This window comes from Rutilus rutilus (assembly GCF_951802725.1).
Source record: "Rutilus rutilus genome assembly, chromosome: 21".
NCBI lineage: Eukaryota > Metazoa > Chordata > Actinopteri > Cypriniformes > Leuciscidae > Rutilus > Rutilus rutilus.
The window spans coordinates 17622377-17727410 of record NC_140226.1 but is presented as its reverse complement, the minus strand read 5'-3'; the positions used below and the strand labels follow the sequence as shown (position 1 = coordinate 17727410).

The following is a 105034-nucleotide window of genomic DNA, read 5'->3' as shown; positions in this document are numbered from 1 at the left end:
TCAGATCACAAATACATAACACAAATGTATTTGCTTAAAAACAACAATTTACAATTAATTTAATAGTCTTTAATATAAAAATAATCACAATGAAGATCATAATAATGATTATTATTTTAATTGGCATGTTAGTATAAAGTTTATATGAAATGTACTATCATTTATAATGGCTAAATAAACAATTTGATAGTATCTAATCTCAATAATATGACATTAGGAAAGTAATTGTTTTGTTAGGGCTTTAAAGAGAATAATAGAAAAACAGATTAGCAGAGAAGAGGGGCATGAAAACAGAGATTAAAACACTTCAGCCTGAGACAAGCTCAGGACATAGGAATTAAATCTATTAAAATATTATCAATCACTGCTGATCCCAATAATCTTTCGTGCCAACTGCCCTTAACAAAATAACAATTATAGATGATGGGTCCTTTTTAAACTATTATGCACAGGGTTAAGATAATCCTGCCTTGTTAGAAATGGCCATTAATGAAAAACAAAATAACCTGATTTTAGGGCATAGAAGAGTTACATAAACACCTGTATACACAGTGTGACTTCTGACAAGGTTATTGTTTTCATTTTCTGACAGTAGCCCCAATAACATGATGTACAGCGAAATATCAGACAGCTGAATGTCACGATTCAACAATAAGAAGTAGGCCAATTCCAGAGAGCCGCGTGACTAAAAACATCCACGTTCAATGTACTCCAAAAGATCCTCACATAAAAAAAAATATATATTATATATATATATATATATATATATATATATCCCAGTGCAGCATCTGTTCTGGTAATATGCTTAACTTTGACCTCAAACAGGAGATTTTCAGATGCTTCAGAGCCAAGCACTAGTTGTAAAAATTAGCCATGTTTGTTGTACTTTCTGTATGTGCGTGTGTGTATGAGAGGGAGAGAGAACGCTGAAGGGATTGGCAGAGATCAAAGCTGTGATGTTTATGATAATGATGAATAGAAAATATTATGTCCAACGCTAATTTGTAAGTAGCTTAGTAGCGCAAAGAGCTCTAAACATACAGATGTGCATTTGGCACACAACAGTCCTTTGGCAAGCCCTGTGGAATCACATATCTGAACAAAGCTGATTTGGTTCAGCGGTTTCCTGATGAAGTTGACAAGGTTGTCTGAAGCGAGACCATTTGGCATTTTAATGCAGGACTAAAGCACAGGTGCTAGCCATGTTTTATCAATTTTATCAGACAGCATCATCTGTGCATGCCTACCTTAACTGGTAATCTAATACACTAATAAATCTCTATATTAATATTTATTTGTGTTTGTTTACAATTTTTCACTTACTGTACAATTTTTCAATGTCCAGAATCTAAAGCCAATGAGATGCGTAATGATGCAATAACGGGGTTGTTTTGGTCTCGTAGTGAAAGAATGAAAGAATGCCTCAAGCCCAACTGCAATAAATCAAATAAATCAGTTAAACCTTATGCTTAATCTGAGGATGTGTGTTAATAAAACAAACAATGAAATCAAATTAATTTCTTTATTACTTAGCCTATTCGTTTACAATCCTGGTTAATATTCAAAAGAAAACATTTACTCCAAGGCAACAATGATCCTGCATGAGTAACATATATTACATGAAAGTATCTCTGAACAGACATGACAGACATGTGATGTGAAAGATATGGACACAAAACCACACAAACAAAAGCAGATTATTTTCAACCAGTAAACATGTAACTCACACACCACAGTGAAGTAAGGTCCACAGCAGAGGAAGCAGGCAGTAATTCTGTCTGATATGTTGTTTATTGGGATTAGCTCTAATTTGCGATTAGCATACATAACATCTGCATCCTGCATCAAAAATGAATTAGGCCTACAGTAATCCCTTACCACCCATCCACTAAACACTCTGCCCTTCCAGTCCCCTTTCCTTCCTGTTTATAGGCTACATTTGGGGCTGCATCTACATGCATTATTCTGGCAGATGATTTTATTGTGTATTCAAGGTATACAGTTTATCATTACCTGGGAACATACACACTTTTAGGCAGAGGGTGAAGCAACTCCAGGGTAAAGCTAAGGAGATTGGCTTCCCCTTTAAAAGACATTTAAATAGATTTCCATGAAAGTTATGTGTCGCCGCACAACATGTGTCCCAGCATAAAGCGTATACGTTCACAAACCACGGTTAATTTTAACAGAAAAGCAAGCATATATAGGCCGACTGTATGGGGGACTTGGCATGGCAGAAAGTGCACAAAGAGCGCTCCCTTTATAACCACTAAAAAGCTGTCACTCATCTCAATTCTTTGAGATCTCAATTATAAAGTTCCGTTATAATCAATGAAGTTGAATGCACAATGAATCTCATTTACATAATTGTTATAATCAGAGGATTTGCAAGTGTGTGGAACTCAGAATCTAATCACCACTGTAACGGGCAAAAAAGAAATTTGTCATCCTCAAGTTGTTCCCAACCTGTATGAATTTCTTTCTTCTGCTGAACACAAATTAAAGATATTTTGAAGAATGTCGGTAACCAAACAGTTGATGGTAGCCATTGAATCCATACTATGCAGAAGTCAATGTTTGGTTACCCATATTCTTCAAAATATCTTCTTTTGTGTTCACAAGAAATTCATACATGTTTGGAAAAACTTTTGAGGGTGTGTAAAACAGAATCAGTAGCGCTGAAGTCTTCCACACTGCTGAGGATCTGCTGGAGATGGAAGTTCTCCAATCTCCGATTCACAGTTGTTATCAGCATTGACTCTGCAGTGGGTCTCACAGCTCATAGCGACATTGACTCTGCAGTGAGTCCAGCAGCAGATGGGGACATTGACTCTGCAGTGAGTCCAGCAGCAGATGGGGACATTGACTCTGCAGTGAGTCCAGCAGCAGATGGGGACATTGACTGTACAGTGAGTCCCACAGTTGATGAGGACATAGAGTCTGCAGTGAGTCCAGCAGAAGATGGGGACATTGACTGTACAGTGAGTCCCACAGTTGATGAGGACATTGACTCTGCAGTGAGTCCAGCAGAAGATGGGGACATTGACTGTACAGTGAGTCCCACAGTTGATGAGGACATTGAGTCTGCAGTGAGTCCAGCAGAAGATGGGGACATTGACTGTACAGTGAGTCCCACAGTTGATGAGGACATTGAGTCTGCAGTGAGTCCAGCAGAAGATGGGGACATTGACTGTACAGTGAGTCCCACAGTTGATGAGGACACTGAGTCTGCAGTGAGTCCAGCAGAAGATGGGGACATTGACTGTACAGTGAGTCCCACAGTTGATGAGGACATTGAGTCTGCAGTGAGTCCAGCAGAAGATGGGGACATTGACTGTACAGTGAGTCCCACAGTTGATAAGGACATTGACTCTGCAGTGAGTCTTACAGCAGAAAACAGTATTGGCTGTGCAGTGAGTCCCACAGTTGATGAGGACATTGAGTCTGCAGTGAGTCCCACAGTTGATAAGGACATTGACTCTGCAGTAAGTCCAGCAGTTGATAAGGACATTGAGTCTGCAGTGAGTCCCACAGTTGATGAGGACATTGAGTCTGCAGTGAGTCCCACAGTTGATAAGGACATTGACTCTGCAGTGAGTCTTACAGCAGAAAACAGTATTGGCTGTGCAGTGAGTCCAGCAGAAGATGGGGACATTGACTGTACAGTGAGTCCCACAGTTGATAAGGACATTGACTCTGCAGTGAGTCCAGCAGTTGATAAGGACATTGAGTCTGCAGTGAGTCCCACAGTTGATGAGGACATTGACTCTGCAGTGAGTCTTACAGCAGAAAACAGTATTGGCTGTGCAGTGAGTCCCACTGCAGATGAGGACTCTCTGGAGAGAGATTTCTTTTAAATTAGAATGATCTCTTTTAAATTTGTGGGCAAAAATCCTTGTTTGGAAAACCACCTCGATCTAACCATCATATTTTCTTTCTTTTAGCCTTTTCATCCCAAACCTTATCCTTCAGAAATCGCCTTGACAGTCATCGCAAATAGGGGTCCCAGTTGTCAGAATAAAATGCAAGTGCTGTACTGGCAGGACGACCCAGACCGCTTCATCATGGACATGGAACGGCCCTTGCCAAGCATGGACATGTGTGAATTTCTGAAACACTTGATGATAGGCACTCTAAAGATCGATTGTGGAGAAGACCATAAATCCAGAAAGAGCAGTCAGTAATTCATCCATATGAGGCAAGGGTTAACTGTGGATCACCTCCTAATACGTTTCCCTGAGATCCACGCACATTCTTATGCCACCAGTCTTTTTCACGGTCACCACAATTGGTGAGACCTATGGAGATTGGAGACCTATCAATTCGCTCTATAACTCCAGCAGAAATCAGTCCAACTAAGCAGATACAACTGTTCTTACAGAGTAGGGAAGGTCGCCATAATTTCTGTCATACTGGCATGACTGAATCTGGCACTTTGACTTCATGCATAAACCCTACAAGACATCCTACTGAGAATGAGTCCACTTGAGTAGAGAGCTGTAACACTGGTTCTGAAGAGCAAGATGCAGAGGTTGTGGCAGGCTCTGGCAGGATTGTATCTCCTTTAATGCACAGTTTAAGAGCTTTAAAGAGATCCATGCCCATTAATGCAGTTCCTTTGTCCTCCACATATAAATTCACAGAGCATTTGCAGCCGTCTTTTACTGTTGCATGCAAGCAGCCGATCACATTATTTGGATTACTGTAATAGTAATTTTCCAAAGTAATCATACATGCTCTAAGGCAAAACTGAAACAAAAGTAGGCTACCAGTGTCAAGTGTCTGTGTAACAGGCCTCTGAATTGCACCAGCTTCTACCTGAACAGTACATTGGAGTTTAGTGCTGCTTAGGCTACATCAGTATCTTGTAGTAATAGTAGCGTATACTCAGGCATTACTACGTCATGCACTGTGTGAGTTTGCATCGTTCTACAGACACAAGCAAAATGTATTTTTTCTTACAATTTTAAAAGGTTTCCTTAGCTGCCGGACATTCTACCGCATTTGGAAGATAGTTTATCCGTTCTGCAGCAAAATCAGGTATGTGAAGCTGAAGTCACAGTCAAAGTTGGTAATGAAGCAGTTGAGCGTTATCCTATTTTTTAGTTTTCCACGTCGTTGCCAGTTTGTTGCGATTTCGAAACACTGCTTTATGAAGCTTCGAAATCTTTACTAATTTTTCGTTTCGAATCAGTGTATCAGAGCGTCAGCGTGTATCAAACATAGACTGTAAAAAATATGGACGTAGTGTCCGTGATGTCACCCGCAAAGTCACAAACTGCCCATTCTAGGAAAGACACGAAATAAATCTATCATGGGTCACTACGAATAATGTATTAACAGTCAAACCGTTACTGCAAACCTTTATTTTTGCGTGATGCTGCACGGACGCACGCCAGTAAGTGTCAGTATAAGTGAGTGTAAAACCAGGGGGGTAATCCAGCACCCGGAAAGCGTACCATCCCCGGGGGCCGCCATTGGTTAACAAGCCATCACCTGCTGTTGGCATTCCATTGACTCCCATTCATTTTAGCGTCACTTTGACAACGAATAACTTTACATCTGAGCCATTTAAAGACTCTATTTGTCCATTGTTTATTTCTAAAGAAACACAACAATGTATAAAAGGCTCCATTACCTTGTATCTTACGTTATGGCCCCGTAGAAGCAGTTTTTGTAAAAATAGGCTAACGATTGCGTCATAACCACGCGACTCTCTGGAAATTACCGTATAGACAGGAGGACAAGCTCGCAGTCAATCGGGGGGACGTGGAGGCATAAAGTCCGATAAAGTCAAGGGAGAAGCCCATAGAGATTCATAAAGTTGCTCCTGCTCCTAGCTCATGGACAGCTCCTAGTCACGCTCTCCGTCTCTGCAAGATTCGGAAGGGAATGATTCAGATTTCCTTTGGCACAGCTACTAGAAGACTTACAACTGTCAGACAGGTTGCTGATATTTCAAGTCCTAAAAAAATTCAATGATTAAAAAACATTTGTTAGGCTATGTATCTGAAAGGATTACATACCGAGCTATTAGCAATCTTCTATATTTATACAAGTGCAAAAAAGTGCTCAGTGCATTTTAAAAATTCAACAAACGTTTCAGTCACGCAGGACCTTGCTCAGTAGCCTATCTTTAATATTTAAAAAAATATTAAATTATTCAATATTCAAATTATATTATATTATAAAATAAAAGTTATTCAATAAATAAAATCCATTTTTGTTGTACAAATTAACTATGTGCATATGTTACATAATCTACATTATACTCAGGCAGACAACTGCAGGTGTCACTACTGGAGGTGCCACAACATAAAGAGACAGTTTAAAGGGGTGGTTCGGGATTTTTTACATCGGACCTCATTTTTAAGTCAAAAACGGACAACGGACATTTGCATCGATAGTCTAGTGTTATAATTGATTTGCGTTTGGTGCACTGTGGAGTGGGTAAAACGGTTTTTAATGGCTGGCTAACATATACCATTGACTCGCGCTAGCCTAGCATCGGCTAACTATCCAAATATAAGGACTGGATAATAAAAAATAAAAAAATGTCTCCACTGATGAATAACAACCAGGCTGACTTAAAAATGAGGTCCGATGTAAAAAATCCCGAACCACCCCTTTAAAGTCCCTGTAAAGTCAAAATCAAGTATGTGTTCTGAGTTTGTCACACCACAGAAACATGTGTTATTAGCCACCCAGCCAAATTTGAATGATAAAAAAAGCCGGCAAGTACATAAAATAAGCTATCAAAATCTTGAAAAAATGAGCAGTAGTCTCTGCTCTCAAACGCTGGGGGCGTGTCCGCTGGCTGCGCTGAAACCACGCCCACTCGTGGAAAAGCTGCCGTCGCCACACTCAACTGTCACCGCTACAGCCGGAATGAATGCTCCTAGGTTTTACAAAGCCATGTTCGAGCCTGGACTAATGTTACCTACTATAATTATAACATAAGCACACAAGGCAACTTACACTCATTGGTGGGCACGCCCTGCCGACGATGGCACCAGTTGTCGGCGCGACGGGAGGATGAAGGCCGAGGCGGGAGATAATCGGTTCGGCCCCATTCACCAGTAACAGCGGATTATCAGTGAATCCCAGTTGTCTCCGACGAAAGTTTATAAAACTATCCCGTGTAAAATGATCACTACAGAGGCGGGTTTTGGCGGTGATCCTCAGCTGTCCATCAAGGTGGCTCTTCCGAAATTAATCCACCTCTTCTTGATGTGATCGTTTTTCGTAAATTTAAATAAGGACACCGATCTGTTTTGTACGTGATCGCATCCAGGTAGTAGGCCTACTCATTTCCGTGACGAAGGCATTGCTAGCTAGTAAACTGTAAGCTGTAGTAACTAATAGTACTGACAGTAACTCGCGATCGGCAAACTGATGTGAATGAATGTGCTATATTGTTAGGGGAGGGGCAGCGTCAGGGGCTCCAGTGCGTCATCAAGTAGGGGCGTGTCCAGGAGCTCAGGGGCTTCAGTGCGTCATCGAGCCCCCGTTTTAGCCCCGCCCAAAAAATCCGGAACACAGCAATGGTGAAAAACTGTTTAACGGTCTAACTCGACAATTCACTACTTCACAGTTCACAGTCTTTGTAATATGTTTTAGTAATACATTTCTAACATTTATAATGTGTTTAGAATTTTTTTTTAGAATTGCCTTTACAGGGACTTTAAGTGACACAGGCCAACTGGCATGTGCCAGTGGATATTGGCATGTGTCACTAAAACGTGTGATGTGCCAATGGATTGTGTCATGTGCCACTTGCATAACAATTTGCTTTATGCTGTCAAACATATGATTTATTACATCGCTGAGTTAATGTGACCAACATTATTATACATAATTCGATCAAATTATTTTTTAAATATTAAAGCCACAGATGAGAATCTTGCGCTGGCCAGTGTTAAACTTTATGGTTACACGACTCACTTATACTGACACCTACCGGCGAGCGTCCGTGCAGCATCATGCAAAAATAAAGGTTTACAGTAACGGACGCGACTGTTAATACTATCATCATTCGTGACCCATGATAGATTTATTTCGTGTCTTTCCTAGAATGGGCAGTTTGTGACTTTGCGAGATAAACAACAAAGTAGCACTGGTATTACAAAACATTCAGTGGCACATGCCAATCAAATACAGACGTGACACAAATAACACGTTTGAAAAAATATTACTGACTTTAATGCGTTTAATTGATATTTAAAAATATCACAAAATTAGGCTATTTATTTAGGATTTTGTCACAATTACTTCAGTGTTGGTGCTCGATTAATCTGTCAGTCACTAGGCCTACTGGAGGTGTCACAACATACGGTGACATGTTCCGCGACTCGGTGTCAGTCAGGTGTCATGTCAGTGTCAGTGTGTCGCGATCATGTCAGTGACATGCCACTATCCACTCCCCATAGACACATGCCAATGAAGACCGAATGTGCCAATACGCATAGTGACATGTGCCATTGGCTTCTGTGCATACCGCCTCTCAATTACAGGCCTATTTCCTACACATATTTTTGAGGACATGTCAACTAAACAAATATTTCAAATAGTCTGTGTTAGTAAATGTTACGCTATTTATGAAATGCTGGCGTAACATTATATGACAACGTTTCAGACTGTTTTATACAGTCTATGGTTTCTACCTACAGTTAATCACAGTCTGTCGGATTCTGGAGTGTAGTAAAGTTTTAAATAAAATTATAAATAATAAATAAATAATATTAGGGTGAATAGTGGTAAAGTGGGACACTTTCTGATAATTTACCTTCTGCATAATGTTTTATTATGATCCAAATGTCTTAGCCCATCATATGATACAATTCTAAATAGCCTAAGTGCTCTACTCTACTATACAGAATAAAAAAGAAAGAAACATTAAACACAGGATGGATGACTCTTACTCAAACACACACTGACCCCAAACCACATTTTTCCAGGTGCTACTGTCAAACTGGGACACCTTTATTGGCAAACTGGGACACTTCAAACCCATTAAATTGTTATTCAAATGTAGACCCAATGAATTAAATACACAATAACAATATAAACAACAACAACAACAATAATAAAAATCACTTTTTTTAAGGAGGGGTGCAGGTACAGCAGATTCTTTCCACCCCTCCCTCCCTCGCCTGTCCACAATATTTTGTATTGGGTTTAGTTTATTTCATATAAATTTAAAAAATAGAAATCTTCTTAAACATTTCTTCTTATAGGCTAATTTTATTCCACACAGGCTAAGTTTAATTTCTTATTGTTGAAAAGTTTTTTGCAAATATTGCAAATGTCCCAGCCATCCAAGCTTGTATCATTCATCTTTCTTTCTCTTTTTTTTCTCTTTTTTTTGGAATTGGCATTGGTTTTTAAAATCAGTTTACAATTTTTGTTAAAATATCTAGCTAGCTATAACTAAATGTATGAGGGGCATACAAAAAGGGAACTCAATTCCCCCATTAGAATGACTTAAATGGCTGTCCCAGTTTGCCAGTAATACCCTGTCCCAGTTTAACAATAGGCTATTGGCAAACTGGGACAGTGTCAAAATCACATAAAAAACAACAAAAAAAGATTAATATGAATGTGATTTTTACAAATTCTGATTCACCATTACATCCTACAACAAAATATATAACAATTACAAATTATCCATGAGTATTTTAATTTTTATAAGCTTAACAATATTCACCTCAGAATGCTATGTCATTTTACTTTACATCACGATTCACTGTAAGGTTGTTGAATATGGTGTGCCACACCCCCGGAAGTGATGTCATAGCCACAGAATCTATATTTTTTTTATCACATACTTGCTTTTGATGAGCTCAGTGTTGATTTTTAGTAATGGAATAATTTACATGTAAAGATAGAAATTAAAAAGCTTAACTGTCCCACTTTACCCATTGTCCCACTTTACCACTATTCACCCTATATAAATTATATTAGAATTTCACTCACCGGAAAAAATGGAGCCCAGTGTCTGTTAGTACAATTAACCGCACAGTAAGCCGTATTATTTTATAATTGTATGAAATGATCCCGGAAAAAAAAGCACATATGACAGAGATGCAAAGTTCAGCGGCTGGAATCCAGCAGTCACTCAAGTGGCCACGCCCTTAAATATGCAGAACTTTAAGGTTTAAAGGTGCTCTATGTTGTGTAACGTCACTTCTTGTTGACGTTTAAACTTTAAAAGTCCCTGTAAAGTCTAAATTAAGTATGTGTTCTGAGTTTGTCACACCACAGAAAAAATGTGTTATTAGCCACCCAGACAATAATACCATTATTTGAATGATAAAAAAAGCCGGCAAGTAAATAAAATAAGCTATCAAAATCTTGAAAAAATGATACTGCTCTCAAACGCTGGGGGCGTGTCCACTGGCTGCGCTGAAACCACGCCCACTCGCTGGAAAGCTGCCGTCGCCACACTCAACTGTCACCGCTACAGCCGGAATGGACTATTACTATAACATATTATAACATATAAGCACACAAGGCAACTTACAGTCATTGGTGGGCACGCACTGCCGATGATGGCACCAGTTGTCGGCGAGAAGGGAGGATGAAGGCCGAGGCGGGGGATAGTCGGTTCGGCCCCATTCACCAGTAACAGCGGATTATCAGTGAATCCCAGTTGTCTCCGACTAAAGTTTATAAAACTATCATATGTAAAATTATCACTACAGAGTTGGGGGTGATCCTCAGCTCTCCATCAAGGTGGCTCTACACAAAATTAATCCACCTCTTCTTGATGTGATAGTTTTTCGGAAATTTAAATAAGGACACCGATCTGTTTTGTACGTGATCGCATCCAGGTAATACGCATTTCCGAGACGAAGGCATAGCTAGCAAACTGTAGGGCTGTTGTAACTAATAGTATTGACAGTAACTCGCGTTTGAGCGGCGGCAAACTGACTGATGTGAATGTGCTCTAGTTATATTGTTAGGGGAGGGGCCAGTCTCAGTGGCTCCAGTGCGTTATCAACAGTAGGGGCGGGGCCAGGAACTCGGTTGCTCCAGTGCGTCATCGAGCCGCCATTTTAGCCCCGCCCTAAAAATCCTGAAAAACTGTTTAGGGTCCAACTCCACAATTCAGTACTTCACAGTTCACAATCTTTGTAATGTGTTTTAGCAATACATTTCTAACATTTATAATGTGTTTAGATTTTTTTTTAGAATTGCCTTTACAGGGACTTTAAAGTATTGTCAAACAAAACGGAGGCTAGCTAGACCCTCCCTCATCCTCATCCGCGCACTAAACCCCCCAAAACCCCACCCCCAAATCCTTCTTGTCGGTTATTGGCTGGAAAAGTTTGTTATGTTTCCTTGTGCAGGTTAGCCCAGTTTGTTTTTGTTGCAGTTTGTGAAGCCTGGGCTGTCTACTCTACAGAGACCGCGGTTGTTGTTTTTGTACAGTGTGTTCAGGGGACAGGCAGCTAGCAGATGGTGAGGAGATGTTTGCTGTATGTGACAAAAAATGTTTTGGCCTAAAAAACGTGTGACATCGCTTAGAGCAGCTTTAATATTAAACGGATGAGTTATTAAAAAAATCACCCCCTCACAGTCACTTCCGTGTTGGATTCAAGAGAGAGATCGGAAGGTTGCCGTTGGTATCAAACATAGACTGTAAAAAAATAGGTATCAAACTGGCAAAGTCATCTGATTTTAGTAAACGAGGCTTCGTTACGTCGTAACTGTTTCGAAATTTCAATGGTTCACCGCTGGGGGGCGATGATCTCTGTGACTGTGACCATAGACTGTAGGCTGTGTGAATGAATCATGCGGATGCACTGAGACCGCCCCCCAGTGTCTAACCATTTAACTAGTGTCTATGGTTTTTACCTGATCTCTGATCAGTTCGATACATTTGTAGACAGCTTAATTAGACATTCATATTTAAAGTAATAATAGAAGTTAATAATCTCTTATTGGCCTAATAGCTGAGCCATCCGTGTAACAATCAAAAACTGATAAAAGAACACATATTATACAGACACTTGCTATTTAATCTTATTAGATGATTAGTTGATTGCATTTGATATATTTTACATTCAAACATTTGCAATGGGTTTGTAAAAGGTGTTTTTATGCATGTTTGGCCTGAGTTTTGTTGCATTTACACTGTTCTGACCAGCAGGGGTCACCAGCGTGTGGCGTCTCCGAACGCTTCGAAACAGTGAATCATTTTACTGTTACAGGTATCAAGACGGGTTACATATTTACCTTATTACTAACTCCTAAAACACACAAACTCGTGCTTATTATTCTCTCCTATTTATATTCGTATTTCGTATCACCCGACTTAGTAGCACTACTACTACTACTACTAGCGGTCTCAGTAACACTGAATAACAGGACACAGCTATTTTTATTTATTTTATTTTATTTTATTTATTTTGTAATAATGAGAGGATTTGTGTGCAGACCTCAGAATCCACTCATTGCTGAGAACGCCTGAGTTTTTGTTCAGTGCTAACTTAAACACTTTTTATTAGCCTTTGCGTTCAAGAAATCAACAAAACACATTGTAAATAAACCTTTGACATTCTCCAGAGCCCAAACACAGATACACTCCGGATCGTCTGCCAAATCTGCTTCGCTAATATGCTATTATTATGGAGAAAATTGATCCTAGACCAGCAGTTATTAAGGGAAGCCTTTAACTTTTCCCTCCCTCGTCATAACAGGTTATAGAGACTTTTATTTTGAATTAAACTCGCCTCATGTCCGCTCTCTTATTATTCTACTCTTCACATCCTCAGGCGGAGAAAAGAAGCGGAGATCTGATGGCTTTGAAAAGGATTCAGAAGGTAATATTTATATTTCTTAATAGATTAAATGTCTTAAAAGTAGATTAGCTTTAAGTCGATCCAATAGATCTACACACGACAGATACAGTGAACTATCTCTCTGTCCACAGTACTATGTAAAGTCGGAAGATCAGAAGAAATAATTTTTCGGCCAGATGAAAAGATCTTTATGTCGAAAACAAAGCGAACTCAAGTCTTAAGACATCAGAAAATAATAGATTATAAATGTGATAATTATGCCATCGACGAGGGATGTTTTAAGCAGCTGTAGTTAAACAAGGTTAGCCATATTTAAATAGAAAAAATAGTCAGTTTAGACAGTGAGAACATTAAAAACATAAATACATAAATAAGTAAAATATAATGTTACGTTATAACAATATAACAATAAAACATATGTTATATGTTATGTTAAAAATAAATGTAATCTGAACGTCTTGACAACATTATATAATGTGAGTGTGTATATATATGTATATATGTTGTATAAAAATAAAGAAATAAAGATAAATTAAAGATAAATACCAAAACTAAAGAAAATGATAACAATTATTTCTAAAACCTTGCATTTATAAGAGTAGGGTTGAAGCTTGCGAATGTTAATATGAATATATCAAAACTTGATTTCACTTTAAACTGTCAGAAAAATGCACGTCAACCTTTATCCTTGTTCAAATTGAGACCTTACTTCTTAAATCTGTTTTTGACACCATTTCTACTGTATTTGTAGGAGCTACAGGACTTGCAACGGGATCCACCCTCGCAGTGCTCAGCCGGACCACTCGGAGAGGACTGTAAGTGTCTCCACCAACAACAAACTCAATTATGGCCTTCAATTCTTTGACAGGACAGTCTTCTCAATATATTTGATTTGCTCTTTCAGTGTTCCACTGGCAGGCGACAATAATGGGCCCAGTAAGTACACATGAATAATTTCAGGTCAATGTTTATTTTGTGGAATTAGTAATTGGTTCAATAAAAAAGGAAGTAGCTTCGGTCATACACAAACTCTTTCTTGATCTCCCCCCTAGGGTGATAGTCCATATCAAGGAGGGGTTTTCTTCCTCACAATCCATTTCCCGACTGATTATCCCTTTAAACCACCAAAGGTGAGAATTACATCTGGTCTTACCTCATCCATAGATTATCTGATCTTAAATATTTGACATTATGTTTCTCTGACAGCTTGCCTTCACAACAAAAATTTACCACCCAAATATCAACAGTAATGGAAGCATCTGTTTGGACATTCTGCGCTCCCAGTGGTCACCTGCGCTCACGGTATCCAAAGGTTAGAGAGTGCTCTTATCCAACCTGGATGGTCTTTTCATCATAAACATGTTGATTTTGATAACATCTACATCAGGGCTGGGCAACTCTAGCCCTCAAGATACACTTTCCTGCAGAGTTTAGCTCTTGACCCTTATCAAACTAATCTGCCTGTAGCGTTCTAGTAATCTCAAAGACCATCAAACATACATTGAACTCCCAGTTGATTAACATCAAAACCTGGCTTACTCAAGGTATGCTGGCTCCAAAAACACGTCCGGGAGTAAGTTCAGCCAACCCAGAGTATGTAACACACAAGACGTTTTCAACAGAGCGTTAAGAAAAAGCACGCCATATTACTTCTTTTTTTTGTGTAATGGCTATTTGCTCACTACTCCTAATGTGTGTGCACTATTTTGGATGGGTTAAATGCAGAGGACAAACTACGAGTGTGGGTTACCATACTTGGCCTGTCACTGCATTCTTATAGTTATTATTTTGAAAAAGATGTAAAAACGCTTATAAGGCACTAACTTGATGAGAAATATACTTGGTTTTAATAAATAGAACATTATTTTTTATACTGTAAGTAATAATGTTTATTTAACCTGGAAAATGTGTCAACAGTAAGTATAACTGGAAAATGAATTTATATTGGAAAGTTTGCCCTTGGAAAGAATATATATTCAGCATTAAGCACATAAAGTGACTATTTCATAAAATATGAGCAGTATTCACGTTACTTTTATCAACACCACATTTAAACGATTCTGCTGTTTTCTGTTGTTGTTTTCCCAGTTTTATTATCCATATGCTCACTACTTTGTGACCCAAATCCAGATGACCCTTTAGTTCCAGATATTGCACACATCTACAAATCTGACAAAGATAAGTAAGTGACCTTGTGTGTATGGCTCTCTCTCTCTCTTTCACTGTTTTTATTGCTAAAATAACTAGCAATCTGCACGAACCATCTTCTTCTGTGCGGTTCAACCATACTACATTTTCATATTTTTCTACACTTTCTTCTTTTATTACTATCAAACAATACGTAAAATGTTTAAGTACCAAATTACTCAAAATTTTCAGCTGTAAAGCTGGCACTTCATGAATACTCATTTTAATATCAGCTGAGTACTTTTGTTTTGGATGAAGATGGCTATTCCTGTGTTTTAGGTATAACAGACTGGCAAGGGAATGGACTCAGAAGTACGCTATGTAACTGGACGGCAAGATTTGAAATGATTGCACATGGACATTATTACTGCACACAGCTCTACAACGCACCTGTACAGAAACAAGATGTTTACCAACAGATGAACCTCCCCTACCACACACACACACACACACACACACACACACATACACATATAAACATACACGCACAACTATACAGAAAATCCTTGTTCAGGAGGCTGAGTCACTTGTCTCTGTTCACAGAGGCATCCTGGAACAACCAGGATGTGTCAGTTAACACATAACAAAAAATATTGTTTTATTTTCAAATGGATTAGCTACATTTTAGTAATTTTATTGTATAGAAATAAATACAATACTGGATCATTTTTATTGTTTTTGCATTAAAAGGTGTTATTATAAAATATGTGTCTGGCTGCAGCTGTTTTATGATGACTCTAGCATTATTAGAAAGAAAGAGAATGAGATGTTTTCCATGTGTGTGTGATTTGGAATTGGTTCACATCAGGGATCAAACTACATTTAAACTGTTCAAGCTGCGTGGTGGATTTGTGCCATTAGATGGCGATGTTCCTCCGTTTGATTCCCACCATAAAGAATTTCATTTCATGCAGACGCTTTTATAAATGCGTTTTTATAAAGGTTGTTTTCATATATAAGTTTCAGTGACATAATTACATCTTTAAAAAAAATTGTTTTCAAATACGTGATAAGTTAATAGAAGAATAATCTTTTTGACTATGTTATAGAGTTTCCTACAAAAAAAGGGTTATTTAATGTAACTGTTAGGTAACAAATACACTTCCTTAGCACCTTAGCATATATATCATACACACACACGCCTGTCACATGACAAAAACAAGTTAGGCCGCACTACAAACGTTTATTTAAGTTACTTACTGAGTATTTTTTAAGGGGAGTGATAAAAACAAAAAAACACAATTTCACCACTGCCAGCGTTTCTTTTTCCCCAAAAAAATATTTTAAAGAAAGCATGCTAATCACAGAATCATTGAAGAGGTGCATGCAAAGTGGTTTTGTAATATTTTTTTATCGCTATATACACCTAGGCTATATAGGCCTACGAATGTTTTAGTTTCCGCGCATGCATGAGAAACTAGGCGCGCGAACTGGATATGATGATGAGAAAGTTTGGGAGGAGAGTGGGCGGTTATCCTGACACGTGAATGCTCCCATAGGAGCATAATCCATCCATGCATCCATGTCCTCCAACTATAGTGTGTTCTGGTCCTGGAGCCAGAGGAAAAGTGGAGGGGAGAGGAATTAACGGGCAGATTGATTTTCTCGGGGGCAGTAACTTTAAGGGACTTAAAAAACTTGCCTGGAGATCGGAATGTTTTTCTCCTAATGTTGACTTGCCGTTTGCCTGTTTTACATATGAACCCCGTTTAGTAAGTTTGAAACGCTTTATGGGTGCAATGGCTGAGCCGCTGAGTTTCATGCATCATGATCATTGCTCCAGCAGCGAGCGGAGCGACGACTCACCGTCTGCCGTGTCTGAGGATGACTCTAGCGGCATCTGCGGGCACATCTCCCCGCCTGACCCAGACTGGACCGAGGAGAGGTTTCGAGTTGACCGCAAGAAACTAGAAACTATGTTACTGGGTATGTTAACTTCTTAAAAACTCCCTAAAAGAACTGGGAAGACAGTTTTATGTTTTGAAAATACGTTTTAGCTAACATTGCAGTGTTGCTTGGCGTCGAGTCACATAAATAGTTCTGTCTAAAAATATCACAATGTTTCCTCGAAGTACATCTCGAAGGAGATGTGTTGACTACGCTGCTTGTTGTGTGGAGCATGTTTCTTCTTCTTCTTCTTCTTCTTCTTCTTCTTCTTCTTTTAGTTGTCTGGCCGTTCACTCCATAGGAGCATTTGGAGCATGTAGACCAGTATTTTGGGATGTTTTATTTAGCCAAGTACGACAGACATTCACATTAACTAACAATAATTTTTGGGAACTTGGCATTTGAACTCTGTAAATAGAATATATTGCTTCTCACGTTCATTTAGCACAAATATGTTGAGGTTAGACTTTCATAACTGATCATGGTTAAGAAAGAAGTTCATGTATTTAATTTATTTTAGTGTCATGAAATATTTACATGAAATGCTTGCTTATTTCCAGTCATTCAAAGCATTCATCAGTACCACAATAACATGTAAATGTATAAGATACGATGAATATGAGATCAATATTACTGATCAATCAAGGTCATCACTGTCATAGTCTTTCAACACATACTAGTTTCCCTATCCCAGTGAGAAGATCCAAACTTAAAGGAATAGTTCACCCAAAAATTTAAATTGTCACCATTTACTCACCTTCATGTTGGTCCAAACCTGAATGCCTTTCTTTTGTGGAACACACAATATATTTTCAAGAAAACAGTTTTGGTTGCCATTGACTTCACTTGTATGGGGACATTTCTCAAAATATCTTCATGTTCCACAGACAAATTCATACAGGTTTGAAAGGACAATTTTAATTTTTGATTATTATTTTCCTGTTTATCACCATAAAGCTGCTATGAATCAATCTGTATTGTATAAAGCGCTATATAAATAAAGGTAACTTGGCTTGGCTTGACTTTCGGTTGAACTATCCCTCATTAAAAACCTGTTTATGTCTGTAGATTTGAAGCAAAACATGATTTTGTTGAGTTACTGTATGAGTGTGTCAAATATTGAGGACCCCTTAAAAATGTCCTCAAGTCAATTTCTAACATGTTTCACTATGTTTGTGAGAATATTTTTAAATATCTGGGCCTCACGTGAATAATAATGCTTAGAAACACAGACTTTTGAAGTTATATTTGTGAGACCCTCTTATATATGCAGTGTTTTTATACAAGGATAATGATATTTACTATATTCTAACCCTAAACCAGACCTACAAATATAAAAATGTTAATGGGTTTGTGTGAAGTATATTTTGGCTGATTTATGATTCATTCCAAATAGTAAGGACCACTTCACAAGTCATATAACTAAATTTGTGAGGACATTTTCACAAATGTGACAAGAAGTAAAGCCAAACCTGTACACAAACACACACAAACAAATGGTTAAAGCTCAATTCAACACATGCGTCATATTCTACCGTCAGTCTGTCAGCAATGGGCAGTTTACTTCACTGCAGAATAATGTTCAGTTCGTCTTGTTTTTCTTTTGTTGTAACTTCAGCAGATTAGAATTTTAAACAAGCTTAAGTAATACAAGTTGAGGTCAGTGGTTTGGTATTGGCCTATTCTAAACATGTACAAAAGTTCTGGTCTGTTATAGCAGGGCCTCTAGTTTACAAAGACTACTTTTGTTAACATGCATTCAAACCAACCATACTCAATGTAGTTAGGGCCATAGATGACATTCATTTATATATGTGTATGTGCATTTTATTTATTCTACGTAGTTGTGTATTGGGAAACATGGAAAAACTAAGACCCTCAGCACCTTTCTACCACATTTGAGTGTGCTCATGTGTGCAATTGCATGAGTGACTGCTTCCCTGACATTTGGACCCCAGGTCAAAGGTCAGTTCAACATGAGAGAGCTCAAGAGCACCAGGAAAACTTCCATAGCAAGGCAGCCACATTTTCGAGACGTTCAACAACACCTTTTACATCACACAAACTTATATACTTACTCTACAATCATTGGTGTAGTGATGTGGACATTTTTCCCACACTATGATTCAGTGACTCGTAATCATCCCCTTGCTCCGGATGATGTGCAACATCTGGAGGTGTTTGAACGGTTGTTGTTTTGATTGGTCGGATGAGCAGTAGGCGTGATCATAAATCCAGTGATGTGTGTTTTTTGTGTGAAGGTTTATTGTGTGGCAAAGTTTTGCTCCCCTTTTCCGGGAAATGGGAGAGAGGCCGAGAGAAACAAGACAGAGAGGGTTACAATTAAAACCATTTTTCTTAAAAATAACATTGGCGAACGTGGCGAGGCAGAAACAGAGGGGAGACCCATTCTTGTGCTATTCCCCTTTGACCAGACCACAACTAAATCAACTCATTTTTATAGACTAGAAAGACTAATGGAAGGAATTGGATCATCACCTATGATTCATGTTCACGTAAGGGAATCTGAGCAGCTTTATGGTTTTGTCGGAAAGCACCAAAGAAAGATAGTCATACTTTACGTCAAATAATCACTCACGCAAGTGGAAATTAGAAGGGAAAAACATGCAAACGCACTCCTCTCTCACACTTTCTTTTTCTCACTAACTTTTATGGTAATAGTTTGTATATTAGAATGCAGTTTTCTCTTTACTCCAATGGCTGTTACATCAGATGTCTGGTTTTGATTAAAAACAGAGGAATGTGTGCTGGCCTGACATTTTATTCTGTGTGATAAGAAATTCTAAAAAGAATGTAGTGTTTGTTTAGTAGAGTTTATTCCGGCACTTTATGGAAATCAAATGCCCCCTCAGTGGCCATGTAATCAAAGTTGTGGGTTTTGTGGGTTTTTCTCTGTCACAGTAGGATGTGAATCTATATATTAAGCTTTAAATGTTAATACATCTCACACCTGTCAGTTAAATCCTTGTTTTTGTGTGTGAATGTGTGTGTGGGTCGGGTTTGTTACCACCAAAAGTTTGCTTATACTTTATTAATTTGCTTATGCTTGTGTCTTCTGACATGTGGGATTTATTTATTGAGTATATTTTCGTCTGGGTGCATGTTAAGTGCATCATTCTTAACATGCTGCATGTGTCTGGCATGTTGAGTGAAGCAACAGGAAGTGCGTTGTGTTTTGGGAATGTGCTTATGGCTCAGCGCACTGTTGCCAGGGAAACACAAGTCTGTTACCTTGGATTTTGATTTCTTTATTCACATTTACATTTATGCGTTTGGCATTTTATCCAAAGCGACTTACATTGCATTTCAAGGTACACATTTTACATTCTTATCAGTTCTCTTTATATGCATACATGTGCAATTTGAATATTAAAAGGCACATTTACGTCTTAATTTAGATGCTTAAGCAATAAATTAATATAAAACAGACAATGATGTGTATTTATGCATTTTTAATCACTCGTTGTAGTATTAGAATCCGTTGTAGAATTAGAGCTGGTGCAGTTTTCTTCTAAGAAGCCTTCTGTTTTTGTTTACAAATGTAAATCCATTTCTTGGACTTAATACATCAGTTGACTAATAAGATACTTAATACTTGAGAGATAAATCTTAAAGAACTGACTTATTAGATACTAAGACTTGTGTTTGGCAGAAATACTCCAAATCTGGTGTGGGAGAGTTTTAGTTTGGCTGCAAACTCATCTATGTTCATAACCTGACATACAAGGATACAGTTTCATTCTCGAGTCTCGACACGGAGAGATGAGATGTTCACATTATTTTTATTCACATTATAGCCTAATCCTTTTCAGTCAATACCTTCGAAGAGGTCTTGAATGTGTTTTCGGCACATCTGTATGTTATAATTCCAAATATTTTTGCTGTTTTTATTGCCAGATTATTGTCCTATTTTCCATCTTAATTTGAATCATTTCACAGACTTGTCTTTTAGTGGTACACATTGTTTCTGGAAGGCTTTTGGCTTTGAGCTCTAGAGTATGAGTTTACTTTCATGCAGACTGCTTGCTTTTAGAAGTTGCAAAAGAAAAGGTTGCGACTTGTACAACCAGTCTCCAATAGATGTGCTGTCAGCGGCATGTGTGTGTGTGTGTAATCTCAAGTTATGACATGGCGAATAAATTGTTTGAGAACATAAAAGCTCTGAATCTTTTGCACAAGTGGCTGAGTACTTTAGTTTGGGAATTGACAGGGCTGTGCTTATATGTAGCGTGATTTATTTAAAAAATGTTTTGCCGTAACCAATCAGATTATATCTTACACTACTGTTTAAAAGTTTTCGAGTCGGTCTGTAAGATATTTTTTTTAATGGTTTTCGGATGAAGCCTCTACTTCTCAGTAATATTGTGAAATATTATTTCAGTTTAAAATAACTGTTTTTATATATACACTCACCTAAAGGATTATTAGGAACACCATACTAATACTGTGTTTGACCCCCTTTCGCCTTCAGAACTGCCTTAATTCTACGTGGCATTGATTCAACAAGGTGCTGAAAGCATTCTTTAGAAATGTTGGCCCATATGGATAGGATAGCATCTTGCAGTTGATGGAGATTTGTGGGATGCACATCCAGGGCACGAAGCTCCCATTCCACCACATCCCAAAGATGCTCTATTGGGTTGAGATCTGGTGACTGTGGGGGCCATTTTAGTACAGTGAACTCATTGTCATGTTCAAGAAACCAATTTGAAATGATTCGAGCTTTGTGACATGGTGCATTATCCTGCTGGAAGTAGCCATCAGAGGATGGGTACATGGTGGTCATAAAGGGATGGACATGGTCAGAAACAATGCTCAGGTAGGCCGTGGCATTTAAACGATCCCCAATTGGCACTAAGGGGCCTAAAGTGTGCCAAGAAAACATCCCCCACACCATTACACCACCACCACCAGCCTGCACAGTGGTAACAAGGCATGATGGATCCATGTTCTCATTCTGTTTACGCCAAATTCTGACTCTACCATCTGAATGTCTCAACAGAAATCGAGACTCATCAGACCAGGCAACATTTTTCCAGTCTTCAACTGTCCAATTTTGGTGAGCTCGTGCAAATTGTAGCCTCTTTTTCCTATTTGTAGTGGAGATGAGTGGTACCCGGTGGGGTCTTCTGCTGTTGTAGCCCATCCGCCTCAAGGTTGTGCGTGTTGTGGCTTCACAAATGCTTTGCTGCCTACCTCGGTTGTAACGGGTGGTTATTTCAGTCAAAGTTGCTCTTCTATCAGCTTGAATCAGTCGGCCCATTCTCCTCTGACCTCTAGCATCAACAAGGCATTTTCACCCACAGGACTGCCGCATACTGGATGTTTTTCCCTTTTCACACCATTCTTTGTAAACCCTAGAAATGGTTGTGCGTGAAAATCCCAGTAACTGAGCAGATTGTGAAATACTCAGACCGGCCCGTCTGGCACCAATAACCATGACACGCTCAAAATTGCTTAAATCACCTTTCTTTCCCATTCTGACATTCAGTTTGGAGTTCAGGAGATTGTCTTGACCAGGACCACACCCCTAAATGCATTGAAGCAACTGCCATGTGATTGGTTGATTAGATAATTGCATTAATGAGAAATTTAACAGGTGTTCCTAATAATCCTTTAGGTGAGTGTATGTGTATATATATATATATATATATATATATATATATATATATATATATATATATATATATATATATATATATATATATATATATATATATATATATATATATATATATATATATATATATATAATTTATCTATTTTTTAATAACTGTGTGTGTATATATATATACACACAGTTGTATATATATATTGAATATATACATTGTCATATATCAAAAAAAAAATTATATATATATATTATTATTATTATTATTATTATTATTTTTATGTCATATATTCCTGTGAATTTATAGCAGCCATTACTCCACTGTCACATGATCCTTCAGAAATCTTTCTAATATGATTTACTGCTCTAAAAACATTTCTTATTATTATCAATGTTGAGGACAGTTGTGCTGCTTAATATTTTTGTGGAAACTGTGATACTTTTTTCAGGTTTCTTTGATGAATAGAAAGCATTTATTTGAAATGTAAATCTTTTGCAAGATAAATGGCTTTGCTGTCACTTTTGATCAATTTTAATGCATCCTTGCTGAATTTAAGTGTTCATTTTTATCAAAAAAAATCTTACTGACCACAAACGTTTGAACTGTGGTATAGGCCGTGACATATCTGACTGCGGAGCAAATGTCTTCAATTCTTAATAGTTAAGATTTGAATCCAGATGCTGATCGTGGGTCTGTTTCTCTGATCTCTCGCCCACTCTCTGAGCTCCGGAGTTGAAGGGAAGTTCCAGGATTATTCGGGAGAAATACACTAAAATTATAGTTTTGTTCTTACACTCACTTACTCATCACATTCCTAACACACACATAGTTTACAGAAGCTGTGCTATAATCAAATACTACTCTATATTTGTGCGTGAAGCTGTTTCATTAGAGCAGAAACTCAAACGCTATGGAGTTTTTGTGACCCACATCCTAAATAGAGCACAAGAAAGAGCTGAAATCAACACACACACTGCATTTAACATTCTGTCTGGTTTAAGACTTGCTATTTTCATATTTTTCTCTGTGTGTGTGTGTGCCTCAGTATGTTTTCAATTGGATGTGTGTCTTAGTAACATATCTGAGACTTCATGTCTCAGACTTCACGCTGCGGGCCTAATTTTCTGTCAGAGGTCCTGGACATCTTGTTCAGAGACATGCCATCATGGATTCGATCAAATACCAACATAAAAAATCAAAACCTGACACCCTCTGCAAGAAATCTTATAACGGGCCATGTTTGGATCTTCCAACAGGACAGTGATCCAAAAACAAACATCAAAACAAAAATGGGTCACTGAGCACAAAACCAAGCATCTGCAATGGCCATCCATCCCAGTCCCTGTCCTGAACCCTATAGAAAATGAGTGGGCTGAACTGAAGAAAAGAAGCGCCAACATGGATCTGGGAATCTGAAGGATCTGGAGAGAGTCCTCTAAAGTCTCCAAACTCATCAGGCATTATAGGAGAAGACTCAGAGTGGTTATCTTGGAAAAAGGAGGTTGCAAAAAGTATTTTAAAAAAGGGGGCAAATAATTGGTCCCAATGTGTTTCGGAGAAAACCATTTATTTCATCATTTGATTTTCCCCCCTCTTTCAATTATTTTACTTCAATGAAAGGTTAGATTTTTTTTTCTAATTTTTTTAATAAAATATCAAAAAGATTAACAATGCAGATTTTTTTTTACAGCCATTTTTGATCATATTTACCAAGGAGGCAAATAATTCTGACCAGCACTGTATATACACACACACAAAATACAATTTTCTGTGGATCTCCTTCCACTCATCTGGGAAAAAAGGCTTAATTTAAGATTCTTTCATGCTGTTTTTTACACTGTTAGTGCTGGTTATCTGGAACATAACTTGTTTATTAAAACTGGGTACAGTTAAAGTGTTTCTGCTTGAAATTAAGTAGAATCAATAAATGAAAATATGTAAATAGATTTTGTTTTGGGAATGCATGGGTTTGGAAGATTAAAACCATTTATGTCTGCTTCTCTGTCCGTCACGGTTGTTCTCATCTCTCCTTTTCTCCGCTACATGCCAGATCATGCGAAATTATGATACCAGTTCTTTGTTTTCAATAAGAATCTCAAATGTTCAGCATTGCCATATGAATCCCAGCATTGCTTCTAGCCTGTGCAATGATTTATTTTTGAAGGAAGGAGGGGTTCAACACACTTTGGTTTAATGAGATGGGAACTTCTTGTAATTGTAGCTCTTTCTATCCTTGTTTTGATCTGGAAATGTAGTGAATTTCATGGAGAAATGGGTGGATGTGCTTTTGCTTGTGATTTTAGGGTCATTTAGAGGTTTAGATGACACGATTGTCTCATTTCTAACCCTTTTATTTCCTCCCATTTGGGGTTTGTTGTTCTGAACTCTCTATGAAATCCATATTTCAACGTTATAGGTAAAGAAAAGTGCAGGAAAGGGCTTGGTGCTGTTAGATAAATCACTCTCTATGCAGACACATACACAAGAATGTTTAATTTTATATGATAGGACAATCTAAACCAAACATCTGTAGACCCAGCGTCCCACCAAAGCAAACAAATTCTCAGATTTTCCTGTGAACCCAATGTTTTTATCCCACCTGAGTCATTACACATTTTAGTTTTTCAAAATCACTCTTTAATTGCATATTACATTATTTAAGTGATCCGAAATCTGATAATGGTCGAAAAAAGTATCTAGATCATTGTAGTAGTTAGTTTAAATGGACTTTTTCTAGTGTCAAAGATCAGTTTTGACGCACGCTTTACATGCGTAAACCCTGTGTAGGATTCTGCAAGTGTGTGTTTATGAAGATTTATGAAGTGTGTTTTTTTTTGTCAGCCATAACTCATGATAGTGTGAGTTTGCATACAGCTGCGTGTGTGTGTAAAAGACAAACGTGTGTGACATATGAAATACATTTAGTTTCAGAAGGCTGTGAGAGTGCTGCTGCCTTATTCTTTGTGTGTGTTTTGTGGTTGTGTTTGAATACATCTTTGTGTATGTGAACCTGGGATTGAAACTTCTGTGATTCTCACAATCTGCCTAACGGCACCTAAAACTAATTCACAATATAGCATGGCTTCTCATGCCTTATTGCTTAAATAACATTCAAAAAGTTCAACAATTTAGTGAACAGAAATAATTGTGAAATAAAGCTTCTCTTGCTATTGGTAATGTAAACATCTCTCTCTTTTTCTCACACAGCAGCCAGTGAGGGGAGGATAAATGGAGGAGAGGATTTTTTTCAGAAGGTGAGAATAAATTTGTTTATTTTTGCTCATTTCCAAGGGATCTCAGGTGTGCCTGCTCTTTTGGTCAGTAATTAAAAAAAGAAAATACATCACAACCATCATTCTTGTTCCAGTATAGCATGCTGGTGTTTCTAGCATGTTTTTTGTGTGTGTCTGAGAGAGAGCTTGTGGTGAGGCTTCTTTAAACACATAATAAACCTGACCAAAGATGCTCTATGAAGGGGCCAATTCAGAATGAAGATTGATTTGGTCCAAACAATTATCCCTGCTTAGGTTTCTAATAAACAGAGATAACAAGGGCCAATGAAATTGTCAAAATATTCTTGGTTTGGCTCAGATGATTGAGGTTTGCATATAGTCTATGAACAGCACTACTCTGGTTGCAGTATTGATATGATCACTGGTTTCTGTCCTCACTTGCACTTTCCATGGTTGATCCAGGAGACTTCTGTGGTTATTTTTTCTTTTTAAAATGCCAGTTCTCAGGCAGTCTAAAATGGTATATGTATCCTCTTTATATGTATATTTTATTGTATGCATGTCATGTTTGCAATGATGTCTAGCAGAGAATTCATCTTTGTTAGAGATCAAATACCAGCAGACTTGATGAATCTGTTCTTCATGTATCATGTCTAAACACTGCAGACGCAAGGATCACTTTATTGTCAGTTTGCGGATTGGTCTGTATGTGAAGTTTTTTTTTTTTAAGTCACAATGAAACAGAAGTAGTGGCAGATCATTATGACGTACATCCAAGTGAAATGGATTATCAAAAAAGGAGGAGCGGCAACAGCGGTTGTCGCTATTTTGTCCTGTCAGGTGGTGTCTATTTGATGGTGGTTTTCTGAGAATCAGCCACAAGCAAAGATAAATGGAGGAAACACACACATGTCTGATGATTTTGATAGTGGTGATATGGGTGGTATTTATTGGGGGGGAGTTAGGCAGTTGAGAGTAATCATTTCAGTGATTAAAACTTTTGGGTTTCCCTTCCCTGCAGTGAAGGGATTGGAATTATTCCTGTTGTTCATTTTTGCTTTTCAGCCATCCTCTGTGTCTGTGTCCATCTTTGTCTCCAATCTCCATCATTATCCTTTTCTCAAACATCACCACAGCGGTAGTCTCTGCCAATCTCTTCACAGTACTTTTACTGTTGCATTTACTCAAGTCACTTTAGTGGCATAATTACCGTTTGAATATCAATAAATGTCAAATAAATATACAATACTGTTCAAAAGTTTAGGTTTGTAAACCTATTTTGAAATATAATTTTTTTTAAATGTATTATTTATTGAATTTTTATAAGTGTATTTTTTTTATTACAAATATTTAAATTAACTTTTCTATTTTAATATACTTTTTTAATCACTTTATAATGTCAATTATTTTAGGATTCTTTTATGAATAGAAAGTTAAAAAGTTAAGTGAAAAAAGTCTAAATTACTTACTTAAAATATAAATCATATTGATCCCAAACTTTTAAATGGTGATTTTATATAATAAAAATATGTCAGTCTGTCAAACCAAACACCATGTTAAAGAACTAGTTGACCCCAAAATTGTAATTCTGTCATCATTTACTCACCCTCATGTTGTTCCAAAGCTGAATGACTTTCTTTCCTTTTTTGCAACATATATTTTAAGAAATGTCTGTTTTTTTTCTTTATACAATGGAAGTCAATGGGCTCCAATGTTGTTTGGTTCCCAATGAAAAAGAAAGTCATACACCTTTAGAACAACATGAATGTGAGTAAATGACAGAAATGTTTTTGGGTGGATTATCCCTTTAATTCCTAATGTGCCACTAAGAGCCCATCTTACAGAGCAGTAAATATATTGCAGTGTTTGTAATGGATTTGTGTTTTGTTTATTTCAGAGTGCACACCTGTACAGTTTAGCCTCCATTGAAAGTAAAGGCTTTCCCAACCCTTCCCTCGTTCCATTTCCCTCCTTTTCTCCTCCTCACACCTCTTTTCTTTGCTTGTTCTCCTGAGTGCTCCTCAGCTGAATCAACAAAGGAAACAGGAAGCAGATCTCTATACACATGCTCTTTCACATGCACTCTCTCATACACATCATTTGTCAAATATAAACACTCTGCTCTCCATCACTGTGCCCATTTTTAATGACTTAATGAAGATCAGAGATTGTGTGACTGGTACTTTGAAGTCACTGCCGTTTGAAACTCTTTTTCCTGTTAACGGTGGGTGTATACATTCCTGTGACAGGAGGATATTGGGTGTGGGGGAATAGGAAAGTAACATTTTCAAATGTATAGCTAACCCAATTTTTCTGAAATCGTCTGACCCATTTGAGAGGTATGTGCTGGTCTGTCACAAAAATAAACCGCAAACCCCAAAACTGCTGTGTGGTCTGTCAAAAATCTCCATCATCTGCAGAGCGGAGCCAAAGAAAGCAGTCAAGAGAGAAAGTGAGAGCAGGTCGGGAATAAAGACCTATAGAATGCACAGCAGCGTTGCAGCACAACACAAACACACAGAATGGAAATGGGATCTGGCTCTCTGCCTGTACAAACTTTCAGCACCGTTCACCTTTTCTTCCCATCCGAAATGTTCAGTTTTCCTTCAGGCATGTTTGATTGTGTCTTCGTTTGGTTCAAGGTCATCAGTGTAGAGAGTTCTGACGTTGTTGCATTGCTTAACGGAAACACCGTATTTAAACTTAACTGAAAAGTACAGACTAGCAAATATTACACTGTGGCCTTTTCTACTGCTGCAGTCATAAAGTTACATTGTTTTTAGCTTAAAAGGGGCTAGTTTCTAGTGTCTACAAGTGACTGGATAAAATGTATTTATTTTTTATTCAAAAAGACAAAAACATTAAAAAATAATTTAACTGTAGTGTGTATATATATCTAGCAAAACTAGAAATTTTTATTTTAAATTTTAAAAATAATAATAATTATTATTCCTATTATTTACAATTATAATATAATAATAAAATAATACTTATATTTGGTATTATTGTATACACTTTTTTTTTTTCTTGCAGTTTTGCTATGTAAGCTAGTTACATATTGTTACATTGGTTTTTACAATATGGTACAATACTTTCGGAAAATCAGTGGTTATGTTCGCAAGACATAAAAACACATAATCAAAGAACATAAGGTGTAGCTTTTTTGTTCATGATGTCACATATGCAGAATGATGCAGAATCAAGCATGATACCCTGAATTTTGGACTCTTTGAGAAGGCTTGTAATTTCATAAAGCCAAAGCAGAAAAATATTTTGATGGCTTAATAGTCAGAATTGTGAAATGGTAAAGTTGTTTGTAATGTTTTTGTATGTTGTAAATGCAAGCTTCATTCAGGCACACTGTATCAAGGATGTGAACATTGCTGTTTTATTGTAGCTTTGCTGAACTTTGCTGTTTTCAAGCCGTAATTTCACAACTCTAAATCACAGGATGTGTCACAGCTGTGCGTGCAATTTACAGACTTAAGAAGATCTGGAGAGATTAATAAACTTGTTCCCCTAAGTTAAAAAAAAACATTCTCATGTTCTTTTGTCCTTTAGGGTGTCAAAACAAAATAAAAACTGAAGCCTGCTGTTGAACCACGGGTCCAAGACTAATGAAACCTGGAAAAGTATGGGCCGTAAATTTTAGAATAGCATGTGAGACTGAATGTTCCCAGTTTATGCACGAGCATGTGCAGGCTTGGGAGTAAACATGCAATAAGTGCATGATCGTAACCTTCTTAAGACATCGCTCACTTCTGCCCGCCATTTCTAAGGTCATTGAAGAGATTGTGTGGTATGGATGAGAATACATTCATACTGCAGGTAAAAGTGGACCAAATCCGATTTATTTTATGTGACTCAGATGTGTGGTTTTTTTTTTTTTTTTTTTTTTTTTTTCATAGCAGACTGAACAGCACAAACCACATGTAATCTAATATTTTCAATTCTGATTTGGGCCACTTTCCAGTGTGCACAGATCATGGTCCTGGAGTGACCCACATGTACAAAAAAACCTATAAAAAGTGGATGTCAAGCACCACGCTGTCATATGGAAGTAAAAATGGAGGACATTAAAGTAAGTGCTTACGCATTTATTTATAGTGTGATCTGCCGCGGAAGCCAGAGAATTTATGCGCTGGCAATATAAAAAACAAAGACGAGGATGCGAAAAAAGAGAGCAGAGTGTTTAAACATTTATGATACGAGCCCTTGTGTTTTGCTTGTATATAGTACAATATATATATACAGTACAGTATATAGTTCTGACACATCATTGTCCATCCACTGACTACCTTTCGCAACTGTCTTGATAACTTTGGTGTGTCAAATCTTTGAAGTGACTCCCATGAGCACAGAATTGTGACGAATGTTGCTCTAGAACAGAGGTGTCAAACTCACTTTCTGCAGGCCTCTGTCCTGCGGAGTTTAGCTCTAACCCTAATTAAACACACCTGAACCGACTAATCAAGGTTTTTTGGATTACTAGAAACTTCTAGGCAGGTGTTTGAGCTGGTTGAAGCTACACTCACAGTGTAGGACAGTGGGCCCTCTAGAAGTGGTGTTTGACACATGCTTTAGAAATGCATACATAAGTGCTGACTTCACTTCAGTGGCCTTTATGCTTACTTCCGTATGCCATCTTTAGTTCACTACTGTGACCAGTTCACAATAAATGAGCAATAAATCAGCAGCCTAAATGACTGCTTATTATAGTATATACAGTCAATCTGTCTGAGGAGAAGGTGCAAATCTATGCCATGTTTATTTAAAATAAATATCGTTCTAGTTAGTATTAGCCCAGAGGCCGAGATTCTCCTAAAGTTCCTGTGGAAAACTACACTTGAGTTTTTTTTAAAGTTTTTTTTTATTTTTATAATTGCTACAGTTTCGTGCTCAGATTTTTTTTTTTCCTGAAAGAAATTGGGTTTGCAGCCAAAACTTCTCATGAGAACTGCTGTACAGTAAAGCCTTGCTGACCATGAAAGCCAAGAGGTTTTTAAAGGCAGGAAGATAGAGAGTGTGCCTCAAAACGGTTAAAGAAATGTGTTTTCAATAGAGACAAAGGAGTGTGTTTCCAAAGTTGCAGCTTTCTCTAAAAAATGAATTTACATGAAAGACAAAACCACTAAAAATAGTGAAGCGCTCTGCCTTCTTCCAGAGGAGGATTGAGCTCCAGGCAAAATCATGGCTGAGTTTTATAAAACATTGAACCTGTATATTCATGTAGCTTGCAAATTACCATAAGTTTCTCTTTTGTGTATTTTATATGGACACAAAACACATTACCATTCTTGCTTTTTCTCTCTTTTCCTTCACATATGCTACTGGTTAGCACGCTAGGCCTGTCAAAGGCTCGCTGCCAAGGCTGTTACATGTTTCACAGGTTTTTGAGCCAGCTGTGTGTATATGTGTGTGAAACTGAGAAAGTAGGGCATGTTTTAGCCAGAGAGAGCTATGATTGTAAGACCTCTGTTAAAACAGCCTGAACATTTCTGTCAGTGTGAATATTTTAGCATAACTGAAAAAGTTCTTGTGTGTTTGTTTGAGAATGACAAAACATGTATTTGCTAATATTAGCGTAGCAAGCCATATTTGAGTGTTTTTACATTGCATTTGCATCCACTCATGTTCAGTTTTTGTGTTTAAGGTCATGGATGAAACAAATACTCAGATTGCCTGGCCGTCCAAACTGAAGATTGGAGCAAAGTCCAAAAAAGGTATACACACGCACACAGACAGACAGAAGTTATGGCAAAAGTCTCTGCGCTAGTCACACAGCATAAACTTACAATCTGTTCACAAGTAGCTGTGTCTAATATAGAATATTGTTATATTCAGTTGGTATCCTGCTGTCTTTTTTCAGTATCACAATCGTGTTTTGTGTTGTTTGTGTCATTTGTAGCCTGTCCGTTGGTGTTTTGTTTGGAATATCTTACAGCTTTAAAAAGGTAGTTAAGATTTTCGATAGATGCTCAACATTGATTTTCCATCTAGGATAGGACGTTCCCTGATCAAAGATATATTACTGTTAAAATTTTTGGAGTCAGTAAGATTTTTTTTCCCTTTTCACATATCTAGGGTTCTCAGAAGTAGAAGTTGTCATAGTTGGTAAACTTCTATAGCAGTGAACAGGAGACAGCAGCACATATCATTTTTGTATACCCATTTGCTCCGATAGCAAATGAAAAAAACATGATATTTATGACTTTCCAAAAGAGGGAAAATATGAAGAGATTGATTATGGCAGTCAGAAGGGAGAAAGATGTGAAATTTTGCTGTCACTCCCTCAGCCGTTGTATTAGAAACACCCGCGCAGTAGCGTTAATTATTATTATTTAATTTTTTTGTTGTTTTATTCCCAGTTTAATATTAAACAACTTATAGCAAAATAAATGTATATTAAAAAAATTCAAAATGAAATATGACTAGATTTGTGATGTTGATTACTGTGGAAACGCATCATCACAATCTGTGAAAATGGTCCATTAGAATGATTAGAAGGGTCATGTGACACTGAAGACTGGAGTAATGACTGCTGAAAATTCAGCTTTGCCATCACAGGAATAAATTATGCTTTAAAATACATTCAAATAAAAAAGGCATCACAGCATTACTGTTTGTTACTGTATTTTGATCAAATAAATGCAGCCTTGATGAGCTTTCAAAACATTTCCATTTTATATAAAACGTAAATGGTAACTGACATCTGATTGTGTAGCAAAGATTAGGTATAGCAAGTCTGTAAGTTCTCTTCAAACAGTTCAGACCGAAATGTTGGCTTTAAAAAGCCATAGAATGTAATCAGGCCCTTAAGGGTTTTCCTAAGTGATTAATGTGAGCGGATCTGGCAACACTAGGTAAAACCGAATCTAGTGTGGGTGAAGAGTGACATGGAGCTGGATGGATTAGGTCTCTCTAAAGAAGTTAATGTTTTTTGCTACCTTGAATGTTTAAAAGACAGGCCAGTTTGCTGTAATTCTCAAAAGTCTTATTCAAAAGATGACAGGCTCTTAATATGTGCTTTTCCATGTAACTGACGATATATGAATGTACTTTTGTAGCTAATATTTTGTCAAGCTGTTTTTGTGCTTGTCTGCCTGTGTGCACGTTTGCACACATTTTTGTTTATGTGGCTCATTGCCACATGACTAAAAGACTCAAAGAGTGTGTTTTTGGAGGTTAATTTCACCTTGCACTCAGTCATTTTTCTTTTTTCCCCTAAAGAAATGAATAATAATAATAATAACTAGATTAAAAAGTTCGTCGAGACAAACTTTAAGTTGGCTTGAGAAAGCCGGACCAGGAAGTTTGAAGAAGTTTAAATTAGTTTAAAGTTTAAAGTAGTTTAAAGTTTAAAGAAGTTTAAAGTGGGCTGCCATAGACTCCAAGAGCGGAAGAAGAAGAAGAAATATAGACATTTAAAGAGGATTTTAGGCGAAATGGCTGAAAATCATTTAAACAGTAATTTAAAATATGATTTAATGGATTATCACTTTCGACCAATAAGTGGCGCAATTTCAAAATTGATGTGATGTGGTCAGAGTGAAGTGACAATGACACATACAAAGTTTGGTGTCAATATGTCAAGGCATTACAGAGATAAAGCCAGAATAGTAATTTTGGCATCATGCCTCAACTCTGCTGCTGCGGTATACGAAAACGGTTTCGTCTATTGACATGAAATCCATAACTTTTAGTCGGCACAGCCTGGAGATGATACGATTCGATTTTGGTGAAAATTAGACAAACGGTCTAGGAGGATTTTGAAAGAGTGGGTATTTAATGAAAATCAAGATGGCAGACAGGAAGTTCGGCCAAATAAGGTAAACTTGGTATCTATGTTCTTGGCGTGACCCAAGAAATCTATTAAGACCAGTGGTATTTCAATATGCAGATTTATTCAAAAGTTATTTGCCTTTTTGGAAATTTCGTTATAACTTTTGACCACTAGGTGACGCTGGTTCGAAACTTCCCAGGCTCATTCAGAGCATCGTGCTGATGACCCATACCAAGTTTCGTAACAATCCGTTCATGCGTTCTTAAAGTACAGCATTTTAGCACAAAATTCAAAATGGCCGTTGGCCGATATGGTAAAATTGAATATCAGTCAACTCGGCATGTTTCCCTGCCCATTTTATGATTTTTGGACAAACTGTTCAGAAGTTATAAGCAAAAATAGCCATTTTTCATATCTCCGGACCAGTAGGTGGCGTTGCGCCGAAACGCAGCTTGTCAGCTTGTCAGCTTGGTCATGCTTGTGATGACATGTACCAAGTTTAGTCTGAATCCGATAAAGCATTGTGGAGATACTGCCTTACGTCTGTTTTCGCAAGCGATACATAAAATTTGTTCGTGCATTTATTGAAAACGGTTTGACGAATCAACTTGAATTCCATAACCTTTTGTCGGTATGGTCTGGAGATGATCTGGTTCAATTTTCGTGCAATCGAATCGGTCTGAGCCAAAGTTATTAGCATAAACATGAGTGCAACTTTGGACAGTTGGTGGCGCTAGAGGGAATGAGTTGAAGACTCCAAAATTGCTATGCTGATAGTTCAGACTGTCCTTTATCAGTGTGCCAAATTTCATAACTTTCCTGCAAGCGGTTCTATGGGCTGCCATAGACTCTAAGAGTGGAAGAAATGGAATAATAAGAAGAAGAACGGGAACAGATACAATAGGTGCCTCCGCACCTTTGGTGCTTGGCCCCTAAATAATAATAATAATAATAATAAGTTTAAATAGGATTTCAGTAAGTTGGCTCTCTCAAGCCAACTTAATAATCCTGCTCGAAATCATGTACACTCCCATAAGATGAAGACTGTCTTATCAGTATCCTTGTAAATGCTGATTTATTTGACATGGTACAGGTCACCTCATGGGAGCTGCCATGATAAGATCACCAGCAAAAATTGGACACTTTTGCTCGTCTAAATTGATCATAACTGACTTTTAATGAACATTTCTAAAATGATATTGGTAACCGACCGCAAACCTTTACTTTTGCGTTCACGTCGCTAGGCCTAAGCATAAGTCCAAGACATCTGCCACATTGTCTGGTGCCCCCAAAATAAATTTGTGCACCATTTATTTGCTAGAAATCTGTTAAAACAGTTAATTTGTTGTAAATTAAAATAATTAAAATGTGCATATCATTCTGACTTTGTTTCTGACCTTAAAGTACCATATTTCTTCAGAATCAGTCATTTTGGATGTGCCCAAGATCTCTCTTTCTTTTCTTCTCTGCACATTTTCCCTCCTTTGTTTTATTTTTTTTCCTGCTTTCTGTATTTCTGTAAAGTCCCCTATACAGGGGAATATCAAAATAATGGTCACTGTTAGGGTTAACGGTTAGACTCACATGCTAAACAAATTTTACTTTCCCTCAAACTGTTTTCTCATTTTCTCTCTATTTTTTCCTTCTTATATGTTTCGGCCTCTGTAACAGATGTTATCAATCTGAGAGATGTCTGTTCCACTCTGTCCTGAGTCAGTAAAGCACTTTTAAATGAGGCTGTCGGACAAAACAAAATCACTCTCGACTGGAGTGTAGAGAGACCAGACAGTTTGGTTGACAGGAATATATGACTTGGTTGAAGCCATGTCCAGCCACCGTGTCTATGCGTGCTTGTTAATGAATATATAAACTACGATTCATAAGTTACTTTGGGCTCAGTAAGATTTTTGTTTTTGAAAGAAATGAATACATTTATTCAACAAGGACACATTAAATTGATCAAAAGTGACAGTAAAGACTTTTATAATGTTACAAAATATTTCTGTCAAATAAATGTTCTTTAGAAATTTTCGTCAAAGAATCCTTGAAAACTGATCATGGTTGAAACAAAAAATATTCAAGATTCAAAACTGTTTTCAACATTGATAATAATAAGAAATGTTTCTTGAGCAACAAATCAGCATATTAGAATGATTTCTGAAAATTCAGCTTTGCCATCACAGGAATAAATTACATTTTAAGATATACTAAAATGGAAACCAGTTATTTAATTTTCTTTATAATATTCACAATATTACTGTTTTAATATATTTTTGACCAAACATTTTGTATGTATGTATGTATGTATGTGTAGTATGTGTGTATATGTGTTTGTTTATACACATACACCCTTATATTGAGAACTTCAAATGAAAGACAGACATTGGTGTTGATATAATAACCTTGTATATGCACGCATGAACTATTCGATTTTTCACAGACATGCATAGACATTCTCCATTCATAACACATGCCACACATGCAACCCCACACAAACACACACATGCTGGAGTTGATGAAAACCACATGGCAGGAAGAGGATAGTGTGGTGGGCTGGACTAGGAGACCCCTACTGGTGTTACTATAATACCTCCCCCAATAACAGTGCAATTCATATGTGTGTGTGTGTGTGTGTGTGTGTGTGTGTGTGTGTGTGTAAGACAGTGATCCTTCCTGTTTCATCCCCCCTGCTCTTCTAGGTCCAAATCCTGTTTTAGGGGGTGTGAGTAAGTCAGAGAATATGTGTAGAGAAAAACAGAATTCCAAGTTACACTACTAGAGCTATTTTTAGAGAGTAGCAGTAAAGCAGCTATGTATTGTATTTCTCATGATGTGTGTCTTTGTGGAAAACGGAAAGAAAAAAGTGTCTTGAGACCTCTTGAGAAAAACTCTTGAGACCACTGGTTTTGAAACCAGTTATGATTTCATTCATTGTGTAAAATAATAGCTCAAATTGTGTTGTGAAGCACCTTTATTAATGAATGACTTTCTTCTCTTGTCCTGCTTTCTTCCTCTCCTCCTCACAGATCCACATATTAAGGTTAGCGGAAAGAGGGAAGATGTGCGAGAGGCCAAAGAGACAATAATGTCCGTTCTTGACACAAAGGTAAGCACTAAACATATGATTGTCAAGGTATCTGCAGAATTTTTTTTGTCTTTTTGGGTTCACTATAAAAAAAACTTTTTTTTTTTTGTAATTTCCTAGTATAAGGATGTTAATATACGAACATCTTTAAAGCTGCATCAGAGCCCGTCTACGGAGAGCCTACCCACTCCCTATTAAGCTCTATTGTACCGAATTTTGGTTGTAGTACCACCAGAGTTCCACTGGGGGCGATCGCCATGAGTGCAAAATGAATGGGAGTCAATGGGGCTAGACAGCTAAATTCGTCTCTTTCACCCGATTGCCGTTGAGAAATCTCAGATCTGATTGTAGGTTTTGCAAGTTCAACATGGGTTTTAGGTCGAAAGTTGAACGAACGAGTACTTATGTCCTTTTGATTTCTTACAGGTTGAGTTGTTGTTGCCCATAACACGCTAGCATTCTGCTAATGAACGCTGATTGGTCAGTGAAGGACTGATTACGACCAGAGATACCGCTTGATGGCATCGTGTCATCCGCAGCGGGACCAGAAACAAACAAAACAAAAACTCTTCTAGCACGTGTGTTTACCTGTGTCAGCTGTGTTGTCGATGCCTCGAGTGAAAAGAAAGTGCAGAGCGCGAACGCACCAGAGTGAGTGAAGGATTGCCGTTAAGCAGTATCTCTGGTCGTACATGTGTATGATGTCATTCACACTTTAAAACACTTTTTAAAGCAAATAAGTGACTAAAAAAAATCTAACACCCAGCAATGTGTAATTTATTTGCATCTCCTTTTGAATACAACATTCAAATTACTAGACAAAAAATTATATCCTGAGAAAAGTGGATTTTTATTGGTATAGCGCCATAGACCTCCATTCATTCTGCACTCGTCCTGTGAGCGCCCTCATATGGAATCAGAGTGGAACTGCAACCAGTTCAGAAGCCGGAAGTGTACTGAGAGTGAAACTTCTCGCCATATTAGACATTCTCTGGCTGCATTCAGTAACTTCGGGATTTCTTCGCTGTATTCTCGCTTTTTGCTCGCAGGTTTCTCTCTAGAGCTCCCCCCACAGCTTCGGAATAGATATTTGACAACACTGTTGTAAAAACTCGTTGGTGATTCTCAGACACCAGAGGCTAGTAGATCAACGACATCAAAGCAGATGGGACATTCTTTAAAACGTCTTCTTCATTCGGGTTATATATATATGACAATAATGCAATAATGACAGCATTTTAGCAGATTTCTTTTGGCCGTAAAGCAATTGTTTACATCGCGAGACCTGATATCACGCGATACTTCCTGACGCGGCGGCCGGCGGCCCGCCGGCTCAAAGTTGCAAGTGCGCATTTTCAGCTCAGGGGCACAAGGGGGGTGCGAAACGACCACCATTCAACCCGAAATAAGTAATATAACCATTCCAATGACTCCGAAGCTGTTCAGTTAAGGTAAAAAAGTTACTTCTTAGTTCACCTTTAAAGGCTAAATTGCATAAGACCGCATTGAGACTTGTTTTTTTCTAGTTTTCAGCATAAATATTTCTTGTTTTAAGAATAAAAATCTGGCAAAATATGTAGCAAAACTGCTATGAAATGTTACACCAATCAGAAGATACAGTAATATTTACAATTTAAAGTAACGTTTTTTTTATATAAATAAATTATTTTAAAATGAAATTTATTCCTGTGATGGCAAAGCTGAATTTTCAGAATCATTACTCCAGTGTCACATGATCCTTCAGAAATCATTCTAATATGGTGACTTGGTGCTCAAAAACATTTCTTATCATCATCATCATCATCATCAATGATGAAAACAGTTGTGCTGCTTAATATGTTTGTGTGATATTTTTTTTTTTTTTTTTTTTTTTTCAGGATTTGTTAATGAATAGAAAGTTGATCAATTTAAAGACTTCTGGCTGAATAAAAATATGCATTTCTTGTGAATTTCTAACATTTAAAAATGTTTTAGAAAACCGTTTGAACGTCAGTGTATCTGAATGCGGTCTACAAAGAGTTATGAACAGGGTTAAATGATTTTAGTTCAGCTATGAAAGGTTTCCATGAATGCTGTGTTACGACCTTTGACACCCACAGAGTAACCGTGTGACTCTGAAGATGGACGTATCACACACTGAACACTCGCATGTTATTGGGAAAGGAGGGAATAACATCAAACGAGTTATGGAAGAGACGGGCTGTCACATACACTTTCCAGACTCCAACAGGCACAGCCAGGGGGAGAAGAGCAACCAGGTACAGACACACACACACACACACCAACCCAACCAAGACCAGCAACAAGTCATACATTTTTTTTCATACCCATTTTCAGGATCTTCATTTTTATTTTAGTAAAAGCTCACTGTGGTGCACTGGTGCTTGTGTTGTTTCAAACCTACTACAGCAGAGGGAAGATTTCCAGTAAATAATTACTGACATTTTGGTCTTTTACTTACAAAAATATTAAATGGAGGGTGAGTACATTATGGGAATATGTTTAGTTCTTTGTGCTAATTTAGCAAACACACAGCAAATCTCTTCCATGCAGCCAACTTTTACTCTCCAGCAGTGGCTGAACTCTAGCTGAATCATTTTATTGGCTGAGGGACACAGGGCAGTTTGTATTGGCCGGAGGATGAGAACGGTTTGGAGTAAGATGGATCTGATTGGCTGTTGGATGGCTCTCAGGTTTAAATAGACTGCTGAGTGGTCTGACGAGGCGTGCAGACAGTTTGGAATGTTAGTAGCGTATACAAGCGCACGCATGCACAAACACCGACTTCAGAGCCAAACCAGATGGACTCTCTGAACTGGGCTGAATCACCTTGTTCCAAACCGGGATTAATTCTCACAGGCCTTGATTAAACGTGTGGTCGTCGGGATGAAATGATGGGTGGAAAAAAAAAAATCCCAGCAGGATGTTTAATTAAGGTTTTTTAGACTGGCAGACTGCCACACACATACTCCTATTTAATGTTTCGATTGGTAATAAATCAGGTGTCTGGACGTGACATTGCGTCCTATTTCAAAAAAAATTCTTACAGGATGAGAGAAAGGATTAAACAGCTGCACATATTATGAAAAATAAAATCATGAAGAACAATCGTCTCTTTGTCCCCTTCTTTTTCTGTCAGGTGTCGATTGCGGGACAGCTGACTGGTGTTGAGGCAGCGCGAGTTAAAATACGGGTGAGACTCTGTTTATGAGCTTGCTTTCTTCTTTTATTTCATGGCCACTTGTCACTATGTGCAGGCCAGGGGTTTTAAAACTTTTTGACGCCACTGAACCTCATATATGATGAAGGCCCATTCATAATGTAGCAAGGATTACATTATTTAATATTTACTTGCAAATATTCACAATTAAGTTGACGTATCTTTTTTTTCTACCCACTATTAGATGTATAAACCTGAAGAGAAACCCTTTCGCTTTAAATTAAATAAAATGTATTTTTAAGTGCTTACAACAGGACTTTTGCAGAGAATTTTGCCTTAAAGCCCATATTTTCTCAAACCCATTTCAATATATTACTACATTAATATGTTAAGCTACTTGATTAATAACTTTTAACACATTAGCCTGGACAGCCCTAAATACACTGTTTATCCTTTCTAATTTTCTGCTCTAACGCCCCCTTGTGGCCCCGTTTGAAAGGCCAATCAGTGATTAGGGGCTTTATGTGCTGCACCCTAGTGGTTAAAAATGTCATAACTTCTTGATGTGTGTTGTCTTCAACCCGTCTGTTGTTTTCTACTCAAAAGCATCACTCTTCCCCCTGCTCTCTGTAGGAGCTGTTGCCCTTGATGCTGATGTTTGAATGCAGTGGGGTGGTGCAGCATGTGGACTGTAGCTCTCCCGTAGTTCAGCATATCTCCCACACTTACAATGTCTCCATCTCCTTCAAAGCACCCTCCCGTCTCTATGGCAACACTGCCATCGTCCGTGGCAACCAGAACAATTCCAGTGGTGTTAAGGTGAGGCATGAAGTGATAGATATACAAATGAATGCTGCAATTGAAAGATATTTAATTATTTTATCATTTTATTTAATCTATTTTATTATAATCAATTAATTATAATAAAATAGAATAAATAAAATGATAAAATAATAAAAACTCTTTCATAAAATCTCTTATATAAAAACAAGGATGAAAATATTAACTTTATACATACAATATTGTTCAAAGGTTTGTGGTTAGTATTTTTTTTTTTTTTTTTTTTTTTTTTATGTTTTTGGATGAAGTTTCTTATGTTCACCAAGGCTATGTTTATTTCATCCAAAAAAAAAAAAAACACTAATAATGTGGAATATTACTACAATGTAAAATTACTATTTTTTATTTGAATATATATTTTATTCCTGTGTCAAGAAAGCTGAGTTTTCACCATCGTTACTCCAGTCTTCAGTGTTTTGTGATCCTTCAGAAATCATTCTAATATGTTGATTTGATGCTAAAGACACATTTATTATTATTATCAATGTTGAAAACAGTTGTGCTGCTTAACATATTTGTGGAAACTGATGCATATTTTTTGAGGATTCTTTGAAGAATAAATAACTTGTAAAAATGTTGAAGTAAAGTATAGAAAGTTTGATCAGTTTAATGCATTCTTGCTGACTTAAAGTATTAATTTCTTTAAAATAAAAAAATCTTAGTGATAATGATAGTATTAAAACCATTTCAAATTAACTAAAATAAATGGTAAAGGTGGGTAAAAACAAGTTTTAACATGATGACCTTCATATATCAAAAAATAAAATGGTAAAATCTGAATTTATTAGTGAAAGTCAACCCCTAAAAGTGCACAAAACCAATCTAAACCTCCTACTGAAGTGGCATTCATTAGCAGATATGAAATGAGCGAGCTCTTGAATAGGAGAAGGAATGAAACTAGGTCATTTCATGAAATGGAGAGATTTAGTTCTCGAGTAGTGCTGCCAGAAATTAAACTGAAAACAGCAGCCTCCACCACAGAATATAAGACATTACAAGAGATGGGCGACGGTTTTATTAGTGTGTGTATGTGTAAGCTTATATGCTGGCATCCCTGTGTGTGTTTGTGTTACTGCAGATCTATATCAAGTGTGTGCTGCTAACATGTTTGTGTGTTTCAGCGCGGTACGGCTTTGTTATTGGAGCACCTCGCTGGGTCTTTGTCCGGCTCAGTGCTGGTCAGCACACAACTGGACATTGCGCCCCAGCACCACCACTTCCTTTTGGGCCGCAACGGAGCCAACGTCAAGCACATTTCCCAGCGCACTGGAGCCAATATTCACTTTCCCGAGCTCAACACTCACAACACGCACACTAGCCGCTCTGCTGTCTACATACAGGGCAGCATTGATGGCGTATGTGCGGCTAGACAGCAGCTAATGGTATGGCAACAGTTTATCTGTCTTTTTTCTATTCTGTCTTATGCTCTTTAATTTAATATCTCCCTCCATATTTGAGGCCAGTCTGCGCAACAGAACACATGTTCTGTTGAAAGAGATGACATTGAGAGAGATGTTTGGATGAGAGTCTGTAAGTACTGACAGATGATGAGACTCATGCCGGGCTGGATGAAGACTTCGAGGCTTTAGCAACGTGCCCGACCAGAGGGATTTCAAAACTCTTGCCAGATTTTTTCCTCTCTGCTCCTTTTTTCTTTTTTCTTTTCAAAACAGGAAATGCAGATTTAGCCACGCTGCCATTTCAAACTATAATCTAATCTTTGAGGTCTAATTATAAGACATGTCTCCACTGACTAATAGATTTTGAAAATATGTAGTTTTGCACATGTCTTATAATGTGCTAAAATAACATTGCTCAACTAGTTCTTCAAGCAATCCACTTTGCTTGAAGAACTAGTTGAGCAATGTTATTTTAGTATGATTTATATACTATGAATGAGCTTTTATTTAGATAATTTTAGAAATGTTATGTGCTTGTCATTTTTAGGAATTTTGTAATATATTTCTATTTATCTTAAATGTATTTTTATTTAAGTTTTTGTAATTTTAGTACTTCAAATTGACCTTATTTTATTTCTGTTAGTTGACAAGACAACAGTTCTAATTTCCTTTTAAATTTAAAGCTGCAGTCCGTAACTTTTTAGGGAAGTACACCACGGGAAATTCAAGCATGTCTTTGCGTCATTACATCACATCTGTACACATAAAGAAGGTGTCCCGGCAAGTAGGCTATATTGCGTGTGAGGATGTTGAAGGTGGAGGTGTATAGCCTTTTCTCACAGCACTTGATATAATTAAACTTATCAATTTGATGGCGGATCCAGAAAGGTTCAAACGACAATCAGCAGTGACAACTGGAGATTCACCCGTTGTAAAATGCAAAAGACTTCAGAGTGAAATTAGACTGCACAGAAATGGAAACTGAACTACAGGTAGTCCTAATACACATTAAATGTAGTCACGCAATGCTGATGTTGTTAACATTAACAATTTGAGAACAAAGTATAATTTGCAAGGTTTGACGTGATACGATAAGCGATCGTTATTTAATCAGCACGATTTACTGCAATGCTTTTTTTCCCTTAGTTGGTCAGAACAAAAGTGGATGTTACTTGTTCAGATGACATTTTCCGGTGAAAATTCTTATTTTGGTCATACCTCCAAAAAGTAGAATCTGTGATTCCGAATGACAGTACCCACACCGGCGCGGTGACTGACAGCCGCACATTCTCCTCAAAACATTGGAATCATCTGCGCTTTGCCGTGCCGAGGCACAACCCACGTAATGTTGATAATTCAACAAATAACTGCAATTGCAGATTTCAAACAGAGATGGCGACAAAGAGGAAAAACTACGGACTGCAGCTTTAAGTTTTAATATCTATATTTTATTTGATTTCAGACACATTTCAGTTAACAAAAAAATATTTTTACTGGTTTTAGTTGTAGTTTTATGTAACAATAGCAACACTGGTAATACATCTTAAAGGAAAGGTCCGGTTTCAAAAGTTAAACTTAAAAAAAATAAAAATAATTCCACTTGTCTCTCTTGGATACAGTGAGGTACTTATGATGGAAGTGAATGGGGGCCAATCATAAACGTTAAAATACTCACTGCTTAATAGTACAGCCACAAGATGTGAACAATATGAATATTAACATGATTTTACTGTGATAAAATCACTTACATCATTTCTGTGTAAAGTTATATCCACTTTTTATATTCACTTCTATTGTACGTGCCTTTATAAACTGAACTATTGAAAAATATATGAGGTAAAATAATAATTATAAATAAATACATTATATTAATTATAAATGTAATAAATGTAGATTAAGTTTAACCCACTACATTCATTTAAGGAAACCCATTATATAATTAGGCTGAATAAGTTGATAAGATAAAAGTTTGTAATTTTTCTGAATTTAATTGTATGCGTGTTTGAATGCATGTATATTTTAGGGTTGTCTGCCGTTGGTGCTGCTGTTTGACATTAAGGAGGAGATGGAGGTGGCATCTCAGGTCGTCACTACACTTATGGAGCAGCTAGACGTCTTCATCAGTATTAAACCGAAACCGAAACAACCCAGCAAGGTAACAAAAGCCCAGCTCTTTTGTGTATATGTGGTACATTTAGACTCTGTCACTGACTATACGTTTTCCTCACAGTCTGTGATAGTGAAGAGCGTGGAAAGGAATGCTGGGAGTATGTATGAGGTGCGCAAGATCCTGTTGGGGCTGGAGTCCAGCAGTGTGCCCTCTTCTTTCAATCATGTCACTGTTAACGGACATGCTCCAGCCTCCCCTCCCCTGATTGGCTCCATTGGACTGGACACACTAGCTTCAGCTGAACTGAGGCTAAGAACTCTGGGTAATGTAGTTAGTGTGTGTGTGTGTGTGTGTGTATATATATATATATATATATATATATATATATATATATATATATATATATATATATATATATATATATATATATAATGACTTAACCACAGTGTAAGGTACATTTATGATCTAAAAGTAATTCCTTGACTGTGTATTCTAAGCAAGGCCTGTTTGTATTAATACAACATACACAGTCCTGCTTTAGCTATGCAGTCACTATAATTACTACTGTCTGTGTTCACAGATTACAACGTACGCTGCCAAACAGCTCCATAATTAGCTACAGCTGTGTGTATGTGTGTGTTTGTGTTTGCCTGTGTTCCACATTCACTCACACACTATCTGTGTGACTTAAAACAGTCCCCTCTGTTGTTCTCAAGACTCGGACTTAGTTGTGCATGTTTAGAGTACAGTTACATTTAGGATCAGTATGATAATAGTAATTAAGTTAACAATCATGCTGGTAACAATAGCTTTGTTTCAAAACCTAGCAAGCTGTCTACCGTGATAACTTTTATACCATGGGTGGTTAAACTATGTTGTCTTGTAAGTTATCTCTTTTGACCAAATCAAGGCAGCATCACATGTGTCATTTATGGATAAGACAATGCCAGAATATATATTACAACAAAAATAATCAAAGATTATTTAACAAGTCAAATGGGTTGTGGTAAATGTTGAAAATAATGCAAAAAAATATATATATAAAAAAATTGTATTATTATTTTTTTTTTAAAGAATATAATTAATTAATTTATAATAAATAAAGAATATATTTATTTGTTTGTTTGTTTTATAATTTAAAATGTACTATTTCACCCAACATTTGTTTTTTGTGCTCATTTGAGTATCAAGTATTATTAGCTTAGCAACATGCTAATGTTTTAAGATTGTTTATAAAATCAGTAATAAAATCTGATACAGTGGTATTGTGATTTTAGATTCTTTAGCTAAATCATGCTAAAACGCTGTTTTTCAGGCAGGTCCAACTAGTATGCTAATGATCTATTGTTGTCTCTTGAAATTGCTTGTGCTGTCCCTCAGTTGAAAGTTGAATTGGAGCGAAATAAATACATTTAATAATAATGAAAATGTACACGTTATGCGCAAAAAAGAATTGTGATTGCCAATACTTTTGATATTTACGTTTCACTCTTTCTTCTGTCTCTATTTCTTCAGCTGGTATTCTAAGGTCTGTCAGCCCCATTTCTAATGGTTCCCCAAACTCAAACTGTGTTCTTAATGGACACGGCTCTATGTTGAGCATTCAGAAAGGAGCGGTGAACAACACGCAACACATTCATACATCTGCTCACACACATTCACATGCTCCGGGTCACACTGCTTCACTATGGGCCAGTGCGCTTAGTTCAACAACTAACACATCAGGTGAGTGCAGGCTCTTGTAAACCTCATATATTATTTATGATTATTATATAACCCTCTCTCTCTGTCCCTTGCTCAGGGTTTTCCACAGACCTGATGTTGCAGTCAGTGTCTCAGACGACTCTCAGTGGTCTTCTGCTCTCTGGGGTCCAGAGTCAAGCACACGCTCACACACCGTCCCCTCCACCTGGACTCGCACCAATACACAAACCAGCCAGTGCAGAACATCTCAACGGACATGTGAGGAACTTCTCTTTATTAAAGTTACTATGTGTGCATCTGTTTTGTTTTAAACTCACTATGGTTCCTGTGTATGTTTTTGCTGGATGCTTTATGTTGCAGCTCGCAAATTCTGTGTATAGCCGAATCTCCTCTGTATCACTGAACCCTGCGCACTGTGACACGGCCCAGGAAGTCATTGGACACACCCAATCAGAATCCATTTCCAATAAATCTACAGATGAAGGTACAGAACACTATCTATCTGTGTCTATCTATCTATCTATCTATCTATCTATCTATCTATCTATCTATATGTCTATCTATGTGTCTATCTATCTATCTATATGTCTGTCTATCTATCTATCTATATGTCTGTCTATCTATCTATCTATATGCTATCTATCTATCTATCTGTCTATCTATGTGTCTGTCTATGTGTCTGTCTATGTGTCTGTCTATCTATGTGTCTGTCTGTCTGTCTGTCTGTCTATCTATCTATCTGTCTATCTATCTGTCTATCTATATGTCTATCTATCTATCTATATGCTATCTATCTGTCTATCTATCTATCTATCTATCTATCTATCTATCTATCTATATGTCTGTCTATCTATGTGTCTATCTATCTATCTATATGTCTGTCTATCTATCGATCTATCTATATGCTATCTATCTATCTCTATCTATATGTCTATCTATCTATCTATCTATCTGTCTATCTATATGTCTGTCTGTCTGTATCTATCTATCTATCTATCTATCTATCTATCTATCTATCTATCTATCTATATGTCTATCTATCTATCTATCTGTCTATCTGTCTGTCTGTCTGTCTGTCTAGCATTTTTTGGACCCTCGGTTCACTGTGTACAGTATTGATTCATTAGAATATTCACTATTTGTGTGTGTATGTACTGTGTTTATATCAGGCTCAGATACATTTGTTGAAGTGGGCATGCCCAGAAGTCCATCTCACTCAGCCAATGGGAGTGAACTGAAGCAGATGCTGGCCTCGGTGTCGTCAGGGAAGCGGCATACGTTGGAACTTCTGCAGAGAACCAAGAACTCACATTAGTATGTTCAGTCATAAAATGACCTTGCATTATGATGACAAATCTGTTTATATAAAAAGTTTATTGAACAAGGTTAAACTGCAGCTATGAAGTGCAGCTTACATTTTGTTTGCATGTGCAGTGTTGAGTGTGTGTTGGCCGATTCTGATTGTGAGAATCCAGTGGCTGATAAAAGGGCACCAGGAAGTGAGAGAGCTGCAGAAAGACGACTTGGACCACATATGCAGGTTTATATATATACACACACAATATACTCATATACAAGTGTACAAAAAATGCACACGGTCCTTGTGTTTGAATGTTTTTCAGGCTTATGACTATGAGAAAAAGAAGCTACTGGCCACTAAAGGTGAGCAAAGACTTGATCTCTTAATTTAACATCTAAATGTGAAAATGTACATAAATAACATCTGAATATGAGATCACTGGTTAGGTTGTTGATAAACAGTTGTGTTGTTTTGTATAGCCATGCTGAAGAAGCCTGTTGTGACAGAGGTTCGAACACCCACAGATACCTGGAGTGGATTGGGCTTCTCTAAATCAATGCCAGCGGAGGGCATGAAAGAGCTGCGCAGGGCACACCATGTGCCATATAAACCCAGCATGAGCACAACATATGAGGTACAAACTCACCGGTGCACAGTCACATGCAGCCGCAATTCAGTTCAGCTTAAATGAAGCTACATCTAAAGGTTTTTGATAATGATCTCTTTAAGTTACTTTTTTGTGTGTTTTCCAGGACCCTCATCTCTCTGTGTCACATTCTGGGAGCCAGGAGGGTTTAGGGAATGACACCAAATCCGATAATTGGGGGGATTTGAATGGGAATGTTAACGTCAATGGGAACGGACTTTCAGGAAATTCAGAATTTTCCCCTGCTGTCAGCAGCCCAAAGAGAATCAAGAACAAATCTCGTAAGACTAAAGATTTTGTACTCATTGAACTTTCTTCTAAACTTTACTGCCTACTCACTAGTCCTACTGTCCTACTGTCCTCTTTATCTGTGTGTTTGGGTCAGTAGGTGAGCAGTATCTCAGCAGCAGTAATTATATGGACAGTATCTCTATGTCTGGCAGTAATGGCTGCTCTCTCAGCTCCTCTCTCAAAGGAACAGATCTCCCAGAGCTCTTCAGCACACTCGGCCTCGGAAAATACACAGACATCTTCCAACAGCAGGAGGTCATTTTAGATTTGCATGTACAAAAGGAAATACCAATGTTTGCAATGCAAAATATATATATATACTCAAATATTTATATTAATATGGTTTAGTAAAAACATATATTTAAATGTAACTTATACTTTGTGTTTATTTAATGAAAGTTGCCTTGATTATTTGTCTTTACTTCTTCCATTAAACATTTTTAACCTAATTGGAAATAAAAGTTCTCCTTGCACGCGCAAAAATAATGAACAAATGTGGATTAGTGGATATAGTCTCTGCCTTTTGTAAATGCACATTTATACGTGTATGTCTCTGTGTTGTTGTCTGATAGATTGATCTGCAAACATTTGTTACATTGACGGATCCAGACCTGAAGGAACTGGGTATCACAACATTTGGTGCTCGCAGGAAAATGATACTGGCGATCTCAGGTCAGTCAACGTTGTGTTTGTGTCTAAGCTACAGATCAAAAGGGGAAAACATTATTAACCTTATTAAAGCTACTCAACATGGTGTAATAAATGATCTGTGGGATATTTTGAGCTGAATCTTCACAGACACAATCTGGGGACACTTGAGACTTATATTTACCTATATTATCTTGTGAAAAGGGGCATAATAGGTCCCCTTAAAAAAGAAAGTCTATCATTTACATCTTGGTGTGATGTGTGTTAGTGACTGCTAGTGTAGCTACCTAATGTGTTTCGTTTGTGTTTACTTGATGTGTTACTGATCATATTTGAATGTCTCCTCAGATCTGAATAAGAGCAGGAGAAAGCTTTTTGACATGCCCAACATTCGCTCCTCCTTCTTAGAAGGCGGGGCAAGCGGTCGTCTGTCCCGCCAATTCCACTCAGACATGGCAAGTGTCAGTGGTCGCTGGTGATCTCTTACCTGAAGGATTCTGGACCACAAACCACTTCATACTGGACTCTGCTTGATATAGAAAGCCAAAAAAGTGATGCAGATTCTTGCAGATCTAAAAAAAAAATGTGTTGGGATGCTATTAAGGCTGATTTTTTTCTATGCCTAAAAATATATGAAGGGAATTTATTCAATGTTGTTAAGAGAATGTTCCTTCTTGCATTTATCCTGGGAGAACAGGCAGAGCACAGAGTTTAAAACTAACCATGCTGTCAGCAAGAGCGCTTCGGTATTGGTGTCTAGCACTTTAATCTGTAAACTCTGCTGTTTTTGCCGGTAGGTCTGTCTTTTGTAACGTCGGACTGTCCAGTGTCAAAGCCAAACACGTGCACTTATTTAGCAGGTAATTCCAGATCACACACAAAAACATCATCACAACCAGCTGATGCTTATATTGTTTACCAGACTGTTATATTCATGTTCAGTGTTTAATTATACATTGGTCATTGTGGTGGTATTGTTGTATTTTAATACATTTTATTTTATAGTTTGATTATGTTTTCATATTTTATGTTAATCTTTTTAAAAGGCATTATCAGTTTACTTTTTTTATTTTGACTGTTTATTGTTTAGTCTGAAGTCTGATTAATCAGAATGCCTCATAGTCATCTCAAACAGATGTCAGTCATTACTTTGGTGTAAATGAAGTCTCTGGTTTTCTGTAGAATAGCAGAATGCCATAAAATTCCGGTGATTTGTTTTGTAATATCGGTTTAATCATTTTTTGCATGTACTTGTTGCACAAACATCAAATTTAAGCTGCATTAGGTACTTGTCAAGTTGTTTTCACGTATAACGGAATTAGTTTCCTTTGTATGCGCAAAACATATGTGTATCTGGCAGGTGTTTTGTCAGGTTTGTGTGTGTGTGTGTGTGCGTGCATGTGCTTGTCCTTTAGCTCAAAGCCATAAATAAAACTCACTGTTACTGGGTTACTGTTGGTAAATTTGGTTATTCAAATCCTTGACCAAATATTACTTTTTTTCTTTCTTTTGTTAAAGTTTTTCTTTTGTTATTTTTCAACCAGATTGTGTATATCAATATAAGTATTCACAGTAAATCAGTCTTACCCAATTTAGTTTCTTTGTTTACATTTATATGAGGTCTGTAGTGCATTTACGGTACAGCCTACAAAGAGGAATGTATAGCGCATAGAAAGAGCTTTTTGAAATCATCTGTTGTTAAATACTTTATAAGAAACCATGCTAATCTGTTTTATATGCTTTAGTTTTTGTTTTATGGAAGGAAAATAATAACAGTCTCTAAAATATTGCACAAACCACTTGTGGTACTCTTGTATTATTGCTCAGTTATATTATTAATTGCTTGATTGTAGATCCAAAGTGAAAATCTCATAAGATATGCAAAATATGGACTTGTAGAGATTAAATGTATACCATAGTGGAACCAGTGTATATGGTTACTGAGCAGGGTTTGTGATTTGTTTTTATTTTTTGCATCTGACAAATCATGTGTTCATTTTCCACTTGTCACCTGAAACAACTTCACTGTTTTAACAGTGTTATTAATTTTTTTTGTTGATTATTATTATTATTATTTCTTTTGAGAGAACAACTGTGTTGTTCTGTTTATTTGGTTGTGTTACCTTCCTCCTGGAGTGGAACATAATAGGAGGACTGTTTTTATTTTATTTTGTTTAAGTCTTTGACAAAGGGAACCATGTTCATGTTTGTGCCTTATACGAATGTTCTAGAAATCCAAATCAGTGTCTCCTAAAGTGTTGCCAGAGTATTTCTCTCTGAAAGTAACAGGGAAAAAAGATTTAAAACAAAAGCGAAAGAACAAAAAAAATATTTGAAATGTTCTTTGTGGTTTTGTTCTAGAAAATAAAAATGTTTGCAAGCCAAATCAAGTTTGTTTTATATTTTATTATAAATCTATAGTAGTTCAATAGGTAAAATTCTTTAGGTATGCAATCAAATGAAAGAGAGGGCGTGAAAGAGTTATATAAATGTGTAGCTATTGTCTGTTGAATGCCAATGAAATGAGAGGAACTGGCCAAGTTGAGACCATAAGAACATATTTAGGGTTGATGACAATAGCAATCTACAGTGAGTAATTAAAAAATAAATCACACATTACAAAGGACACAGACAGCCACTTCTCTTTTGAAAGTATGAGCAAAGGATGGGTAGGGTAATTATGTGTGTTTTATGTTGTGTTTTTGCATATTAATGTACATCTGGCTGTAGGCTAAATAGGAAAAACTGCAGGAACCATGTGTGAGTGAGAGAGAGACCAGGGAGGGTGAAGCTGTCAGCATGATGTGAAAGAGTGCAACGCGAAAATAAAACGGTGCGTAATTAACAAGCAACAAAGCTTTGGACCTTCAGGCTTTACTATTTTAAAACTAGCTAATTTAATGCCATGGGACATATACCACCCTGAGCTAGACAGAAAGAAGAACTGGTGCATGAAAGGGAAAAACAGTGTTGGTGTAGATTTTCAGTGTTCCCAAGAATAGAAACACATACAGCCTCCTAATTTAACACAAAATCAATGGTAGCAAACGTGTGTGTGCATCTATGTAATCCTGTTCATTGACAGCTTTTTGGTCAAGATATTTTGATTTGTAATGTACACAGCAGAGGGCGCCATTTAGACCTTACTGCACTTGTTTGAATGTCCATCAACATGAGAAGTATGTTTGGAGGAAAAACGTAATTATTTATTAGTATACATTTTTGTAGGCCTACCTATTTATATCTAAATCTGATTCCATGCAAAAGACTAATCATGACTTTAATAGTCTTGCAGGCAATAAATTATAGGCAACGTATTTATTAATTAACATTAATATTGTTATAGCGTGTGAATAAAGTGTGAGGCTTTCAGTTGTGAATGACTCGGCGTTAGCCTACAACACGCCACATAATTCGCATAATTTCGATAAATAAACTAAAATCGGTCGAGAATATTCGTGGTGTTTTTTTATTATTATTTTATTTAAAAAAAATGTATCATTAACTCGTAAAACGTCACATACTGTCGTAAATATAAGGCTACAGTAGGCCTATATTGGACGAACCAGTTGAGGAATCTGAATGAATCTTTTTGGTAAACGGTTTCAAAAGATTCGAGTCACTGTGATGAATCGATATCCCCACCCTGTTCATGCAGAGGCCGATTCGGCACCTAATAAGGACATGAGCTCGAGCGCTTGAAGTGACGTCAGTGAGAAGGATGGAGGAATAAGGAGTCTTTTCGCTCAGAGGCGGGAGCAATTGTGTAGCAGCCAGGTATAGATAGAGTGTGGTGAAATTGTGAAATAACGGTAGTGTAGACTATAATCTCGTTACATAACCCTTCATTGAATGCGCTGTCACTCCGTTCATTCGCGTAAATCCTTCATTCCACACATTATTCCTGTATTCCGAAAACACTTGTGGCTTTCGTCAGATCGAGAGAACTTAGATACATTTCCTTTTCTCGAGACGATGAGAAATAAGTTCATTTTAACGAGTCACTAGAAGGAAATAGCGTATATGCTTCTGTCCTAGTATCTATGTCCAGTGGTGACGACCCGCTGACGCGGTTTCCACCTCAACACCAGAGAAAAGAAACGAGAGAAAGAGAGGAATCAAGGCGATAGAGCACCAGACTCGCCCTGTTTGGTTTTCGAGCCGAAGATAAAGAATATTTCCACAGATATCCACACGCCTCTGCACGAGTCTGCAGACATGGAGGCGGCGAGTTTGGCACACGGGGTCGCGAGCCCGCTCAGCCCGCGTGAGGGAATGATCAAGAACGTGAGCCTGGAGTCGCTCCAGCTGTGCGAAAGAGACGGTAAGAAACCGTACACAGTGAGTGACTGTGTAGGCTACTTGACAGTTTTATCAACGCCGGTTTCCCCCGATAACAAATCAAGGGACGTGTTTTTTATTTTTATTTATTTTTATTTTTTAGTCATGTATTGAGCGTTTAAACCACTATAGTAATACGGGATTATACACTGATGTAAAAAAATCCTGTTACATCCATGAAAAGCGGAATAGTGAGACATGACAGGCTGGCTTTTGTGTGTGCTGGCTGTGGTATCTCAGAGTGAAATCTCTGCTGTCTGTGAGAGGGTTTCATTTCAGCACCATGGACACTACCCTCTTTCAGTCAGCTACCTTTCCCTTTTAATCTCGTTTTACTATCAGCCAGTCAAGATGAAACCAAGAAACAGGTATTGTAAACATGTAGAGAAAATAATAAAAATCATATTTCATTTTTCTAATATAAATATCATATCCCTAAACCATTTAAAAATGCTGATGTGGCAGGGGGTGAGGGGTTTTAACAGTCTATTTTTTGTCAGTCTTGTACATACTTAATACCCAAATAACACATGAACTCGACTTAATGGTTTTAGACTTAATGGCAGAAGGTTAAGTCATGTGCTTGCACACACACACACACACACACACACTGAGCAAGACACATATTGGGAGGAACCGGCTGTGGCTTTCAAAGGTATAGATGCTTGATGGAAAGGCTTACATGAGGATACAATATTTGCCTTTCAACTGATCTCTCTCTGTATGTCTCCATCTCATTTTGTTTGTGTGGAATTGCAAGCTTATAAATGTAAATCCATTTTAACTGAAGGAAGCACCTTTGTCTTTTCATAAGCGTTACAATCATCAGTGTTTCAATTGTGAGCGTGTGTTTGAAAATGCCAAAATATGTCAATCATCTTTAAGAATGACTAGGCAACAACCTGCAGATAAAAAAAAAGGTCAGCCTTCAGAAGAATGCAGAGTTTTTCTAAGCCAAGGGTAGCACAATGACTCACCAGGGTTTTGAGAGGGAGGCAATGTTTTTTTCCCTGCATGAATGTATTTGAATCAGCATTAATTAGCCTGAATGGAGTGCTGTGCTGCCAGCACAGTGTCTCTTATCTCTTTGATTTACCTCATACATCAGCGCTTGTTTCATTTTAATTGCAACAAACCGAGGGAGTGCATAAGGTACTAACTTTTGAGGAACTAACTGAACTCTATAATTAGTTAACATGAGTGAGTTTCTCAGACATGAAGGAAAACATTCCCTTTAAACATCGGCCAGACAGATGTCCTAACCAAACTCAGCTGCATCTGATCTTAAACATCCTTATTTAAGATCTTTACAAGACAATGTTTTGGATATTTGAAAATTGAAAATTATGCTATAAAAGAAGATTTCAGCTGACACATGCATTCAGATGATGTTTGAAACTGCTAGTGCTGGCTAATGCTAACCCATCAGCTGAGTGCTTGGTGTAAATATCTAAATCAGATTAGCTAGAAACCTGAACCTGTTCCATGCAGGACTTTGAACACGCTTGGGAATTCCTAATAGCAGCTTGTAACACATGAACAAATATATTTAGAGAAATTACATAAAGATTAAGACGGTAAAGTGAGCCTATCTAGTAAGGAATCGGATCTGGATTTGTAATGAAACGGTTGTAGATTTGATCCCAGTTAGAGGTGACTGGTGAACTTTCAATTTTTTTTTTACCATTGTGCCCTTGAGCAAGGGAAATGAGTATACGGGATGCACTGTATGTGCAAAATGAGGCCTAGGCTATGATGAATGCAATGAGGGAAATTAACAGAGGATCAACAAACATGAAACTCTCTGAACAAAACGCTTTAAAGGAAAGGAAACATCTCCTTCCCAGCTAAGGAAAGACATTTGTTTTTTAATTGATTTTGAATCACAGACATACAAGCTTAATTAATAGGGAGACTGCTTGTAAAATCATCTCTAATCAAATGCAAAGAATTCATTCTGTATGATTAAGTGCTGTAATTATGATATGTTGCTTGAGGCTTATCTTGAGTTCATTGTCCCCTACCCTAGAGAAGCTGTGGGCTCATAAACTAGAAAACAGCAGCCTACACTACCTCAGCGCTCGTTGTGAGCTCTGCAGCTCATCTCAGCAAAAGTTAATTGCAAAGTAAATGTGTTGTCTTTATTGCTGGCGGAGATAAACAGATTATGTTCCGAGCAGATTTTCCCACATATATTTGGAACTTTTTTTTTTTTTACTCTCGTTAGATAACTAAAATAGCATACACCATCCTTAATCGTTGACCACCAGGCTTTTGCGCGAATCGTTCGAATGGTTTGCTTTGTATATATTAATAATATCCTTTCAGGTTAAATTTACAGTTACTTTGTAGATAAATGTTTTTAATAATCAGTAACTAGGCTAGTTCATATTAGTTAGATGGAAGGTTCTGTCATTCTTGCAGTAGATACCATAAAAAGTGTTAGACTTAGGCATAGGAAATAAGTCAGAAAAAATATTCAAAAATATTTTTTAAATGTGTGTATTGAATATAGAAAAAGTATGATAAAAAAATAATAGAAATATAATAGAAAATAATCATATTTGATAATTAGACAGATGGTTGACTAAATGTATTTTCACTGCATTTATTATTTATTTTTAAAATTATTATAAAAAATTATGAAAGCAAGAACATTGTTACTAGGATATGTGGATAGAACTTGCTAACCGCTGTGGATCGAACTTGTTGGTCCAGCAACATCCCACAGATACTCAATTGGATTGAAATTTAGAAGGCCAGAACAACACCTTGAACTCTTCATCATGTTCCTCAAACCATTCCTGAACAATGTGTGCATTTTGACAGGGTGCATTATCCTTCTGAATGAGGCTACTTTCACCAGGGAACAACATAGTTTAACCTCTATGAGTTTAACAAGCCTTGGGCGGCCAATACCCTGTCGCTGGTTTGTGGTTTGTCCCTCCTCATGCCACTGTTAGTAAATTCTCACCACTGCTAACCGGGAGCAACCCACAAGCATTGCCGTTTCAGAGATACTCTGACCCAGTTGCCTTGCCATAACCATTTGGCCCTTGTCAAGATCACTCAGATCTTTTTTCCTGCCCATTAGTCCTACATCCATTATGATTATGTGAACTGACTGTTTGCTTACCATCTAATCTACCCAGACCTATATATGTATAAGCAAAAGCTTGTACTGCAATTGACAAATGTGTGTATTAATGTGCAGTTCAACGTGCATTTTGCATTTTGGAGTGGGTCCAGAGTTCATTCAACAAACTCTAAACCCTGATAAGCTAGCATTCTGCCACAGTACAGAGACATTTGCAGCAATAAGCTGTGATCTCGCTCTGCATTGAAGCTCATACAGGAGACATTCACAAGGACCACTACTCTTTTGTAGTCACATGTTGCAGTGCTGTTTTCCCACATTAAAGGGATAGTTCACCCAAAAATGAAAATTCTGTCAGTAATCACTCACCCTCATGTCGTTCCAAACCCGTAAGACCTTCGTTCATCTTCGGAATACAAATTAAGATATTTTTGATGAAATCCGAGAGCTTTCTAACCCAGTGCGGCGCTTCCGGGTTGTACGTCAGAACGCCGGCTCAGTATTGGCCACGGTATTGGCTACACGCACGCGTCGTGGTGCTCACGTAAACCGCGTCAGAGACTGACACGGAAGAGAAGAAATTGTTGAATAAAGTCATTATTTTTGTTTTGTTTCTAGCGCACAAAAAGTATTCTCGTCGCTTCATAACATTATGGTTGAATCACTGTAGTCACATCATGGACTATTTTAATGATGTCTTACTACCTTTCTGGGCCTTGAAAGTGCATATCATTTGTATTCCGAAGGTGAACGAAGGTCTTACGGGTTTAGAACGACATGAGGGTGAGTAATTAATGACATTCATTTTTGAGCGAACTACCCCTTTAAGACCCTTTAAGACCCTTTAAGACCTCACTGTAGTTTTGGAATTTAGTTTTTCCTAGGTTAGATTTGCAGTCTGTACAGTTAGGGGGTTTCTGTTTTGTTTTATGTAATACTGCAGTTTTCTGGTAAGCTGCGCACACAAGCTGCTCTCCTGATGGATATTATTGGGTATTTAGGTGTTTGTGAAGGAGATATATATGTGGTTTGGTGATACTTGGATTTATTTGAAATTTCTAATGTTTTAGTACTCTAGGTTATTTTGTGTGTGGATGGCTTTAAATAGACTGGTACCAGAGGAGGCTTTTAGCCCTTATTAGAGTCAGTTATAGATCCAGATGCTCCAGGTTTTTCCTTCTTCTAACCCCCTAACCCTCTCTCATGATTCAGAAGGTTCTGCCTTGAAACTAAGAAAACTAAAATCTTTCTTTTTGAATGATATAAATATGTCTGTTTATTTATGTAACTGCTAGAAACTGAAAATAATTTCTCTCCCAGCACGGTACAGTCTCTTTTCCTGATCTGACTTATTGTTAACTTATTGTATGTAAAGCTTCTGCCCATCTTCCTCTTTAAATTATGATACATTGATTAATGGCCTTGATTTGTTTCCATGGAAACTGCAGTCTTTGTTAAAGCATGTCGAAAGACCTGTGGGTGTGTTTTGAAGCTGGCACTTTAGTAGAGAGATGTATTCTGCTGGTCTTATACTTGTTTTAGGTACAAACAAAGTCAAATGATTTTTTGTGAGTTATTTTAACCACTGTTTGACTAAAGCTTCAAAAAGATTACATTAACATTCGCTGAAAATGCTATAGTATTTTAGACTGTTTATGCTGAACATATGGTACATCGAACCAGTTTCTTAAAGCGTGAAGGAAAGCAGATTCTGTAGTGAGACGATGTCTGATGAACACATGTGTTGTTTGTGTTGGCAGAGGCAAGGTTTGGAGGGGCTAGTGTTAGTGCAGGAAGATATCTATAACTGAGGTGAATGTTGTGAGTGCCAGTATTTTCAAGACTTTTCACTGTTTTATTTGTGCATTTGTCTTCTTGGAAGACCCTTTCTTTTGCTTTATAGTGCAACTTTAACAAAACTTATATGGATGACTGGGCCTTTTCTTTTTTTGCTCCAAATCTATTATGGAACTCTCTCTTCCCTCTGAGACATGCAGAATCCTTTAGTGTCTTTACATCTTCTCTTAAACTTATTTATTAGGGTTGCTTTTATGTGATTATATTGTTATTATTCTGAAAATTGATTTAAATAGCTTGATTTCACTCTGTATTTTGTATTCTTTTTCTTGTAAAGTGCTTTGAGATGCAACTTTTATTTATTATAATTGTGACTTTATTTTCTTTAATTGCAACTTATCTCAAAATGTCCTTTTATCTTACAATGTGGCTTTATATCTCCAAATATTGGCTTTATTTCTCACAATTTTGACTTTATTGCTTATTTGGAACTATTTTTCGTAATGGCAAATTTATATCTCACATTTACCTTTTCAAATTTTTACTCAAAGACAGAAACAGGCTTTCATATATGATTGTGCTGTGGTAAATAAAACAGAAGAGGTCTGTGGTCATTTTCATAACATAAGCAGAGGTGCATGAAATAAATACTACCATTCAAAAGTTTGAGGTCAGTAAGATTTTCTTAAATTTTTTTTAAGAATCTCTTATGCTCAACAAGGATGTATTTATTTGATTAAAATAAACAGTAAAAGCAGCAATATTGTGAAATATTATTTATGAAGTTTTTTTTCTGTTGATTTATTTTAAAATGTATTCCTGTGATGGCAAAGCAACATTTTTTAGCAGCCATTACTTCAGTCTTCAGTTTCACATGATTCTTCAGAAATAATTATGATATGCTGGTTTGATGCTCAAGAAACATTTATTATAATTATTAATGTTGAAAACAGTTGTGCTGCTTGTGATACACTTTGTCTCTTTTTTTTTTTTTTAAGTTAGTGTTCACAAATTAATTTAATGAAAGAGCATCTGCCTATGAATCCTGCAATAAACAGGATAATTTGCAATGATTATACTCTTTACATATATAGTTTATATAGTGTGTCATTCTGGAATCCCACATTCCTGTTGTGCGTCTCTGGACTCTAAGATAAGACAGCGCCCACACTGTAGCCATGCCAATGCAACACAGCACATTTCTCACTGTGTGTGTGATTGTGTATGTGTATTGGAGGGTACTCATGTGCAAGTATTTATAGAGAAACACTATCAATATTTGATTTCAGACCATATCCTTTCTTTCTGTCAGGTAAAGCTGAAGACACTGGGGTGGTAGGAATGGAGGAGTTACCTGTTGCTCGCAACATCAAGATCAGTAACATCACCTGTGACTCATTTAAGATCTGCTGGGATATGGATCCCCACACCAAAGAGAAGATCACACATTACTTCATTGACCTTAACAAGAAGGAGAACAAGAACTCTAACAAATTCAAACACAAGGTACTCAGTGATTCAGTTCACAACACAAATTATTTACATTCATTGACATTTCTCAACAGAGCCTAGTTTTTTATAATATGTGCTTTACTTGCTTTATTCATGAGAGAGTTTTAGCATCAATTTGCGCTGTTGTTCATCATAACTAAAAAAATATAAAACTAACTAAATACTACTAAATATTAAATTCTTTCCTGGTTTGACTCATGCTCTCTGTCTTTAGGATGTGCCTACAAAGCTTGTTGCTAAGGCAGTCCCATTGCCCATGACAGTGCGAGGCCATTGGTTCCTGAGTCCACGGACAGAATACACTGTTGCCGTGCAAACAGCTTCCAAACAGACCGACGGAGACTATGCCGTATCAGAATGGAGTGACATTGTCGAGTTTTGTACAGCAGGTTAATCAGCCAAGCACACACTTACATATAAAAGACAACGTACTGTAATACAAGGCTAGTTTGTTTATATAGAGTCATGTGAAAAAGAAAGGACACCCTATTGAATTCTATGGTTTTACGTATCAGGACATAATAAAAAAAATCATCTGGTCCTTGGCAGGTCTTAAAATTAGGTAAATACAACCTCAGATGAACAACAACACATTACATATTACACTGTGTCATTATTTATTTAACAAAAACTACTAGGCCAAAGTGAAGTCATATGTGACAAACTACGTACACCCTTACTTCTTCCATAGGAATTAAGAAGGTAAGTAGCAGTCAGGTGCTGCTAATCAAAAGATCTTTGATTAATTGATCATCGGCAAGTGTGACCAACTCTATAAAAGCAGAATTTTTGTCAGTTTGCTGGTCTGGAGCATTCAGGTGTTTGTTAACACAATGCCAGGGAGGAAAGACATCAGCAGTGATCTTAGAGAAGCAATTCTTGCTGCCATCAATCTGGGAAGGGTTATAAAGCCATTTCCAAACAATTCTAAGTTCATCATTCTACAGTGAGAAACATTATTCCCAAGTGGAGAACATTCAAGACAGTTGCCAATCTTCGCAGGAGTGCAAGTCCCGGCAAATTCACCTCAAGGTTCAGACCGTGCACTGCTCAGAGAAATTAAAAAACACACCTCAGACTCTACAGGCCTCAATTTACATGTCAAATGTTAAAGTTCATGGCAGTACAATTAAAAAAAGACTAAACAAGTATGGCTTGATTTAAAAGGGTTGCCAGGTGAAAGCTTCTTCTCTCTAAAAAGAACATGGCATCACGGTTAAGGTTTGCAGAGTTGCACCTGAACAAACCACAAGACTACTGGAACAATATCTTTGGACAGATGAGACCAAAGCGATGCTTGGCCATAATGCACAGCATCACGTTTGGTGAAAACCAGCATATCAGCACAAACACCTCATACCAACTGTCAAGCATGGTGGTGGAGGGGTGATGATTTGGGCTTGTTTTGCAGCCACAGGACCTGGGCACCTTGCAGTCTTTGAGTCGACCATGAACTCCTCTGTATACCAAAGTATTCTAGAGCCAAATGTGAGGCCATCTGTCCGACAGCTAAAACTTGGCCGAAATTCGGCCATGCAACAGGACAATGATCCCAAGAACACCAGCAAATCTACAACAGAATGTCTGAAAAAGAAAAGAATCAAGGTGTTGCACCGGCCCAGTCAAAGTCCAGACCTCAACCCGATGGAAATTCTGTGCCCACAAACCTCAATGAACTGAAGCAATGTTGTAAAGAAGAGTGGGCAAAAATTCCTCCAGAACAATGTGAGAGATTTCTTCAAGTTATTGCTGCTAAAGGTGGTGCTACAAGCAATTGAATCATAAGGTGTACACATGGATTCTCCATTTTGTCTTTATTTTTGTTAAATAAATAGTGACACAGTGTAATATGTTGTGTTGTTGTTCATCTGAGGTTGTATTTATTTAAGACCAGATGACTTTTATGTCCTGATACTTAAAACCATAGAATTCAAAAGGGTGTCCTTTCTTTTTCACATGACTGTAGCTCATTTAATACAAAACGGTAATTAAAATGCTAGGCTATATATTGAGAATGAGACAATAAAGTATAAAAATGAAATGAATACCTAACACCAAAATAACTTACTATAAGAAAACAAAATGTTATGCTAGCTACTGCTCCGCTTTTTAGGTAGATAACATTGATCAAATTGAAAAGACTAGTGAAAATTGATGACAAATAAAAATATTTCCCTTCATTTTTCTAGATTATTCCTCTGTGCATTTGACGCAGCTGTTGCAGAAGGCTGAAGTCATTGCTGGCAGGATGCTCAAGTTCTCTGTCTTTTACCGGAATCAGCATGAGGAATACTTCCAACACTGCAGGTGATTCAGGAAAAAGTACCTCAGTAAAAATGCTTAGGATATAAGTGAGGGAGGGGAAAGAGATTAAGTAATGCTGGTGGAGGAAGACAATGACAATCTTTCTTTGCTGTTGAGATTCAGCTCGTCGTTAGGAAGCAAACAGCTCCCTCTTGTGGAATAATGTCCTCATTAATTGGCCAGGTTTATGTTTAGGGGCCCTATGTATAAAGCCATTCAGAGTAACATTTTAGTCTTAAGTGTGTCAAAATTCTAAGAATTACATCATTTTACTCTTATTCCTATACTTAAGAATAAGTGTGATTCATAAAGGTTCCTAAGTGTCAAGACTAGGTCTCAGCTCTTAAATTATGTTTGAGTGCTGGAGAGGTATCCTAACCTAGTTAGGAATAACAAGATGGCAGCAGAGAGGATGAGAAGACACACTTTCTTAAAAAAAAGATATTGGAGTTATGTATATGTATATTATGTTATGTCTAAAAACACAGTTACCACAAAAATATTAAGCAGCAGAACATTGAACATTGATAAATTAAAAAATGTTTGTTGATCACCAAATTCATGATCATGATCATGATTTCACAATATTACTGCAATATTACTACCAAAAACATTTAAAAAATCTTACCAAACCTTTAAACAGTGTAATGAAAAGTAATTAATTCTTTTTATAAATGTCTCTCTTTCCCTCACAGAGATGTTCTTGGCGGTCGAATGATGCCCTCAGTAAAGGATAACAGCGGTAGTCACGGTTCACCTCTCAGTGGTAAACTGGAGGGGATCGTCTTCAGCTGCAACACAGAGTTTAACACAGGTCAGCCCCCGCAGGATTCCCCGTACGGCCGCGTCCGCTTCCAGGTGCCCGCCGAGGTTCTGTTCCCCCCTGACACGCGCCTCTACTTCGGGGACTTCTACTGCATGTATACTGCCTATCATTACGTTATCCTTGTCCTGGCTCCTCGGGGCTCGAGCGGAGACCTTTACTGCAGCGAACGCCTTCCAGAGCTGGATGTGACGAACAACCGCTTTCTGACACGTGTGTGCGGGGAGGATGGGCGGGTGGTGTTTCAGCATGCGCAGGATGTGATTCTGGAGCTGATTTATACTGAGCCGGTGCCGCTGGCACAGGGGACTGTCTCTCAGATCAGCGGCCACCAGTTGATGAGCTTGTCAACCATCAACGCCAAGAAAGACCCCAGCTGCAAGACCTGCAACATCAGCGTTGGCCGCTAACTCGCACACAGACATAGGCTCAAACAAGAAATCTGAAGACCTCCTGAACAAATGGTATGTTACAGAACCAGATACAGAAGAACCCCAAGAAAAATGGCCCCACAATCCTCCATATACAGTATGTCCATGTGGCGCTCAAACCCCTTGGGGGCTTCCCAGAACCCCAGCTTATGCTAGAAAATTCGGAACGGAGCATTCTAAAATAATAGAAATAAATCAAAAATACATTATTGTACAACAGAAGAAGAAAAAAACTGACAACAGAGTAAGACAAAAAACAGATTCAAGGCAAAAAAAATAAAAAAATAGATAGCATATCAAGACTAAAAATTAAAAAAGAGTAAAAGCTACTTTTCCAAAAACTTGAATCCCACTGTGAATCTTTCATATGTGTTATTGGTGCTTTTTCTGCTCGATAATTAGACCCCAGCCCTGTTCATCCTCAAACCATTTGTGACCTTTTTTTAAAACACAAGGATGTCTTGCCCAGTTTCCACTGATGCTGTCAAACCGCCTGTGTTTCCTATGTCAGACTTGTACTGCATGGAGTCTGATCCTTCAACCATCAACAGTACATGCCACCTCAGCCTTTAAACTTTCTAAAAGGGGATTTTCTTCTCTTACACAGATCATTTCCCCTTTGGCCACTTGCACTTCTATGTGCCCGCTGAGCCTCTATTCACCCTTGACATGCGCCTCAGAGGACTTCTACTGCGTGTACAGTATACTACCTATCATTACATTATCCAAATGGAGTTACTTTAAGAGTTATATGCCAACCAGTCCTTTAAGCACCTACATGCCACCTTAGCCTTTAAACCTCTATTACCCTCAGTCTTTTCATTTTCTACTCTGATCGCAGTTCTCCTTTAACCTTTCTTACTCATTGAACATGCTTTGATGATCTCGTTTCATTATGTTTGGTTTTTAGAGAATGTGTGTTGCATTAGTAACGGTGTATGTTGATTCCTGATAGAACATCAAGAAGTAAGTAGAACTGATTTGTCTAAAACATATCCTAAACAGATCCATTGCAGGACACAGCTATGTCCAGGTTCTTGAGGGTTTGCACTGTCCTATTAGAGGCCCTCTGGTGGTGAAAAAGATCACAGATGCATGCTTAAGATTTTGTGTTGTACTGTATCTGAACTTGTTACTTGTTCCTTAAGCTCCAAAAATAGAAGCCAGTCACAACAGACAGCGATGCAAAATTTTATTTTCATTTCTGAAAACTCTTAGCTGCCAGTATCCTAAAACCTGTGGCCAACATGTAGCTTTTGCTCAAACAAAATATTTTAGTATGTTTTTTTCCCCCACTATAAACAATTCTACACTCTATATTCTCATACACTACTGTTCAAAAGTTTGGGGTCAAAAAGATTCTTTAATGTTTCTGAAAGAAGTCTCTTATGCTCACCAAGGCTGCATTTATTTTATTCCTGTGTTGGAAAAGCTGAATTTTCAGTATCATTACTCTCGTCTTTAGTGCCACATGATCCTTCAGAAATCATTCTAATATGCTGATTTAGTGCTCAATAAACATTTGTCATTATTATCAATGTTGAAAACAGCTGTGCTGCTTAATATTTTTGTGGAAACGGTGATGCAAATTTTTTTTCAGGATTCTTTGACAAATAGTAAGTTCAAAAGAACAGCATTTATTGGAAATATTTTGTAACATTATAAATGTCTTTACTATCACTTTTGGTCAGTTTAATGCATACTTGCTAAATACAATTATTAATGTCTTAATATTAATTACTACATCCAAACTTTTGAACTGTAGTGTGTTTTGTGTTTTCTGGGAGTTCTTTATATATATATATATATACAGTGCTATGCATAAGTTTAGACACCCATACTAAAGTTGACTAAAAAGAGGAATAAAAAATCATCTTTTGGAAATTGAACTTAATGCCCTAATTTAAAAAATTAGGAAAAATCCAACCTTTAAGGACACCAATTTTCTTTGTGAATGAATAATGTATCGTAAATAAATAAATGTTCTTCCTTAAAATACAGGGTGCATAAGTCTGGACACCCCTATGTTAAATTCCCATAGAGGCAGGCAGATGTTTATTTTTAAAGGCCAGTTACTTCATGGATCCAGGATACTATGCATCCTGATAAAGTTCCCTTGGCCTCTGGAATTAAAATAGCTCCACATCATCACATACCCTTCACCATACCTAGAGATTGGCATGGTTTTATTTCAGTTAGCCTAATAGCTAGTTTGATTTGCATTGAGAGATGATCTTATGGAAAGTACCCCATGCCAATCTCTAGGTATGGTGAAGGCTATGTGATGATGTGGGGCTATTTTAATTCCAAAGGCCAAGGGAACTTTATCAGGATGCATAGTATCCTAAACAAAAAATTAAAAAAAATACTTAAAAATAAAAATCTGCCTGCCTCTATGGGAATTTAACATAGGGGTGTCCAAACTTATGCACCCTGTATTTTAAGGAAGAACATTTATTTATTTACGATACATTATTCATTCACAAAGAAAATTGGTGTCCTTAAAGGTTGGATTTTTCTTAATTTTTTAAATTAAGGCATTAAGTTCAATTTCCAAAAGATGATTTTTTATTCCTCTTTTTAGTCAACTTTAGCATGGGTGTCTAAACTTATGCATAGCACTGTATATATATATATATATATATATATGTATATGTGTGTGTGTGTGTGTGTGTGTGTGTGCGCGCATGTTTTGTTAAGTATGTGAACTGATGAGACTTGAGTGTGCTGTGTCAGCTGTGTTAAGTGTTTGACTGATAAGCAGCTCCCATTTACTTAGCTCAAGAATTTGCAATTTTCTTGTCTTTTGGCAGAGGAAGTCTGTTCTATCCCTGTGAATTTCAATAGAGAAGAAGGGATGAAAAAAAAAAAAAAAATTTTGACATACATTTATAACTTTTTTGATCACCTTACACCAAGCTTACTCTGTAGAAAACAATAGTTCAACTTTGGACTCATGCAGGTCAAGCGACTCAAGTTCCCGCTGTGTGAATGTGCCTCAAACTGACATGTTCAGTAAATATTTTTGTTTTTCTTGTTGCCATGTTTATGAATACCAAAATGTGACTGTTCAATAAAAATCATCATTCAGAATGAGACTATACTGTGTGTGTTTATATGTAATATCTCCAATCTTTGAGATCATTTTTTTCTCCAACAATCAATTTTTTGACATCATCCGTGCATTTTTATATTTTATAAGCTTTACATACACCATATTGTCAGAAGTTTTGGGACGTATGCCTTTACATGCCCATGAACTTTAATGATATCTCGTTCTTAATCTGTAGGGTTTAATATGGAGTTACCCTGCCTTTTGCAGCTATAACAGCTTCAACTCTTCTGGGAAGGCTTTCCACAAGGTTTAGGAATGTGTTTATGGTCATTTGGATTATGGATTTATGGTAATATGGTTTCATGTTGGAACAGGAAGGAGCCCAGTGGAGCCCAGGTCAAGGTCGTAGAACCTCACAAATGTGTGCGGTGAGGACCAGCCTGCCGAATCACAAACATCCTGGAGGGAGACTCCTGACAGTAATGCTTTGGAGGCAGCCATACTCCTGGTGGAGTGGGCTCGGACGGCCAAAGGAGAAGGCTGGCCAGCTGACTTATAAGCAAGTGAGCCACTTGCTCATTCACTGCTTAGATTCTGGGCACCCTTTCCTGGGTGACCCAAAGCACATGAACATCTGTTCAGATTTCTTCCACAGGGCAGCTCTGTGGACGTAGGCATCTAGTGTCCTAACTGGGCAGAGCAGATTCTGTTTCTCCTGGTCAGACATCTAAATGAGAGATATGAAACTCACTTTTCATACCATTTCAACTTAATTTGACTTAACAGGCGTTCATAATTGGAAGGGAGGCGGACAAAAGGCCTGCAGCACAATAGGTCTTACAGTGTTATTAGGAACTTTAGGAACATAACCATAACACAACCCGGTCTAGGGTGAAAAAAAGCCGTCACCAAACCAGGCGCAAATTCCAACCCAAGAGTGCTTGCAAGTCTGGATAAAGAGGATAAAGACGTGATAAACTTTTCAAAAACTTCCTCAATGGGCTTAAAGGGCGCTAAGGAAAGGCCTTCCAATACTATGGCCAAATCCCATACTAGCAGAAGACGGGCACCGTCCCAGCAAACCCTCTCCAGAACACCTGGGAGCAGTGCGATCAGGGGAAAGGCGTACAGACATAGCCTCGGCCATATCTGTACCATAGCAATCGCTCCGAGAGGAGCTGGATGAGTGAGGAAGAACCACAGAGGACAATGAGTCGTCTCTAGAGATGTGAAACAGATCTACTTCCGCTCGGCCGAAATTCGCCCAAAGGAGCTCCACCAGCTCTGGGTTGAGTCTCCATTCGCCCCCTGCCTTGACAGGATGTCTGCTTCCTGTGTTAGATACTGATTTAGAGAGACCAGCTTCCCTTGGGCCCACAGGAGGATCTGATAAGCCAGCTTGTATGGGCGCAACCACAGACACCCCTGATGGTTTATATAAGAGACCATGACCGTGTTGTGATGTGTTGTGCTTGTTCGCTCAGACATGAGTCATGAAGGCCTCTTAGATCTAGGAGGAAGTGATTCAGAGCCTGAAACACAACCAGCATTTCCAGGCAATTGATGTGCCACGACGAGAGATGATGGATGATGGTCACAACACAGACCTTGAGCTGAGTCACCACTAATGTTCTCCCCCCAACCCGTGAGGGATGCATCCATCGTTAGCGTGACGCGACGACAAAGAGCTCCCAGCACAGGTCATTTCAATCATTATTTTACCACTAAAATATAGAATTGTTCCCCATTCTACTTAATAAAACTTTTGTTCAATCCTTATCCCTATATCACATTAATCCCTGTTAATCATACTCAATGCCTTATTCTTTTTTATATGAAACTCACTTTTCATGCCATTTCAACTTAATTTGACTTAACAGGCCATAAATAGTTCCATAAATTCTATCAGAAATGTTATTTTCATAACATACATTTTTCGACTATATTTCTTCTCATCTTTCCTTATTTCTCCACATGTCTATGGGTTTCCTGGTTGCACTCTCATAAACTTCTAACATCATCTACCATCTTTTAACTCTTAGCACAGCTTAAAGGTGCATTGCGCAAGTCTCTGAGTTTTTGCAGAACTATGCCCCCTTCTGGCGACACGCGAAACTGCAACCAGAGTTGTGCACGCGGTTACATGGAGTTTGCGTTGGGGTTTGGGATGAACTAGAAGCCGGTCTCTTTGAATCCATCTTCTACTTTTGCAAAAGTCGCTCGAGTTGTCTTCGCTGATGCGGATAATGGCGGCGAATAGCCTACACAAACCTGCCAGACATAGCCAGGTGAGCGTGAACGCGCATGACGTCACGCCCAGTCGATTCCGTCCCGAATCCCTCTTATTTATTTTACTGTACAGGATTATAGAGGCAATCGCAGTGATCATAGAAGGGCTCATTCAGCCCATCAGGCAATTGTTTAAGCATGTATGGGTTAGAAAAACGGGTATTTATAACATGAAAAGTTGCTGCACCTTTAAGGCATCTTTGCCAGATTTTTTTTTAAATAAACATAATTTTTATACTGTGGCGAGCAGGACGAGGCCGAGGCCCGTGAGAGAACGGCACAAGGCCGGTGGCCTGATTACTGATGAGCAACACCTGCGCGACGCACCGGTCTCGAAGTATAAAAGGAGTAGCGACGACAGTGGCGATTGAGAGAGAGATTTTGGATTTTATTTGATGTTTATGTTTTATTTGATGTGACAGCAGTCGTCCGTGTATGTATTCAGCAGAGGCTGCTGTCTTTTACTTTCGTTTTGTATTTGATTTATTTTAAGTCATTAAAGTCTTTAAAAGTTCGCCGGTTCCGCCTCCTTCTTCCCACAACAACGAACTGCGTTACATTTTTTTGCAACTTACATTTGTTGGAGTCATTAATTTTACATCAACATGTATTCATCAATTCACTTATAAAAAATATTTTTTATAGATCTTTCCTTCAAAAGGATTCTCTTAAGACAATATTTTGACCTTTTTATTAGTGATGTAGTACAGTCTGGTCTCGAGATCGATTTCTGCTTTCTCGGACTCGACTCGGACTTGTTCCTTCAAAGACTTGGTCTTGACTCGGACTCCACCCTTCAAAGACTCGGTCTTGACTCGGACTCGGCATAGGCAGTCTCGTCCCCATCACTAGTCCACTAGAATACATACCGCTAGAAAATTTTAATTTGCTCTGCATGTCCTAACTATGATTAAAAAAGTCAGGGTTGGGCTTAACATGTTGATGACAGAGCAGCACTGTTGAAGCAGTTTAGAAAAATTGGCAGAAGATGATGCATGTGGTAGGGATTTTTTTAATGATAGTAAAAGCATAGTCCATATTAAGACGTTAAGACTGCTCCTCTAAACAATTCCCAATCTAGCTTAGTCTGTAGGCCTAACTGTTGATTATTAACTGGGGTGATATTAAATCATGAATATGAAAACTGACATGTTTTTATGGTCTTGGTCTCGACTCCTAAAGACTCGGTCTCGACTCGGACTTGCTTCCTCAAAGACTCGGTCTTGACTCGGACTCGACTGAATTTGAAAACCAACGGACTCGGTCTCGACTCGGACTCGACCCTCCAAAGACTCGGTCTTGACTCGGACTCGACCCTCCAAAGACTCGGTCTTGACTCGGACTCGGCATAGGCAGTCTCGTCCCCATTACTACTTTTTATCTCTTGTTCTTTCTCAGACGAAAACTTTAATATCATCATATTAAACACTGATCTACTTTTAAACCCACATTAACACCAGGAATTTCTGTCACTTTATTTTTTTTTTTATAATTACACCTTCTGAGTGGGCATTTACAATTACGGGCTAAATGTCCCTAAAACACTCACTGTCATCGGGTGAATTCGTGTCAGCCTCAACTACAGCGGCAGACACCTTGCCTGTAGTTTGATCATTGAGCTTGCAAATGGCTCCAACTTACTACACACCATTGCAGTGTGTCCCAATCAGGAATGTATAAGCAGTTCTCTGTATTCTTTTACAGTCCACCAGTGGCGGATTCAATCACAATAGCCAAATCATAATCTTCATCATTAGCTTATCATTGGTAGAACATTAACTTTCATAAGCTGCAGGAAAATGCTCAAAATATTCTAAGGGTTTTCACAGAGTTTCTGTTTAACTTTAGTCAAACTTGTCCAAGAAAATGACCCCCGGCCCATAATTTCCTTTACTTGCTTTTTGTAATCATCATAAGCAATACAAGGCCGTTGAAATTCAACAGCAGAGCGATGACATCTCAGATCATTATCTAGTCTCGTGTATAGTTAATTTAGCCAAGGCTGCAAAGTCGACTCCGAGTTACAAATGTGTTAGACCTATCACTTCTGCCACTAAAGATTGCTTTATTAATAATATTCCTGATTAATTTCATCTCCTCAGCATCCCAGATAGCTTAGAAGAACTCAATATTGCAACAGAAATGTTTGACTCTCTCTTTTCCAGCACCTTGCTGTTGCTCCTTTGCGCTTAAAGAAGATTAAAGAAAATAGTCCAACGCCGTGGTACAGCGAGCACACTCAGGCCCTTTAGAGAGCAGCCAGAAAAATGGAGCGCAACTGGAAGAAAACAAAACTAGAGTTTTTTTCGCATTTCATGGAAAGAGGCAAAAAGGCAAAAAGAAAAAGGCCTTAAAAGCTGCTAGATCTTTAGCTTATTCACCGTATCCCCCCAGAGTTAGATAAGTCCATACCCTTTTCATCTCTGTGCGCGCCGTAACCAGAGGGGTAATGTTTCAGAAAAAACTGAAGCTTCCCTGGGCACCGCCATTGATTAGCAGACCCTCACCTGCTGTTAGCATTCCATTGACTCCCATTCATTTTGGTGTCACTTTGACAGCGAATAACTTCACATCTGAGGCGTTTAAAGACTCCATTTGTCCATTATTTATTTCAAAAGAAACCCGAAAATGTATAAAAGGCTCCATTACCTTGTATCTTACGTTATGGCCACGTAGAAGCAGTTTTTGTAAAAATAGGCTAACAATTGCATCATAACCACACGACTCTCTGTCGCACAATAGAGAAATTACCATATAGACGGGAGGAGAAGCTCGCGGGCAATCGGGGGGACGTGGAGGCAAAATGACAAAATAATTAATCAGAATACTTAGCAAAAGTTGCTCCTGCTCCAAGCTCATGGACACCTCCTACTCACGATCTCCGTCTCTGCAAGTTTAGGAAGGGAATGATTCAGATTTCTCTTGGCACAGCTACTAGAAGACAGACAGGTTGCTCACGTCACATCTACGTCGTCAAGCTCAGTTTGAGTCTGCGCAATACGCTCAGCCATCAGGAAGTGAGTGCTTCTAATTGACTTCACTTTTCTCCGTTGAATCCAATGGGGTCGCTGTGTCCATTTCTTTTACTGTCTATGGCCGTAACGGTGGTCTGACGCACCCATCGCTAGCCTAGCTAAGCACAAAGACTGGAGGTGAACGGGTCCAGCTAGCACACTGCTCCCAATTCACGAGTTCACATGTTAATGAAATCTGATGTAATATTATAATGCGTATTTGGCTTGCTGTCCTGGGGGAGGGCTCCGAGCTCGGAATTCGGCCCGACCCCAGAGTACTCCCCCCTATGAATGTATAGATCATGGGTATCTATGAGCAGACCCATCCGAATGTGAGGTGATGGGGTGGTGGCGGGATGCTGAGAAATTTGTCATGAGACAGGAGGTAAGGGAAGGCTTTATTTATACTGGCTTCTTCTTGTGCTGATTGGATGATTACCTGAACATGCTCCTCCCGAACTTTGTTACAAAAAAACTTCATTAAGTGACAAAATAACGCCAACATTTTCCTATTTAGATGTTGTGATTTGTATAGTCACAGCGTGTACAAATAACAAGGTCACATGAGACACAGCCATCTTCTAACCGTATACATACTAGGAACTATCTCAGAAGGCGAAACACTGCTACTTCTGCAGAGGGATTTATTCCAACTCTGAGCAAACCCTCTGCTCCATATTATATGCTCTGCTCCCTACTACTGCACCACGGGGCTTCTCAGGTGCTGCGAGCAAATCACTCCGCCCAAGTAGCAGTGCTTTGCCTTCTGAGAACATAGTTCCCAGTATACGGTTAGAAGTTGGCTGTGTCTCATGTGACCTTGTTATAAGAACCAAAAGAACCCCTATTGGGCAGTGACCTGCTTGAAACCTTCAGTTCGTCTCCTTTACACTCTTAATAAGCAGTTAAAATTCTCTATAAGCATTTACTTTGTCCTGCTCCCCTAATCCCTCGGTCAAAAGCATCATAAATTGAGTAGCAATAAAGGCAGAGAATCTGCTTGCATACAATAAAAAATACTATTTACACACAGTTTATTGACCACCAGTGGTGGTCAATAAACTGTGTGTAAATAGTATTTTTTATTGTGTATCTGGTCCACCACTCTGTAACTCAAAGTTACAAGTAATCTCTGTAATTGTCTGTTGTGTTTTTCTAGCAGTTGTTTATGGGATGACAACCACCACAGGAGGGAGGGGGGGGGGGGGTAATTTGTCTCCCACACTGCTAAATGATGGATCAATAATCTTATTTTACTGTAATTTAAGAGAAAACAATACAAAGCACTTGATTGGCCCATAGAAATATTAATGATGCCCTCTACCGGTCACATAAAGTTTCACACGTTTCCTTTAGGCTGCACACTGCAGAGCCAATGAGTGGAGCGAAGTTCAGCTCCCCTTCGATTGACGTATTGACCACCACTTGGAGGAACTTGGAAAAAAGCTTAGAAATTATAATTTTTTTGCTAAAATATTTAACAGCGTCAAACAATAAATAACTTTAAATTGCACGGTCTTGTATACAACATTTGTCAGGGTTCCTCCATCAGTGTCTTCAGGACAGTTCACATCTGTAAGCGATTTCATTTCACACACTGACGCTGGTGGGAGGATTCAACACAAACTGGGGACTCAACGGGACTCTACAAGCGCACTTTACACCGCACAAACCCGGGAGACTGTTGTGTTGTCTTTACGATGATTTTAGTTAAATTCGTGTGCGCGATCATAACCAGGTCCTTATTCATTCTGGTCTCTCTCATCGGCGTCTGGAGAGTGAAAACGGTGAAAAATGACAACATGTACTGGTTACTGACTGTCCTTTATCTTCCTCTGGTCGTGGAGATGTTCTTTACTTTAAAACGAAGGAAAGGGAAAGACTACAAATGGTGAGTGACACAGTGTATTTTATTATACACGATTTACAGTGCTGATGACACTGATCTTCACGACAACTGTTGATCCTTTTTGTGATTCACACTTTTGGTGCAAATTACTTCTATTCAATATATTTAGAGCTGAATATATGTTACATGGCTTTTATTTGACTTCTTTTGTAGACAATTGCTGTTCTAAGGTTTCAGTAATATTTTAATGTCGACATTCCTCATTCCCTCCCTCCCCCTCACCAACATCCTGCTAGACCTATTGTTACTGCTGACAGTAAAAAAGGATGTGTGTGAAAGACACTAATGCGCTAGTATAATCTGAGTGGTCTCCAGCAGGGACCTTAAAGGGTTAGTTCACCCCAAAATTTTAATTTTGTCATTAATTACTCACCCTCATGTCGTTCCAAACCTATAAGACTTTCTTTCATCTTCGGAACGGAAATGCATATATTTTTAATAAAAATCTGAGTGATTCCTGTTCCTCCGTTGACAGCTAAGCAACTACCACTTTGACGGTTCAAAAAGTCCATAAAGAGTTTGTAAAACTAAACCAAATGAATTGAGTGGTTTAGTCCGAATTTTCTGAAGAGACACGATCACTTATATGATGAACATATTTAATTTAGGCAATAATAATTTATTCATATAAAAAGATTAATCAGTGACCATAATCAGAAGCTTGACACGTAAGATAAAACCTCTTGCAGAAGCTCAAACCTGCTGCATAACACGAGAATGTTATGTTTTGTGTCATTGGTTCTCGCAAGTCAAGCGAACAGGTTTGAGCTTCCATTTACCATAACTGATGAATGAGTTGATGAATGTTTATATGTGAATAAAAGCCTAAATTCAATCTGTTCATCATATAAAGCAATTGTGTCTCTTCAGATTTTTTTTTTTTACGAACTCTTACAATTGCAATTGATAACATCATCCCAGTTAATGTTCAGTGCTCAGTTAAGTGTAGGCCTATATGGTATGTTCTGTAAAAATTATGCAACCATCTTCTGTCATCTTTCAGGTTTTCTCCAGCCATTCTATTGTTCCTCATCAGCATTATTCCATCCATATGGATTCTAGAGTTACATCATCAAGAAAACAAAGCCAGTGACCCTCAGGTATTATTCTATATACCCATTCTTTCAGTGGAATTTTGACCGTTTTCCTCTTAAAGGGACAGTTCACCCCAAAAAAATATTTTCTGTCATTGTTTATTCACTATCATTTTATCGATCCAAACATATATGACTTTCTTTATGTGCAAAAGATGTTTTGTTTTTTTAGTAAACCCTAAACATGTGCAATAACCAACACACTATTTTATTCACATTCTTATTCTGATTCATTTTTGACAACAACTTTGTCCCAAAAAGGAAAATTGTGTCATAATTTATTCACCCTCATGACGTCGTTCCAAACTTGTATGACTTACTTTCTTCAGCTAAACACAAAAGAAGATATTTTGAAGAATGTTGATAAGTTTCGGTTCCACTTCCACTTCCATATTTTTGAAGTCAATGGGAACCAAAAACTGTTTGGTTTTCAACATTCTTCAAAAGATTCTTAGATTTCATTTTTAGGTAGACTATCTCTATGCATATGTGAAGTCATGTGAAGCCTAATCATGCTCATATATAAGATGATATTCTGAGTGTCTTTTTCCTCTCCTTAAACTCTTCTCTGTCATTTTTGTGTCTTGCAGTGTAGGAAACTGGACTCTTGGGAGAATGTCAAGAGCATATTGACTTCAAATGGGACTATGGTTAATGAAACACTAAAGGTAATCTTTTTTTTTAAGTTTTTAATTTACGGTTTATTGTATTACTGTAATATGTATAAATCACATGTGCTTCCAGTTTGTGATGTAATTCATTTCTTGTGGCCCACAACACAAACAGTTTTCCTTAGAATTGTCTGGCCTTGGCTTTCACTTCCTCTGTCTTTCTCTAGAAATAAAATATAACGATTTAAATCTCAACATTCCTATGATGAGATATTATTATTTTTGGACCTTATTAGCCACTCTCTGCCGGTCCAGAGACCAGGAAAACTTGATCTTTTCTCTTCTTGGTTTCCTTCTCTTTCATTTGCAAATTTGATCTTGTACAAAATACAAATTACCCATTTAGCTGATGCTTATATCTAAAGTAACTTGCATTCTGAATGTAAGTGCAGAAGTGCTGAATCATCTTCTTTACTAATATGATTCATACCCTTGTGAATTTCAATTCATGTGTCTTGGGTATGAAGAGACTATTCCTCTTTATGTTCAGTGGTGTAATGTGTTTCGCAATTTATACATGTCTGTGTCTGTATTATTGTCAGCAAGGATTGCAATAAAATGGAAAATAATGGCAGGATCAATAGCTCTTACGAGAGGTTCTCTCGTATTGCGTAAGTTGCTTACGCACGGGGAAAGTTGTCTTTTCTCGAGATCTGAAGCCAAAAAATTATCTTTAATTTTGTATTTATTGTCAACGCAGTGCGGCAGCCAGCAGACCATAGCAGGCTGTATAAGCGTGCTCATTGGCTGTCCTACGGCAACTGCAGCAGCCTATCGGTGAGCCCTGCGTGACGTCACGCCCAGTGAGCTCCACGCGCCTCAGCCCGCCAGAATGGGTGTGGCTAGCATGTATAAAAGAAGGGCTCACAGGCTGAAACTCTGATTTTCATGTCTTCAGCGAAGCTCTACGCATCGCTGGACTCTGAGAGAAGCCGCCGCCGTTGGAACAAGCGACCAGCAAGCTTAGGACAGCGTCTGAGGAAGACAGTCGTTTTCGCCGCTTTCAGCCATCCGTGCCTGAACACACTCTTCTTCTAAAAGAGAAATTTCCTACGAGGCGTTGTTTCAAATGCCTCGCACCTCTCACTTCCCGCTCTCTTTCTCCCTCTGCTCGAGCTGCGCAAACTGCGCTGTTCGCAAGGGATGTCAGAAGCGGATGGACACGCTGCCCTCGCGCGTCACTCACTGGCGAAAGGAGAAGAGAGAGTGTTTTAGTCCCGCCGAGGCTGGACCAACCTCCATTTCTCACACATTTCTCAGTCCCCTCTTAAGTTCAGGCGACTGGAAATATCAATATTGCAGTAAACAAGCCTGTTATAATACATGCACGCCTGCAAACAAACGCCGACGCAAAACTTGATGACGCTCTCTCTTCCCGCTCTCTCTCCCTCTGCTCGAGCCGCGCAAACTGCGCCATTCGCAAGGGATGTCAGAAGCGGACGATCACGGGGCTAGCTTTCTTTACAAGAAAGCTACCCCCCCCTCGCGCCCCGTTCGCGCGCGTCGCTTGAAATATCAATATTGCGTAAACGATAAACGAGCCTGTTATATTACATGCACGCCTGCATACAAACGCCGACGCAAACATGATGACCCCGTTCGCGTGCGTCACTCACCGGCGAAGGAGGAAAGAGAGTGTTAGTCCCGCCGAGGCCGGACCAACCTCCATTTCTCACACATTTCTCAGTCCCCTCTCAAGCTTAGGCGACTGGAAATATCAATATTGCAGTAAACGAGCCTGTTATAATACATGCACGCCTGCAAACAAACGCTGACAAAGAACATGACGCTCTCTTATGCTCGCGCTAACTGAAAGCTTATGTGTTTTCCACCTGTGGCTCAGTGGCGAAATCTTAGGCTTTCACGCCAGAGAACCTGTGTTTGAATCCCGGCTCGGGCGGCAGATAAAGATTATTCTGTTTGCTTCTCCGAGCTCGCAGCCAGCTTCTTACATACAGAAAGCAAACCCGCCTCTCGCACCCTCCCGCTCTCAGGATGGTGCTCGAGTATTTATGAGCGTCTAAACATATGAGCCTTCAAACCAACGAGCGTGTTGTACAACCCGCTCACCTGCACCCTAACTCCGTTTCTACGGCAACCCAGATAAATCTCATTAGAGTACAATTCTGGTTATCCGGCTCACGCCGATGGTGTCTTGTGTGTAGAAAATGTGCCCGCTTCCCATTGTTCACCCCTACACACAAGCACGATTCCCCCTGTGTCATTCACTCATGCAGAGCCCACTCTAGAGCTGGCATATGCCGTTTGAATGTTAAATGTAGGAAATGTGCCCACGAACCTGTGCCCACACCTACTCACTGCCCGCTCTGGTACACAGCCAAAGTTACCTCTTACCGGTCACGTTATGAATGTAAGTCCTGTGCCCGCTCTCGAGCGCTCACACTTACTGACAAACACTTTACCCCCGGCGCTGCTCGCGCGTCCCGGTTTTTCCCACAAAACACTCCCCGTCCAAAGCAACCGGGACATCGTGTGTAAAACGACCAGCCATCGCTGTCAGCGAGCCGCCGTATTCAAGCACAGAGAGCAGCTCCGCGCCCATACCTCTGATTCAGGTTCTCGACCCCACGAAGTGCGGCGATCGAAACCCGGAGGCCATTCTGCCCTTAACTGTACATGCAGAAGCATGGGAAGCTATTCCAGGTGTGTCAGTATGGGTGCTGAGCACAGTATAGCAGGGCTATTCGTTGCAGTTCGCTCGCCGTCCCCCACGCTTCAAGCACGAACCGAGACGAGAGTGAATGGGGAAGTAGCACACCTACTTCGGGCAGAAATAGCGAAGCTATTCGGGCAGAAATAGCAAAGCCGTTACTTCCTCGTGCCCAAGAAGGACGGAGGTCTGAGATATTTGAACAAAGCTCTTATGAAAAGACCGTTCAAAATGCTCACAACCAGACAGATCCTCGCGCAGATTCGCCCGGGAGACTTGTTTATTACCCTCGATCTGAAAGACGCTTATTTTCAGATTCAGATAATACCCCGTCACAGGCCATTCTTGAGATTCGCCTTCGACGGTCAGGTATATCAATACACCGTCCTGCCGTTCGGCCTGTCTTTAGCACCCCGTACATTCACGAAGTGCATGGACACTGCTCTCGCTCCCCTGAGATGTCAGGGCATGCGGTTTTTGAACTATCTGGACGATTGGCTGATTCTAGCACAGTCAGAGAAAGAACTTATTTCTCACAGAACAGTGCTTCTCAGCCACCTGGAAAGCCTGGGTCTCACAGTCAACTGGACCAAGAGCTCATTACTGCCCAGTCAGTCAGCCTCTTTTCTGGGTTTAGAACTGGACTCTGTGGCAATGACGGCCCGGCTGTCGACACAGCGCGCGCGCCGTGTTCAACGCCCGGCCGCGTCTTTCCAGATGGGCAGCGCCACACCACTAAAAACATTTCAGAGGATGCTGGGTTGTATGGCATCAGCTGCAGCAGCGCTTCAGCTGTGTCTACTGCGTATGCGCCCGCTGCAACGCTGGTTGAGCGCTCGAGTGCCTCACCAAGCCTGGGCGTCCGGCGGCATATGGATCAGAGTGACTCATACCATACGGCCGACTGGTACCAGCGGGGAGTGACAATGGGAGCCATCTCGCACCGAAAAGTTATCTCAACAGACACCTCCAACTTAGGTTGGGGCGCTCTTTTCGAGGGCAGACCGGTCTTTGGCCTGTGGTCAGACCAGGAGAAATGCCTCCATATAAACTGTTTGGAGATGATAGCGGTCGAGAATGCGCTCAAACGTTTTTTTTTTGAGAATCTAGAACCCTCTTCTAGAATCTAGAGAACCGAGGTTACGTTAGGTAACCGAGTACGTTTTCTTTAATAAATTCAGCGAATAGATAACAAGATAATTAACATTATCAGACGAGATCAGATTACTGAAAATGAGGGCTATATAAACACTAGGGATGAAACGAGGTAATTAATTAAAAACAGGCGTGACACATGAGGGCAAATCAAAAACCATGGTAACAAATAAACACAGACAAAAGAAAACTGATCTGGAAACAGTGAAACCCAACTTAAACACAGACCAAACATGACAATAATATTGTGTTATGTCTTTCAGAACCTGGAGCGCATGCTCACATCTGTCTGTCCGAATGACTGGATTCTTGGTCTTCATCAAGTTCTGCTTATTCTTCTCATCCTTGGAAAGTGGCTCCTCCCACTAGGGGGCGGAGTAACGCGTGACGAGCTGTCTCAGCTTTTGCTCATCTTCGTTGGCACGGCGGCAGACATTCTGGAGTTCACTAGCGAAACACTCTCTGATGTCAAGTGGGTACTTCCTGTTCTTAGTCAATAGACGAAAGCTTGACTTAATACCAGTTCACATACTATTTTTGATGTGCACTACCATTCAAATTATATCAAACCATTCACCATTTACTTTTTAAAAGAAATGAATACTTTCATTTATGCATTGAATCGATCAAAAATGACAGTAAAGACATTTATAATGTTACAAATATTTCTATTTCAAACAAGAATCCTGAAAACAAGAATCCTATTCATCAAAGAATCCTGAAAAAAAAAAGATCACACACAAGAATATTACACACTTTTTTTCAACTGTGATAATAAGAAATGTTTTTTTAGCACCAAATCAGCATATTAGAATGATTTCTAAAGGATTATGTGACACAGAAGATTGGAGTAATGATGTTGAAAATTCAGCTTTGCCATAACAAGAATACATTGCATTTTAAAGTATATAAAAAAAGTATTAAAATTGATGTTGGGTGCATTGTGTGCTCAATGCTGTATTTCTGGATTTGAGTGATGATTACGTATTTGTCCAGTCCATCCTCAGGTGCCATTTGTGCCTGAAAAGATCAGCAAAATTTTGTTTAGTTTGAATCGGCTATCTCTGAACATTCAGTAAATCATATTTCTCATAAATCACTCATCACAATTGTCATATAACTGAAAAAAATAATAAAAACCAAACCATTTCTCTTTTAAACTTGTGCACTGGTTGCCACTAACCGCTTGCATCAAATTCAAAGCAATGATGTTTGCCTACACAAACACTGGCTCTGCACCCCAATAACTAAACTCATTACTTCAGACTTATGTGCCCTCCAAAAGCTTGTGTTCTGCAAGTGAACGGCGTCTTGTGCCATCCCAAAGAGGCACGAAATCACTTTCACTAACCCTGTTCCTTGCTGGTGGCATGACCTGCCTTGACCTAACTCAACCCGAGCTGCTGAGTCTGTAGCCGTTTTCAAGATGCATCTTTTTCATTAACACTTGACTAATTAATTCTAACCTATTCTATTCTATATAGAGAAAAAAACCTTGCTACTTGCACTGTGCTAGACTAACCGGGACTTGTTACAGCACTTACATAATGTTGATTCTACTGTTCTCCTCATTTGTAAGCCACTTTGGACAAAAACATCTGCTAAATGATTCAATGTAAATGTAATCTCTGTTTTTTTATGCAATGAAATGTCAGCCTTGTTAAGTTCAAAATGAAGGTTAATGTAACTGGCATTTGCTAGCAAATATTACATTACACCACATTCAATATTTTTGTACAGTAGGCTAGGCTATATTTATGAGAGACAAAGTAAAATTTAGCATTTTCTCATAAAATCCCTTAAGCAGTTAAGGAAAAAACAGACAAAAAGCCCTATTCGCACGGAATAAGTATTACCTGGTGACCTCTAGTCATTTGTAATAATTGCGGAGGTTGTCTGTGATCTTAATCCGGTGCGAATCGACCATGTCTGTAATTTGTAAAGTAAAAATTCCCCCGCAAATGACCTACCATATTTCGCCGAACACCGAGGTCCTGTGATAATATTAGTCCAGTGCGAATCGGCATCTCTGTGATTTTGCGGGGTCGTATATCATTTTTTCAAGGTTTTTGTTTCCTGTGCGCTTTTTTAAATTCGAGTAAAATCACAGGCTTCGCTTATCCCGTGCGAATGCGCCACACGAAATTCAGATGTGGGTGGGTAATTTCTAAAATCACACGTGGTCCCCAGATAATACTAATCCAGTACGAATAGGGCTAAAGTGTTAAATGTTATAATTAAATTTTATTTTTAATCCACAAACCTTTTAAGATGAATTGTGACATGTGAGTCAGCTGCTTTTCTGATAAAAACAAACATTTTATAAAAGTATTATTTTTCATTTTTCTTTTGCATTACACACTAACTACATTCTCTGCTGCATAACACTGACAAATATAATGTGACTACACTGAGGATCTTTGGTTATTCCTGTCAGTGATATCAGTAGTCATGTGAACACAATTGACCCGTTTCCTGAGAAAAGGTCGTCGGATATTTAGAGTTGATTGTTTGGTAGAAAACAGAGATAAGTATTGGTGTCTGAGAATCTGCTCTATGTTATGACAGTCATCATTTCCTACTGATATTTATGATAAGAGATAGACTCACACATAAATGCTAAATCTGCGTAACACATTATTCACTCTGTGTTATAGGGAGAACAACCATCAGCTGGTGTATATAATCTTGGCAGTGTGGACGTGGAGTATGTTGCAGTTTCCTTTGCACCTGGCAGGTTTGTGATAACGTGTTTAACTGTGTTAACATGTGCTTCTTTAACACCCAACCATCAAACGTCACAGATACTGCTTTGAAAAACCGAAAATGACCTACAAAATGGTTCAGGATCCCTCAAATGACTGGAGGAGATCCCTGCTGTCCCGTGGAATCTTTCATCCTGCTCCATCAAAAGTATTTTTCTTACCCCTGGATCTCACTGGATCTAGAGGTTTGGGATGTAACTCAAAGTAGCGCTTCAGTCATTTGTAGAGCATGTGTTTTTGTTTAGTTATGCTCCATGCCTGTTTCCCTTTGAGGAATGAGAGTTTTGGCAGCTACAGTACATGGATCTATTACCAAACCCCACAGAAAGAAGAAGGGGGTGGATTTTCTTGGATCTTTTGAGACATTTTCCATAAGTGCAACAGACTTTTCACTTCTAGAAACTTGCGTTGCTCTCTGCTCTGTAAAAATGATGTCATTTACATCAAATATATTTTGTTTTGTTCTCTATAAACAACCAGAAAGGCACATAACTTTCTTTTCCAAACATATGTATTAAAATCATTATATGCCAAAACTGAAGAGACCGCCTTTTCAACTCTTAGTCAAATCCAGCAACTTCAATTTTATTGAAAATAAACCTTTTTACAAAGTAACCTTTTATTGAACCGGTGACAACATGAACTGTATACAAAACATGATTTCCTGCTACAACACCGAGCAATTAGCTATCAAAACTTGGCGAGTAGACCAAGATTCTCTGCTACACAAGCAACTGAATTAACACAGCATTTGTTTGTCACTACTGTTAAAAAGTTTGGAGTCAGTAAAAAAAAAAAAAAGAAGATCACCAAGGCTGCATTTATTTGATCAAAAATACAGTACAAACGTAATGTTTTCTTTTTTCATATATTTTAAAATGTAATTTATTCCTGTGATCTACTCCAGTCTTCAGTGTCACATGATCCTTCAGAAATCATTCTAATATGCTGATTTGATGCTCAAGAAACATATCTTATCAATGTTGAAAACAGTGGCGCTGCTTAATATTTTCGTGGAAACTGATGCATTTGTTTTTCAGGATTCTCTGATGAATACTAAGTTCAAAACCACAGCTTTTGTTTCTCTCTTCCATGTATGCTACAGTTGTGACATCTCGGCCGCAGAACCCAGATGAGCCCACGGGTGGAGGAGGCTGTTGCAACTTGCTCTTGTCAAGATACAGTACAGATATTTGGAACATCATTGAGAGTTTGTTTATCCAGGACGGGCCCTTTCTCGTGGTGCGTCTTATTGTGATGATATACTTTGATGTGTTCCACCAGATGTTGGTCTTCTTTGCTATCAAGAACTTCCTAGTGGTCGTCCTCAACCTCTACAGGCTCATTGTAATCTGTCAAGACTATAAACCAACACCATCATCTTCCTCTCCCTCAGTCTGAAAGAAAAAAAATCGTTCAACATTTAACTTCTTTAATAATCTTTAATATTACCAATGTATTCTATTAACTGTGCCTGATGGTTATCTTATACCAGGTGTTTTTAAACTAGGGTCCCAGTGTTATTTTAGTATCATTGACAATTTGATTGTATAATTTATTTTGTTTTACTAATAGCTGTTAGCCTATTTCATACTTCATAAGATTCTAAAGCAATATAAATTAGCCTTACAAACATTTAATTCATAAAACATAAAATAATTTACTTCTAAAAATTGCTTTAGTCTATGACATCCACGCTCGTTTTTTGTCGGAGGCGTAACTTGTAGAGGCTTGGTTTGTAGAACTTGGGGACGCAGACAAACCCTTCTCTCTTTTGTGGCTGTTCGAACCCATTTCGACCACATGAACGTTTACATTATGCACTATGCAGAACGTCTACCTCTTAAAGTGGACGAGCTCAAAACGTTTTAGACCCTGTTTACAACTGCATTAGCGTCGTCCACTTGTGATCCGATCGATCAAAACGCAAGGCCCCGTTTACACCTGGAGGAACTGTTGCGCGGCACAACTGATGACGCCACGGTTTAATCTTTGGTCGACCAATCAGCGGAAAGGGGCTTTTATTCCCCTGAGATCGAATATTCAGGCTGTTTATTCATTTTCTTCCCCTGAACGTAAAAACCATAAAAACGAAGAATCAAGCTAAAAAAACAAACAAACAAAAACTTAAGGAATGATACATTGACCCAAATGAGATACTACTTTTATAGTTTGTATTAATATTTTGAACTAGTTTTTATTTTTATGTTTTCCATTTCACAGTTTTAATCATTTTTTTGTGTGTTTGTCATTTTCGTTAGTTATTGTCTATATAGTTTTTATTAATTTTATTTCTGTTTTAGTTATTTTAGTACAACAAATTAAAATAAGTTTAAATTTTTTATGTGTTATTTCAGTTAACATTTATTTGAAGTAACAAAAAAGTTTTTTGTTTTTTTTTAGTTTTTTTTTTAAATGGTTTTAGTTAACTGCAATAACCTTGGTGCTATGGGGCCCCGTCACATTTTTTTGAGAAATACAATGTAAAACAGTACAGTAACATAATAAAAACGAAATGTTTTCCAAATAACAATTTACACATAGCCTATTTGTAATAGTAGTTTTTCAGTTTAAATTTATACATGAAAAGAAATAGCTTTCTTTTTAGGATGGGGGCCCTCGCAACAGGACAAATATATTTAGGTCCATGGCATCTAAAAAGTTTGAAACCCCCTGGCTTATACTGCTTAAAAACACATTCATGGGTGACAACAGTTTGGTATATTTTGAATGTGTTGTATAACCAAACTTGGACCAATAGATTTTCACTCTTTGGTTCATTCAGCTTTCTTAGCATTTGACAATGTTTATATACCAGTCAGTGTTGTGAAATAAGATTATCTGACTCAAAAACATTGAGAACTCCTTTTATGTTTGTGTGTGTTATGAATAGAAAGAGGCAGATGCACATTTATCTGTTGCATACATGCATGTTAAAAGGGGTCTGCTCATGCATGATTATCGTCCCTGTGTGCATTCAGATATGCCTCTGATACCAGACTCTTTGAGTCACTCTGATCTGAGATCAGGCAGAGATTATTGGCCTTTTAGTGGAGAGAGTCTGTAGTTGCTTTACAACAGTTCCTAGATCAGCCTTTCAAAGTAACCTGCAATTTAACCAGAGAGTTACACAGCAGTAACCAGCATGCATCTAGTAATATCTGCTTGTGAACCTATCCGAATATTACCTATTAGAATAAATATTTTGGTAGCACTTTATTTTACTGTCCTGTTCCCCATGTACATACTATGCACTTATAATAATTGCAATAACTAGGTACTAACCGTGAACCTACCCATAAACCTAACCTTAACCCATGTAGTTAACTTGTATTACCCAGTACTTTTTTAGGTAAGTACACTGTACTAGTGTAAGTACATGTAAGTGCACATGCTGTAAAATAAAGTGCATCCAATATTTTTGTCTAGTTTGGGTCCAGCTGGATTCTCCATGTTTATGTGTGTGAGAAGATTTATGCTGGATTTCTGACCTTTGGGTTTTCATGGCTATTGTAACATTGTGGGGGAAAATGAGACATACCATCATGACTTTCTCACACAGACTCTCTGAGTTTCCTGCTTGACACACTGTTGTTTGGTTGTTTCTGTCCCCATCATCAGGCTTTGAAACATACATACATCCCCAAAGCAGGAAAACACACATTACTTCATTAAACATGTTTTCTATTTTTATCCAGTAGGGGAAACAGGAAATAGCCACAGAAGAATAAAACAGGATACCAGCAAAGAAAGTTAGATTTAAATCAACCGTGGCAGTTTGACCTACTATACCTGTATATATTTTAGCTATTTGTTTTAGAAATCCATGTTACACTGAGACCTGCACTGTGAGCTTTGATTCACAGAAGATCAAAGTTGGCAAAATATTAACCTGTGGATGCATTTACTTAACAACAACAACCCCTATTTATCGCAGCAATACAGGGTATATACATGTTAAAGGGAATGTAAGATGTTTTTGCATTTTTTATAACTGGATGATAAAGATAACTAAATAAAATCATATTTCATTATATTTTGTAGCCGTCTGATGATTTTCAGTGTTCTGAACCAGTTTAAAACAATGTCTCTAGATAAACAATAATTCAAACCAATAAAAAAAGCTAAATATATCTACTGATAAATCAATGATTATTAAATAAATCAAAATGTTCCTATAAATTATTCCATGCAGTGATCACCTCTGACTGATGATGAAATTAAATGATTTAAATGTTTCATTAAAATGGACCCTGCATTAATAAAACTTGCATTTTCGTTCAAAAAGTGCCTGTGTTATAATTTGAGGAATGGGAATGCACATGGGTTTTGTTGTAAACTGAAAAGGCTGTACAGTACAGTGTGGACTACTGTCTGCTCTCAACCTTATGAATAGTCTTTTCTCAATAGCACCCTTTGTGAATCATTGCATTGCAGAGCTCTTAGTAAAGTCTAAAATGCCAATGTGACAATTAAATTACTATAAATATGCTGATAACACACAAATACATCAGTTTCAGAGACTAGTATATATCTGATAGACACAGGCTTTATTATTTAATATGGTACAATTAGGAGCTGAAGAAGAAACTGCTTTTTATTTGGAATATCTCTGTGTCCAAAGTTATTTAAAAAGGGGATAGGTTGATGAACAGTCATTTAGAGCTTGCTGTGCAATGACATTTGGAGTGATATCTTTGGAGCGAGTGTAAAGATTTCTCTTACACTCAATCCACTGTTTAAACAAAGAAACAGAAAAAACATCATTAATATGACATGAAAACGTGATGTGATCTGTAGTGAAGCTGCTGGTATTCAACTGTTTACAGATTAGGAATGGAGAATCAAAAGATATCATGAGGGAATATTACCAAATGCTTTTCTCTCCAAATTTTTCTGGCCAACACTATGGGAAATTTACCGGAAAACCCAGAAAGCAAAAGAATAGTATGCTTTCATGCTGAAAGAAAAATGAATGGGTCGACTGTTTGTCGACAGTGGTCTTTTTCACTGCACTGCAGAACACTGGTAAGGAACTGATGATCAATTGGTGTTGCACATCAAACACTGAGCTCATTACGTTAGGTCAAGATGTTCTTCAAAGACCTGACTCGCAAAAATAAGAGCAGATTTTATAGCCAATTTCATTTCTGGTGAAAAAACTTGTTTGGATTTTTTCACACACCCACAGTAATTTTGCAGACACGCACACTGTCTGCTCATGTACGGACAGAGGGAGAAAAAAAAAAAAACGAATACTTTTTTCACAAAACATTTTACTTACTGGTTATTCATGATCCGATAGCTATAAAAGTACAGCAATGCCAACAGATAAAATGTGCAAACACAATAAGAGATGCAGCTAATAAAAAAAACCCTTGGTTCGGATCTTAAGGTTTTTGAGTCACGGATAGGATACATTTTGGGGTCAGCCACAAAAAAAAAAGTTACAAATAAAGTAAGGTCTAAAGTAAAGTATTAAAGGGATACTCCACTTTTTTTGGAAATAGGCTCATTTTACAACTAGGAACTATACTCTCAATCCTGCGTAATAATCAAGAAACGTTGCTGCTGTATCATGAGTCCAGCAGGCGTAATGATATGACGCAGCGCCTGATAATAGGTCTAATAGGTTAGACAAACTTAGTCCCGGTCACGTTGGAAGTTACCGTGCTGGGGACTATTTTCAGGCGCTGCGTCATATCATTACGCCTGCTGGACTCATGGTACGGCAGCAAAGTTTATTGATTATTACGTAGGAATGAGAGTAGTTCCTAGCCATATCAGCCTAGAAAATCGCAACTTTACATTTTCCGTCGGTCTTAGTACACGATGTAACTACAGAAGAGTCAAGTTTTAAATAGGAAAAATATCGAAACTCTTTGGTCATTTTTTTTGAGAGAGATGCTAATGGTCCTGTCCGATTCAATGATCTATGCTAAGCTATGCTAAAAGTGGTACCGCCAGACCCGGAGTTCGGCTGAATGGATTCGAAAACGGTAAAATTCAACTGTTTAACTCTGGGGGAGTTGTAAAATGAGCCTATTTCCAAAAAAAGTGGAGTATCCCTTTAAGGCACAGAAATGTAATAATTAAGTGTAAAATAACACTGTCTAAATTAAATCTAGATTAATCTTTGTTAAAGCTGTTTTGTTGTTTGATTAACATTAATGGCACAGACAGTAGCAGGTATTTATAGGCTTCTGTCACTTTAAGACCTAATGCACGGATCAATGTAATGATACACATCCGATTTCTTTCTTCACCATTTACGTTCACTTAAGAAATAACCAAATGCGTTTACGAAGTACTTGCTTAGACGGGTATTTTGAGATCATTTTGTGTGTATGTGTCCACTGAAGCACAAGCAGACACGAAAGAGAACACAATTCCGTGTTTGCACGCTGTCTGAGACACGGCTCTGTGCGCACACAGAAAACAGCACGCGAGTATCGAATTGAGATCTCTTTCGCCTCTTCTTGCACTTGAATGATTTAAAAGAACCGTATGTAAGAAAAGTATTTCAATTAATCATAAAATGGCCCTGATATGTCACTAGACATTAAGAAATCATGTTCATTTCAAATACTTATATCATTGACAACAGTAGTCCGGCCAGGATATTGTCATTTAAAAGTGAAGTTGCAGCCCTCAACTGATGTTGATGTTGTGTTTTGGCCTGATGCCCCACCCTCCACCTATCTACTAATCATGAAGTCAGTAGTGTTTCGGCATCCAGGTTGCCAGCTCCGCTCTAGTTACCACAGCTGCAGCTACAAACGTGTTGGATAAAAAATGTCTAACGTTATGAATCCGAAATACGCAAAACATCTCTCATGAAGCATAAACATAATTAACAGAAAAAAACGTACTGTGTAGGACTCGTCACTTGCCATTGGAAGCTCCTTGTAGCAGCATACGTTCCTGCTGGATCCTGCAGCCTAACTGGCAACCTCGAGTTAGGGGGGAGGGGATACACCGCTCTACAGTCATTTGAAAATGATTGCAGTACCAGTTTTGGCCACAATCTTACATATGGCTCCTTTAAAACCACTTGAATATTTAAATAGGCAGGAAAGGAATAGTTCACTTCAAAATGTAAATTCTGTCATTTTCTCTCCCTCAAGTTGTTTCAAACCTGTATGAATTACTTTCTTCTGCTGAACACAAAGGAAGATATTTTGTAAGAATGTCAGTAACCAAACAGTTGACTTCCACAGTAAAAAAAAAAAAAAAAAAAAAAACCTATGGAAGTCAATGGGGTACTTCATCATCTGTCCGGTTACTGACATTCTTCCAAATATCTTCTTTTGTGTTCCGCAGAAGAAAGTAATTCACACAGGTTTGAAACAACTTGAGGGTGGGAAAATGATGACAGAATTTTAATTTAGAAGTGAACTAATCCTTTAAGCTGGGTGGACACTGTGTGATTTATAATAGTCCTTTACGATTGTTCCTTGTCAGACTGTATGAACATGATCCTCAATGTGATCCATGTCACACTGTAGGATCTCAGTTGTCAACGTCAGACGCGTTAAAACGAAAGCACATAAGAAAACTCATCTGGAGTTTTACATCAATTACACGTTCGGTCAACTTCGGTGACAACGGGATTGAAATGGTGGCAACAAAGAAATCTCTAATGTTAATTTTGGTCATGACTCATCTTGAAAGCCGAAGACAATTTGACAGTCCTTGTGGGAGAAGTCACACTGCAGGACTAGGAGTCAAATCTTCTGATACTGCCAGAATTTTGTCAGGTCAAATTTGATTGCAACGGTCATTAATCGGCTGTCGGTGAACATGTCTAATGATCATAGAGTTCAGATTTTAACCTAGGATCAGAGGAATCTTTTAGGATTTCAAAATTTGTCTGTACAGTGCAAACACATGCAAATGGTAAACTTTCACATCATAATGGCTAAACTTTACAACTAATTTACAAATTACATGCGTGCCAGACCTGTGGCCTGATCTGTAAATGCAATGAGTTATCAAATGTATTAGTGTACTTGAAAACAGAAGACATCAGTCAGTCCATGGTGGGATCCTACAAGTGCTCTTTATTGAGAACAACTTAGTTTGTTCTTGTAATATGTCATTATAGGTCCACAAAAAATTATGTTTTATTTACAAACGGGTGTTTTATGTAACATAAAACAGGATAGGAAAAAGACATACAAAAACAGACAAACAAAAGTAGAAAAAACACCCAATAAACAAACCTAAGGTTAATTATTGCATGTCAAAAGACTCAGATTGCATTACTGCAGGTTGGAGGAGTAAATCTGGACTCCCAGAAGTCTAGAGTCAGTTTCATTATGACCCATAAGCTCACATTGCTTTAGTATTGATGTGTACGTGTGCAAACAGGGGTATAAGATCTGAGGTGTGTCTATATCTTGAGGTTACTGGCTGGAAGACTGCTCTTATCCAAATCGTCAAAATACGGGTGTGTCATTGCTTGCCGTGCTGAAATCCTCTTCGGTGGGTCATAAATTAGCATTTTCTAAACAAAAGAGACGATGAAAATAAATATGTGAGGAGAGAAAGGGAGATAAACCCAAACAGATAAATAGGACACCAGTATGTCAGGACGCCCTCTTACCATGAGCAGGTCGATGCCATTCTTGTCTAGGTTTTTCACTGTGTTGGCCAGATTACCGGATTTCCATTTTGGAAAGGTATTCTTATAATCTGGTAGAGACTCAACATCCGGCCAGACCTCATTGTTAGGGGTACCCAGAGTCCTGGACACAAATGAACCAAGGGAGGAGAAAACTACATAAAAGTAGCCAGTAGCATCTTGTCCATGTAGACATTTATAATGTTAAAAGAGATTTATATTTCAAATAAATCCTGGTCTTTTGAAATTTATATTCAAAGAATCCTGAAAAAAAATTATGAAACAAGTTAAATTCAATCATTTAAGTTAAAGGGATACTCCACTTTTTTTGGAAATAGGCTCATTTTACAACTCCCCCAGAGTTAAACAGTTTTACCGTTTTCGAATCCATTCAGCCAATCTCCGGGTCTGGCGGTACCACTTTTAGCATAGCTTAGCATAGATCATTGAATCGGACAGGACCATTAGCATCTCTCCCAAAAAAATGACCAAAGAGTTTCGATATTTTTCCTATTTAAAACTTGACTCTTCTGTAGTTACATCGGGTACTAAGACCGACGGAAAATGAAAAGTTGCGATTTTCTAGGCTGATATGGCTAGGAACTATACTCTCATTCCTGCGTAATAATCAAGAAACTTTGCTGCCTTACCATGAGTCCAGCAGGCGTAATGATATGACACAGCGCCTGAAAATAGTCCCCAGCTCGGTAACTTCCAACGTGACCGGGACTAAGTTTGTCTAACCTATTAGACCTATTATCAGGCGCTGCGTCATATATGATAATATATAATATTTCATATTTCATGACGCAGCGCCTGAAAATAGTTCCTAGCCATATCAGCCTAGAAAATCGCAACTTTACATTTTCCGTCGCTCTTAGTACACGATGTAACTACAGAAGAGTCAAGTTTTAAATAGGAAAAATATCGAAACTCTTTGGTCATTTTTTTGAGAGAGATGCTAATGGTCTTGTCCGATTCAATGATCTATGCTAAGCTATGCTAAAAGTGGTACCGCCAGACCCGGAGATCGGCTGAATGGATTCGAAAATGGTAAAACTCAACTGTTTAACTCTGGGGGAGTTGTAAAATGAGCCTATTTCCAAAAAAAGTGGAGTATCCCTTTAATTCACAAAATGAAAAAATAATTTAGTGACAATTATATGACAGCAAATATAATATGAAAAGTAAAAATAGAAGAAAAGAGCATGCACAATTAAATATCCAATATCGACTGGCACAGGCACATAAAAAAAAGAAAAGCAAGAAAAGAAAACAGGATGGAACCAATATATTGCACATCCCTTATATTTTTCTTCAACTATTTTAAACACTGTATCATAGGTGGGATACTGACCATGAGATTTTAAACAGAAAGTGTAGGTGCAACTATAGGCATCATCATAAATTCCCTGCTGATAACTACACAGATATTCATTATAAATTCAACTTTTAGGATGTAAAAACATCAATGTCGCTGTCCCAGAAGTCTGTAAAGACCAGGGGTGTCCAGTCCTGCTCCCGGAGGGCCACTATCCTGCAAAGTTCAGCTTCAACCCCAATCAAACACACCTGAACCAGCTTAACAAGGTCTTACTAGATATTTCCAAGCAGGTGTGTTAGCGCAAGTTGGAACTAAACTCTGCAGGACAGTGGCCCTCCATGACAGAGTTTTGAACACCTCTGGTATAGGCCTACCGGAAGATCCTGAAAAGCTGGTCTATTTCTGAGTCTCCATGGAAGAGTGGTTTCTTGGTGGCAAGTTCGGCAAAGATGGTACCAATACTCCAGACGTCTACAGGTGTGGAATAACGTGAGGCCCCCAGCAAGACTTCAGGAGCTCGGTACCAAAGAGTGACCACCTGTGCAAACACACAGTGAGTAGAAGTACATCAGGCTAATTGATTACATCACACTTTGAGCAGGGAGAAATTGCTGTCACTGAGATGAGATGCGCGTATGTACCTCATGTGTGTACACTCGGACCGGGACTCCAAAGGCACGTGCAAGCCCGAAGTCTGCAAGCTTGATCACACCTTTATTATCAATCAGCAGGTTTTGGGGCTTCAGGTCACGATGCAGAACTCTGCGACAGTGGCAGAACAGAATCCCCTCGAGGATCTGATACAGGTAACTCTACAAAGAGGAGACACAGTTACAGTTACTTCCAGGTACAGACTCTAACCTTGGGACCTACTGTACAAGCAAAAAATAAATAAATATAAAACCGGAGGAAAAGTAGTAGAATTTATTCATTCAAATGTGAAATAATAATCTGTATAGTGTTGAACATACATTATCATTTCAAAGTTTGATTCGATTCATCATTTATTTGATAAAAAAAAAAACAGTAAAAACAGTAATATTATGAAATATTACTACAATTTAAAATAACTTTTCCACTTTAATATATCATTTATTCCTGCTATGGCAAAGCCAAATTTTCAGAAGCCATTACTGCAGTCTTAAGTGTCACATGATCCTTCAGAAATCATTCTGCGCTGATTTAGGGTTCAGGAAACTATTTTTTTTTCAAGATAGTAGTGTATTATGGGCAAGCAGCCCCATTCTAAAGCAGTACAAATGTTACTATATCATTACTTATTACTAGGGCTGTCACTTTTGTGAATAAATCCTGTTTTATTTGAGACATAAGTGTTCATTGAATCGATTGTAAAATCGATTTTCCACGTCTAAAGACGTTTCCATTTTCAACGCCAAATATAGGCCAATCCACGGACAACTAACAGGCATTAGGATGAACGTAAAGAGGGCGCTTGAGACACGCACAAGTCAGCAATATTTCTGATGATTTATTGGCGTGTAGTTTCGTGCACAATGACAAACAGGAGTGCAACATTCTCGAAAAACAATAAGCAGAGTGGACTGCCATAACATCAATGAAAAACATTACTGCCTGCAGCATGGCTGTGTTTACGATTAGAAATGTCAGACAAATTTCACCTACGTTGGCAACTGTAGACCCGACCGTAGCCCGAATCTGTATCTGTATGCATGAGACTGTCTGAACACTGGCAGAATTCACATTTTTGGTGTAAAAAGAGTAGGGGTGTAACAATATATCATGTCACAATATATCGCAATATAAAAATGCAAGAATATGTATCGGGGATAATGACAATATGTATTGTAATAAATTCACCCAAAATAAAAATTACTGTGTGAGAAAAAATTAAAGTTTACAGAGTTTTAGTGTCAGTACTACATTAAACTACTATATATATATATATATATAATGTTGAATATAATGTATAATAATTCAATGGGGGAATATTTGTGTGTCCTGAGAATACCAAATGTCTTCTGTTAACAGTAAAAAGTGGCCTACATTATTTTAAATATATTTAGTCAGTGACAGAGTGCAAGCATATTCGTCTAAAAAAATGAGCCTATTAATTTACACCCACAATGTAATATAAAATTTAGCATTTTAATCAACAGTACATTTTTTGTTTACCTTTTACCATATGTCTTGGAGTATCGCAGTAATATCGTATCGTCAGTTCAGTATCGTGATATGTATTGAATCTTGACATGAGGGTATCGTTACACAGCTAAAAAAAGAGACGCATTACGCAGAAGTAGGCTATAATTTGCTGTTATCGGTATGCGTGTTTGTCAGAGCCTGCAGTTGCTGTGTGACGCGCGTTCGCTGCGGGCGTATCTTGACGAGCTGGACGCGCTCAGAGAAAAGAGCGTTAAAATCGATTCCCTATTTTGGTTTTCGAAACTTGTGTTGGTTGGTCCGATCGATTGTGCAATCGATTTTCGAACGTAAAGTGACAGCCCTACTTATTACTGGGCTAAGTTTTCATGTACAGTGGGGTTCAAAGGTCCATGTTAAAAAAAAGATTCTGCACCATTCATTAATTAAATAACTTAAGCAAAAGAGAGACATTGATCATGTGAACTCATCTTATACACTATATAATGCACCTTGACCAGCATGGGCTCCATGAACTGGCCAGATGGGATGGAGTCCAAATACTTCTTCAGATCCATGGACAGAAACTCAAACACCAAATATAACTTTGACTCCTGCATCAGCACATCCAGCAGGCTGTGAAAAAGGGAACAGAGAAAATAAAATAATACAGAGGTGTATTATGATTTACATAGTTAACAAACGTAAAGTATTTGTACGATAAATGTTTCAGTATACGCTACTAGAAATTAATAAAGACCTTTAAAGGGGTCATATGATGCGTTTTCATGTTTTCCTTTTTCTTTAGTGCATTATGTAGCTGTTTGTGCATGTATAAGATCTGCTAAGTTACAAAGCTCAAAGTTTCCCACAAATAACTTTATTATTTCTAAAGAAGGCAGATCCAGACCTAGCTAAAACGTATCGTTCGAAATCTCACTCACATACCCAAGTCACTATGTGGAAATATTTGCCGGGGTACATAATGATATAAATGACATAATGACATAAATGCATTTGCAAAGAAAGAAGGCGCGGCTTCAGTTGTCAGTAGAGCTGTCGCCGCCATGTTGTGGAGACTGTATTTCAAATTGAAAACAAAAGCACTTTATTTGGCTTTCCAAAAGTGGACACAATTAGGAATCAGTGGTTAAGATTCATAATCAGAAGTTTAAGAAGTGGTTAAGGAATCACTGTTTCAAAACAGTACAACCAAACTGTTCCATGTGTGCAGCCCATTTTATGGATGACAGTTTCCTGAACCTGTGAGAGTACAAGGCCGGCTGTGCACAAAAGCTTTTTCTAAAAACAAAAATGGGGCAATTCCAATTTTTCTAGGGCAATGTGGTGCTTATGAATCAGAACCTGCAAATATGTTTTATAATTTGTTAAACTATTTGCCATTGCATATAGTAAATAACTCTGCATTTGGTTCAAATGCAGAGTTTTGTGCAGTATAGAGTAACACATATTGTTTGTCGCTCTTACGATCAAAAGTGCAGAGATGGATTTACCCACTGTTCTCTGCATATAACTTGTGGTGAAAAGATGACAAACAGAGATGCACTGTGTGTTCTTTTTCACACTGGTCACTCAAGCAGAGCTTACAACTTACCAAAAAAATTATAATAATAATAATAAAAAAATAAAGGTTTTGCTGAAGTCGTGCTTGCAAAGTTGGTTCAGATCGATCGGCTTGGTCATCTGCATTTCCAGAATCCGATTCGGGCTCAAACTGATATGGTAAAGTATACCATATACAGCTCAAACAATATACAGTATGTGAAAAATAATGTATTTTTTGAACAATAAAGCATGTTAACATTCTATTACACAAAATAATGATCTTTGAAAATAGCATCATATGACCCCTTTTAAGAATCAAAATAAAATCAGTACTCTCTCATTTTTTGAGAGAGAGAGTGAAAAAAGTGAGAAGACATCGGCAAGTTCCAAATGCAGTTACATTCACGCAACTGCCAATTTCTATGCAGTAAATCTGACTGAATCCAGATTCTTTATGCTAAACTTTGAGGCATTGATTCTGTTTTGTGTAGATAAAGATGTTATGAAATCTCTCCATCTCATACCGTACAACGTTTGGGTGCTGAAGCTCCTTGAGGAGGGAGATTTCTCTGACAGCAGTGCTGGGCACACCCTCCTCCTCACTCTCCAGGCGGATCTTCTTCATAGCCACCACCTGTCCAGTGGTTTTATTCCTGCCCTTATATACCACACCATATGTGCCTAAAGAACACATACATGGATTACTATTAGACATCTACAGAAAAAAAAATAGCAGGAACTCTCATGCAATCTCATAGTCTGCCTTGAAACAAACTGACTGCACACTGAGAGAGGCCAGAGAACAATATAAAATGGTCGTATACAACTCAAATACTTAAGAAAATCACAAAGAAAGATTCAACTTACCTTCACCAATTTTCTCTATCTTCAGATAGTCATCCATTTTTCTCAACAGTCTTTTTTAAGGAAAAACAAAGGGTTGAAAAAAGGTTAATTTACAGCATAACATTAGCAATTACTCAACACTGATGCCAAAAGGAACTCACCTTAAAAAGCTAGTGGCAGACAAACTTGTCATTTTTTATTTCAATACACTGCCTAATACAGAATGTTATATATCTAATGTATGTATGCATTTACTTATATAACACATGAGATATAGGCTAGGCTAAAAGACTGACTGAACACATTTCTGAACATTCATTACAACTTTTAGCCTTGACATCATGAATATATTCATATTCATAATTTTCTGCTTATGAAAACACTAAGTCCAATTTTTAAATCCATGTTTTGCAAATGAAAATGTGGCCACGTTAAAACAAAGTGCAACGGAAACAAGAGTTAAAACCAATGAAAGGCGACAAGACCGTGATCTGCTTTTATTTAGGAACTAACTTATATTTGTGAATCACATGAAGCAAAATGTTATTTACAAGTATAAACTGCATGTTGAGGTTAATGACTAAGTCGTTTTTTGCCCAGTGGGGCCTCATCAACTTTAAAACGTTCAACATTCAGAATCAAGATTGATAACAGGCAAGCATCGTTATATATTTAAAAACTCACCTGTTCTGTAACTATTTAACTATATCTAATCTGGATGAAAATCCAAACCCTCGAATTTTCTTCAGATATCTTGATGATTCAAGTTTTTGAGAAAAGAAAAAGCGTGCGGATGTTGTCTCTCACTGCTGAACTGCGAGTTCCTAGATTCAAACTGGCCGCTTACACGTAATTCAAAGCAGCCAATCGGAGTTCTCGACGAACTTCAAACTAACCAATCAGATTGTAGGGCGGTTAGGAGCGGGAGCGTACGTCTGTCCGAGAGTACGTGCGCGTGCCCAGTGGTTTGTTTGTTCAATATTGTGCTGCTGGTAGGGAATAGTGATATTTCCCGTTTTTCCACAATGACAGATGTTCGCTGCTACAGAATCGCTGGTAGTGTTCAGATCAGGAAAACATTTTCTCTTTTTAACCTATAGGTTGTCCTAAAATACAGACTACCCAATGCAACAGACTAAAACGTCATGACGTTCAGTGGTGCTTGTCTCGCTGTTTTTTAATTCCATAAACATTCCAATATACAACAAACAAATTCAGTGATTACAAGGACACTGAATGTGCCCCACATATATATATTTTTTGTGATTTTTTTTTTATGTCATTACATTGTTCAGAGCACTTTGTTTTTTAAATACCCTTTTAATGTGATTTTAATTCAAAAGAGAGGTGGTAGCTAGCCTCGAAAATTTAAAACAAATGATCCATCTTTCAACAACATTTATTCACAAATTTGAGCAGAATGTTCATTTTTTGTAGCTTGACTTTACTTTTCTTGAGTTACTTTACCCTGATTAGACTGATGCTTGACTATTATTTTAGTGTTATTTGTATACTACAGTATTTATTAATATTTTTATTTTATTTTATTTATCCTCTGTAGAGGACACCAGGACTCAAATAGCATGATAATGTATTGGCAAAAACAATGTTTTTTTTGTTTTGTTTTTTCATTTACCAATCAATTTTTAGGTTTCAGGCTATTTTCAACCACACTTTGTATAAAGATGATTCTCAACTATGTAATGAAAGATATAACAGAATGATTTGATATATATTGATATTATATATTTTACTTTATGCAATATGTGTATAAAATGGCCATAAATGAGTATTCCCATACAATCTATAGGCCTACATTGTATCTAATTTGCATATTAATGTATTCTTGGGTTAACATGTAATGAAAAAGAAGTGTAATAATGGGAGTAATAACTTGGCAACATTTTTCACAAGAATATCTCAAATTGCATATTGATGAAGGCAATCATTTCTTTCCATAATTAACTTGTGTTACCCCAAAATGCCTGATTAACATGCCGAAAGTCCTGGTGTCTTCTACGGAGTACATGTATGAAATCAGTGCAGAAAATCATATTTTTTATTGTAACAGAAAGTCATAATCTGATTTAAAACCCCACAACGTTTTCCTGAGATGTTTATTTACGACAAATATTATCATATTTCCATAAGAGTGCTAAATTTGATAATTCAGTCAATGGCAGTCATTTTTAAAGACCATGGAGAGGGAGTTGTCATGGTGAAACCTCCAAACATTTGGTTTCTCTGAAAAGCCCTGAATGTGCTCTTTACAGGACATCCAGACTGTGTGTTGTCAGAGAAATGTCCACTACAGAGGAAAACAGTATATGCCTTATAGTTGTTTTGTGTGTGTCTGTCAGGATCTGTACACATCTGTTTTTTACAGTGTGTGGTACACACATGCACATACAAACATACAATCCTCCGTTTGACCACTTGGCGTCACTGTTTGACCGCTGTATTTAGTAGGCTAAGTAAATCAGATGTGCACCAGTGAGAGCGCTGTTTTATAAATCAGAGGAAATCGCTTACATTTTATTCGTCCTCTAGACATTCTTATGAGAGAAAGAAAAAAGTGTGATGTACAATAAATAAATGAACATGTTTTTCTAATGTACATGTATACCAGGCTACTTAGCACGTGTCTACGCTATCATACATTTTGGAATGTCTCAAAGTGAAAACAAAAAATGGCAATAAACTTTGTTTTTTATTCAACTCCTCAAAAGAGCTATTTAAAAACTCTCAAAAGGCCAATGAAGCATAACTAGGCTGTCTAATTACAGAGAAATAAAGGAGGCTTAGTCCCCAGGATAAAATCTCAATTCAAAAGCCAAATCCTCAGAGGTAGAGACTTTAATTAAAGAAGTGATTAGTGACAAATTATTAAGATGCATGTTTGAGCCGCCCTTATTGGCTGAAGAAACGAACACTTTTAAGTGGAATGGAGAGAGTCAAACTGATGATGGGTTGTTGTTGTCATTGTAATATGACCGTGAACGTGATTTCACCAAACGTGTTCCTACTTCCTACATCAACATCTTTGTTACTGCGGTCCAATCAACCAATCAGATTTGAGGGAAAAGTTTACAGTTTATGTCAAGTTAGGCTTACAAACAGGGTTAGGTGCTTCTGCATCTGTATTGTTTACCAATCATTCCCCTCTGATTTTAGAAATAACTTATGGATAGGGTTAGGAATTTTCGGACAGGAATGTTGCTCCACTTCCAGAAAAATATTTGGCACAGATTGCACCGACTGGCCAATCAGAATCAGGCATTAGTTGTGTTATTTTAGTTTTAGTTATTGAGATACTATTATAGTTTTTATTATGAAATACTTATTATAATTATATTTTTAATTTTTATTTTAGTGAAATTTAAAAAAGAACCTTGTGCTTTTTGTTTATTTTTAAATATTTCTATATATTTTTTGTTAATTTTAATTCTGTTTTAGTTTTAGTTATTTTAGTACATTAAGATAAACTAAATAAATATGAGGTATCTTTCTTTGCCTATAGCTGAAATTTTACTTCAGGTTTTAGTGAACACACTAACACACATTATCTCCTCCACCATGTTTTTTGTCTGTTAATACACTACAGTCTGTAGTCTGACGTCTGTGAGAGAGACTGAAACACAGGAACACGTACTCAGCAGGAGTCTTCAGGGAGGAAGATGAGCCTTGTGTATTTTGTGTCCCGTGTGAGAGATAGAGATGTGTGTATGTTTACATGAGCTTGTTTTTGAGAGAAAGGTGTTCTGAAAAGAAAGAGGTCATGATGAAGGGGGTTTAGAGTGGGGTACTGACCTAGAGATATGGGCAAATGCTACAAATAGTTTATAGGACACTGAGATTTTGGGGCAAGGGAGGGCTGTTGTGTGTTTGAGCGATTTTATTTGAATGCGTGATGTGTCAAATGTAGGGCGAATGCAGGACCAAAGAGGATTCCCTCACCTAGATTTCACACGACCTTCATGTGTGGAAAAACTACAGCAATTAATGAGTACATTTGAAAACTGCTTAGGTCAAAACATTTACATTAAGCTGATGACCGTATAGTCCTACACTGTCGGCTTAATAACCATAATCGAAAATTGAATGTAAACACACTTAATGTCGCATAATTAGTTTTTTGACCGAAAGTACTAATTCATACATATCTACATTTAAATAATGCTGTAAAACTATCATAATATTCTGTATTGAATATTGTCCATTTTCTCTCTCCCTGCGCTGAATAGACTCTCTGACATTAGCATTCCTACCCAGGCTTGGTTGCCATGGTGAAAGCATGTGGTTTCCATGGCGTTGCCATGGGGATTTCCTCCCTGAACATTTCTTCAGCAATCATACACGTGTCTTTTCATGATTTATTCCTTTTCTCTCTCTCTCTCTCTCAATCACTCAGTCTTTTTTTGTCTTTCCCTGAGATTGTCGGTCTCCATGAGGATCCTGCAGTTGGTGTAACTGTGTAATAAAGGGTAGTTGATGAGTCTTGATTCCCTTCAGATGAGGATGAAGGTTTTCTCAGGGTGCCCTTGAGCAAGCGTGACCACATTGCTTTTCTCATCTCACATATACAGACACACAGATTTGCTCAAACGAGTGCACCTTGAGCAGAAATGATCAGCTAACGGGCATATAATATCACCCACTCACCCGGCCGCCCCCATGCGCACATTATATGAGTTTCTTGTGCTTGTATTTATCAGGAGGCTCCTGAGGAAAACATGCTGTAGTGCTAACAAGACTCATTATGACAGCAGTCTTATTAAATGGCCTCTGGGTGAAACAACATGTGAGATCCTGTTATGTGATCTCTCTACCGCTATTTTTTAAGCTAAAAAAATATTCAGAAATATTTTATGGCCTTCAATAGCTGATATTGGTTATTATTTCATTTAAATAAGACTAAGTATAATTTTTAATATGACATTTTAATTATGTGTAAAATAAATGATAATGATTAGCCATAACTGACTAGCATGCTGCTTTTTTCCTACAGATGTTTTATTTGGTAATGAGACAGAAATATTTGCAGGTAATGAGAGTATTCATATATACGAATGATCACAATTACATACAGGATTATTAATTTCATCCCGTTTAGGCATTTGGTAGATGCTTTTTTATTTTTTTTTGCATTCAATGTACATACATTTGATCAGTTCAGGCATTCCTTTTTATATCATTACATATCAATGTAATATGATTTCTGAATAATATTCTGGTCATTTTCTGTATTTATATATGAGAATTGCATGATTCATTCCTTGCAAATTTTTTTACATTTTTTTTTACATTCTTTCTTGATGTAACCATAAAACAAAATGTGTGTAAGGTTTATGCTTCAAACAAAAATCTTTGGTCAAATTCCAATTCAAGACATAGCCTTACCATAGCAGATTTAGCCTATATGGCAATCTGAAAGACATTAGGCAGTAATGTACTGGTAATTTCCAGCCTTATCATTAATTTGTCCTTTATTTTGTGTGTGTGTGATCTGTAAAAGCTCTTCACAGCAGGTGTTCTTAATATTACTGTGAAGTGGACAAAAATAAACCTGTGTACCTCCGCCAAACATTTATTTCTACACTGTAAACCCGGATTTCATATCTAATCAAACATTTAAAGTATAATGTACTTAGATGACTCAAATCGATTAAGTTTTGATTGCATTACTAGAAAATGTAAGTATGTTTAACTAATTTGTAGACCTAGTTGAGTCTGTGAATAACTTTAAGTGAAATAGCTTAAAATTCCCAAGTTTTAGTCATGCAATGCACGATGGGAACGTGAAAGCCGTCACTTTGCCGCCGTGCTTTTTGCTGAGAAGACGTCACTTTCCTGCCGCGCACCGGACAGTCCAGTTGCTACTAAAACTCGCCAGAGACGGTAAGTAGCTTTGGTCTCGCCCTCCTGCTGTCAATTTAATGTGTTTGTGTGTGGATATAAGGGGATGTTGGTGAGTAGTGGGACGCTATAACTTTAACTAACGTTAGGTCGGCAGCCATTTTCACCTGCTATCTAACGTTACAGTTTGAAAATTTTTTTCACTTGGTGCGCTGTTTGTGAGAAGTCCAAGTGAAGCAGTTTGACATCGATGGACATTATCATTGTCAATCTTTCTCGCTTGATGCGCTGTTTGTGAACTTGGAAAACTGTCGTTTTAACCAGTTCAACGGGACATTTTTCACCTGTTGCGTCTTGGCGGACGCCACCCCGCTTTGAACTGCCTCTCGGCGCTGCGGACGAAAACCACGCGCATTCATGGCGGGGAAGGGAGCGCAACCACGTTGTAACATGGGGCTTTTGTGAGCAGTGTAAAACCGTTGTTGCAAAACTTTTTTCACCTGTAACTTTAGCGTCTTGGTGACACCGCCCGATCCACGCTGAACGAGGGACACGCACTCGGTAGGAAGAGGAATGTTAGCGACCACATTTGATTGTTTTTTTTTTTCATAGTATTAAATGTGAATGACAACTTTCACCATTCATTTTATTATTGTCTTATGCATGACATAGGCTCCGCTTTAGTGATTATTTTACCTTCAAGCACTTAAGAGAAAGTGAATTGCAACCGGGTTATGCAAACTGAGTATATTAGCAATACACCACTAATAATGACATTATGGCTTTAATGTTAGCTTATTTGAAAATAGTCCTACAGGTATATTGTTGCAATAGACTACTGTAGCTTGTATAAGTTCCCTTGTCTCTTATTTTCTTTGTTTTATTGTGTTGCAGGTCATGGGAAGAGGTTCTTTTGAACCCAATATCCTGAAATTAGCAACAAACTGAATACCAATCTCTGAAAAATATGCTTTAGAAGTGTAAGTATTGCCCTATTAAGCTCTACAATAAAATACAATTTTACCCATATTAAATAGTTAAAAAATCTGAATCAATCCGTGGCGGTCAGCGTTGATATTGTGGCGGGCCACCACAAATTAATGAATGTATGGGAAACCCTGATGTGAGTATCCTTAGCAAGATATGTTTTAACTCTTGTGTCCACTATCTTGCAGACCACTGAGCCAACAGACATCAGGTGCCTATGTTTTCGGGGACTGCCAGTCAACTTGGCGGATGATTCTTCTGCCTTCTTCAAGACATGCTCTGTAAGTTAATTTGTTTTTGTAAATGTTGCAGGTGCATGCTCCTTTTGTCTCATTTTTAGCTGTTAATGAACACTGCCATTCATTTTCAGAATAATTTGATCAGCATCAGTGTCTCCATTAAGTCTCTATTTTATGGCCAAACAAAGATAGTTTACCCACTTTCAGTCCCAGTCCTATTGAAAAAGTAGAAAATTGCTCCCAATAACTAAGGTTGTATGAATCCTTTTACAATTGCCCAATTAGTTTTTTGACTTTACTGTCACCAGTTGGAACTTGTGAAATTGTTTTTGGGTCTAAAACTCAAATGGGGATTTCTGATTGCACTTGTTAGATTCTGGTTGCTCCAGTCATCAAATATCTTATTGTGTATGTTACTTTCAACTGGTAAAGTAAAAAAAAAAAATTAAGGTGAAAGGTACTGAGAGTCATAAAAAAAAATGTTTCAGCACAACTGTGACTAAAATTGGGTAAACTCCATATTTTGGGCAAAGTGTTGCAACCTGTACAGATCTGAATATGGCATTTGATAAAAATTCAAGACTGGTATCGTCCTTTTAATATAAATTACTTTCAGTGTGGTTTATATTGTACAATGCTTTTCATTAAACAGTCACATGTTATTTTTGGTGGACAAAACACCATTGTCTAACTGGCATGTTTATGTTCTCTCCTCGTCAAAACGTTTCTTTCACTGTTAGGATGTAACTGACAAGGACTCGTACATTGAAACTCCAGTGGGAATTCTCTGCCTTGGTCAAGAAAATACCCAGCTCAACCCATCCAGAGTAGGGATCATCTTGGAAGGGTCTGTGGTAATGGATGAACTGGCCAACCTGCCTCAGGCCTTCTGTGTCCTTTTCGGACTGATCTATGCCCTGCACCTGCCCCGCATTTGTTGTGATGATGTACACATGCTTGAGCACAATCAGTGTTTTTGTTGGCATGATGGTGCTTTGTTTTATGCAATGTTCAGGGCATGAATGACACATTTTGCCACTGTTTCAGGCTTATGATTCAAGGTTGTTAAAGCAGGGGACAACAACCTGTAAGTTAATGCTGTTTTCAAATAAAACGGTAAAAAAATTACTTTTGTATTGCGTATTTGTCTTAATTTAAATGTTCTAGTTTAGCACATTCAAATAATAGAAAGGTTTAGTTACTTTAACTTAAAATAGTAAGTGGAGTTCAGGTGACAATACAATTAATATTACAAGAGATTGTAAGTGAAATCAACTTGGCATTCAGTGTTTTGAACTTAAAATAATAAGTCCACCCTTTCATGCATTTAAGTTAAATGCACTCAAGTTTTCATAACCAATTACTTAAAAAATTTAAGGCAACCGGTTTCCTCAAATTTTTTAAGTTAATTCAACTTATCCGGGCTTACAGTGTACTGAGGGAACCCTGACATTCCTGAAACGAATTCATCAGTCTGTAAATCAGTTTTATCTTTCCTCAGCTTTTCTTTGCCAGACGGTTTCTGTCACAAGGTAAAAGTGTTCACATCTGATCATTGGACAACCCTATGAGTTGGTGTATATTTGTGTATTCAGTGTGTGCATGAGCATGTTGTTTGTGGTTTGGAGTATATTTGAAGGCTCTGACCATGCCAGATCGACGGAAGTCCTTTTAACACTTCTATCAACACATACTTTATCTCCTCCTCTCTTTCTGTCTCAGTTTGTCCATTTGACCTCTAATAAAGGTCACTTCCTCTTCAGTAATCTCGTAGCATGCAGTGTATGTGGGCTCAGGTTTTGTTTGCGTGCATGAGTGTTTCCCTGCT

At 37.9% G+C, this 105034-nt stretch overlaps 5 protein-coding genes and 1 long non-coding RNA gene across 8 annotated transcripts; 5 read left to right on the top strand and 1 right to left on the bottom strand.

Moving 5' to 3' along the window:
• The first annotated feature begins 12738 nt into the window (after positions 1-12738).
• Positions 12739-15697, top strand: ube2d1a (ubiquitin-conjugating enzyme E2D 1a). The gene is made up of 7 exons (XM_084393198.1): positions 12739-12827; positions 13558-13621; positions 13711-13742; positions 13859-13936; positions 14013-14118; positions 14895-14988; positions 15273-15697. Exons 1-7 carry the CDS (start codon positions 12741-12743, stop codon positions 15316-15318), a joined length of 507 nt encoding a protein of 168 aa, XP_084249324.1. The 5' UTR covers positions 12739-12740; the 3' UTR covers positions 15319-15697.
• Positions 15698-16458: 761 nt separating this feature from the next.
• On the top strand, positions 16459-50165 carry bicc1a (BicC family RNA binding protein 1a). Of its 2 annotated transcripts, none has more exons than XM_084392881.1 (21): positions 16459-16919; positions 25721-25767; positions 31400-31469; positions 36556-36635; positions 38714-38872; positions 39754-39807; positions 40408-40593; positions 41736-41996; positions 44038-44169; positions 44245-44446; positions 45640-45849; positions 45926-46086; positions 46189-46312; positions 46998-47142; positions 47263-47368; positions 47451-47490; positions 47608-47762; positions 47881-48055; positions 48163-48320; positions 48638-48737; positions 49062-50165. In XM_084392881.1, the coding sequence occupies exons 1-21, from the start codon at positions 16508-16510 to the stop codon at positions 49190-49192; spliced, it is 3108 nt and encodes a 1035-aa protein (XP_084249007.1). In that variant the 5' UTR covers positions 16459-16507; the 3' UTR covers positions 49193-50165. The 2 variants fall into 2 exon arrangements, with proteins under 2 accessions (XP_084249007.1, XP_084249006.1); XM_084392880.1 differs by having other exon boundaries at positions 16482-16919; positions 48160-48320.
• Positions 50166-52231: 2066 nt separating this feature from the next.
• Positions 52232-63723, top strand: phyhipla (phytanoyl-CoA 2-hydroxylase interacting protein-like a). Of its 2 annotated transcripts, XM_084392670.1 has the most exons (6): positions 52793-53037; positions 59261-59454; positions 59675-59849; positions 61650-61767; positions 62460-63051; positions 63626-63723. In XM_084392670.1, exons 1-5 carry the CDS (start codon positions 52932-52934, stop codon positions 62995-62997), a joined length of 1131 nt encoding a protein of 376 aa, XP_084248796.1. In that variant the 5' UTR covers positions 52793-52931; the 3' UTR covers positions 62998-63051; positions 63626-63723. The 2 variants fall into 2 exon arrangements, with proteins under 2 accessions (XP_084248795.1, XP_084248796.1); XM_084392669.1 differs by lacking the exon at positions 63626-63723 and having other exon boundaries at positions 52232-53037; positions 62460-63253.
• A 9012-nt stretch (positions 63724-72735) lies between these two features.
• tmem26a (transmembrane protein 26a) lies at positions 72736-83767 on the top strand. Its single transcript, XM_084392463.1, has 6 exons — positions 72736-73267; positions 74289-74385; positions 74970-75047; positions 79140-79348; positions 81534-81613; positions 82747-83767. The coding sequence occupies exons 1-6, from the start codon at positions 73077-73079 to the stop codon at positions 83040-83042; spliced, it is 951 nt and encodes a 316-aa protein (XP_084248589.1). The 5' UTR covers positions 72736-73076; the 3' UTR covers positions 83043-83767.
• Positions 83768-89684: 5917 nt separating this feature from the next.
• Positions 89685-96965, bottom strand: cdk1 (cyclin dependent kinase 1). Its single transcript, XM_084393289.1, has 8 exons — positions 96809-96965; positions 96146-96195; positions 95803-95959; positions 94225-94348; positions 92233-92403; positions 91966-92129; positions 90250-90391; positions 89685-90150 (listed from the first exon to the last, which is right to left on the bottom strand). The coding sequence occupies exons 2-8, from the start codon at positions 96180-96182 to the stop codon at positions 90037-90039; spliced, it is 909 nt and encodes a 302-aa protein (XP_084249415.1). The 5' UTR covers positions 96183-96195; positions 96809-96965; the 3' UTR covers positions 89685-90036.
• Positions 96966-102109: 5144 nt separating this feature from the next.
• Positions 102110-104324, top strand: LOC311281238. Its single transcript, XR_014625783.1, has 4 exons — positions 102110-102541; positions 102875-102960; positions 103156-103248; positions 103947-104324. It is a non-coding gene; the product is annotated as an uncharacterized lncRNA (long non-coding RNA).
• The last annotated feature ends 710 nt before the right edge of the window (positions 104325-105034 follow it).

Excerpts from the sequence above, each read along its gene's own strand:
- cdk1 (XM_084393289.1), bottom strand. The coding sequence starts at position 96,182 with ATGGATGACTATCTGAAGATAGAGAAAATTGGTGAAG. Across the intron at positions 94,349-95,802 it reads CAGCACCCAAACGTTGTACG|CCTGCTGGATGTGCTGATGC; the intron begins GTATGAGATGGA and ends CCTTTTTCACAG. Across the intron at positions 92,130-92,232 it reads TCCGAGTGTACACACATGAG|GTGGTCACTCTTTGGTACCG; the intron begins GTACATACGCGC and ends GTGTTTGCACAG.
- tmem26a (XM_084392463.1), top strand. The coding sequence starts at position 73,077 with ATGATTTTAGTTAAATTCGTGTGCGCGATCATAACCAGGTCCTTATTC. Across the intron at positions 75,048-79,139 it reads TGGTTAATGAAACACTAAAG|AACCTGGAGCGCATGCTCAC; the intron begins GTAATCTTTTTT and ends TATGTCTTTCAG. Across the intron at positions 79,349-81,533 it reads GAAACACTCTCTGATGTCAA|GGAGAACAACCATCAGCTGG; the intron begins GTGGGTACTTCC and ends TCTGTGTTATAG.
- bicc1a (XM_084392880.1), top strand. The coding sequence starts at position 16,508 with ATGCATCCATGTCCTCCAACTATAGTGTGTTCTGGTCCTGGAGCCAGA. Across the intron at positions 46,313-46,997 it reads CAATAAATCTACAGATGAAG|GCTCAGATACATTTGTTGAA; the intron begins GTACAGAACACT and ends TGTTTATATCAG. Across the intron at positions 47,763-47,880 it reads GCATGAGCACAACATATGAG|GACCCTCATCTCTCTGTGTC; the intron begins GTACAAACTCAC and ends TGTGTTTTCCAG.
- ube2d1a (XM_084393198.1), top strand. The coding sequence starts at position 12,741 with ATGTCCGCTCTCTTATTATTCTACTCTTCACATCCTCAGGCGGAGAAA. Across the intron at positions 12,828-13,557 it reads CTTTGAAAAGGATTCAGAAG|GAGCTACAGGACTTGCAACG; the intron begins GTAATATTTATA and ends CTGTATTTGTAG. Across the intron at positions 13,743-13,858 it reads AGGCGACAATAATGGGCCCA|GGTGATAGTCCATATCAAGG; the intron begins GTAAGTACACAT and ends TCTCCCCCCTAG.
- phyhipla (XM_084392670.1), top strand. The coding sequence starts at position 52,932 with ATGGAGGCGGCGAGTTTGGCACACGGGGTCGCGAGCCCGCTCAGCCCG. Across the intron at positions 59,850-61,649 it reads TGTCGAGTTTTGTACAGCAG|ATTATTCCTCTGTGCATTTG; the intron begins GTTAATCAGCCA and ends TCATTTTTCTAG. Across the intron at positions 61,768-62,459 it reads GAATACTTCCAACACTGCAG|AGATGTTCTTGGCGGTCGAA; the intron begins GTGATTCAGGAA and ends TTTCCCTCACAG.